This window comes from Thermobia domestica, chromosome 7 (genome assembly GCF_964235325.1).
Source record: "Thermobia domestica chromosome 7, izTheDome1.hap1.1, whole genome shotgun sequence".
Lineage (NCBI taxonomy): Eukaryota > Metazoa > Arthropoda > Insecta > Zygentoma > Lepismatidae > Thermobia > Thermobia domestica.
In genome coordinates this window covers 284130805-284274983 of record NC_137460.1, presented here as the reverse complement: position 1 = coordinate 284274983, position 144179 = coordinate 284130805, and the positions used below count along the sequence as shown (strand labels likewise).

General features: G+C 35.2%; 1 protein-coding gene across 1 annotated transcript; it reads right to left on the bottom strand.

Moving 5' to 3' along the window:
- Positions 1–76917: 76917 nt before the first annotated feature.
- LOC145690985 (uncharacterized) lies at positions 76918–135733 on the bottom strand. Its single transcript, XM_081766460.1, has 2 exons — positions 134732–135733; positions 76918–79550 (listed from the first exon to the last, which is right to left on the bottom strand). Exons 1-2 carry the CDS (start codon positions 135094–135096, stop codon positions 77681–77683), a joined length of 2235 nt encoding a protein of 744 aa, XP_081622586.1. The 5' UTR covers positions 135097–135733; the 3' UTR covers positions 76918–77680.
- Between the last annotated feature and the right edge of the window lie 8446 nt (positions 135734–144179).

Below are 144179 nucleotides of genomic sequence, written 5' to 3'. Positions count from 1 at the left end.
ACAAATGTACCTATGTCTTATGATAGGGAATAAACCCCTATACATAACCATATAACCATATAAGGTATTAGGACCTCATCCAAGGGGATAACTTAGGTCAAAACCAAACACGTGGTACAACGTATTGCTTACGTTTATATGTTGGCAATTTTGTACCCTAAAAGGGAACGAGGTGGACCACCCAAATTTATCATAATACGTGTTAGGGTCCAGTACTATAATACCAAATATATAAAATGAGCAATTTCTAAAATTTAAGGGGTGGGCCAAAGTACCCCCTCCCAAATTTTTAAAGGAGTGCACAAATGTACCTATGTCTTATGATAAGGAATAGACCCCTATACATAACCATATAAAGATATAAGGTAATAGAACCTCATCCAAGAGGATAAATTGGGCCAAAAGACCAAACACGTGGTATAACGTATTGCTTACGTTTATATTTTGACAATTTTGTACCCCTAAAAGGGAACGAGGTGGACCACCCAAATTTATCATAATACATGTTAGGGTCCGGTACTATAATACCAAATGTTTTAAATTGGGCAATTTCCAAAATTTAAGGGGTGGGCCAAAGTACCCCTCCCAAATTTTTAAAGGAGTGCACAAATATACCCATATCTTATGAAAGGTAATGGACCCCTATACATGACCATATAACTATATAGAATAATAACACATCATCAAAGGGGATAAAATCGACCAAAAACCAAACACGTGGTATAACGTATTGCTTACGTTTATATTTTGGCAATTTTGTACCCCTAGAAGAAAACGAGGTGGAGCACCCAAATTTATCATGATACATATTAGAGTCCTGTACTAAAATAGCCAATGTTGAAAATGGGCAATTTCCAAAATTTAAGGGGTGGGCCAAGGTACCCCTTCCAAATTTTTCAAGGGGTGCATTAATATACCCATATGTTATGAAAGGGAATGGACCCCTGTATACGCCCATATAACCATATAAGGTAATAACACCTCATCAAAGGGGATAAATTAGGTCAAAACCCCCCGAAATTTGAGTTTTTTGCAATTTTTTTACACATGAAAGGGAACGACATAGACCCCCAATACTGATAGAGGTACATACTATGGTCCTAGGCTACCACACCCAATTTTTAGATTTGGCAATTTCCAAAATTTAAGGGGTGGGCCAAGGTACCCCTCCCAAATTTTTCAAGGGGTGCATTAATATACCTATGTCTTATGAAAGGGAATGGACCCTTGTATACGCCCATATAACTATATAAGGTAATAGGACCTCATCCAAGGAGATAAATTAGGCCGAAAACCAAACACGTGGTATAACGTATTGCTTACGTTTATATTTTTGGCAATTTTGTACCCCTAAAAGGGGACGAGGTGGACCACCCAAATTTATCATGATACATATTAGGGTCCTGTACTATAATACCCAATGTTTAAATTGGGCAATTTCCAAAATTTAAGGGGCGGGCCAACGTACCCCCTCCCAAATTTTTCAAGGGCTGCATTAATATACCCATATGTTATGAAAGCTAATGGACCCCTGTATACGCCCATATAACCATATAGGGTAAAAAACACCTCATCAAAGGGGATAAATTAGGTCAAAAACCCCCGAAATTTAAATTTTTGGCAATTTTTTACCCATAAAAGGGAACGACATAGACCCCCAATACAGATAGAGGTACATACTATGGTCCTAGGCTACCACACCCAATTTTTAGATTTGGCAATTTCCAAAATTTAATGGGGGGTGGTCCTTTGTACCCCTGCCAAAATTTAGGGGGTGGGCCAAGGTACCCCTGCCAAAATTTAGAGGGGGTGGTCCTAGGTACCAATAGGTCATTGACCCCGGGCCAAGGTCATTGACCTTTGACCTATGACGTCATAAAAATTTTTGCTGACTCGGCTGGCCATACGCCGACCCCTACTACTCTGCTCTGCGGGCGCCACGATACCACTGCCAACCCATACATCTGACGTGTTGCCAACTAGAGGTGTTTCCATTTTTCTGATCACTATCTGAATGTCATAATTATCTTAAATACAGCTATATATGGCTAGAAGTATTTTTCGACTAGCGCTTGTGTTAGCTCAGTGGTAAGCCGTTGGATTTCAAATTGCAGCGTTGTGAGTTCGATTCCCATCTGGGTCAATGCTTTTTTATGAAATTCTATTTTCCGCAATACATGAAAAATTATATAAAATAATTACATTAAAATACATCAGTTGTATATATATATATATATATATATATATATATATATGACATATAATAATTGCAGAACATAGTGGTTATTATGTTTAAAGTATAACAGGTGTTCACAGTACGTTGGTATTCTATATCACTATATGTAAATGTTAAATACAAATTAAGAAAATAATATCATCTCAAGAAATAAAGTAGTGTATTTATTTGCAGTTATTTGTCATACAGAAGTTACTTCTCAATTTTCTCATTACAGCAAGTGATTTACGCTTTCTGAAAGGTAAACAGACTTGCGGGTATAAACAGAAATTATTATACAAACTCCAATCTTGAGTACAGACACAAAATTCACGATCCCCAAAACCATGCAAAGAGGATATCTAGGAACACGAAGTCATGTCTAAGAGACTTGTTATAGTTTCGAAAGAAGGCAGAATAGGATTTCTTTCCAAAGGATGACCCTAGATATCCTCTTTGCATGGTTTCAGTTCAATAATCTACAATGCTTTTGTATATGGATGTGGTCCCTTTCTCTCCGCCTCTTATATATATATATATATATATATATATATATATATATATATATATATTGTTACACAGTTAAACCTCGAAGTCCTAAGCCGGACTCAAATTATGGGGCGAGACGCCCGCGCTTTTCTAATTGTGTGTGTTGCAAAGAAAAGAGAAAAAGGGAGAACGGAGTCAGGTGAGGCTTTGATTGTATTAGCAACCTGAGACCTCATTGACACCAACCCACACGCATGTAATAGTGGTATGACCCTGGCTTTGATTTACTCAAATCACAGTGGCGGGTCGCGGATGTAAATTTAGTTAACACCACGCAAGCGATAAGTACATGAAAAAACATTATGTATTTGGAGCTATGCCTGAAATAAAAATGAAGTAGTAAATGTAAAATAGGTAACTCAGCCGCGGCGTCATGGGGAAAAGTCATAGAAACACTAGAAGTCTTGGCCACTATTGAGCATGCGCGTGAAGAAGCTTCTCCAAGCTCGTCAGGGCTCGTGACGGGCTCGTCAGGGCAGCTATCCCTCCCAATCTAGATTCAGTTCAGAGTCTTCATATGTTACCTGGGTTTCGATTTCCAGTACAAGCTCTACCACTGAAATACGAGTCTCCCCCCCACTATTGAGACTTTTAGTGCACTTTCTCATCATCTTCGAACCAGTAAGCCAAAGACGTTTCGATACTGAGGCTTAAAAGGAGTTGGACTCAGAACCAACCTTGACATACTGGGTGGAGAGTAGAGGAGTGATATCAAATACGATTACACAAAAGAAAGTGTATACAAATATAATGTCAATCTCAGAAAACACATAACAGTTTTATGGTGTTCGGTGTTCGCCTCGTAACGAACTGTGTGTTCTTGAATCTCTAAACAAGTCTCATGTGCTCGTTCACTTTATAGGGGAACCAAAAGTCTCAGTTGCGTTTCAGGGCAAATCGCGAGTGATTTTTTTTTTTTATCGAAGAGTTTTCAATATATAAAAGTGTAAAGTGTATGCGAAGTGTTTCTTTTGACTAGTCAAGTGGTGTATCTGTACTATGTAAAGTCAGTAAAGTTCAGTGGCGTACTTGGCCTAGGCGGTGTTCAGCTTATGACTCTGATATACAAGTATATTCCTTCTGCTCTAAGTAGTGCGGTTTACAAGGAGTGAAGTAGCGACGAAAATTTTCTATTCTCAACTTCTCTCGCTTTAAGTTGTTATAAGTCAGCGGAATAGTTGCTAGGTTCCGCAGAGCAAGACTCAGTTTACCTCACGACGTTTTCTTGTGTAGTGATGCAAATGTAAAATCGGGACGCGAGTGTTAAGACAGAATTCAGCTTTTATCTCATGTACTTGCAAAACCCTAAATCTGCTTATGCTTCTGCTAGCTTTGGTGGGATCACTGTCAGTTTTATCTCTGGGCAACAGAACCGCCCGTTTTACGGGATGAAAGTTCGACTCGTTTGTCCGGCGATAAGTGGCTAAAATCCCTACCACTTAATTGGGGAGGATCACAGACAGTTTATATCTAGACAGCAGAACCGCCCGTTTTACGGGATGAAAGTTCGACGGTCTTTCCGGCGATAAGTGTCTAAAATCCTTTCCCATGCAAAGCTTGGGGGTCACAGGTATCTTATTCTCTTGGTTCAACAAGGCCCCCCCTGCACTAGGGGTGCATGTCCGACGGTTGCCTGGGAATAACTGCCTAAAACTCTCATTTATGCAAATGCAACAAACCAAAAATCAAAATGCAGGTACATGATCCAATGGTTGGATGTTCGTAATCCCCCCCTGTGTGAATTAAAAAAAATAGTTTAAAAAATGAAGTTTAAAAAAGAAAACAAGTTAAAGAATAGAAGTAAAAAGTAAAATCATCATAAGTGAACAAATAAACATGTTCTTTTATAAACAGCTGTCTAGGCACTTTCCGTTTCCCGTTCTAAAAAGTAAAGCAATATTTATAAAGAAAGGGAAATTGAGTATTCAAGTTCAAAGGAAGCTAAATAAAGATATTGAAATAATAATAAGTCTCATAATACGTAAAAATTTGACGTAGCATTTCCGAGGGAAGTAGTTACCAGTGATTAAATTCCTATTATATCAGAGGAAATAGGTTGATTACACACTGCCCTGGTTTAGGAGGCCACTGATTTAAAAAACAGATTTATTCATCAAAAATGAGTTTCGCGCAGAAAATAAAAGAAAGGCTATTAGATTTAGGGCAATCCCATTGTCCTAAGACCCCCACTGCAAGCACCGTTATATTTTGGATCGGTGGAATAATTATTATTGTATTGAATGCAATAAAGTAAAAGTACATGGACATTCTCCTCCTGAATTTGGCCCTAGAAAAAAGAACCCGTTACCGAGTTACTTGGATACGTGGAGTCAGCCCAGACATCTCGAACCAACGACCGCTAGTCCGCAAACCCCTGATGCGCCGGCGAGTGGCTACGACCTAACGCCGCTTGCCGCGTCTAGTCCTATCTCGACTAGAAATGATACAGAAATATAAAGTGCTGGTTCGAGTGATAAACCAACACCAGCTCCTAGGACGATATATGTAAATTCAGATACTGACGAGACCCCACCTGGGGTAGATCCAAAAACTCTAGTGAATGAAGTAAATTCAAAAGATGAACTAGAAATTGCAGAACTAATAACTGCAGGTCAGGAATGCCCTCAAGCAACAATTGAGATAGAATCAACAGCAGGTGTAATACCTGATGTCCCCTCGAACCAAAGATCCTTAGATAATAATAAGTTAGCTGATAAGGAAAATAGATTAAGTAACTTAGTGTTAAGTTCAGGAAATAAAGATATTGATGTATCAAAAGAACCAGATAGCCCAGTAGCGCTATATTTTCCTATTAAATACGAACTGTCAGATCCTACAACGCCGTTAGAAATGCAAAGACCGACCTTTCAATCTTTTTATGCTGGTAGTAGTGATGAAACAGTTTATGCTGAGATCGGTCCTAGAATGCTAACTTAAATACTGAATCACGAATTTCAACGAGTAAAGAGCACATTTATGAAAATATTGGTCTCGAACCCCAGACTTTAACGAATAAAGAGCCAATTTATGCAAATATAGGAACCGAACCAAGGGAAAGGAAAATTGAGAGCCCTGACGAGAACAATGAAAGTCAATTGCGCTCCCTGACACAGCCTAACGATGAAGCATTAATAGACCAGATTAAGCATTCATTACAAACAGAACTGTCCCCTGCAGTAGGAAACTTAATTCGAACTTTAACTAAACAACTACGGAACATGAAAGTACAGGTCACAGTTGTTCGTCGCCAAGGTGACGACGAAGAGAAAATAGGTATTCTATTTCAAGCTGACCCCTCAGCCTCCTTTGAAGACTTATTACCTGAGGAAAATGTAGTTGGAAATTTTGATATGGAAATACAGACCGACGTTTTTCAAAAGAAAGATGTTAGCGTTCAGACCGAATATAAGTTTCCTAAAATGATCCGGATTGACACAGATCGTGAACTTAAAGTTATTCGGACGACAGCTACGCAGACCAACCCTGTTATGTTTGAAAATAGCCTTACCCTCCAAGGGAAACTGCAATATTTGGACAGTATAGATAACATACTCAATGTAGTTACTAAAGTCAGGTGGTCAAACGGAGATATTAGTAGTGCAGATTCAAACGGGGGTTAATCTTTGAAAGACGATTGGTTGGGATACGAACTACAGAAATTACAAAACGAAGAAATAGTCCAATTTCAAGAAGACAACCCGGAGTCTTCTCCTGAGTCATCCCTGGAGGATGAGTCAAAACCTTCTTGGAACTTCGAAGAAGAACTCCGATATGACCGTTGGGATCCTCCTAAGGTGTCTACTCCCCGAGCAGCGAACCAACACCTTCCCACAGAGGACGCTGACCAGAGAAATGACCTCGTCGCCCCTGCTCTAGTTGAGAGGATGTTAGACGATGAGAAGAAAAGTGATGATGTTTTCCCCTCAGTTTATTCCGACCACCAGAAGCAAATTGAAGGAGAACGAGAAGACAACGATTCCTGGTCTGAGAGTAGAATAAACGAAAACATTGGTAAAATATTTGATTACGCGGAATTTGGTGCATCAGTAATTTGTTTAGATGAAGTACAAAATAGAGAGGATCCCTCAACCTCTCCAACCCAAAGTGAATCTAGCAAACAAACTGATAGTGTTAAGGATATTGGTTTACAACCTTCAGCTAGTGCTAGTTCTAAATTTAGTTCCTATAATGAAACTGGTGAATCACCTGCGACCAAGGAAATGAAAAAGTACCAACAAGAGGAAAAGTTAGATCCCTTACAGATAGTGTTTGTTTCGCCACCTAGTAGCGTAGTTACACCCACGACCCCAGTGGAGAAATTCGAGTTTAGCGAAGGGGAAAAGTCAGAAAAATCAGTACTTAGCAAACAAAATAGATCTTATACATCAGAATTTAGTCCAGAACAAACCTCCGAGTTAGAAAATAGAAGCGTAACTGATACCGACTATAGGTCCGTTTCTGAAAATTTCAACACCTCGGCTTCTTTAGACAGGTCCTTAGGTCTGAAAGATGAGCCTGTTTCACATTCATCAAGTGAAGATAAGACCTCTGACAAGCAAAAATTAAATTTGTCGCCCTTTTTAAACGTAGATCCTGAGGATAAGCCTTGTATAAATTTAAAATCTGAGCAAGAAATTAAAACTAGTCCGGCTACCGAGCCATCTATACCATATAGTTTTGAGAAACCTAAATTTACAGATACTGTTGTAACAGGCAAAGTTAGCAACCCTCCTCCCGAGGGTGACAATCAAAATTCTACTATTAGTGCTAAACCACAATCCTTCAAGATTTATCCAAATGTTGAAATTCCCTCCTTCTCTGGTAATAGACATGAGTGCGTGGAAATTTTCCTGCAAGAATATGAATTAGTGGCTAGCATATAGGAACGGTCAACCCCAGAGATAGTAAATTACCTCCCTTATTGTTTGAAAGGGGAAGCTCTCTCCTTCTATTTAGTAGACATAGCAAACCTTCATCCTTAAACTATAACGAGATGAAGGAAAAACTTAAAAAGGCATTTCCTAGAATTGAGTATACTGCAAGATTAGAATACGACGTTGATACAAGAAAACAACAACCCAATGGGAGTACTTTAGCGTTCATTTATAAGTTAATAAAGGATTTGAAATTCTTACGAGGTTGGGTTAATGAAAGTGAATTGATGAGTAAGCTTAAAATGAGTTTGTTACCAGACATCCTAAATAAGCTGATACTTCAAGTGGATGATTGTGATAATCTCGTACAGTGCCTGCAATATCTTAGAAAACTTCACACAGCACAAAGATTAGTTAGTCAGAGGATGAGTTATGACGTAACATGGGAAAATGACCGCTTGGACTTGTCAAGCATTAAAGAAACTACCCAACCTGGATTTGTACAGGTTAGTTCTTGTTACTCAGACGAAGTAGTAGCAGAACCGGGTTACAAAATGTATAGGAACACTCACCAAAATACCTATGGCTTTGGCCATGGGCGGGCGCAGCTTTGTACAGTCAAGATAAAAATAGGAGACCGCTGGGCGCAAGTTCTTATTGACACAGGCTCAGAAATTTTGCTGGCTTCGAAAACCCTCTTATCCCCAAGATTTCCACTAACTGAGAGATTGAAGGGTTATGTAAAGCTTCGTGGCGTAGGTGCCCACCCCACAGATTACATTCCTGTGGTGAGAATAGCGTGTTGCTTCAAGGATCAATTGGAAACAACCAAACGAAGGTTTCTAGACGTAGCTATAGTTGAGCCACAGTTTTGCACCTATGAGGTTATTTTAGGGATAGATTTTTTGCATAAGTATGTCACAACCATTCATTCCAAATACTTATATAAGCAGCTAAAGACGGGAATCATGTTGAAGACTTTTGGTTCTCAATCCCAAAAGGTACAAATGGGCATCGTCAAGGTGTAATTCATACCTTAGACTTAACACATGTTGAACGATACCCACCCTCAGTAGTAAAAGGATCGCTTAACGATTCTCAATCGGCACAAGATGATAATGCTAGACAAACGGTCTTCTCTAACCCTCCTCATGGAAACAACCAAACTTATAGGAAACGGAACCTCCCACTCAGGAGTAAGGATCCGTCTCCAAAGTTGGTCACCGGAAATCCCATAAATCCCGTTGCTAGTGTAGCTGATAAAAGAAAAAACTCCCTGCTAAAGAAATTACATCTCGAGTATTCGTGTGTTCCAGGGAAACTACAAAATTTCCCTCGGAGCCTACGAATAGAACGAATGGAAAAGTCAGTAGGCGTGAAAAGGCAAGACGTAAACGAGCTAAGAAAGGCAAGGTATCTTCCAGTGCTCCCGAGCTGGAACCTACCAATTCGCCTGACTTAGAAAAAGAGGAAAAGAATCTATGGAGCCTTGACCCTCAACCAGGCCCTAGTGGAACTTTGGTAGCTAGTTCTACAGAAAGTTCGAGTACAGACATTATTCCCAGAAAGAAAAAGAAAGCGTTTTATGCGGTAAAATATAGCAAGAAGAACCAACACTCTGTAAAGCCACCCCTGCCCTCACAGGCGCCTTATGAGCCTGTAAAGGACAAATGAAATAGAGGACAGTTAGAAACGTTAGAAAAACCTTTGACAACGCAAGGAAGTGTAAATGATCCAGTAACCCTCTCTGATCTAGAGAGTTTTGCTCAGGATCATATTAAGGAAGAGGTCGTGCCAAACCCCTTGGGGTTGAGCGACGAAATTTTTGATATCTATCCGGATACTACCTATAAAGTGCACCTTCCAGCAAATGTCCGCGTGCCGTCCAAGGCTTCGTATGACATAGAAATTACCGCACCAACCGGGACCGTGCATATTTGGGACATCATACCTTCCAAAGGAATTCGGTATTGGCACTCCTGTTTGATCCCCAGAGGTCCAGTTTTTACTGACAATGGAAATATTACTCTGACTATTTTTAATAGTTCGGATCGAACTAGATCTTTGTCTAAAAACCTTTATTTAGGGAAACTTGTTCCCCAGGTTGAGTCTTTAAATGACGAGACAGACAATGACGTGCAGACCGTTAATCAGATCGTACACCTTACTAACAAAGATGAAACAGAAGACGTGGAAGTCTCTGGACAACCCCAAAAAGCCCCCCAAACAAAGGAAGAATTAGCTCAAGTACTAAATATTGGCCCAAACTTAAACCCAGAAGAAAGAAACCAGTTACTGGACTTATTGATGGAATTTAGGGATGTTGTAGCCTGGGACAAGTCTCGTCTTACTGCGGCTACCGATAAGTTTATGTGCCCCTTAGAGGTCATCACAGATATTCCTCTTTCTCACCCCCCATATAGAGAAGCACCAAAACAGAGAGAGATAGTCGCAGAAGAGATCCAGAAAATGTTAGACAGCAATATTATCCGGGAAAGTAAGAGCCCATATTCGGCACCAATTGTGATAGTACCTAAAAAAGATGGCTCCCCACGTATATGTATCGACTTCAGAGGAATTAATAAAATTTTAAGGCCAAATTTTGTGCCAGTGCCACGCATAGATGAGGTACTAGCTTTCTTAAATGGTACCAAATTCATAAATACTTTGGACATGCAAAATGGATACGATGAATTACTCATCCGTCCGTGCGATATAGAGAAGACTGCATTCATCTGCAGCCGGGGAAAATTCAAATTTTTGATACTACCATTCGGCCTAACCACAGCCCCGGCCCTTTTTCAAAATATGATGAATGTTATCTTTGGTGACATCATGTGGAAGTATGTAATCTGTTATTTAGACGATTTGGTTTGCCCCAGTCCTTCCTTCCCAGCTCTAATAGAAAGAACGAGAATTATTTTATCTCGACTCCGGGAGCCCAACCTTAAACTCAACCCTAAGAAATGTTACTTTGGTTACGAAGAAGCCTCGGTGCTTGGTCACATCGTCGGTAGACGAGGAATTTGTGTAGATCCCGTCAAAACTGAAGCTATATCAAAGGTACCATACCCCACCACAGTCAAAGAAACACGTAGTTTTATCGGACTTTGTTCATCTTACAGAGCTTTTGTCCAAGGATTTTCTACTATTGCAAAACCACTCATTTCATTGACTAAAAAGAACGCCAAATTCGAATTTGGGGAAACCGAGAAACAAGCATGGGATACCTTGAAATCTTGTCTCATATCTGCTCCAGTCCTTGCACACTTTGACCCAAATCAGGACGCCACAGTCTATTCGGATGCCTGTCGAGACGGAATAGGTGGATACGTCGCACAAATTAAAGAAGATAACAAAGAACACCCAATAGCCTATTTTTCGAAATCGTTGTCTCCAGCGGAGGTCAACTATTCCACGGTTGAGCTTGAAGTGCTGGGTGTTACTAAGACAATTTTGCATTTCCACTTCTTATTGGCAGATCGTCCCTTTATTGTTCGGACTGATGCTCACGGCATCTGTTACCTAAGAAATAATAAGATGCTAAATTCTCGACTTATGCGTTGGGCCATCCGTTTACAAGCTTACCAATTTACAATTGAACACGTAAAATGCCGCAATAATGTGACCGCAGATTTTTTTGTCAAGGTGTCCGTTGAAGGATGAGTTATCCTCCAAATTTGGGCAAGAAGATTGTGCAGACGTGTGCAACCTAGTGTTATGTCCCAAAATAGATATAAGAGCAATGCAAAAAGAGGACGATAAAATTAGGGAACTAATACAAAAGAAGAAAGATAACCCTACCGATCGTGCTCTAAAACCCTATGTTATAGTTGACGATGTTTTATATCGAGTCATGAACAAAGATAGGAAACTAGTGATACCGGAAAAGGCTATCCCCGACATCTTACAAGAGGCCCATTCGGCCCCGCTGTGTGGAGGCCATACGGGATTTTCTCGCACGTACTCTAAAGTGAACGAACGTTAGTACTTTCCTAACATGGGGAAAATAGTTAAGCAATACGTGCGCTCGTGTGACGAATGTCAAAGGGTGAACATCCCTCGAGAAAAGAAACAAGGTTTTCTTCACCCCTTACCTGTAAAAGAGGAACTATTCTGCCGTTGGAGTTTGGATATTTTTTGCCCGCTACATTGTAGTGCAGGCTATAGTTATATCCTGGTTATGAAAGAATATCTTAGCCATTTCGCAATATTAGTACCGCTGCGAAACATACAAGCTCCGACAGTGGCTAGAGCCATGTTGGACGAGTTAATCACGCGGTTTGGCCCCCCAAAAGAGGTATTGACGGATAGGGGAACGAACTTCTTATCAGCGATAATGGCCGAACTAAATGACTTATTTGACATTAAACATGTTCGAACTGCAGCATTCAAACCATCAACAAACGGACTATGTGAACAATTTAACTCTGTAATTACAAATTTTCTAACTAAGTACACGGCCAAGCAGCCTATCAATTAGGCGGAATATGTCCGATTGTGTGCATATGCTTACAATATATCAACCTCCCCAATTAGAAAATACTCCCCATACGAGATTGTCTTTGGTCAAAAGGCAAGATTCCCCACTCAGTTGGACACCCAGTATCAATTTACGAAAATACAGGAACTTCAGAAACAACTAAAGTTAATCCGTAAGTTAGCTCAGCAGGCTATGACGCATGCACAGCAGCAGACTAAATTACGAGTTGATCGCACTAGACAACCTATTAAGCTAAAAGTTGGTGACTTAGTATTGTGTAGAGATTATCTGCCAAAGAAGGATATTTCTCCTAAATTGACACCCAAGTTTATGGGACCGTATTACTTAAGGAGTATTTCTCCTACAAATGCCTGTAAAATCGAATTAGTGGCAAACCCTAACCACACTCAGATTGTAACCATTGAAAGGTTAAAGAAGTATTTCCCCCGAAACAACTCACGCGAGTTGGAAGTTTCTAGCGATAGTGAGGACGATGAATGTTAAGTGTAACGTATAGGTTGACCATGAAGCCCAGTCGCCTCAATTTAGACGGACTTAAAAAAAAGGGAAGACTTGGAGTACATTATTTAGTGAGTGTGTTGAATATCTCATATATCGCATAGACCTCTAAAAAGTGGAGTACACGTAGTTAAGCATGACCTCTGGTATACCGGAACACGTGCATACAGGGCTATAGATAGAGCCTAAAGGTATACATTGTGAAATTGCGAAAAAAAATAATAAAAATAAAAAGAAACAAACTGTTTAGTATACTCTTCAGCAATCAGAAACAAAAAGTTGATTCTCTTTTTACTTCCTGGGATCCATTCCCTTCTCCCCTCGATGCTGTAAAAGGCATTAGTAGGCCATGGGTAATAGGCACTCATCTTAGTCGGCGGCGCTAAAAACTGATCTGAGGATCAAATAAGTCATTTTTAGAATTAGGGCCCTACCATATCTACCATACCAAGACGCGTCACAGGAAAAGTTATGTCGAGTTGATACCAAAATGAATGTTTTGCCTACATATTGGGATGAATATTTTTTTGTTCTTTGTGTGAATGTGGCCGGCCACGACTGAGTTACCCTTCTTCTCCTATAAGACTCCCAATATGCGGACAAACACAGAGAACATATAAGGAAACAAGTGTTGACATAGCTGAGAGTGAAATTACTATTAGTAATCCCGAACATTTATACATACATGCGTAAATCCCTGTACTACCGCGTATACTCAACTCCGGTTTTAAGTATACTTCGTTGCAGCTGCAAACTCCTCATTCACATTACAGGGATCCATCCGTTGCCGACGCCTGATTACTTTATTTCTTTCTCTCCAGGAAACGCGCCGCTCTCCCTCTTCGTGTCTAGGAATGCATTACCCTGAAAAATAAAACAGAGTCAATATTGCTTGTTTTGGTTGCTCAGTTACAAACTTATTCCTACTCATGATAAACGCGTTAATGTTTAGGTGTCGCTTTCTTTTGACCTGGGTTATCTACCCGTGTTAAAAAAGGGAGCTTGATTCTCCCCACCAGATATTTACATAGGCTACTCCACACAATGCCTTCCCCGTTTGTTTTTCTTTGAGCGATTATTATTTTTTATTTTATTTTTTTCCGCGTAGTTCGGGCGGGAAGCATATTGGTAATTTAAAAAAAAGTAAAATAAAATAAAATAAAATAAAATAAAATAAAAAATAAAATAAAATAAAAACAAAAATAAGGAGAAATACGCCTTCGTCTCTTTTATGCTTTTCTGCTGCTGATGTGGACACCATATATATATATATACGTGCAGTTTTCCTGCGACCCTTCTGGGTGAACACAAGTGAACTTCTGCTGCTGTAAAATGGCCAATCTCTTAGCAATGGCCAAACGATTGGCAAACTACGGCAATGTACTAGTATACTGCGCATATTGTACATAATGCATTTACAATTATATATGTATCGGCCATTCATTTGCTTTTAAAGAATGTAAATAACTACCTGTGTACTATACTTCGCTACCTTTAATTATTAAGATTACATTACCTTTAGCTATATTCATGTTGAATTATGATCAAGTATTTACAGTTATACTTATTAAAGCTGATGCTCATTCTAGAATAATGTTTTCAGTTATAAAGACATTAATGATATTTATCAAAATACTAGGTAGTATCATATTGTGTCACTATTTCTTGTTTTTAAGGTTACTATATGTATTTTGTAAGGACATTAGGTGTAGATCGAGCCCCCATTTGTTTTTTTATGTCCTCCCATCATTGGGAAACGGGCTAGAACCCGCTTATTGTAACTAACTTGATTATAATACTACCGACATGTTATGTAAAGTACCGGTTACATAAATAACATCATTGTGAGCTATAGTAACTTCCTAGATGTGGTCTTACCACTACACCACTATACTCGTGTTTTTTAATCATCCCTGTGTAACTGCCTTGGTACAGGCTAAAATCTTCGCTTGGTTTGATTAAAAGGCACAAAACGCTGATAATACAACGCCGAGTGGTATTAAATCACGCTATCACTTGTACATTAAAATAATAATAATAATAATAATAATAATAATAATAATAATAATAATAATAATAATAATAATAATAATAATAATAATAATAGAACAGAATCATTACGTGTATAACATGTCGTAATGAGGTTCAATACTCGAATAATAGACTCCTTCATAATTTACATGACACAAATTAAGGCACTCGAGCTCTGTCAACTTGGTTTTAATAAATGCGGTATAAACTAACTTAATTCTAGTTAGAATAAAACTTCTGATTAAACCAAACAAAGAACTCAAAAACTATACGTCATGAGACTTTCAAATTTGGTGGCCCCCACCATAAGCGGCCCTGCTGGATAGATGGGAAGCATCACATCACATTAGCGCACAGCTGAACGTTAGGATATAAATATAAGAACTGGACGTTAATTATCAATTCAAGCGAAATACGTTCAATGTCAAAATAAACAAACAAAAGTAGTACTCTTTCAAACTTAAAAGTTAATTGAATATTCCTTTGTTTAATGCAATTTCTTAAAATGTTCGTGGATACTACCTCAAAACCCACCTTTCATTCAGCGTTAAAACTAAAGCAAATCACCTCTTATCAGGTGACGGAAGTGAATCCAGCTGCTAACAAGGACTCAGGATGATGTTGCGCGTAGCGTCAACATCGAGGAACACACCAACATTTATAACGGGATAATAGATAAATAATTAAAAACCGGGGAATGAAACTACAACAAAACGAATAATATTAATAATGTCGCCCAATAAATCATCACGATTGGGATACACCGTCGTCTCTGTTAAGCAATTGGTTCTTAACGACCTCTGGTTCGATCCCCCGATGAATCACTTCTGTTTTCTGATATCTAAATTATCGCTCCGCACGAGTTCAAGTTATAATCGAATTGGTTATGTGTAGGTAGGTTAGAATCAAATACTTTCAATAGAAACTTAGTTTACCACATATCATCACTTGCTACATTAGGGGTCCCGAGTTCAAGACCCAGAATGTTGCTGTCAAAATTAATATCGTTGTCAAAATGATCCCAGTTTCCGGTGATTATTGGCACTTACACAGATAAGTCTGAGATCGAAACCCGACTCACGCACTTTCTGTATGCGTGACACGCTCCCAAACTATATTAAACATCGTTTTTTCTTTCGTTTTTGTTTTTCCTTAGGGAAACACTTACTAAATTCACAGGTAATGAAAAACGCACTTCCTATAATCACTGTTAAACTGCAACTTCGGACGCTATCTTTCGTTGTGGCTTTCACTTAATTCAGTAATAATAAAAATCGGTATGGGATACTCCCAGGATACGAACTTCGACTTCGTTGCACACTAGAGTTCAGCACTAAACTATGTTAACATTCAACGGCTAAACGAATTGGTAACTTGAAGTGAAGTCATTGAAAATGCATGCTTCTAGGATAATACACTAACAATTCAAGGAGATAGTACTTACCCCTTTTCTTTATTTATTCTCGTTCAAGAAATTCTTCTTGTAACGGGAGACCTCCCCACATTGTCTTAGGAAACGTAAGTCTCCCCTTCTCTTTCCTTTGCGTCTCTCGAGCAAAGATTGATACGTATACCCCAACAAGCTGAAAAATATGAACCACAAAGTTAAGAACTTATTTAACCTCGTTTGTTATCATACCTAATAATTAGCATAGTGTAGAAAAAGATAAAAGTTAACTATTAATTAAATCCAGTAAATTTTTAACTAGCAAGTTCTTTAAATTTCGACTAATAAGTAGTCGGGATACTACGAACACATTCGAGTCCCCGGGTTCAATCTATAATACTATTTTTGAGTGTGAGAATTTTTCGTTTCAGAACTTTCATTTCAGAAGCCTTTCCGCAGATGCCTGCCCAGGTGAGAGAAGTGAATGAACCTGCGCATTGGAGATAACTGAGTATTCATTTTCCTTTTTATGTTTTGTTAAAAGTTATTAATTTTTAACCACTTGATTATCAATTTATTTCGAAAAAGAAATTTGACATTTTCCTTTGTTATTCTTACTAAGTTACCTACAAAAGTATGCAAATATAATGAACAAATCATAATGTGCACAAGATAAGACTGCCTCCTCTGAGGGCCTCATTTGTCAATAATTAACTTTATAGGGCTGCACCAAAGCTCAAAACCCTCCAATTTTAATTCAAGAAATCTATAAAAATTGAGACAACATATCATCAAGGATTTAGTGAGACACTATTGTGAACTTCTCAAATGCTTGTTATACCCTCTTGTGGAATATGTCTTATCTTAAACACTATAGGTACACAAATTGTAATAAAGCGTAAAACTAGAAATGAATTTCAATTATGAAATATTACATGTTTAAAATTTATATCAGTTTGCTCGAGATGTTTTAAATTATTAGTTTAATTAATTGACATAAATTTTGAAGATACTTTGGAACTAATTCTCCTAACTGGCATACTTGCAAAGGTATAAAGAAATTTAATTAAATCTTGTTGAATCTAAGATCTGCTTATTAGTCCTATGGTTCACGAAGTTACTTAAAAGCTTTGCATCAACTCGTTAAGTTTTATTTTTGTGAGAATTAAAATTGAAAGAAAAATGTGGATAATGTTAACATTTCAAGGTATAAAATACCGTATACAACACACTTTTTGTACGCATGCATAGCAATCCAAACGACTGACCACTCCTATTCTCTAATTTAGAAATAAATGCAAATATACTTATCTAACAATGTTAAGATGTCCCTGGTCTGAAGCCGGCGTCTGTAACAGTATACTAGATATTTTCTCCCAGTTGCGATGCAAAAAAGCCCCTTTTTTCCTCTCTCCGAACATTCGTCAGCTGAGCTGATAATTTACAAGCCACATATCATTATACCAAGCTGTATAATTAGCTAACTTCCGCCACGCTGACTCAATTCAAACTTCCTCTTAACTCTCTATTCCTCAACCTGACTACATCTGAAAACAAAATATACGGCAAATGTACGTCAATAAGGCAATTATGTTCCGACGTTTTAATAACAGACAAGGTATTGCCCATCTTGTAAAGTACCTTGGATTTACTCACCATATGATTCATCACCCATTAATCACTGCAGTAAATGAACAGTATATTTGATAATCCACTTTCCTCCATCATTATTATTCCACTCACGAAGAAACAGACCAAGTTAGTTAAATCAATCATCTTATGAAGGATTTGTTCTACCATGGTGTTATCTTTATCTTCGCACCATCACAGCTCAAACACAAGAGACATTCTAACAATAATGTGTGGTCAGCGTACATACACTTACTTCCAGGCTTCCGGTTTAATTTGTTCATGGTACAAAATTGATTCTTAATCTCATAGTGATATTAATACAGTCACATACATTATTTAAGACAGGTATCTATACTTAGACTCTGATGATGTGTGGACAGCACACTCAGGACATCTGAATGAAAAACATTTACCTATTCGCTTCACATCCTTAGATAGCTTCAATATTGGCAACCTTTGCAGGTTCCATTGATCACTATATCTTTCCTAAACTGATGTGTGGTCAGCCCCATTTAAAAAAAACATAATGAACAATTACGAGAAGGATACAGTGGACCATCCTATATAAACAAGCACTCCGCATAAGCCAAGGTTATTATGTAAACCATTAATGATAATGTAGTCTAATAGTCTCTTTGATTGCAGATCTCTATCCATTGCCTTCCCAGTGTGATGCCTAGGGTAAGGCCCTTTCAGTCCTAGTATCTGGAGATACCCAAGGATCCAGATCACAGCTTGTCGGCCCCATCCAGGGCTGATCCAGAGGGACGATATGGAAATCGATTATTTTTATTGTTCGATCCATCACTTTTTGTTAGTGGACAACAGTTATCTAAAATCTGAACTTCCATCCGGATACAGAACTTTCTCTGTGCCACAAAATTTATAAACTTCTGCAGTGACAAGGAAATCTCTTTTATCTACAGACAAACTCCCATTTACCTACATCAGTTCATTGCTTACAGGTGAAAAACTCTTCTTGTACCAGTACAAACACAGAATCTGGACAAGTGATAATACTCAAAGCAAAATAAATAAAAACTCTTTCCAATCGACGTTGTGATAAATCATAAGAAGATTGTAATAACCAAACACGCAAACGTCAAGAGACTTTAAAACTTTCTCAATATATGAAATAACTCAATTTCATTGTAATAACCACGGTCCCTGGCCATTGTACCAAAACCATTGAAAGTTGTTGTCTGAATATATAATTTAAATTCCTATTATTTGATCGAATGTAAGCACAAGATTCGTTTCAGACAATTAAAGAAGCCTATATGTGAGTATAGTAATCGACTCTTCACATTCTCATTCCTCTACGTTAAAACCCGTAATTTTTGGAACCCCTGTATATTTATCTTTTGTAAAAACCAAAGTGAAAAAGAACAAGGAAGTATTTTATTAAATTATCCATTGCACATTGAAATTAATCATATCTGCATTCAACTGTTGCTCAACAACAGGATGTATATATATATATCCATGTATATAGTATCTATGTAGAATTATTCTCTGAATAACTAAATCACTTACGATTATGCGTTTGCAGTTTAAAACAGAAAAGTTCACCACAGACGGAAACATATGGTTGTTATCAGTCAAGGTTAGTTGAATTATAAGAAAGCACGGAGCATACTTCCGGTGTTTAAAAAAAACCTCTAGCTCAACCATAGCTTTCGTTGTGGTTAACTTTTGTGTTTAAAATCTATCCTATAAAACAACAAGAACCACCAACATGATGGAACATGATGTAACTTTACTTCGTAAATTTCCTTTTTTTTACAAAGAAATCCCTTTCTATTTTTGTTTGTATATAAAACAATATAGATACAAATGCTAGTACCAATACTACTTTTAATAATAATAAGAGTAGGAATACTAACAATACTAATCTATAGTCCCTCCAAACATCGCCCCTGATTACGAAGAAACTTTAAAGCGTTTCCTTGTACAGTCCCCTTCAAAACATGTACTCTAGTATGGTAAATGTAACTGTATCCCTGATTATTATAATTTGTATCCGTTATTGCCGTAGGCCATTAGGGCATAAACTAACACACTAACCATAGGGTAAATTCTTCAACTATTCAGTCTCCCTCTTGCTGACAGAACCTCTCATAGAAAGGAAATCCATAATTGTTTGTATTTCAACCCTAGGTGCGCTAAAGTGCGCTCATTAGTTTGTAATTTCTGTAATTTGCCAGTATACGTAAATGTCAATGTGTCTGGCGTGATGCATACCACACAGGATGAGAAAGAACCAAATCAAAAAAAAAACCGAAATGAGTAGAAATTAATAAAAAATATATATGCTTTGATCACTAGTATAGGACAGAGTTATGCAGTAAGATTGTAATATATTACACTTATTGCAACCAATATTGATAGTAATAGCTAATAATGTTAGTTATATTCTTCGCCAAAAATTGGGATCAGTTTTAAATATCAAATCTTTATAGACACACTTGAAAATATTTATTAAGCATTGTGTATTAATCGTTAGTTGCTCATTATTCAAGTTATATTACATACACGATTTAAGCATTTAGTATGCAATCGCTTCTGTATTACAAGAAATATATTACAGGATACGTAACATTGTACTCAAATACTTTCCAAGTTATATTTTTCCTTATATGCCATAAATATTCAACATTCACTTGATTCTTGTTTTATAGGAAAATACAGTATCGCCTATGCTTTATTAATTATAAATGGTATATTGAAACAACATAATGAATTTTGTTCACAAATTGTAAGGCACAACCCCGCAAGGTTTAGAGAAATAAGGCAAAAACGAACGAGTGTACTATTCTATATCATTATGTGTTTCCCATTTGGTTTATACTATAAACAAGGAATATTGCTCTTGTAATTTTATTGTTCATTTCAGTCAAACTTTAAAGCGCTTCACGCTATTTGTTTTTGAGTGTACTTAATTCTACTACTAGATTAAAATCTACTAGATTGATTTCACACGAAACCTCTTAGTAATTATAGGCTAGAAGGATACCATGATTGTAAGGTTTCGTCCAACAAATTTCAACTCATAAAGCTTCTTACTAAACATGGTAATACTAAACATGGTTCTTTAATCTACTATTTTGTTAATGGAACTGTTGTAGCATTTAAATGTAGTATAGTCAAGACACATGAAATCTTACAATCCCGCTCTCTTGCAAATCATTCGTTCATAATCTCCAAATTCTCAGGAAAGTTTGTTTTTAGTTTCTTAGCGCCTTACGTAAGGCCCGTTCTATATTAACCCTTTAAACTCCAGCAACTTGCCTTGGACAACCGTTTCCGTATTTGGTTATTTTATTAGGAAGATAACTTTCGACATTTTTTTATTTATTTCTTTTACTGAGGTCAGCGGATAACTGTTACGCAGTTAAGCTTCGAAGTCCTAAGCCGGACTCAAATTATAGGGCGAGACGCCCGCGCTTTTCTAATTGTGTGTGTTGCAAAGAAAAGAGAAAAGGGAGAACGGAGTCAGGTGAGGCTTTGATTGTATTAGCAACCTGAGACCTCATTGACACCAACCCACACGCATGTAATAGTGGTATGACCCTGGCTTTGATTTACTCAAATCACAGTGCCGGGTCGCGGATGTAAATTTAGTTAACACCACGGAAGCGATAAGTACATGAAAAAAACATTATGTATTTGGAGCTATGTGTGAAATAAAAATGTAGTAGTAAATGTAAAATAGATACTTCAGCCCCGTCGTGATGGGGAAAAGTCATAGAAACACTAGAAGTCTTGGCCACTATTGAGCATGCGCGTGAAGAAGCTTTTCCAAGCTCGTCGAGGCTCGTGACGTAGCACTCGAGCGACGTCATCACTGGCAGAAATGCGTGGGACGAAGTCGCTTTATAAGCGAGGCCCGTCGCCCAGCTCGGTTGATTTTTCTTTCCAGCATTCGTCCAGTGTGTTTCGCTCTTCGACCCGGACGCTCGTCGTAAAATCAGGTATGTGATTATTTTTCTAAGTCCCCCCTCGATACGGGATGAGCACCTTGAGATTTGTCAGTGATTAATATAAAGTTTAATTCCAACATGAAACCAAGTTCCCCCTTCAAGAATTATCACTTCCCCTTTGGGCCAATGCAAGTTGCAAGTAAAAATCATCAAACTTACTATTTTCAATAAATCGCGGCTTAGCATAAAAACCTCCTAGCACCCATTTGGTAATGAAGGGGCTGTGCCCATAAATGTGATGTATGTAATAATAAGTTCAAGTTGTAGTTCCAAGTAACCGATTTGTGAGATTCTTTGTATTTTCATTTTTATTTTTTTTATTCTTATAAATAAACCGTACAATGGAAATAGTCTCTTTAATTTAGTCAAGCTATCCCTCCCTATCTAGATTCAGTTCACAGTCTTCATATGTTACCTGGGTTTCGATTTCCAGTACAAGCTCTACCACTGAAATACGAGTCTCCCCCCCACTATTGAGACTTTTAGTGCACTTTCTCATCATCTTCGAACCAGTAAGCCAAAGACGTTTCGATACTGAGGTTTAAAGGGAGTTGGACTCAGAACCAACCTTGACATACTGGGTGGAGAGTAGAGGAGTGATATCAAATACGATTACGCAAAAAAAAGTGTATAACAATATAACACATAACAAAAAACACATAACAATATATATATATATTGGGTGTGTATGTTCCATCATGTAAATAAACTTCCTACATGTAGTACTTACAGTCTACAAAAGAGTACTCTCGGGGTAAGCTATTGGCAGTTGGAAGGGGGATATACATAAATTAAATGCGTTCGATATTAGTGTCGAATCCATAGTTCGCGTTGTTGCAAATATTAATAATTACAACTCCGATAGCGTTAAAGTCCAAATATAACTCTCATCGTAAAGCTCCGGTGTGGGATAACCAGATTCGCCCTCAAGCGAGAGCTCATGTAGTTCGGATTCTACGTTAATTAGTAGGTCTACGTCTCATATAGCCTCACTGCTGAACGGGACGTTAAACTCAAAATCAACTCAATCGATTCAAAACCCATAATCATGGCGGGCGATAAAGGATGAAAAATAAAATGCCTCAAGTAACTGAGATTAGTGTCAAATCCATAGTTTGAGTTCGTGAGTTATTACAAACACAATGTTTTTTTAATGTCACGTTTTGGAATGAGCGATTATGCCACCTGGATTTTGAATTTACAGGAGCAACATCGAAAGCGTTACTCACACAGCTCTCAATGTTTTGATGTAAGTATACGTGTATATTCCATCGAAACTCCAGAATGTCTGGCGCAACTTTTACCTAACATGGGAGACATATTACTTTCAATCTAAGAAAAAAAAATATTGTGGAAGTCAGATACCTCAAGGGATGGAAGTTGGGAGGAGTGACATGTAAAAATAGTGTAAAACAACTGATTGTAGAGTGTTATCCATTGTTTTCTGGGTCGTTGAGATGAGTAGTGAGGCACTCAATGACGTTATATCCAAATGCATCCTCATCTTCACAGGATAAGGGGCTTGGAGATATGATTAATAAAATGTAAAAACTTAAAATTGTGCAGATGTATGTTTCATCTTTTAAATGATATACTACATGTTAAATCAGAGATTGAGTGGGGCGGTGGGTCAAATGGGTCAAGATTTGTGAGTGGGTCAGTGGATTGTAGGTCAACAAGGCGTGACCCACTGCAAAACACCACTTACCGTGACTCATACTGACCCATTGACTCACCGACCCATTCTGCTAAGTGCCTTCTAGATATCATATTCTGAACACCTGTAAGTTTGTCTACGTTTTACTTTCAAGACCTCCATTTTTCTTCTTTTCATTTGGTTGTAATAAAGAAAGAAGTTCAGGCTCTTTTGGATTTTGATATTTCCAATTGTAACAATGGCAATAGGACTTACTAGTTGGTTTTTGAGATGCAGGCTGTGAGTTTTTAGAGGAGCTAACTACAGGAAAAAATCGGTTTATTACAAATGCAACCTCTTGTAAAGAGGATGGCGTGGATCATGGATCAAGTTAATGACGATGTATTTTAGTAGGTCGGAATTGGTAAGAATGATTGAGAGTTGTTTATAGTTGGTGGTGGGTCAGAGTGGGTCATGGTTAGTGATGTGCATTGGGAATATTCCCGGTGGGAAGGAATTTAAAAATGGGAATATTCCCGGTTTTTTTCACTGACCTATAAATTCCCGGGAAGGAATTTATTTCCATTTCTCTACTTTATCTTCAAAATTATAAGAACCATATAACTAATTACTTTATTTTAATATATTATGATTTACTTCTAGGTTTTAAAGAATTTGGAGGATAAAACATTTAAAATTATTTGACGGTACTTTATATAACTAATAATATGAGTTTTTAAGTTCCATTTCCATTTGTACTAAAAAGTAAGATAATTGTTTAGTATTGGGAGGCCAAAACTAGCAAAAAGTAAAATGATTTACGGAAGAAATGAGTTGATAGTGATGTTCAAGTAGTCAAGAAAGTATCGAACACAATTTGTTTAGAGCAGTAGGGGATTTATACAAAACGGAAAGGTAAGTAGAAGTGATTTATGTGAGAAAAGAAAGTGAATTAAAGGTAAAGAAGATAGAAAACAACGTGCCATGCGGGGCTCTAACCCGCCTTCATTCGCTAACGCTCGCTCTGCAATGCTGTCTGAATTTAATGTTGGTAACGTAATTTAACGTATGAAACCATAAAACAACCGCATCGGAATAGAATATCGCAAAAAAAAAAAAAAAAAAAAAGAGTAGGTGCAAAAGCTGATTCCCAATGCTAAAGAACAGCCAAAATTAGCAAAGTACTAATTTACAAATGATGAAAAGGAACCATTTTGTAAAGTAATTTAGAATTATGTAGAAATAGAGATGAAGTACTATTAATAAACCCTGAACCACCATTAGTAATAGACCTCTTTCTGTCTCGTCTCTCTGACTCGAATTTCTGAAGAGGTACCCGGACTTCTTTTACATGTGAATTAACGTATGGAATTTCGAGAAATAAGTAGAATGAAAAGTCGTGTTTGGCAACGTTACGTGCTAAAATATAAAGACAAGTTAGTATCTTGAAACTTTTGTGAACATAAATCTGTATGCACAAATGTTGATAAATTCATAAGACATGTAACTTCTAGCATTTACCCAATCTAATTTGTTTATAGCATTTATAAATTTAATGTGTTTATAATATCAGTAATAAACTCAAGTTGAGCAAATCCACTTACATATAAATTTAAACTGTTTAGTGGTTTAAAAGTATTAATTTTTCACACATAATTAATTGATAGAACACATTGTAAATAAATATACATTTATGCGTACCCTCTAAATATAATAAAGTGTTAATAAAGTAACATAGTACCGTTCAGATTATATATTTTAAAGAATACTCTGTGGACAAAAGTAATAATATGCTGTGATATAAAAATTAATTCACCTTTGAAATCATAATATAGTAATAGAATGCAATTTTCTTTCTGATTGAACATAAATTCCCGGATAAATTCCAATTTTGGAAATCTTACCGGGAATATTCCCAGGGAATATTCCCGAAAAATATCTTCCCGGGAATTTATCCATCACTAGTCATGGTGGGTGAATGGGTCTCGTTGGGTCCTTAGTCATTTTGGGTCACGGTGGCCGTCGGTCACGATGTGTGGTGAGTCAGTATAATGTGGATCAAGATTTCATTGACCCGCACCATCTCTGGGCAACATTGCATTAAAGAGGAGACGCTCCGAAGGTGAGCGTCGGCGATTTTCTCAAATTTTGCACATAGATAGTACCCCACCAGAAAGCAATAAATCTCGAAACGGTTCACAATACCATCTTACAGAACTCGAGATAGAGGGTTTTGTTTGATTGCCTAAATTAAGACCTCAATAATTTATCCTTCTACAAGCGAGATTTTCTTCATCGTTTCCGTGGCGAAGTCAGAAGAATATGCGGCAAGTAAACTTAAGGTTGAAAGTTCGCCCACCTCGGGATACTTGTTTTTTCCCTAGTGTTTTTTACACTGACCTGAATATAAACGAATCAGGCATATAGACGATTTAACATATTTTGTGGGAGGTACTTGGCTTTTCGTCGAGTCTCTGAAGCTGGTAGTATAATTTTCAAAACGGAAGTGGGACCACCACGGATCGTAGCTACGGGATCACCAACTTTTGGCAAAAGGTTGCCAGTTGCTCATCGGTGGTCCACTGACGCTTACGGCATGGGGGCTTGTATCTGAAAACTAAGAGAATAAAGAAGCATGGTATCCACGAAGCCCGTTGGCACTAATAAAAATTTGAAACGATAAAACAGATGTCAAAACCGGAAAACACGTATTTTATAATTTCAAAGGTACCCCGTGTCAAGGAAAAAGATTTCCTCCAAGGTTCCCCAGAGGGTCTCAGGAGGGGTGCAACTCAAAATTTGAAAGTGGCAAGGGGAATCAAGTAGTGTGTCATTTAAAACTATTGCTAAACTTTAAAAAAATGGTAAGAGTCTCGAGTCTTTATGCTAACTTGTGCAAAATAGCGAGCGTTCAAGATGGTAATAAGTCCTTCATTGAAAACTTCGTGACCACCTCTAGAAATGTAAAACTGTGAAACTACCCAGAAGAGGTAAACATTTGTCTTACCATTGCAAAAGTATAATGCACCAAGGTAAAACAAGAAGTACCCCATTATGGGTTTATTACATCACTAATGTTAAATTCTTCGTTCCACGATTGTGTCTTTAAGCTAAAGGACAGGGTGATTATGAATTATGAAATTAATGGTAGAATACAGAATGGACCCACCACCAATTATGAACCACTCCGAACCATTGTGACCAACTCCGACCGGTCCAACTCCGACTCCGACATATATATTGGGTGTGTATGTTCCATCATGTAAATAAACTTTCTACATGTAGTACTTACAGTCTAAAAAAGAGTGCTCTCGGGGTAAGCTACTGGCAGTTGGAAGGGGGATATATATAAAGTATAAGTGATCGATATTAGTGTCGAATCCATAGTTCTTGTTGTTGCAAATATTAATAATTACAACTCCGATACCGTTAAAGTCCAAATTTAACTCTCATCGTAAAGTTCCGGTGTGGGATAACCAGATTCGGCCCTCAAGCGAGAGCTCATGTAGTTCGGATTCTACGTTAATTAGTAGGTCTACGTCTCATATAGCCTCACTGCTGAACGGGACGTTAAACTCAAAATCAACTCAATCGATTCAAAACCCACAATCATGGCAGGTGATAAAGGATGAAAAATAAAATGCCTCAAGTAACTGAGATTAGTGTCAAATCCATAGTTTGAGTTCGTGAGTTATTACAAACACAATGTATTTAATGTCACGTTTTGGAATGAGCGATTATGCCACCTGGATTTTGAATTTACAGGAGCAACATCGAAAGCGTTACTCACACAGCTCTCAATGTTTTCATGTATGTATACGTGTATATTCCATCGAAACTCCAGAATGTCTGGCGCAACTTTTACCTAACATGGGAGACATATTACTTTCAATCTAAGAAAAAAAAATATTGTGGAAGTCAGATACCTCAAGGGATGGAAGTTGGGAGGAGTGACATGTAAAAATAGTGTAAAACGACTGATTGTAGAGTGTTATCCATTGTTTTCTGGGTCGTTGAGATGAGTAGTGAGGCACTCAATGGCGTTATATCCAAATTCATCCCCATCTTCACAGGATAAGGGGCTTGGAGATATGATTAATAAAATGTAAAAACTTACTTAAATATTTGTCGAAGTAATAGTTTTCTGGGGTCGCGAAAGCGTTTCTAATAACTTCAAAGTGTAGTTTGTACCCACTTCAAGATGGTCTCTTTAATCGTATCAATTTCTCACCTCAACCAAGAAGAAATTACCATCTCAACTAGTATATGTATCAAGCTAGCCTTCGCAATTCTAGAAAAAATTGTGTACTACATGTTTTAATTATATACTACATGTTAAATCAGAGATTGAGTGGGTCGGTGGGTCAAATGGGTCAAGATTTGTGAGTGGGTCAGTGGATTGTAGGTCAACAAGGCGTGACCCACTGCAAAACACCACTTACCGTGACTCATACTGACCCATTGACTCACCGACCCATTCTGCTAAGTGCCTTCTAGATATCATATTCTGAACACCTGTAAGTTTGTCTACGTATTACTTTCAAGACCTCCATTTTTCTTCTTTTTTTCATTTGGTTGTAATAAAGAAAGTAGTTCAGGCTCTTTTGGATTTTGATATTTCCAATTGTAACAATGGCAATAGGACTTACTAGTTGGTTTTTGAGATGCAGGCTGTGAGATTTTAGAGGAGCTAACTACTGGTAAAAAGCGGTTTATTACAAATGTAACCTCTTGTAGAGAGAATGGCGTGGATCATGGATCAAGTTAATGACGATGTATTTTAGTAGGTCGGAATTGGTAAGAATGATTGTGAGTTGTTTATAGTTGGTGGTGGGTTAGAGTGGGTCATGGTGGGTGAATGGGTCTCGTTGGGTCCTTAGTCATTTTGGGTCACGGTGGCCGTCGGTCACGATGTGTGGTGGGACAGTATAATGTGGATCAAGATTTCATTGACCCGCACCATCTCTGGGCAACATTGCATTAAAGAGGAGACGCTCCGAAGGTGCGCGTCGGCGATTTTCTCAAATTTTGCACATAGATAGTACCCCACCAGAAAACAATAAATCTCGAAACGGTTCACAGTACCATCTCACAGAACTCGAGATAGAGGGATTTGTTTGATTGGCTAAATTAAGACCTCAATAATTTATCCTTCTACAAGCGAGATTTTCTTCATCGTTTCCGTGGCGAGGTCACAAGAATATGCGGCAAGTAAACTTAAGGTTGAAAGTTCGCCCACCTCGGGATACTTGTTTTTTTCCTAGTGTTTTTTGCACTGACCTGAATATAAACAAATAAGGCATATAGGTGATTTAACATATTTTGGGGGAGGTATTTTGTGCTTTGTTGGTTTTTCGTCGAGTCTCTGAAGCTGGTAGTATAATTTTCAAAACGGAAGTGGGACCACCACGGATCGTAGCTACGGGATCACCAACTTTTGGCGAAAGGTTGCCAGTTGCTCATCGGTGATCCACTGACGTTTACGACTTGGGGGCTTGTATCTGAAAACTAAGAGAATAAAGAATCATGGTATCCACGAAGCCCGTTGGCACTAATAAAAGTTTGAAACGATAAAACAGATGTCAAAACCGGAAAACACGTATTTTATAATTTCAAAAGTACCCCGTGTCAAGGAAAAAGATTTCTCCAAGGTTCCCCGGAGGGTCTCCGGAGGGGTGCAACTCAAAATTTGAAAGTGGCAAGAGGAATCAAGTAGTGTGTCATTTAAAACTATTGCTAAACTTTAAAAAAATGGTAAGAGTCTCGAGTCTTTATGCTAACTTGTGCAAAATAGCGAGCGTTCAAGATGGTAATAAGTCCTTCATTGAAAACTTCGTGACCACCTCTAGAAATGTAAAACTGTGAAACTACCCAGAAGAGGTAAACATTTGTCTTACCACTGCAAAAGTATAATGCGCCAGGGTAAAACAAGAAGTTCCCCATTATGGGTTTATTACATCACTAATGTTAAATTCTTCGTTCCACGATTGTGTCTTTAAGCTAAAGGACAGGGTGATTGTGAATTATGAAATTAATGGTAGAATACAGAATGGACCCACTACCAACTATGAACCACTCTGAACCATTGTGACCAACTCCAACCCACCAAAACTCATCGTCATCAACTCTGACCCATGATCCACGTCTTTCTCTCCATTGACTAAAGTGGTTACACTTGAAATAAAACAAGACGGTGATATTATCACTTATCGTAGTTTGAGTTCCTACCGTCAATCGCTCAAGCACCGCTTAGTTACAACACCGGTGGATCTGACCTTTAGGATATACAATGGTAAAGTGTTTCTCATCTTGCAAATTAAGTTGAATTTAAATTTATCATATATAATTATTTCTTTGTTGGCTTACAGATACATTTCAGTAGAAAACGTGATAAAATTTGAAAGCCTCAAATCAAGATAAAGTAGATCAACGTAAAAAAAGCTAAATCGTTTTTGATTATTTTTACAAATCAACCCACTACCAATTTCCAATAATAGACAATTCCCCCGTTCATAAATGACATTTAAAAAAATGCCAGGACACCTTGTGTTTATTTTTAATAAAGAGCTATATCCTGAATTTCAGCTCTCTAAGTTGAACGGTTTGTAAGATACTATATTTTTTGCAAAAATTCGGACCCCCCCCCTAAGGATATGTGTTATAATGAAAGTGATACGTCTATGATAACTTCCCAGTTGGGATTGGGGCCTGATTATATACCATATGTCATTTCATTTGACTTTGTAATTTGACATTTCGATGACCGCGACATTTCGTCCAAAACACAATTGATCCAAAGGACTTTTCATCCAAAAGGCATTTGGTCCAAAGGATATTTCGTCCAAAAGAGAATTGGTCCAAAGGACATTTCGTTCAAAAGAGAATTGGTCCAAAGGACATTTCGTCCAGAAGACATTTGGTCGAAAGGACATTTCGTCCAAAAGACAATTGGTCCAAGGGACATTTCGTCCAGGGATGTTTAGTTCAAAGCAAATTTCGTCCAAAGAACATTTGGTCCGGGAACGCTTGGGGGTCCGGGGTTTGTTCCTATTAGAAGAGTAAAAGTGATGCATATAACATTATGACTCACGAGTAATACTTCCCAAGTGTAACACTCCAATTTTGATAAAATTTGGCAGGTAGATACTACACATAAAATAAACGAATATATGTTTCTTTCTGCAGAAAAATGGTTTCAGGATTGCAAAATTCCCACTCAAAATTTTGAAAGTTGGCATCAGAAAGGCAAGAAGAAGTGGAGCAAGTGAACGAAATTGTGCACAGATATTGCAGACGTAAAATGAGGGAATACATGTTTCGTATTTTCCTGGAAAAAATGGTTACGTGGGGCACGGGCCCCTCCAAACCTTTGATCACGAAATATCAAAAGTGCTAATAACTATGTCAGATGTGTGTAAAGGACATGAAGAATTGCAACGAAATTTTGAGAAGGGACAATACGCAAAAAATAAACAAATACGGGTTTTTTATTTTCTGCGGAAGAACGGTTTTAAGGGGCAAAATCCCCCATTCAAAATTTTGAAATCTGAGGCCTAAAAGGCAAGAAGAAGTGCACAGAATTTAATGAAACTGTGCACATATATTGTAGACGTAAATTGAGGTAATTGGGTTTGGTAGTTTCCTGAAAAAAGCGGTTGTGTATATCACGGACCTTTTAAACCGTTGATTACGAAATGTCAAAAGTGCAAATAATTATACATCAGAAGTTATTAAAGAGTATGGAGAACTGCAACGAAACTTCGTATAGGGACAATTCGCAAAACAATAAACGAAACGTGTTTTAATTTGGGAGGAAAAACAGTGTTGGGGCCTAAGCCTCCTCCGAAAAAAAGTAAATATTACCGTAATAGCGCAGGAAGTAATGGATCAAAGCAAATGAAATTATGGGTAGATATTTTAGAGATCCTATGTAAAATAACGCCTTTCTTGTTTCTCAAGTGTCCCTATCCGTTTTGCTTCAAATTTTGCACATCAACAGCAAACAGGAAGTTAATCGACACTTGTTTTTGTTTTTGCGGAAAAACATTGTAAGGGTTAAAGGTGCCTCCTGAAACGCTATAAAATACACTATATTGTTTATGCTTTTTGTTGATATGCCAAATTTGAAGAAATCGGATGGAGACACTTGTGAAACACGAAAGGCCTTATTTTACGTATCAATATCTAAATACAATTTCATTCGCTTCGGTCCACACCTTCCGCCACTCAACACCTCGGTCCGCTCAACAGTTTTTTTCTTTTCTAGAAAGAAAAGAAGTGTTACTTGTCAGTAGCTTCTTATTTCTAAAGGAAATTTTGAAATAGAGATTTATTCCGCAATTTTCATTTCAATAGAACAAATATATGCTGAGATATTCAGAAGAACGTAAACGCTGAAAACTAAATGGCTACCTTTCTTTGTTTTCATTAATAATTTTACAAAAATACAGTTGTAGCTTCGTTGGTAAAGGAATTCATCTCCACCCGAAATAATAAACAACCCTTTGAAGAGCAAACTCCCTTTTCATTTGAGGACAACATTGCCTCCGCATGATCATGAGAATCTTGTATTTGGTTTGAGACTTTGCAATGGATATCTTAAATGTACTGTACTGTACCGGGAAAGTCAATATGAAAGCCAAAGTATATACTGTATTTTCATAAGGAGTAACACTGAAATAAAAATACAAGAAAAGTTAACAATTCTAGTTTGTCATACAACTCACTAATTATATAGAAACGTCTGCCGAAGTTACACACTATCAATAGTGTACGAATAGAAACAGGACTTGTAGTTATCCTGAAAAGATACGTATAATCTACACGAAATGTTCCAACTTTCATCTTATATTTGTCCATCACGTTTCTCAATGTTGCAGCCAAGAATGTGACTGTTTAAGAGTATTGTATTTGGTCACTAAGAATATGTTTCACACATATGTATTTTTCTATTCTCAGTATTTCTTCATATACTTGATACATTATTTTTCACTTTTTCTAACACAGAGGTTTAAATGCCTAATATTTTACTTACTCAAATTTAAACTCCATTAATTTTAGTTACCGGTACTTATTTTAGAACTATTTCATTCACAACATGAAAATTTTAGATGTCATGTTAGCACTTATTACAGCAACATACTTCACACTGCAACCTTTCCCTCATTCCTGTTGTTCGGCCGTTTTGTTTTCAGGCATTAGTGTTTTTCTGAATATCTTAGCAGAAAATTATTATTGTAGAACTTTAGACTTAGTGTTTAGTAATATTTCGAATGGTATTGTTGTACAAAGAAGTGAATTGCCGATTATAAATGAAGATAACCATCATCCTGCACTAGAAATCACTATTCCGTTTAAAGGGCAAAATTATCCACTAAAAAATGAAACAAAATTGTTTTCAACTTCCAGAAAGCTAATTTTTTAAAACTATATCAATTAATTCGAGAAGTTGACTGGTCGGTTTTAAAACAATTTAGTAATATTGATGATGCAACTAACGCATTTTATGATATAATAAATAAAATAATCATTGATACAGTACCTAAAACACGAAAATGTAGTCTGAGAAAATATCCGTGATGGTTTACAAAAGATATAATAAACAAGTTAAAATTAAAAGAACATTATAGGAAGCACATGAAATATTCAGAATATAATAAACATATGTATAAGGAGATAAGAAAGGATACAAAGAAAATTATTCGTAAGGCGTATGAACACTATATTAGGGAAAGCGAAATTGAGGTTAAAAAGAATGTAAAATCTTTCTGGTCATATATAAAATGTAAACAGAAGAACAATAATAGTGAAAGTGGTAGTATGACGTTAAACGGTAATACATTGAACATAAACAAACTAATTGTTGATGGTTTTGCAAATTATTTTAAATCAGTATATGATAAAAATATATCATCATACAACCCTCCTGAGGAAGAACATATGGAGGTAAGCAACTGTTTAGAAATTGATATAGTGTCGAATGAAGAGTATAGGAAAGCTATTAAGAAGTTAAAACCTAAAAAAGCATGTGGACCGGATGGTATTCCTCCATATGTGATAAAAGCATGCTCGGAAATACTACTAGAACCACTGTCTATACTTTTCAATTTAATACTTAAAACCCAAACGTTTCCTGAAATCTTGAAAATTACTAAAGTATCACCAATCTTTAAAAATAGGGATAAGAGTAAAATAGAACATTATAGACCGATAGCCATAATTTGTGCACCAGTAAAAGTTTTTGAACAAATATTATATGATCGTGTTTTTAACCATGTAAAGAACTATATTTGTGAAAACCAGCATGGATTTTACCCTGGACGATCGACGGTAACAAATTTGCTTAATTTCACTCAATTCGTTCATGAAGCTATTCATGATCGCAAACGAGTAGACACAATATATATTGATTTTGCAAAGGCATTTGACACAATTAATCATGACATACTACTTAGAAAACTCTCAAGGTTTGGATTCTCATCAAATTTACTAAAATTGTTTAAATGTTACCTGTATCATACAAAACAGTATGTATACTTCAATCACACAAGATCATTCAGTTATAATATTAATTCCGGTGTCCCGCAGGGCTCAAACTTAGGACTCTTATTGTTTCTACTTTTTATAAATGACCTCCCAACATACGTTAAATATTCCAAATGTTTATTATATGCTGACGATTTAAAATTATACAAAGATATACAGGAAAATCAGGATGTATTAAAACTGAATGAGGATCTAAATAACATATATCAGTGGAGTATAGAAAATAAATTATATTTTAATACTAACAAGTGTAAATTCATGATGTTTTCAAAGCAAAGAAGGTTAACTAAAATTAATCCCTATAAGATAGATAACAAAGTATTAGAACGTGTATATACATATAAAGATTTGGGTATTACTTTCAGTTGTGATATGTCTTTTAATAAACATACATTGTTGCTAACACATAACGCTTCTAAGCAATTAGGATTTATAATAAGAAACACGAAAATGTTTACTAACATTGATGTTATAGGAACTATTTTTAAAAGTATTGTAAGATCAAAGATGGAGTACGCCTTGGTGATCTGGACTACGAAATACGTAACTCAAAACAATCAATTAGAAGCAATTCAGAAAAGGTTTCTAAGGTATCTATACTACAAGAAGACTGGACAATCTGCAATTACTAATAAAATTTCGTATTCCAGACTACTAGGTGAATTTAATTACTCAACTTTTTCGGATAGATCAGTTATTCTACAAGAAATGTGTTTATTTAAAATAGTAAATGGTAAATTCGATAACAGTGAGTTTTTGCAGTATATCAAATTCAATATAAAATCAAGAACTTTAAGAACGAGGAAATTATTATGGTGTGCAACTGCGAAAACCAACACATACAACAACTCACCTTTAATAAGATTATGTTCATTATATAATAATATGGCTGAGAGTATCGATTACATTGACTTAAGTTTGAAAGAAAAAATATTTAAAAAATTATTGAACAGATATTTGTGTGAAATTAAGTTAAATGGAAAACGTAATTAATATGATATTACTATATTAACTACGGTAATGAAATTTGATTATTTTCTATTTTCATGTTGTTGTAATGTACAATATCAATGGTGAGCACATGAATGTGTGCATGTGAAATGTGCGAGATATGTGTGTGTGTGTTCGTCCATATATATATGCATGTATAAATATTGGTGTATGTATATGTATATGCTAGTGTGTATTATGTAAGTATGCCTATTTCTAGAATGAGAGCATGAGTTCGTGCTTCATAAAATGTATGCATTGATCTGTGGAATGTTCGTATACAAAGTTATATATTGTATTTGCTTATTGCTATCTTAATATTCTTAATATTTTCATTTTTACTATTTTCATTTATAAATTTGTTTTACTTATTATTATTGTATAATAATGTAATCAATTGTGTACACCTTCTATAATTGGAGAGATCTCTCTGTTGGAGGAAATAAATAAATAAATAAATAAATAAATATATTTGTTCTATCGAAATGAAAATTGCGGAATAAATCTCTATTTCAAATTTCCTTTAGAAATAAGAAGCTACTGAGTCATAATGTTATATACATCAATTTTACTCTTCTAATAGAAACAAAATTCCTTTGGACCAATTATCTTTTGGACGAAATGTCCTTTGGACCAATTGTATTTTGGACGAAATGTCCTTTGGACCAATTTTCCTTTGGACGAAATGCCCTTTGGACCAATTGTCTTTTGGACGAAATGTCATTTGGACGAATTGTCCTTTGAACCAAATGTACCTGGACCAAATGTATTTGGATTAAATGTCTCTGAACGAATCTTCTTTGGACGAAAAGGGTGGTGAGCTGGTGGGTCAATGTGAGTCACGGTGAGTGGTATTTCGCAGTAGGTCACGTCCTTTTGACCCACGATCCACTGACTTACTCACAAATCTTGACCCATTTCACCCACTTACCAACCGACCCATTGACCCATCTCATCTTTTATTTTAACATGTTTTATTTCATTTAAAAGACGAAACATACATCCACACATTTTTTTCATTGAGTGCGAAGGTTGGCTTAATATCATAGTTGAAATGGTAATTTCTTCTTAAGATGAGAAATTGATATGATTAAAAAGCCCATCTTGAAGTGGGTACAAATTACCTTCCAAAGTTATTAGAAACGCTTTCTCACTCCGAAAACTATGAATTCGACAAATATTTCAGTAATTTTTTTAGATTTTATTTTTAGCTCTCCCAGGCCATCATCCTGTGAAGATGGGGATGAATTTGGATGTAAACTCCATTTGGGGCATCACTATCCATCTCAACGACCGAGAAAATTATGGATAAAACACTCAGATCAGTCGTTTTACATTATGTTTATATGTCACATCTCCCAACTTCCATCACTTCATACTACTACAATATTTTCTTCTTAGGTTGAAAGTAATATGTCTTCCAAGTTTGGTAAAGGTGGTCCCAGACATTCCAGAAATACGCTGGAATATCCATTTATACAGAAACATTAAAATACTTAGAGGTGTGCGAGCAATGCCATTGATTCTGCCCCTGTAACTTTAAAATCCAGCTGACATGTTCGTTCAGAATTGTTGCTATTTATCTCGGGGATAACAAAACTATGGACTCTACACTAATATCGGTCGTTTTGAATCATTGTTTATGTTACTCCCTTCGACTCTCCTTATTAGATGTGCTGGGGGATCTTACTTCTACTGGAAGTTGAACTTAAACTTAAAGGTCATCAGAACTGCTCCCAATGAACTTGGGGACCACGAAAGATATGGATTGAATACTAACATTGGTCATTTTCAATTACTTCTACATGTCACAAATTTCACACACTCCTTCAGGGTGCTAACGGGGGCTTAAATTACATGGCATCCGGAGTGCCACTCTTTATCTAAGCAACCTCCAAAGTTATAGATTCGACACTAATGTCGGTCATTTTTTTATAATTTTGATGTCAGCCCCTTTCATTCCTCATAGGACAGCAAACGGATAGTGCCACTACTAGGACTAAATTTGGTCTTAAACGGCATTAAAATTTCTACCAATTAATTTAGCGACCAGTGCTGCATTTAGAAGCTCGGCGTCCTCACGCACTTTTACTCTCGGCGCACCCAATAACTACATATTTCTCTGGCCCTTTATCCCTAACTTACAAATAAAACTTAATTCGAATATGCTTAATTAGTGAATTTATTGGAGTTAAATACCACTGACTAGATGCTACACCTAAAACTGCCTAACAAAAAATAAATGGGAAACATGTTCTGAATTATTTTTAGATTTCTTACACCATCATTAAATATATTAGGATGGTAAAAGAGAATTGCTCATGAAATAGTATATTTGTTCTTGATTTTTCACTTTTTCATACGAAAAAAAAAAATTAAAATTTTAAACTTTGCGCTCTTCAAACGGGCCTAGTTGGACTAATGGGAAATGCGGCACTGTTAGCGGCACTGAAAACTAACGATTCGACTCTAATATTGGTTGATTTTGATATTTTTATGTCGCTACGTAACCACCCTGGGTGCTAATGGGAGCTTAATTGGACTTGAATTAAAAGTAGAATTGTTTACCTAAGCGACCACGAAACTATGGATTCGATACTAATATCGATCCTTTTCTAGCATTTTTGATATGTATCCCAAAAGTACTCTTTTCCAGATTGTAAGAAATATGGTTAAAATTGCTCTAGACATATCAGAATTTTGTTGAAACGCACACATACATCCACTTTTATATATATAAATACAGAGTGAGCGAGCGAGAAAGTGAAAGAGACCGACCAAAAGCATCACCACTTTAACATTGCATCACCACTTCAGCATACATCACGTATTGAGTTGAAAATCTATGTAAAGACTTTCTTATGTGGCATGCTTCATAAGAACAATTCCAGTCTGCTCACGTGACCTTCATGGGGTTCATGAATTTCATGCGAGCGTTCCGACTTTGGATTCTCTGTTTATACCCTCTTTGAATGCCTCGGATAATTTTTCAAGAACATCAATGACAAATTGTAATACGAATGTTGAGAAGTAACCTCTATATGTCAAAAAGCTCCAAATAAATACACTACTTTATTTCTTGCGATGATATTATTTTCTTAATTTGTATTTAATATTCACATATAGTGATATAGAATACCGACGTACTGTGAACACCTGTTATATTTTAAACATAATAATCATTATGTTCTGGATTGATTATATGTTATATATATATACAACTGATGTATTTTAATGTAATTATTTTATATAATTTTTCATGCATTGCGGAAAATAGAATTTCATAAAAAATGGCATTCACCCAGATGGGAATCGAACTCACAACGCTGCAATTTGAAATGCAACGGCTTACCACTGAGCTAACACAAGCGCTAGTCGGAATATACTTCTAGCCATATATAGCTGTATTTAAGATAATTATGACATTTGTATCCACTGGAAACGTTGTTTCTGTACTACTTTGACTTTTATTTTAGTACTCTGGCGATAATTATGTTCTATGTCCTAATTTTCACCATTCTTTTACATATGGAAAGATTCGTTTACGTATCTAAATGTTCTTTTAAGTATGGACAGCAAAATGACAAACAAGCATGTAATGACATTAATACAAAATTTCGAAATACTGTATCGTTAAGTATTTCAATCAATGTTGCTTTTATATATATAATTGGTAACAAGTCTTATTACATTTAAAAGAAGAAAAACACATCTGCGAACTTTTTCCCGATTGCAAAGGTTGGCTTCGAGGTTCGAACCTGGTTTACTTTTTTACGAAGATACCCGAAGTTGGACTTAGAAAATTTTTGCCTCGAAACAGCAATAAAGAATTCGCTCAACCTTTTTGAGACAAGGTGTACCTGCGACATTTTCCATTGTCAGTTTGTGTTCTATTTCGACCTGGTTTGCTTTAAATGTGCAGAAAATATGCTGGTGGCTTATGTATAAGATTTTGTGCCATGAGAAGTGTTGAATTTGATTTTTAAAAACGTAAAAGTCTTTGGTTATATTTCAGTGAAGCCAAAACAACGAAGCTATATCCTTAATCCGGTACACTGACAGACGATATTCATGTATACTAAATTTGTCAGATTTTCTAAAAAAAAAAACATCAAACATTATTCTACAATAATGACAAATTGCACATAAATTGTCAAGCATATTTATCTTCTTCCCGTACGTCCTTGAAGGAGAAGGATCTAGTAGGTAAAAACTGGAGAGGGGCAACCAGATCTCAGACTATGATAGGTATATCATGAGTTTCCTATACACTTTAAAATCTATATAAATAATACCTTAAATTGTTTTTATCACTAAAAACTATGCGCCTAGATCTCCCGGCCCAAGGGTGAGATCCACCACCGGACCCTGCTAAACCTTTATGGCCAATAGAAAACTTGTCGGAGAAATGCGGAAACAGGCATAACTCGAGAACTGAATGTCGAATTCATTATAGGTTTTAAGAGGGAATAATATGTTTTCTCAGGTTTATAGTATAGCCTTATCCAACCTGATTTTTATTCCTCAAGTCGTAGATATCCAATTGACTATGGAATGTGGTACAGCATGGGACAATTCTAAATGGTACAGGCATATGGAGGTGTACGGCTAAAGTGCTCCACCAGTTGAGTCCGAAGCATTTGCCGGGAAGTATTGCAACCGAATTAACTTTTAAAAGAAGGTGGGTGGCATTAACACCAGGCACTGAAAATTCCCGTACATTTGGGCGAAGTTCCCAATATCGTCTACAGCATCATTTCTCCAAATAAAACGAATCTACTTCTTATGGCAAACATATTACTTGATATTTGTTCTATTTGTGGAGATAAATTGAAACAAAAAATTGAAGTCCAATCCTGTTGCTGTTGGAATGAACACTCTTTCTGTCGTTTGATCTGAAATGACTTTGCAGAGTCTGAATAAATATTCTGTCACTTCAGGAGGGTAGGAAGAGCGGATACTCCCCTCCATCAGTGTGAAAACACATACATTTAATCAAATGCTTAGTGAGAGTGAGCCCATTGGTATAGCACATTTATGATTTCAATCTATGCTCCCAAGCCATCTTATGTCATAGCTGATGACCTTAAAAAACGAGAGATGCAAATATGATGAAAGAGAGGTACAGTCACATGTGCAAATTTAGAATTTGAGACAAAATTATCAGATAGCTTCCATATTTTGTCGAAAATTTTGATTTGGGAAGTATACTTGTAAAAGCTCACCCAAACCTGAGAGCATCCCACTACCAATTGTTAAATTCAAGTGAAGCACTCAGTTGAGAGCATCAGATGATTACGGAGGGGGAGAAACATCTTCAGATATAGGAAACAAATAATGAAAAAATTGGACTGCTCTGAGCAGGACTCGAACCAGGGACCGTCTGATTACTAAGCAACGACTCTACTCACTCATCCACGAAGCCACACTGAACACTAGGCAGTCATATGTCAGACACAGAACGTTTGTTACTTACAAAACTTTTTTGTAAGGGGGAAAGCTAGGTCGACCGCGAGGGTGAATCAGTGGTCGCGAAGATAAACAACCGAGTTGTTTTTCGAAGTCCGAAAAAGTGAGCCTAGATCCGACACGATTCCCGCCGATCTATACACAGGGAATTTCATGTTCCCGCCTTTCTTTATATAGACACTAGCTACAAATCGTACTGTCATCCGAGCGATGTGAAACTGTAACCACAAAATCAAACTACTTTTTTTTTTAGATTAATATTGATTGCGCACCTCATGCACAGTTCCAATATGCAAAATCAAAAGGCAGAGTATGATAGGTATTTTAAGAACTCTAAACTGAATGTAAAAACTGCTTCTCGCTAACTGTTATCATTCTCCTGTTCTATGAAGATCACTATTTAAACCGGAAGAGGTTAATTTTCGTGACTTCTGGTTTCAATTGAAGATTAACGGAGGAAATGAAAGCCATCGATTGCAGAAAAAGAATTTCATCTACCTTTAACAGTTTTTGTTCTATATAGATGAAAATTTATTGAAGACGGAAGTTATAATTAATTTGAACCACTTACTATTTCAGTAAAGAGTTAAGGATGAAGACAAAATATGTTCTTAGGACGCTTAATCCATTGCAGACAACCGCATTTCGTTATATATTACTATTTTTTATCTATGGTGATCAATGATCAAACCGAAAATAGATTATTTAAACCACTTCCGGTTTGAGTAGATGGCTATAATAAAAAAACAAACTCCTAATTTTTGACCCTTTATATTTTGACCAAATTTGGTGATGATCCATCAAAAAGTTCTTGATAATTTTGTTTCCCGAGCACACAAACACACACACACACACACACACACAGACAGATATGGTAAATATATAAAGGAGTTTTGGTAAACCAAAACAAATATAGAAAATTTAATACTAAATATTTATTAAGATCACGTATGTCTTTTCATTCTGAATACAGTAAGACGGTGGTACATAGGCCAAGTCCCTAGCGCTTATGTTTCTACATCGTTCCAGTTTCGATTCTCGTGAGAGTACTTGACTTAGATAGAATCTTGAGTAATGATTCGGATCCCTCTTTATGTAGATCTTATCTGATGTGATCTCAGTATTGAAAAGGATCACGCTAAACTGTAATGAAACATAATAACAGCAATATGATGTTCTACGGCAGGTTCAAATAAAGCACCCGCGATGCATATATTAATGCAAGAAAAGGGAAATATGTTGATATGTTATATATTAAGTATTCAGTATGTGGAGGAAAGTCGCTTCTTCTGGTGGCTATGTATTTAAGGTCCCTAAATAGCCCTTGTGGAACCACGTAAAACTAGAAAATAGAACTCGAGATGATTTACCGCAGAATTCAAACCAGAAACATCTTAATTGCAAATCTTTAACGTCTATAGTGCATCGAAGTTAGTTTGTTTTATGTGGTATTTAATATTTTAATATATAATAGCTCGATCTCACACAAACTAACGTATCACTAGCCGTAAATGAGTTTTGTGTGTAGACACATGTAGTAAAAGTATGAGTTATTAGACCTAAACATTAGTACGATACACTCCTGGTAAATGGAAGTTGACGTTGAAGTTTCTGAGTTGTGGAATACGGATATACTGGTGCGCAAAATCAATTGAAGTGCTTTGTTTTGTATGTACTGAAACTTCTAATAAATTACATTATTACATAGGAGTAGCCGGAAATTTTTATTTGGGTGTCCGCAGAGTTAATTGAAGCAGAATTTTTATACGGGTCTACCAAAGGTAATTAAACCAAGATCTTTCATACGGGTGTATCAAAGACAAAACATAACTTTTCATATGCGTGTGCGCGTAAGAAATTAAAATAACTTTTTCAATGGATTTGTCCAAAGGTAATTAAGTTCGACCGTATCTTACCATAACATTTCCACGTGCTAATTTTATTGGATTTTAAATGTATTACAAATAATAAAATAACAAATAATAAATTGACGAATTACAAAAAAGCGTTTTACTTTACACGACCTTTGAAGATAATAGGTTCAAACCATTTTATTTGTGTGTGTGTAAAGGCACATTCAGCACACCCCATAGCTACGACTATGATTATTAGTTACACATATTAGCATACATTCTAGACGATAGTTTACAATAATATTTTCCTACATTCCAACTGTTTTTAAAATAATAAGACTAGCGAGTAGGCGAATGTAAATAGCAAGGGATGAAAACAAAACAGGACAAGTCAAAACAACAGCGGTTTTAGTCTCGTTCAGAATATTATTCTTGATCTTCTTTCGGTATCGTTTCGGTAATCTCGAAACAAATTCTGAGGGAAAAAATCGTGGGAATAGTTATACACTTTCGTTTCGGCTTTTTATTTTTCACTTATTATTGTAGATTCTATTGTAGAAAATTAAATTCCTACTTTTATGAACGACGATTACTGTATGCCCTGTAGAAGTTAAAAGAGATCGATAATCCATGATAGTGAATGGTTTTCAATGACATCGTGAAATAAGAATATGAAAGGAAATAGGAAAACCCAGAAAAAATACAAAAACGTAATGTTGATCATCACAAATTCACATGGCGTGGAATCGAACCAGGGGCAGTTACCCTTCCTGCGTACCTGCGTGCCTCACATGATTTCTGTTGAAGAAAAATTTAAATAATTTCAGTTTCCACAGAATCGCCAAATTTACAATTAAACATAGAATGCAGGTTTCTTTAACAAAGTAGTTTCACAATAAAGTTTGTGTTTCTGAAAATGTTGCTCAGCTTCTTTGAAACGCAGGTGTATATTTTGTTTGCTCTCATTTCATGTTCATCATTGACTGATTTCATTCGAATAGCATAAAGAGATCTCCCTCTTAGCACTGCGTCTTCAATGAATTTATCATTAGGAATGTTTCTTCCATGAACACTTTCAGCTCGACGATCTGGTACAAGTTACGGTTCATCATTTCGGCTACTATGATATCCACTTCTTGAATCTGTAACACTAATGATTCGTCTTCCTATCGAATAGGTGATTCTTTAATGACACATTCAACTATTCTAGTAACACATGTCAACAGAGTTTCCCATGAAACATCCTTTCTCTCTTTTCGTCATTACCATTTTAGCTCTAATTCTAACCAAACACGCACTGCTCCTCTTTAAACACGTTGTCTGCTATATATTGCCGTATAGCAGTACTCTATAAATATGGTGAATTATCCACTAAGAGTGTACAACTTTTCGCTACACAGCATTCAGCAGACTGACTTAGCAATCGTGGTAATTTTGTGAAATTTTGGTAGTCCCAGGGATAGACCATGTTTGTTTGTGTCGTGTTCTGTAGGAATTTGGATGCAATTTGATGTTGAGCGATGCAGCTTTGCAGTGTCAGTCTCTTGCCGCAGTACTTTGACCTGAAAGTTCATACGGAAGGTTTTTTAATGAAATTTATCGTCCTCGTGTCAGTTTCGTTTTATGCGTAGTGTATTACATAGGATTTTCAATTTTTCATTACAGTAATCATTTTTCTTGTTGCAATTTTCGTCTGTCTGGCTGGCTTCTTTTTGTTTATCATTCTTTTCAGAATAACTGAGAACACGTGATTTCAGGGCGAATGTTCTACTATTATCAACTTACAGATAGACAAGAACACAAAGAATAAAACAAATTATTTAATATTACGGCAGTTAAAAAACTACATATTGCATACTATATTAAGTGCGATTATATATGTGCACATGCAATAAGGATACATGTCCTACGCAATACGTTCGAGAGCTGTTTAATAACTTCACATACCAGCAGACATGTTTAGAAGTGTATTCATTGTAGAATAGCAGAACAACAAGTATTTTCAAAGGAACATAATGTAATCGAACAACAGTAAAATTATTGCTTTAAATTTTTTTTCTATTATACCACGAACCAACAAACCATTAAACCTTCCTGGGGGATTTCTCGGTACTGGGGTATGTCGTAATACAACTAATGAGAAAATCGAATAGAATAATTTGTATCACTTGTTTTCTATAGAAAAATAAAACGGAACATTGACACAAAGTCATACTCATACGTAAATGGAAATCAATTATTACGAAAATTGTAAAGACTTTAAAATACATATTTCCTCTGCTGCTGTTTGATGAATCAAGACAAAAGTTTCAGTTTCAGTTGAACATAAAATAGAACACATAATTACATTTTATTATTCACGCAGTTTGCAGTGTTGCCACGTAATAACTGTACATTGACAAAAAGTCATACTCATACTTCCATGAAAATCCATTATTATGAACCCTGTGAAGAATATAAAATACATATCTCCTCTGCTGCTATTTGTTGGATCAAGATGAAATTTTCAGTGTAAGTTAAGCATGAAATGGAATCCATAAATGCATTTTATTGTTCACATAGTTTGCAGTGTTGCCACGTAGTAACTAAAAGAATGGCAAGAAGGGACGTTTTCAGGGGAAATTTTGTTAAATATCCCTCCATTAGTTTTCCTTTGTACACAGAAATGTCAATTTTATTACGTAAACTGAAAGCCTACAGTCGTATAAATCGATTGAGGTATAACGGGTTCCAGTGTTGCCCTAACGGTTTGATCTACGGTTATTTAGAGAGATCCCATCGATGTCTGTATACATACATGAATGCTAAAGGGTTAAGGACCTCAGGACCCAGGTGTTACAATTATATGTTGACTAACAACAATTTTTTGTTTCTAGGGACACTAAGGAACATTCCTAATATAGTGGCAAAAGTTCCCTAGGGGGGAGAGTTATCACCCCCTTGGCCGTTGGTCTATATGTTTTGAACGCTGAATCGATCCTTGAAAACGGCTTGTCGACAGCTTTTGCCGTTTTGCTGTTGACAGACAGACGGACGTACTCCCATGCGAAATAAAAATTGCGCGTATACTGCAACTCACGTTTTTCGCATATATTCCATTTTATGGGTAAAATTCACTAATTACTATGTGGAGATAATAGAAAGCAATCCATCTAACGAGATATTTTCAAAAAGTATAATAAAATAATAAAAATATAAGCAAAAAAACAAAATTATGCTCGGTTTTGTGTATACTGGCAGCGATGCTTTCTAGGGATTTTTTCAGTAGCAGAGCATATTTGCGGAGGGAATTCAGTAGGGGAGTCAAGGAGTTGGATCAAGAAACTGGATAGTGGAGTAAAATGTTGCATTTATTGGTTAAAACCTAGTGTGTAGATTGCCTGCCAAATATAAATTAGATTCTGTAACTAAGATGTCGTACGAAAATATAGAATTAAACAGAAAAACTCTTATCTTACGGTTCGAAGCGATACGAACCATGGTTATGAAGATTATTTCTTAAGAAAAAAGAGCAAACACAGCGTTGCCTCCGCGGTTAGGTGGATAGAGTGGCGGACTCGTAGTTATCTTACCAACGAATCCCATCCTATGCCATTCTTTTCTTTCTTTTTTTTTTACAAAACATTATAATTTTCATGTTAATAAGAACCGAAGCAATATAATAAGGTCAACTTATTGATATTTTGCTGTAATGACGTATTTATCAAGGATTAGAGTACTATTGGTAATAGCTATTGTTTTAAGTTCATGCTGTTGTATAGCTTCTCTCATCCTGTTTTCTTGGGAAGAGAACAATTTTGTCTCCAACAAAGTGTGAAGGATATATACGGACAGAAGAAGACATCTTAGTACCAATCCTGATTTATCGTGATGAAATTGACTAGTTTGTCTTTATTAAAAAAAATAAAACTAAATTATTCAAGTTGGCTTCTCTTTAGCTTTTAGGTAAAAAAAAAAGTTTTTTTTCTTTATAAAACTATACTTTATGAGGCAAGGTCTGCGATCGTACCCACAAATTTATCTAAAGAGTTAAAGATAATTGTTTATACAAACATTTTACAAGTTTAGGTGCGTTAAACACCAATACACCATGGTCTTGCTTATCCGACCATCCTTTGTTCCACATACTGTATGATCCGATATATCATTGCAGATAGCACCAATCGGCAAGAAGAACTGCTAGTTATGGTTTTAATCTACTTTTCATGCTCTGGAGTCTATCGCCTATCGCGTCTGTCTACACCTTGACTCATACGTCTATCATGCTGTGCAGACACGTATCCAGGTTTTCTATTCGGAGGGGGCCTAACACGAATCCTCGTAAGCACGTAATTCTAATGTTTTAAAAATAGCAATAATAATAATAATAATAATAATAATAATAATAATAATAATAATAATAATAATAATAATAATAATAATAATAATAATAATATTGCAACAGTTCTGTACTTCTCTTAAACTTTTTCCTACTTTTCATTTATAAACCGGTTTACTTTGGAAACTGCATTAAGCAAAAACAAAATGAAATATATTTTCGAGAGAAATGTAACTAAAGAAAACTGTCTATTACGTATATCACATAACAAAAATAGCAAGAAGACATTGAGTGTATCCTTCTAATATACTAAAGTTAAAAATAGAACGGAAACGAAATGTTAATCCTATTTGAAACTATTCTTTAACCCTTAAGTACTATTGACGGAAATAATCACATAATCTGTCAGACCGCATTGTTGTTTTACATTTTCTGAATAGTAGTTTTATTGCATATTTTCTTATAATGCTATCCTACATATCTTAGTTGCTTATAGAAAAATAAAACAGTAATTTCACGATGTAGAAAAAGTTTTATATTTTTAAAGTAATGAGAAAAAGAATATAGATAAAATTTGCAATAATGTTTTCATTGTTATTCTAAAATTGTAATTGTTGAAATATTGAATTTTTTCTTCGTTTCTATGTAGTAAAAATAACACTAATTTAAAATACGCTCTTCTTATAGATGCACTGAGAATAAAAAAATACAGTAAAAACGGAGGAAAAACATGGAATATTAGCTTTTCAAAACTTACAAGAAAGCACAGTTACAGTTGTATTGTTATATTTTTTGTAGTAAAAAGGTAATGAATAACACCTATCTTTAGCTTTTATATGATCGCGAGAGTAAAGAAAATTCGTTTTGCCGGTAAAGAAAGTACCGCACTAACTGTTCTGATTGCATGCACTTTCTTCAAGTAGGCACTTACATCTTTTTATTCTTCACTGCATGGAAATCGGTACCGTACACCGCTGACACGAATATCATTGCTTTGCGCTTACAACTTAGTGGAGAGCGGACTATGTTCTCCTCTTCAACTCCTTGTGCGCGATGGTGGGAAACTCACTTTCAAGTTATATTATGCTCTTGATTGAAAAACTCAGCTCTCATGGCAGATGTCCAATGAATATTCTACGTTCTATGTGAGGCCTAACAAGTCCTTTTGCCAACCTTTTCATGAAATCAAGTCTTGTTATCACTTCGGACTTAGCATAGACTTGAGGCAAGGCATACTCATTGACACCACACTCAACATCCACCAGAAAAAAGAAAATTGTCAATGGCTATCGTCTTGTTTGACGACTTGATGTGTAATCTGTACATTTTTTGTCTAGAGTATCCACTCCGCCTTTACTCATGTTATAAAATATGATAATTTCAGGTTTTCTAGTCTCTGGGTCATTATTTGATGTGTGGTGTAAGACGTGCCACACGGTAAGACTCAATACTGATAATAATCAGTAGATAACAAAAGACAACTGAACAGCAAAATACTCACGTAACTACTATAGTACGTCTGTGAGACCGTTCAACCCCTCCAGCGCCGCGCACAGGGGATCAATTATAACACGAACTTCACACTACGTAACCATATGCTAGACAGGAATGTAGACGAAAAGATCCACTTGTAGTAGTGAGACTGTAGAAAATATAATGATACGAAAAGCAGCAGCAGACGGTCCATAGTACTTACGGGTTAATTCTACCTGGTATAATGTCATTATGATATGTTCTTAGAATTATAACAAGACAACAGCACATTGCCCAAAGTTTGAACACTGACTACTAGTAAACTCATATAAAAGAACCTCAAAATGGTAAAAACAAGTTTATTAAAAAGTGCTTGAATTTCGGAGGAGCCAGCCCTCAGGCCCTCACGCTGGATACATCCCTGATTCAGTGAACTGCAGTTTTTTGTTATGAAACATTATTATTAGAGGCGTAATATGTAAAATTATATCATAAGTTTTATTTTTAATAGGTCTTCTCTTAACACATCCATATTATCCAGCGTTCTGCCTGCCTGTTTATGTCGGATAAGCGAAAGCCTACTGTATTTCTAAAGCTAGCATATAAATGAACTAGAATTGTATCGTCCTAGAACAGACAATAGTGGGAAATGCTTATATTAAAAGGCTGGAATAAAAAAGCATAAGTACTGCTTTGGTGGCGTGAGAACAAATTCAAAACAATTCAATATATTTCCTAGTATCAGATTATCATCTTATTGTGTCGGTGTGTATTATTTTTTAAACATAGTTTTAAAAGTCATACCATTCGTAATATTCCTAAGGAAATCGAAAGAAAAAACTCCTATGTGCATCTTGTGGCAAAGCGGCATAAGTGCATGGTCCGAAACCGATTCCCACGTTAAGATATAGATAGAGTTCTTGTACTTCAGAAATGCAAATCCGGGACGATACTAAATTACGAGAATCTTTGAATTGCTTAAAATTGAAAGAAGTGTTGAATACTAATTTACTTTCCACCATTAGATAGAGTTATTCAAGAGTAGAGTACATATGTAGGTTCTAGGACACTTTTCCCCCTCCATCCCTAACTGCCAAAAAATTATGAACCCACCCCTGACTTTAACACAGAGGGATAACCCAAAGTGAAATTGAATATGCTTTTATGACATTTAAATCATAAAAACTTACATCTAAAACTTATAACTAACTTACATCTACTTCTTTTCTATCTTATAATGACCCCAAGCTAATGTATTTACCCCATCTCGTAATATATATATCTTATCATCTGAAGAATCTAGTGCTAGCTTATGAACGGTTATGCTATATATATCGTGCTTATAACTCCTAATGAGGTTTATGTCTTTATACGTTTTAACATTTTAAATAAGCTTTCTTTATAATCACCAAACTGCAACTCCTTGGCAACTACACATTTAGTTACTCCTTTAGCTTTTTTCTCTTCTTTATTTTCTACTCTATAAGCATACATCTTTGATCTCAATCCAATAAACTCCGTCATTATTTTACCCTTATTCTCATCTTTCATCTTACCTATTACTTTTTTGTTTATTAGTGGCAGTCCATATATGTTATTTTCCCCGTATTCACTCGTATCAAACTGGTCAACTATTTCTGCTATATCCTTATAAAAGTCATCAGTCTCAATCTCATATATGAAGCTATCGGTATCCATATAACATAAATCTGTATTGTTTCCATATTTCGGCTTCATCGTGTTATAGTGAAAATCATACATTAATAGCTTCGATAGTTCTAACACACTCATACCAACATATATTGACTTATTAAATGTTAATCGTTCTTTTTTCATATGTATAACACACAAATTCTCTGTAAATATTGTTCTGTAATCAAAATTAGGTTTTGCAATTAATTTTTCTACTCTTTCAGGATCACATTTTAATTGTATAGGTTGCCTCTTTCGAATATTTTCCATTGTTTTTTCGAATACCGAGTTATTCATGAGCTTATAAAAATCTTCTTCAAACTTGTTTTTAGCTTGCGTTCTCATATTTGTATTTAAATCAATGTATTTCTTTAACCAGTCTGATTGTTTGAATTCTAATACTGTATGCACTTTCTTTAATTTCATTCCAAGCGACATATATAGTTTTAAGTTCCTATAGTGAAGTACATATCTGTCCTTATTATAAAATGTTGTTAGTAGTTTCGATTGTTTTGATTCTGGTGGACACATGTTTTCTGGAGCTAATGGTAAATCAGAGTGTTTGTTGTGTAAATACTTCGGATATTCTAAATCTACTTCTAATATGTAGCCAGTTTCTGAATCATCTGGATTGTTCATTATATCTATGTAAGGTTTAACCCACTTAAAGTCTTTATAAGGCATGTATTGACTCATAGCCCATCCATATAAGTAGTATGCGTCTAGATATGCTAGGTATGTTGAACACTCATCCTTATTATAATCTTGCATATATTTGTTGTTAGCTTTTACATATCGTTTACTGCATTCTAAGATTCCTCCTCGTATACCCTTTTCTAGCATTAGTATTTTATCATAATCAGTCAACATTTCTAAGTTAATTTTAGTCATCTTTAACATTGCATCCCACGATAGACCTGGTGCTGTATAATACCAAGCAGGATCTAATCCATATGCCTTTAAACACACATCTCTAAAGTTTTCAAATATATCTGTTAATTGAAGGACATCTGTTTTGTTATAATGTTCAGTTAAGTCCTCCAATAACTCTAGATTGAATTCTTTACAAACTCGCACATGAAGCTTATGAACTTATGACTCATTTTTTCTCCTGTTAATCTGTTTGTAAATTTGTCTGGAGATAATAGAACAGGTTCTTTCAATTTTTCAAAAGAATCAACATAATCAAATGGGTAATCACCTTTAGAATTAACTAAATCAAGTTTATCAATCGGGAAAAACTTTAATGTTTCTCGAAATTGTTCTGGCTTTAAATTCTTTGTTAGCTCTGCTATACTCTTTGGCATAAATCTAAAAGAATCAACAAATCTTAAATTTATTCCATCTTTTTCTGATCCTGCTTTTACATATTTTTCATATGTTATGTACCTTTCCTCATTATTAGCGATCAATTTAATTTTCTGTGTATCATAAGCTAACTCCTTAATAAAGAAATGCGTATCATAACCAGTTAAGTTGTGAAGAAATACAGGAACAAAGTTGGGATTTTTATAGTTTAAATTGCAATAACTGTGAGCTGCACCTCTAAACTTTCCAGTTAAATGATCATGATCTCTTACTTTTGCTTTATTTTTATTTATCTTATACAAACATTTTTTTAAGTCATGCTTCCATTCTTCTATTTTTTCACTCATATCATCTTTATCCTTGTAGAACTGTATTTTCTTCTTCAGTATATTTATTTTTTTCTCAACAGCTGGTGGTAAGTCATTCAAGTTTTTCTCACATATATGACAAGTATCCGAACTGTTATAAGCTTCTATTTCCTTCTCACTAAGCGGGATCATATCAACTACCCTATTATATATTTCCATAATTTCTATTGCTTCTTTTTGTAACATTTCAATAAATACTTTCGCAGCATCTGGGCCTATATAACTAACAGGAGCTTTATAGTCCCCATTTGAATATTTGACATAGTAACAAAAACTCATTGGTTCATGCTTTTGATATTTTACTGTTTTACTACAATTATGCTCTATTTTTAACTTACATAAGATACATTCGAAGTCAGCCATTATCGTAAATGGAACTCTTAATGATCGGTTATAGTTTTGAAACTTTATTTGATTGTCGTATGGTTTAGGAAGTTCTATTCTAACAGCCTCATGCTCTTTACAATATATCTCATGGTTTTGCAACTGTTTATCATTTCGAAAGTGTCTTGTTAAACATCTGTCGCAGAAGTATAGTGTTTCCTCATGTTTTGTCACTTGACTTCTTATTAATCGTGATAGGTTTTTTATCCAACAAAAATGATTGTTTTTTTCATCTTTTACATATAATAAATTGACATGAGTTTCCTGCTTATTTTTCGTGATTTGAAGTGGATATACATTATAGTTCTTGTCATAGCTGTAAAGATTGATGGAGATATTTCTTCTTCTTTCAAATTTTGGAATATCTTTTAATTGTACAGGAAATTCAATGTTATCACAATACTTCTTTTGCAATTCATTAACAAGCTGTTTATAATGTGAAGGTCTTTCAGGATGTATTTCAACAGGTTTTAAGCAACTTGCAATAGAATACAAAAAAACATTTATTGTCTTTATTTTTAACATTAATCACTGCTTTCTTATCTTTAATTGGTTTAGGAAGTTCAATATATGAAGAAGCTCTTAATGGTACATATTTGTTTAATCTGATTTGTAAGTATTTAATTTGGTGTAATGTCCTCCCTGATCCTCTACCTACAAACTCTTCCATTTCTCTACGAAGTTTTTGTTTTGCATGATATATATACTCACTTAAGTCAGTTGATTCTAATATTCTCTCGTTTGATGTTTTGAAATTGCGCTCTTGTATTTCTTTATCTTTAATATAGTCACAAATGAAAACAAGGTTAACTTTAACAGGGTGAAATTTTAATTCCTCTTTGATTTTGTTAATAGCAACTCTTCCACTTGTATCTAAAAATTTTATTTGGTCTTTATATCCTCCTGTGTTTTCAACTTTAATGGTTTGTAAACGCTTCTTGAATGCTGTTTCTTCTAATTCTATCTTAATTGGTATACGTGCTGGTTTCGGTTCTTCAATTATTTCTTGCTTAAATGGGAATATATTTCTAATCTGTCTTCTGCTTTGTTCATCATCATATTGTTTAAAAAGGTCTATCAGTTCTGCTTTTCTTAATCGGGAATATCTTCTGATTCCCCTCTCTTTACATTGTCGTCTTAACTCTACTACGGTAAATCTATTATAATTATTCATCCTATTTATTATATAGAAAATCTTGCTATAACTCAATTTTTATCTTCACCGGATTATTTCAGTTCATTTTCATGCTATTTTTAATTCCATATATCCTAATACAACGCTTAACATTGTACACTCCTGCCATTGTCTACATATTACGCGCTGTATTAGAACACGGCTTTGATGAGAATACCTCATCAAAGTCACATATACACATATGAAAATTAAATCATTTTTGTAACTTACTCATCATCATCATAATCATCACTACCATATTTATATTCATCATCACTACTCAAATCAGATGTTTTTGTTGCATTATTAATAATTCTTTTTCCTTCAACAGTATTTGCTTCTCTAGTAGTGTTGCTAAGAGTTTAAGATCATGATGAATTAGTTTAAGTCTATCATGTAATAAATCAAAATGTGCTTCCATATTTGTTATATAGAAAACCAACAAAAAATGAAATAAATTTAAAAAATCTAAGAATAAAAACAAACATGACCAGTGCTAAGGAAATATTATCTTACAAACCTATATTTGATTGTGTATTTAAATATTTAGATATTGGTGGTTATAATGATGAAGACAAAATAAATTTTAGCGTGTCCATAGGTATGTTAGATCATTTGTTCAAGAAGGCCACTAAAGAAAACAACTCATTTCTCATACAAACCATTCTCTATGCAAACGTTATGAATTTGTCTGATGAAATATTAGATTCACTGACTGATGAACAATGGCTATCTATAGGCTATGATCATGAGGGGGAATATAACTATGATCACATTACAGAAGATTTCATACGCAAATATCTGCTGAAAGTTAATTTGAGTGAAATATGTTTATGGAAAAAGTTATCGGAAGAGTTTATAAGAGAATTAGCTGATAAAGTTGATTGGGAGATTATTTCAGGAAGCCAAGACTTATCAGAAGACTTTATAAGAGAATTTGCAGATAGAGTTGATTGGAAAGAAGTATCGTATAATCAAAAGCTATCTGAAGAATTTATTAATGAGTTTATAGATAAAGTTGATTTTGATGCTATATCTTATAAAAACGAACTCTCTGAAGCCTTTATACGAGAACATGCAGATAAAGTTTCTTGGTGGTGCTTATCTGCAACTCATCAATGATCAGAAAATCTTATAAGAGATTACGCTGACAAAGTAGAGTGGGAAATGATTTCAATGTCTCAAAATTTAACAGAAGGATTTATTGCAGAGTTCGAAAACAGAGTTCATTGGCATAACATTTCAATTTATCAAGACCTCTCTGTAGAGTTTATATATGCATATAAATATTTTGTGGATATGAGAGCTATAATAAGAAAATATCATAATAATCCCGATTTAGGTGATATGTTGAATGTAGCATTCGCTGTTGCAGCAGATGGTTTTGTTTAACACTTAAATTGTACTTTGATGGGATAACCCATAAAAGCAATAGCATATTTAGTTTCTCGTTTTTATACTTAAATGTCTCTTAACTGAATAAACCTGTCAACAAGATCTATATCACTTAAATCTGTGTTCATATGCGAGCCGTGCCAAGTTATTCTATCATCATATCTTTATTTAGCTCTGTTGTATAAGTTTATAGAGTTAGGATCATCAATGTTAAGCACAGTACTCATACTTGGGTATTTAAGTTTGAGTTGTTTAATTCTATTTTCGTAATTGCGTGTTTGTACTCTTCCAACCCAATACTTATATTGTTCTATTTTTTTCTTTTTGGTCTTGTTCTTCTTCGTCATAGTAAAGGAGTATATTTTGAAGTTGTTCTTTACTAAGGTTCTTCTTGATAATAAATAGCCTGTGTATCTTTCCTTGATCTTCTGTATATGGTGCTGCAACTGTTATAAGATAATCAACTTTGCTTTCTAGTTCTTGATTGTACAATCGTAATTGCTCCATTGTTTGTTCTATCTCCTCTACTCTTCTTTGCAACTCTTTTTGGTCTTCATGAATCTGTTTGAAGTCTTGTGTGAAGTAATATTCGATTATATTGTAACACTTATCATAAAACTCATTTGAAATCCAAAACGAGATACTCAATATTAATTCTTTTCTTACATATGTTCCTGATACTAATAGATCTTGTTTATTTGTTCCTTTTGACTCAACTATGTAAATTGGGTTTTGGTGGTGCAGATCTGGCCCACCTAATTTCTTGTAATATCGCAGGAGATCTTTTGATTTATCTAACCTTGTCCAATGTTTAAATTGTTTTCCCCCATTTTGACACAACTTAGTAGCATTGAAATATCCTGTACTCTTATCTATAATCAACTTGAAATCACCAAAAATACCATACCAATAATTGCCTTTAATCTGTTCGTAGCAAATATCGTTTAAACTAAGAGAATTATCCTTAGTGCTCATATTTATTATATAGAAAATCTTTGATCACTGTTTGTACCTTTTGGCTCTATATAATACGTTGAGTTCTGCTGGCTTGGATGTAAGCCGGCTAATTTTTATCATAATGTTCAAGTAGTTTCTTACTTCTTACTAATCTTAAAGTCATCTTTTAACTCCAATCCTTTTAATTTTTCGATTACTTCATCATCTTGAATTTCTTCTATAACTTCTTTGATCGTGTTGAGTTCGCACTTGAAAAATTCACCTTTATATTTAAAATCATCTAATTGTTTATGCACAAGTGACTCTAACTTTTTAGCATCATTTGTCTTATAGGTTTCTTCATAATAAAATAATTCGAAGTCAAGTCTAAACTCATTAAACTGACCTAGGCGTTGTTCAAGGTTTTTTGTAGAACCCACTTTATATATATTCTTCTCTTGGTGCTGTTTGGTAGTTGCTATATAAACAAAACCTGACTTATCATTATCTTTTTTCAATTGAGACTATCTTCTTATTTCTTGGAACAAGTCTGGATGAACATATGTACCCCTGATTATTTTTCGTCTTCCTCCTAAAATCAAGTAATATATTTTTTAGACTGATACTTTTCTTCTAATTTTTTATCAATTCCTTTGATTCTTTGTTCCTTAACCAATGATCAAACCTCTTTCCTCCATCTTGACACAGTTTAGTAGCATTGAAGTAATCAGTCTTCTTATCTATAATCAGTCTAAAGTCACCAAACAAACCATACCAGTAATCATCTTTAATCTGTTCGTAGCAAATATCGTTTAAACTAAGTGAACTATTCATAGTACTCATATTTATTATATAGAAAATCTTTATTTTTAACTTCATTTTCGTTACCAGCTAGTTTTACTGTGTAAGATGAGTTTTTGAAGTGGCCGGAATACCGGCGACTTCGAATTTTCTTGTAGTCATAGCATTTGTCATAGAAGTCTTGTGAAATTCAAAAAGCAATAGCAAGAAATATTTTCCTGTAGACATATGTTCCTGAGATGATTGATGTTGTTTCTTGGTCTCTAAATTTCAGAAAATTTTTAGCCCCTCTGTATTCGGAGTTCCAAAATAGCTGATGATGGTCACCGGTATACCGGGAGCCATGCTTTTTCTCATAATATTCAACTCGTCTCTTAGATCGTTTATTTTCTAACCAATGATCAAGCCTTTCTCCATCTTTTGATTGTGTATATAGAGCGGTTGGTAGAATCGTCCCCATCGCCTTTTTTTATAATTTCTATAGTCGGAATACCGTCCCCGGAAATATATGCTATGAGGGTTATCGTTTCCTTACCCGTATCTCATTTAAACTATCCTTTTATGGCTATTATTCCATAAAAGACAACATTTATATTTACACTACAACATTACTCTTATCTACCAAACTATTATGTGAATCATCAAACCCTAACCATTTAACATATACTTTGTCACCTTTCATTCTTAACACCTTTTCCACCAAGTATTCATCTTTATGTTTCGTCTTTAATAGTTCCGGTTCGTAAAATCTACCTTGCACATCCTCTTCTTCTAAATCTTTAATTCTATATGTAGGTGGATTGGATGGAATAACTTCACTAATAACAAATACTTCTGTTGACCAACTAGGCGTATATCCCTTCTCAAATAACCCTTTCGATTTACTTATACGAACATGATCACCTAACTTGTATTTGGGTTTAACACACTTATATTCTTTTTGATACACTTTCTCCAATATTGTTCGCTCATTCTTCTTATTAACTTCTATAGGCTTTAAACCAATCGTTCTATGAATTTGATAATTATACTCTTTAACTAGTGTTGGTAATATCTCTATCCATTTGTAATTCCCTTGTGTTGTGAACCTTTTCCACATGTTCTGTTTAAGTGTTCTATTGAATCTTTCAACAACAGAAGCTTTCTTGCAACTATAGGTTGAGTAGTGATTAATCTTATTTTCATCCATTAACTTCTGAAATTCTTTATTGTAAAACTCTTTACCTTGATCAGTTTGTAAGTTACTAGGTTTTCTTGTTCTTAATATGGATTCGAATGCTTCTGTAACATTCTTACCACTCTTATCTTTAACAGGAACAGCAAACGCATATTTAGAGAACACATCTATAACCGTTAGCAAATACTTATAAACTTTATTTAATTTGGAAACACCTTTTAATACTCCACTATCCATTTCTACAAGATCAGCTTGCCAAAGATCATCGATACCTTTTATAACTACACTTAATCTGTCAAAATTTTTTCTAGATGGTCTGTGAATTTCTTCTATAATGTCTTCTCTAACACCTTTACCTTCTTCTAGTCAATCAGGCTTTTTAATGAATTGAGTTTTAGTAACACCACATACAGAACAAATACCTTTCTTTAGATATCTTCCATTCTTTGTTTGTTCAATTCTAATGGTATCTTTCTTCGTATCTGTCGATTTCTTACACTTAACACAATACATCCTGTTTATTATATAGAAAATCAATAACTATCGCTGTTTAATATTATGCTATCAACATTCTCACCATCATCATCACTATCTTCGTCTTCTCTTTCTACATGCATAAGAAGCAATAGTAATTTACCATGTTTCAGATCAGAATCTTTAGATGGTCTAACTGCTAATAGATCATTTATATTTAAGTGTAATGGAAAAGTTTCAACTAGAGAACCATTTAAATATATATCAAGAAAATACGTATTATAAGATGATTCTATATACATTACCCTACCTTTATAAAGAAATTTGTATGCGGTAGATAGATTATGTATTAAAAAGAACGGATTTTCAACATTTTTTGATATCAATCGACTTGGAAGTTCTATAACATGACTCCGTTTGATGAAGTTAAGCTCTTCTTTTAACATGGCAATATCTTTTCTCACAACTGTATTATCTAACTCTGATGTCATTTTAACATTACCAAAGATATCCATATTTATTATATAGCAAACGTCCTTAGGAAAGCTCTCTTTCTATGTACATTACAACAAACAATAATTGCCCTTCTTCCATAGCTGAATTTTTAGTTGGTTTAATCGCAATTATATCGTTCTTGTTAAAGCTAAAAGGTATCTCTTTAATCAAAGTATCACCCAAATATATATCTAGAAAGTATTTATCCAAACTTAATTCCATGTGCATTATTTTCCCATTATAGAGAAATTTTTAACCATTAGAGAGATTAAATATTCTAAAGATTGGCTCCTTAACGTTTTTAGCTCTTAATCGATATAGTAGAGGCATGGTTTCTTTCTGCATAACCAATTTAGTAGTATCCATCCTAATCTTTTCAATATCTTCTTTCTTGACGTATGTGTCTTGTAACGTTTCTAATGCATCTTCAAATCGTTTTCTATCGTTCTCTAATTGGGCTTCTATCGATCTAAGTTGACTTACGCTAACAACATCACTTAAGTTCTCCAATAATTTTAATTTTTCTTCACTAATATCAACATCACCTTTCCTATCTTTAACATTACCGAATATATCCATACTCATTTATTATACAGAAAATGTCCATCCTAGTTTTTCAAAACATTTCTTTAACATCTCTATTTGTCTAGGTGAGTGTTTAAAATCAATATCAACATGAGCATCGTGCTTTTTCAACAGATGGTACAATACACATTTAAAGTTAATAAACAATGCTCTTTCCGGGTACAGCTCCCTAAAGACCTCGTGTAAGTTTTGGAACTCATTTATAAGTGTTTCCTCCATATGTTGTAATTTTAATGGTTTTTGATCGGTAAGGTGATAGTGTATTAAATAGACATCGTCATAATATTTTGTGTATTTGTTTTTCTTTATTACTTTTAGAACATCTTTTGTTGATATTAAGTTTTTTGGTATATCTCTAAGTTCATCATGTAACACCTTGAGCACCTCTTCGGGAATAATTCTATCCTGTAAAGCTTGCAAACGAGATAACTGTAACTTAAATCTTTTTATAGTATCATACAATGGTTTTCGTACGCAAGCAGCTTTCGTTACTTCACAAGTACTGTAAACCCAACCACTCTCTACAGAACAATCATCACAAATGTATCTACTCATACCTTTTGTTAATGACTTACTACCACAATTACTGCATTCTAATGGTCTAGAGCTATAATTTGACAACAAGTCCTTTAAGCTAATTATTGGACGTAACTTTTCCAGCTCTTCTTCCATGTACAAAAATTATGGTATTAGCATTTTCCATAAATCAATAACATAATATACGTTGTTTTTTTCTTTTAAGTCTATCTCGCTAACATACTCAAAATACTGATAAAAATTATATCTATCTAGCGCATCTAGCTCATCCTCATGCTTCTCAAAATAATCTAAAAATCTATTGTGTATAGCTTCCATATTTATCTTAAAGCAAAACTTTTATGGATACAAACCATAAAAGCGCTTAATCATTTTTAATCATATACATAACATCGCTAAAAGAATACCCTTGATTTAGAAGATGGTATATAGTATGTGTCTGAGATAAGAAGATCAAGCTTGTTTGTGCCTTTTGATTTGTTAAAGAACTCTAATCCTTGGCCCTTCACATGTGAAGGGCCTAAAAGTCTTGTAAACGTTTCAACTGTTTCCTTCGCATCTTGTAATTTTTTCCAGTTAAATATATCCTTTTCCCCATCTTTACTTAGTTTAGTTGCGTTCATGAACCCGTTGCGGTAGTCGTCGCTCTTAATCATGATAACGACAAAACTTTTATGGATGTAAACCATAAAAGCACTTAATCATTTTTAATCATATACATAACATCACTAAAAGAATGCCCTTGATTTAGAAGATTTAAAACCTTAACACAAAGATGACCACATATAACTGAATTAAAGTCTTGTATTCGTTCGTCATTGTAAAATAAGTTTTCGGTACCAAGATATTGTACCAGCTGTTTAGGTGGAACACCACCATAAGAATCGAACACGTACTTTATGTTGTTATCTTTCCAATAGCATATCCAATGATTACCAATGTTTTCTTATTTATCAAGGTTAACTACACCACACTCATTTACATATGGTTTTTGTGGAAGTTCATCACTCATAAATACACCTCTAAATCGTTTTATGTTTAGTTCTTTAGCCAACCTCTCTATATCGAAGTTGGTCAATGGTTTTAGTTTTTTGACTTCTTCGGTTTACCTGCCCCCTGCTTTTCTTCCATAGCCATATTGTGTCTTTTTTGTTCTTCAAGTTCTTGTTTATTCTTCTTAGCATCCTATACAGTTTTAGTAATCGCTGCTGCACCACCTGCTAATGAGCCAACTTCTCCTAAAGCTGCTAAAATGGCTGGAATTGTAAAGATAAAACCACCCATATGCTCTTTCTTAATCTTTTTCATTTGTGCAGTAGTTAAAGTTAAATCCATTCCTTTACCTTCTTTAATTTTCTTAGATTTGTCGTTAAGTTGTTTCTTTGTTAATACATGATCAATATTTAAATCCTTTAGTTCACTGTAAGGAACACTAAACATACAACCTTTAATAGAACACATCTTCCTATTTATTTAAGAGAAAATCTTAGTTTGTAAAAATACAATTGTTGTTGCTCCACCAAAATCAATTAAGGAATCATTCTCATCTGTTACCCTTATCTCAAAATTGTCAACCTTGTCTTTGGATATAGGGTAAAATAATGGATAAGTAGGCTCGTAAATAATACTATGTTTGAACTCAGCATCTGTTTTGAATGATGCTATAATTCCTGTTTCTCTATGTGTGTACTCTGTATCTTTAACAAACATGCCATCTGCTATATTACAGTGAACATTTATAGTATCAAACGGATGAAACTTTGGCAACTTACTTCCAATGTGTGTTTTGTTCTTTTCTAAAACTTCAAAAAACATTAAAAACCCGAGGACAGTGCCTATACTCCCAATTGTAACATCATAACTATCAGTTTCAATTTTAACTCTATTTCTTAAATGATCTTCTGATAATGTTATGTTGATGGATTGAGATTTTAAATATTCATTAAGACTGTTTAAGCTGTATTGCCCTTCTGGTATAAAAACTTGTCTATCACCATATGAGAAACTGTTTTTTTTTGTTGTTATGTTTGGAGTTAGATATGTACTGTAAAACCCAACTAGTCCTATACTTAAATAGTTGCTCTTGTTGTCTAATTCGTAATGGAGTTTCTTCTTTAAAACAGAAGTATCACTCGTTAGCTTAAATACCTTAGCCATTTATTATATAATAAATGAATGAGTTTGATTTACCTAGAGATATTCCAAGAGAGAAAGTAATCAAGCTAATAGAAGATGTCATTCGAAAGTTAGAATACAATTTAAAGAAGAAAAAGAGAAAACTGCGAATTGTTAAATATGCATACTACACTTTGATCACGTTGTCGGTTATACTTTCTGCAACAACTGGGTTTATTAATATTTTTATACCTGTAACAATTTACTCGATATTAACAAGGTCTCTTGCAACTGGAAGTGCTATAATAACAGGTTTGTCTTCTAAGTTAAACATAAGCAAAAGAAAAGACGAATATAAAACCATTGTCACTTGTATTAACTCATTTAAAGAACAGTTAGAAATGATAATAACATTAAATAGCGAAATGGATAGCGAATATATAAAAGATACGTTGCTTAAGATCAGAGAACAACTTAAAGATATAAGATAGGCTATGTAAATACAAGTCAAGTCCTTAAAGACAACGTAAGGCCAAAGTTTCAGAGTAGATTTGAAGACCTGGAGGCTACAAATGGCGTCCTAGATTACTACAACAAACTTCGAAGTGGCCTGAATCCCGACCACTTCAGAAAGCGTCCGTAATCCGGACACTCTTCCAAATGAACAACCTCACACAACCTTCATCAACGAACCGGGTCTGTACTCTCTAATCATAAAAGAGACGATTTTCTCTATAATAAATGAGTAAGAACACTATTAATTGGGATGTAAAAGAGATTCTAAAAGAAACAACAGCTAAGAAAAGAAATGGAGAACTTATACCTGATGATATTCGTTGTGTTATAGTGGGTCCGTCAGCGTGTGGTAAAACTTTTTTGTTATTTAACTTCTTATTACAGCCAGGTTGGTTAAACAATAATTACTTCTACATATATTCTAAAAGCATGAATCAGCCAAAGTATGAGCAGTTAAAAGATCGATTTGAAAAGGCACAATTAAAGTTTAAGAAGCAAATAGCAACGTTCTTAAGCGGTAATGATTCTATTGTACCTATTGATGAATGTGAAAAATACTCTGTTGTGTTTGACGATTACATTCTGGAGGATCAAGATACTGTTAGAAATTACTTTACAAGAGGTAGGCATAGACATGTAGACTGTTTCTATTTTGCACAAACATATTCAAAAGTACCTAAACAGCTTATAAGAGATAACGTTAACTTCCTATGTATGTTCAGGCAAGATGATACTAATCTTAAACATGTGTATAATGAGTTTGTTGGGGGAGATATGTCTTATGATAAATTTAAAGAGATATGTTCAAAATGTTGGCAAGAAGATTATAGTTTTATAGTAATTGATATGACAAGGAAGATAAACAATGGTAAGTATAGGAACAAGATAAAACACTTCTTAAACGTTTGATGTTTTTTCACGTTTTACTTTTTAACGTTTGACGTTCTTTGACGTTTATTGACGTTTTTTCACGTTTATTGACGTTTGTTCGTTTTCTATACAATAAATGGATGAGAAAGAAATTAATAAGAATATCAAGTTAAAGGAGTTCTTGATAAAGGGCTTCAAATCTTGGAAGAAAGAAAGAGCAGGTATATACGATAAATTTAAGACACAAGAACAACCTGTAATTGATGCTATTCAAAACTTGGGAAGTGAGATAAAAGAAGTAGCAGAACAAAATAAAAATCTAATAACTGAACTTGTTCCAGTTGCACATAAGACGGCTTCAATATATCGTAGTCTACTAGAAACACCTAAAAAGATATGATAGTTTTCCAAGTAGTAGTGGTACGCCTATAACGGAAGAAATAAAACAAATGAGAAAACAAATTAAAGACAAAGTGGAAGGAGTAGAACCTTTAACAACAGCACAGTCATTTGGTAAGATTGCAACGAAATATTATAGTAAAAGAAATGATACTGTGTTTGGAATAAGAACTGTAGAAGAAGATGGAAAAATAATAAATAAGATAGGAAATTTGGAAGTTAAAGTGAATGGTGATGATTTGATAATTAATGGTAAAACTTATAAAGGAACAGAAGGTCTATGGGAATTGTTAACGACGAATACTAATAAAACCATTGAAGATTATGATGATGATGATTTTGAACAGTACAAAGAAATAATAATAGAATCAGATGCTGCCTTCCAAAAATATAATCGAGATAAAAAGGTAGCATCTAGTGGAGGTTCTAAATACATTAATATTATCAAGCCTATTTGGGGTAATTATATTAAACCAACTTTACCTCCAACTCCTAAAAAGAGCACGACACCTAAAAGGACTGGCGAAGGAATCAAACAATATACAGAGATACCTAAAGAATATATATGGATGGATGATGTGGGAAAGTTAATTGATCGGCTAACAGTTATAGATGGAGAAGAAAAGGCTGGCAATAATAACTTTTACAATGAGAAAGTAGGTATAGTGAGTATGATTAATAATAAGCTTTTACAGTTTATTCCTAATGATCCAAAAGGAATAGGGTATTTGATTAAGATCTTAAATACATTACCACCACGATTCTGGAATGATGAGAAGCTTGGGAAAGGATTAGTAAATGATTTGATTAATAAACTCCCATTTGAATTACATATTCCAGGATTTCGTACTGTGGTCCGGGAACTAAGCTACAAGAAAGATTAGAAAGAGGTGATAAAGGTATTAACCCATTAGATGAGGCTTGTAAAGAACACGTTATATACTACAGAGACAATAAAGATACAGAGTCAAGACATATTGCAGATAAGGAACTAGAAACTAAAGCTTGGAAAAGAGCGTTTAGCAGCGATGCATCAATTGGTGAACAATTAGCTGCTTTTGGAGTTGGTACTGCTATGAATGCTAAGGTTAAGTTGGGATGGAGGTTATAAGTTTTTAAATGTTATTATGTATGATTCTTTTATGGGTATATCCCATCAAAGCGTTGTTTCAAGATTTTCTTTATAATAAATGGATAGTGTTGAGAGTTACGAGTTACAGAATTTTAAAGCTAACACAAGAACATTTAATAATTTGAATGAAGCTAACAAAGATATTGAGTTTGATTTCGATGTGGGCGATGGCTTTATACATCCACACAAAGCAGATTGCCATATGACTTTTGAAGTTGTTGGTGCATTAGTTGGAGGAACACTTGGTGCAAATGATACTATAAAACTTGCAGATAACTTCTTCCCATTCTTCTTTTCTCAAATTGAGGTTAGAAAGCATGGAGTTATTATAGATAAGATTGAACTACCTGGAATAACATCTACAGCTATCGGAACATTAAAGATTTCCAAACCAGAAGTTAAATATCTAAAACAAGCAGGATTTGAAACAGATGATAAACTTGGTCTAAGAAAGGACTTTAGCGTTTTGTATCGATTAAGATTAATTCCAGGCTTTTTAAGTAATTATAAAGAGGTTATGTGGAAAGGTGGATTGAGAATAACATTTACAAAAGCTAACAACAATAACGATGTCTTGTACAAATGGGCTGGATCAGGAGCAGCTCCTCATGATGGAAAAATAACAATAAAAAGTATGTAGATAAGAATGCCTATTGTTGAATACGAATCTAATTATGAAAACAAGTTAAAGTTGAATATTCTTAAAGAACCTAAAATCATGTTTTCATTCCATACTTATCAATTTAATTAGTAAAAAAAACTGTTGCAGGTTCTTTCTTGGAGTTTGAAGTTACTACTCAATTTAATTCTAGACAATTTGATATGCCTGATTTCGTAGTTGTAATGTTCCAAACTGATAGAAGTATAACAAACAGCAGATGCAAGTAAGTTTGATCATTGTAAGGTAAAGAATATCTATCTTAAGAATGGGAGGAATGAGGTATTTCCAAAAGAATCAAGAAACTTAGATATTGCTAACAAGGATTATTTTAAGATGTACGAAGATTATACTGCATTTAAGAGAATAACATGTGGCAATACCGAAATGTACTATGATCCTAAAGAGTTTATAGACAACAGACCAATGTATGTGATTAATTGTAGTAAGAGGAAGAATGTATCGGTAAATGAGAGAACAAACATAAAGATTGTAGTAGACTTTGCAGAAGCTGTGGCTGCTGATACTATATGCTATGCGATTTTAATTGAACGAAAGAACTTTACATATGACCCTAAGAATGAGAAAGTTGTAGAGGAGTTTTAGATAGTTACATGTATGTTGGCATTGTTTTATGGAAGTTTTTCCATTAAACGAAATCGATAAAAATGAGTAAAATATTTTGGTGAAGATAAAAATTGAAGAGTTTATTTTCTATATAATAAATACGATGGCGAGTCATATTGAACTTTTAAATAAACTTGGAAGTGTTGAGCAGAAACAAGTTGTTGGATTAAGAGAATTAGAATTAAATACAGAATACAAGATTGTGAAAATGGAAAAGATTAAAACTAAGTTTGGAAAGAGCATTTTAGTTGAGTGTGAGGAGTTCAAGGTCTTTCTTCCACCTAGATTTACAAAACACATAACAGATAAAATGATTGACGAGATCGTTAAAGATGGAATAAAAATCAAATACACTGGTCTAAAAGATAACTATCCAACTGTTGAGTTCTGTATGTGAATCCAAAAAATAATAAAAATGAACAAAAATATGTTGCCAGAAGTAAAAAATGGAGTGGTTAGAAATGGATCCCCAAAAGAAGTTCATTCTTACTAATAATTTCAATGTAATTGTGAAAAATGTGCAAACCGAAGTTCAAGTAGTTTTTGATATTAACGGCTGTCTAGTCAGCTTGAATTATGATCAGTGGACAGAGTTTAAGAAGTCATTGTTTCCTATAGGTTAACAGAATATTTCATTATCAGTATCCGAACTTGTAATTTTAAGTATGTTTTAAGTGTATGTGTTTTTATAGTATCAGACTATAAAAAACTATGACTTTTGGGTATACAGAACACAGGATAGATAGGAAATTAAATTGTCTATTGATTACCGTTTGAATTTTGAAAATCGGTTAATATTTGATGAAGTTATAGCCAATTCGAAATTTCGGGAAATTTTTACGGGTTTATTTTTGAGTTTTCGGGGAAATGTTATTCTTAAAAAAGTCTTAGAATTCATTGTGATTATAGTAGTATTTTTATTTTTTCGATTTGTTGAAATTTTGTAGAGATATTGAAAAACGGAAAAATATCCTGTGGGTTGTGCAACCATTTATGCATTTTAAAAAATTGGTTATGTTATTGGTATTCATTTGCCGCTTGAATTTTGAAAATCGGTTAACAAATAAGGATGGTATAAGCATTTTTTCGTTTTTGCCCCTGAAATTTAAGAAGTTATGCAATCCGCAACACTTGCCCCTATAAGTATGCAACCCGCAATACATATATGGGCTATCCAAAAATGCAATCAGATTGCCAAAATATTCAATAGTAACCAAGATATAGATAATCTTATTGTTATATATTTTGAATTTACCGCTTCTATACTCATGCTCTCTCTAAAGGATTGTATTACGTTTTCTCCCCGAAGGAGACTACGTCACGGATTCAATGACGTCATGTATTACGTTTTCTCCCCAAAGGAGACTACGTCATTGTACAGCTCCCTCTGTCTACTGCTAGCTAGAAGCTCTGTTGAAGGAAGAGGCTAATGCATATATATGTATGTTGATATGAGAACAAGGAAAGAGAATCGGATTAGACAGTCCTGCGCTGGTACTGGAATCGTTCAAATGAATCAGTGACATATCACCTGTTCCGAAGTTGTATGTATTCCTTCTTATTGAGTTTTTAAAGCTAATTACTAACGGATTTTCATGATTCAAGTGTCAAATGAAAGCTTATAAACTGGAGATTAAGATGCATTAAATATATTTTGTGTGGGATTCCATTGTAATATTTTAGATGCAAGTTTTTATGATTTTAAATGTCATAAAAGCATATTCAATCTCACTTTGGGTTATCCCTCTGTGTTAAAGTCAGTGGCGGCTTCATAATTTTTGGTACTCAGGGGGTGGAGGGGAAAAAGTGTCCTAGAACCTACATATGTACTCTACTTTCAAGTATTACGTTATAACATTATTTATTTATTTCACTAGACCTTTTTCCTAGGACGCCGATTTCTCTGTAAATTTGGTGGGGGATATTCAAATGAAGAAGATATATATGAGGATTTTAAGATAAATTGCACTCAAATTATGCCAAATATTGTATATTCATAAATACAAAGGGGGCCTACATGAGCTTTGGTGCGCCCGGCCCCCAGGATCGGTGCCCTTGCCTTCTTCCTAGTTAAGCAAACGTAAGCAAATGATTTACTCCCTCCCCCTGATAAGCAAAATTGTTTTTTCCTCAAGATCTATTGTGTTTCGTGAAATAACAGCATGAATTTCCTGATTACTTAACCATTTAAATGAATGTTTTCACTTAGAGCCATCCCATTGATTCGCGTTGCGTAGGACTAAAATAGATTAAGGGTCAATAATGAAGATGAGACTTCCATATCAAACATGAAGAGATATGTGGATAGGAGATCTTTCTTTCTTCGAACTTTGGTTTTTCAAATCCATGATGGGAAATTATATTATGATTACAATTTTCGAAATTAATAGTATACAATCGTATAGCTACATATCTTACAAAACGATGTTTTATGCAAAATACTTTGACTCCAAGAATACATTACAATTTGTGAACCTCCCTGGTTCGTTTCTAATCTTGGGGATGTTTTGAGTGAACACAGAGAAGTTACCTCCCACTCACTATCTGAAATGAGTGGGAATATGATGTACAACAAAGCGAGAGATAATATTTCGGTTCATGGTATTATGGGGATTTCTGTAATTAAATAACAACTCCAGATTTCGATAATTGAATTACTGTTGTATTTTCATTACTTTGTGTAAGTACGTGTAAGGTGTCGTGTATGAATTCGGGTAATTAGAAATTGTCAGTTCTAACACTGCATACCAAACATTGAGCCTTCGACTAATGTTTAGAGAGTAGCACATACCTCTTGGTGTTCTGTTCTGCTGCTCCTGCAAATGCTGGTCCACCAAAATCTCCTTCCGATCGTCAAACCACAGGCTGGATGGTATCTCGCTGGCGGTCACTCCAAAGGATGGAACGGAGGTTCGAACTAAGAACGGGCTGCGATATGATTTGATTACGCCGAAGTTTTGCGAACGGTCAGCATAGTAATATCTCCTCCGTAACGTATGATAAGCTTTCAGAGTTCGTCTTAGCGAAACGTTAACTCGCTTAAGTTAAATAAAGCTGTTTCTAGATATTCTACTAGTTAGAAGTTTTAACGTCAATCTCCGACTTGTAGTCGTTGTTCCGTTTCTCCAAATCTCCGTCTCCGACTGATCTCGACTGATCACTCCTGACTGATCTGATCTCGACTGTCCAACTGCTCCAGTGACCTCTGGTCCTCTCGTTTTTGTTGAACTTCCTGTGACCTGGAATCTGCCGCTTCTGCATGACGTCAGAGGCGTGTGCTGTTGTCTAGGAAACGCAATGGTTTCCTCATTGTGGTCGACGACTGGCAATGCTTGGAATGCTTCGACTCACAATTCCTGGCAATTCTAACATACCCGAGAAGAGTGTCTTGTGTTCACAAACATCTTACAAATTTACTTACAACGAATTCTGCCAATTCTTTTCAATCGGACATTAATTGAATTCTGATTTTAATTTCCTGTAATGAAACAAATTGCTAGAGAAAGCGTACATCATACCATCGTTGCATAAGTATTTCTACATTAAAATGCAATGACTACAATGTTTATGTAATTTGTTTTTCGTGGATTATTATTTCCTGACAATTTGCTGTTTTTATGAATCTAATACTCAAAATCTTGAGTATTAGTAATAAATTAATAAACTTGTTACTTTCCCTGAAGAGTCTAAGTCTTCAATGAGACGGAGGCTCAAGAGCGTAGTGCTTGGAGCGATTGCCTCACTTGTTCTACCTTCCCGTGGCGCGGCCTTGATTCGAGTTGATCCTAAACGAATTATTCGGAAGTCGAAGTCGGAAGATGTTTCCCATTTTTCCAAAACAATTTTGGTCGATTGCAATCTGTCTCACTTGTGAGGGGACAACCCCATGCCGTAAGCGTCGGTGGACCACCGATAAGCATCTAGCGACACGTCCACAATAATTGGCGGTCCCGCAGCCAAAATTTGGTCCCACTTCCGTTTTGAAAATTATACCACTACCGGCAGAGAAGCGACGGAACGCCAACGAACCACAAAATTATTCCCCTAAAATACGTTAAATCGCCTATATGCGTAATTTCTTTGCATCAAGGTGAGTCTAAACACACTTTCAAAAAAGTAAAAGAAGTGCCCTGAGCTCGGCATGAAACACCAGCCTTAGGGTTACTAGTTGCGTGTTTTTCCGAATTCGCCACGGAGGCGATTACGAAGACAGCTTGTAGAGTGATAAATCGTTGAAGTCGTTTCAATATTTCTAATCAGAATGCTCCTTTAACCGTGTGTATTTGACAATAACTGTTTGGAATCAGATGAAATGCACTCGTCATGTAATTTTATAACAAAATGACAAGCGTCTATTTACTTTTTTCATAGTTCTCCCATATTCACTTGCTAGTGATCGGTGACAGTTGCCAACCAAATTCATACGATTATACGCACCCATCTCAAGATTTTTCACTTTATGATGCAAAAGCACGAGTTACTCTTGACCCCCGGAGCTCAAGTGTTGTCCTTATAATAACAATTCGTCAGGGAAAATATTATATAATAATAACCGCATGCACGTGACTGGCGATAGTTCGTGTTTGTCCCTTTGCCATTCTCCGTGACAAATCAAAGGAGCGCGGATCAAAATGAAGTTCTCGCTGTTATGTGGTGGTAACTTCAATACCTCCGATATTTCCTTCGACTCGACGAATCCCTGCCACTCTTCGCACACTAGCGGCAATCCTTCGACGCGTCGCTATATCGACAATCGCCGTTTACCGTCAAGTGAGCCACTAGGTATTGGCGACGTTTACGGCATGAGGAAGCTAATAAACAAACAAACCAATAAACAAAATCTAAAGCCTTATAAAAAGTTTTCCCAAAATTTACATGTAGCAAAATCATTTGTTGGTATTCCAAACCTAAATTCACCTTTATTCATAATTTACTTCTATCGAACTTTTGATATGAGAATGATATGTCTGAAACTGTAACAAAGGTCATTAAGACTTTTTCTTTGGCTTTAGTCAGATTTAGCAGTTTTACTTAGCAGTCAGTGAATGTGGATCTGTGATTTCAGAGTTTTAGAGATTTCCTTAAATTTTTCATTTCTACAATAGTTTGAAACTAACACCATTAACGTATCTCTTTCGATATTTCCATAAGTATTGGCTTGGTCACTTCCAGTATATATCAAACAATAAACTACTTACGATGTCTTACTCCATCAATCCGAACTACATTTAATATCCAACAACTCTGTGCATTTTCCCTTAAATCTGCAAACTTTCTACTAGGTTAAAACTGACTACTTCCTATTTTCATCTTTTCTTGCTAAAACGAAAGTGTTCTTTAGACAACCTGAAATGATGGCTCTATACTACATTATGTTGCATAGGGCATTTTATGTAGCATCTCATTTGACAGTTGTACAATTTCTTCGTATATTGAAAGCAACAGGGATCAAGTCCTTGTGCACTTACACGAGAAGGAAACAAATTCTTTTTAATTCTTGGAATTGTGCCAATGCACTAGGTCCAGAGAGTTTTCAAATTATTATTATTATTATTATTATTATTATTATTATTATTATTATTATTATTATTGACTTAGGTTTTCTTGAATATTAAGCAATATTTCACAAAAAGCTGGTATTTTTAAACAAATGTGTTCGATATCAAGTTTTCATAAAGTAGTCATCTTGCCTATAAATAATTTCAGAGGGGCCGCGGTGGCTCAGTGATAAAGCGTTCATCTTTGGTGCATGAGATTCTTGTTTCGACCCCAGCTCGCACCAAGTGAATTTTGTGGTGGAGAAGCACCATGAAGAAGGGTTTTCTCGGGGTTCTCCCGTTTTCTTCCACTTTCTTCATTCCACCATTTCATTCATTTCTCATCGACACCGTGTCCTTTAGCCTAGCCGGTATAACCGTAGGTCGTAAAATTTAAAGATTTGATTTCAAATAATTCCAACTCAAACAGTTGCAGGGAGTATGTCATTTCGAATAAAACAAACTACTGTATAGAATTCTGAGTATTATTATTTTTATATATACAATTCTAGTGGACCTTACTTTCAAATCGAAGGATAAAAAGACTAAATTCACTCTCTTATTATTATAGATTCATTTCAATTGAAGCAGTTAAAATAGCTGGGAAAAATAGAAAGCCATACCCTATATTCCAGTGTGCCACAACCGGATAACACGGCACATTGGCGTGCCCAGCAAAATGAAGTGTAACGCAAACTTTTACTTATTATTTACAAGAATATTTGTCGAGTTTATTTTATTTATTATTATCAACGATTCTTCCACGGATCAGTTATCTGTATACAGTTAAACAAACAAGTATCACATTGAGGGAATGAGTGTATTTATTTACTTTAAAAGTAAAAGAAAAGTATATTTTCTTGTATATTCTACCGTGAATAACTCATCCGGTTTAAAAAATGGGACTAACAACAAGATTAGCCGATGTGCCAAACACACACCACCCTATAGTCGTGAGTGCCAAAAGTCCTTTTCTACGTCTTGGTACCCTAAAGGTTGTTGCCTTCAAAGAGAGAGAGAGAAAACTTAAGTACACTGCACTTACATACTTAAATAAATAAATTATGTAAATAACTGTTTCGTTTTCGGTTTATTATTATTATTATTATTATTATTATTATTATTATTATTATTATTATTATTATTATTATTATTATTATTATTAATATTATAAATTTCTTAGGAAGTCGACTGCCAAAAATATGCACACTGCTCTCCCGTGCAGCGCCTCGTGTATGATTTTCTGTACACAAACTATATATTCCAAGTTTACTGTGTTCATTCTATACGTGTGTTTGTAATTAGATGCATATGAAGTAGAAGTCAAAATCTAATGCCCACGTTACGTATATGCAAAATCATAGACAAAGAAATTTATGAACAAAAACATTTATGGCGCTAAAACAAAGGACAAAACTGAAGAAGTACTAGCGGATTGTTGCCCGTAGTGCACAGGTGACAACGGTTAACAGTGTTAAATTTAAACAAATAGTTTTTAATTAAGCACGAATTTAACTTACGGTGTACAGTGTGGAAGGCTCAGGAGTTCGCTGGGATCCTTACAATATCGAACTCCGTGAAATGCACTGCAAACCTGTCCGCAAGCCTCCGAAATATTCAACAGATATTGTGTATTAATACTCATTTCAATGCAAACCTATATAGACCTACGCACTTCAAGACTCAACGAAGGTGCAGACTATTCATGAGTTAAACACTCTCACCCAATGTATTCTCCTAACATGTAAATAAAACAAGATAGAGCAAATCTCAACTCTCTAAGATAACCCTGTGCAAACGGGCAAGTGGTCAAAATGTCAATGCAACCTACATCAGAAAATCTATGGCCAAGCTTCTAAATCCGTTACGTTGCGACAATAACAAAACAGAAAAACAAGTTTAAAAGTACAAGGTATTGAAGTAAAGGAAATTTCTGCAGAGTCATTCTCTCAAAAGCATCCTCCGATATATTTTATTTCTGCACCATTATTCCAGGTTTCTCCAAACTTCCAATAGAAATTCCACGGTGGAATCTGTGAATTTGGGGTCCCGATGTGCGACGCATATACCGTTGGCTTTTGACCTTCTCACCCTCCACGACGGTTGCGGCTAACAATGTTACCATTCTCTTCTAGGACACGAAATCCAATGGCCATTGCCATTCTGTGGTCCATTGGTCATTCGAAGTCACACTTATACCAGGATAAGGTCCGTTTTGCAACTCTGTGAGAGACTGCAGCAATTTGTTTGACTTCAATACCTTGCACTTTTAAACGTATTTTTCTGTTTTGTTATAGTCGCAACTTAACGGGTTTAGAAGCTTGGCCATAGATTTTCTGATGTAGGTTGTATTGACATTTTGACCACTTGCCCGTTTGCACAGCGTTATCGTAGAGAGTTGAGATTTGCTCTATCTTATTTTATTTAACAATAGCTCTTATACAGTATGCTACTTGACCCCAGGTTCGATTAGCAAATTTTGAGTTGGACTTCGCATGGGACCCTGCGAGTGCCCCGGTGACACAAATTTTTCATTCAAAAGGTGCTGGGCTCCCAACACTAATTTGAAAGTTATTGGCTACATTTCCTTACGGGACCGTTCCCGAAAAATTTGACCCGGAATCCGAATTTGTAATATCGTCGGCGGCAATTCAAAACCTGCTATGTGCATTTTGCAGGAGAAAGGAAAAACAGTATCCTGGTTAGCTTTTTGGCTTTATAAAAGTGATGTTATAAGTAATATTTGATGCTGCACGTAACTTGATACCTTTTCAAGTAACTTGAGAAGGTACCAGTTACGTGCAGCATCAAATATTACTTATAACATCACTTTTATAAAGCCAAAAAGCTAACCAGGATACTGTTTTTCGCTTCTCCTGCAAAATGCACATAGCAGGTTTTGAATTGCCGCCGACGATATATAGTATGGAGCTCAATATTTAACTTTTCACGTTTTATCTCCGCAATGGTTGCGATCGAGGATATCCCTTTTCGTGTTATTTTCTTTTGGGACAAGGTATCTAACAGCCATAGTCTCGACTCGAAGTCAAGAGTTTTACTTGGATAGGTTTTCTCGTAAGAGGTAACACCGCAAACAATTTTAACTAGTCTGATCTCGCGAATATAAACGAGAATTCGGACACTAAAGAGCGCGTTATCCCTCACCAGGTAAGATTTTCAGTCAGTTCGAAAAGCAAGTCTCTAATTATTATGAATCTACCATAGAGCTACGCGCTTTAGCCACCTGAAAAGATTAAATTGGAGTTTTTCTATTAATAGAGCGAGATTAAATATGGCTATGAATCGCGAAATACAGAGAGTAGATAGTTAACTAAGCGTATACAATATTGACGATACTGTTTCTGTATATAACATAATCGAGTCGTTCATATTGAAGTATTATAATTACTAAGGGATGAAACTGAAGAAAAACGGAAGTCCAACTATGTATATACAATCATGAATATCTAATAATCAGTCACGTGTGCAGGAACTTATTTCGGAAGGGATCCAAAACTTTCGAGGGTCCTAACTAAACATACGAATAAGTTATTTTAACATTTGTAAAATCTATTCAAAAATTAGACTAAAGATTAATTAAAACTTGGGATTTATTGAAGGATCAAGGTTCGTGATTTTGATTTTTTGTTACTTCACACACTATACTTAGTGATACGCACGAGATGATACAGAATTTTCGTTACAAGATTCGAGACGAGATAGATCTATTTCAATAGAAAATATATACGGTTTTCGAGACGAGACAGAACTTCGAAACGTTTTTGAGACGAGACATTCTCAAATCTTGTCTCGTGGGCATCACTAACTGTGTTTACGCATTACTGTAATATGTTGTGTGTGACTCAATTTTTGCAGAGTTGCACTTGCGTTTTTCATTAATATTCAACGCTGTAAACATTAATAGATAAACTATCCAAACCTCTTAATCACATTTGCTTCTAGATAGCCCCCCATAGTCATAGTACTTGTTCATACGTTTAGACACCGATACTATAATTGCGAACCTGTTTTCTTTTCAGATGTTTAGATTGCTTTATACATTTTCTCTCAATGGGGCAGAAACATGGACTTAAGCAAAAGGGACGATAAAAGATTGCAGGCTTTTGAAATGTGGACGTGGAGAAGAATATGGATAATTAGAATGTACATTTGATTTCACATAATATGAAGTATGCGTATTTTCTTTAGGGTTTTTGATAATTCTCGGTGCTTTGGATGCAATTCGGGATAAGATATGGAGTAGAAAGGATTACGTTCATTTCCAACATGAATGTTTCCGGTTCTCGAAGTGGCTCAGTAGTAGACCGATCAGTTCTGATATGTAAGATTCCTGTTTGGATCCTAGCTCTTGTTAAGTGGGCATTTAGCTAGATAAACATCCTATCCGTGTGACTTCTCAGGTTTGTCCCGAACCCGATTTATCTCACGTTCTTCAGTCTACTTTGTCGTTCATCATCACCATCACCTACTCCCATAAACTCTATCAAACTAATAATGCTGTGCAGCGCAGAGTTGAGATATTTCTTATTTTTTTTATTAAGTTTACAATTACATTGCCTGACATATTAATAATTTCAACAATATACATAATAACTTCCACTTTATAATTATTTACATTCCAAGAAAACAGACTACTCATTTCATGAAAAAAATTCGGAAGTTACTCTGAAACATATTATTTAATTTGAAAAGAAGAAGTAACCATTACCATTGAGTGATCTCAACCATTAGTAATTGGTCTGGAAAACCTGGCAGAAACTGTACGCATTATTGATGTAAAATTTAAGAAGTATAATATTACTGTTTTAACATTGACATTAGTATTTTCCCATCCTATTTCGTTCATTGATAGACCTACATCACGAACAGAACTACTAAAGGATATATCAACCCACTGTTCTTGAGAGAAAATACTGTCTTCGATTGAGTACTCTGAGTTCGTATCAACCTTCCTATTACTTGTTGTAAATGAATTCTAATACCGACATCTCTTTCGCTTTTGCTGTGCAAAGCCTTCTTCTTTGGTTTCATCTTTCCTGGAGTTGCTGTTAGTATTCTTGTTCGACCACTCCTCTTTTTCTCACGGTTGGTTTTATTAAGAGGGGTAGGCAGCCTGCGGATAAGGACGGATATTCTGAGTGAATACTAACGAAGTGGAAGATATTGCTGCGAAATATAACATATGTAGTTTCTTGGATAGCTAATATAAGCGAGCTTTGAGGCAGAAGCTCTGATGAACCATGGTCCATACCCTCAGATATGACAGCAACATTCTGTGTGGTAAGGTTGCCTATAGATTTTGCTGGTGAAACGGTGCGTTTCTGTTCAACGAGGGATTTGGACGGTCATTTACTAAAGATATCAGAAATTAGTCTTCTGTAAAAGAAGCACTGTTGAAAGGGTATATTACAGTCTTTTTAAACCGAGATATGATATTCTATTGTGTCATAGCATATACCCGTCCTATATACTCATCAATAGAATGAGGAGAAATAGTTTCTCCTTGGTTATTAATCAGCCAGTCATTGCACACACGATTGTAATGGGTCTTCAGAGGTCCATAAAGCGAAACATCCACCCGATGCAGTTTGACTGCAATGCGGGTTAAAATGTTCATTACACGCTATTTTGGTAATCATTCTCTACCACAATGATGTTTACGAAGTTTTCGTGGTGTTCGAGGTGCAATATGATTGGATTTTCTTTCGAATATTTTGAAATTCGGTTAATGTGTTCTAAACAAACACGAAATACCTCAGCAATATTCCATGCAGTGATCCTTGTTAATACCAAGCTATGAGGTGGTATTTTCGTCAGGAAGAAATTCTTGTACTGTCCTGGGTCCAGGAAGCAAAGTGTTACCATTCATGAAATTTTCTTTCACGCTACCACTGTAGGGTTAAGAACAATGAATGTCACGAGTGTGATGTAGAGAAGAATGCTGGTCAAAAGTGCAGTGAACAAAACCACGTTTAAACTATACTATCTAAATATACAATGCATTATAATCAATTTTACGGACTTTGATATGAATATTAGTTAGTTGCTGGAATATGCTGTTTAGTGGTAATTGAAACGTGTCTGAAAGTATTGGTAAGGAAGAGTGGAATGCCTTTTCTCAACCAATTCTCTACATAGATAAACGACCGCAAGACCACAGGGGCGGATTTTTTGTAGTATTAAAATAAATAGGGCAGCACAGCACAGAATGATCTCGTAGGTGAGTGTAAGAGTATTTGAGCCCAAGTAAGTCTATCCAAAACAAATTTCGTCTGGTGTTTCTGCAGAGCATATACGAACAGTCCTCAATTTTAGTTGAAACATGCCATGAATCATTTCCAAATGTTGTCACAAGGTGACAAAATTCTTCATTTTCGTGAATATATCTTGGGCTTACATATGAAACTACAGTAAACATGGGATAACATCGCACAAATGATATTCCTTTGTCGAACATTCTACTCAAGCACTCGACTTGGCATTGTACGATTTTCATAACGCGCGTAAAAATAGCAGCTGAAATTATGTCATGTCTTGGGATGTGTGATGCTTTACTACTGTGTGGATTGACATGTGTGAAGCCAAACTGGAATGCCGATTAAATGACTTACCACAGTCTTTGCATGTGTAAGGTTTTTCTCCTGTGTGGATTAACATGTGTGAAGCCAAATATGAACGTCGACAAAATGCCTTACCACACTCGTGGCATGTGTAGCATCTTTCTCCTTTGTGGATTAACGTGTGTATAGCAAAATCTGAACGTGTACTAAATCCCTTACCACACTCTTGGCACGTGTGTGGTTTTTCTCGTATGTGGATAAACACGTGTCTAACCAAAGATGAACGATGATTAAATCCCTTACCACACTCGTTGCATGTGTAGCATCTTTTTCCTGCGTGGATTAACATGTGTCTAGCCAAACGTGAACGTAAATTAAATCCCCTACCACACTCTTCGCACGTGTGAGGTTTTTCTTCTGTGTGGATTAACATATGTGTAGCCAAATCTGAACGTGCACTAAATCCCTTACCACACTCTTGGCACGTGTGTGGTTTTTCTCCTGTGTGGATTAACACGTGATTAACTAAAGCTGAACGATGATTAAATCCCTTACCACACTCGTGGCATGTGTAGAACATTTCTCCTGCGTGGATTAACATGTGTCTAGCCAAATCTGAACGTGCAGTAAATGCCCTATCACACTCTTGGCACGTGTGTGGCTTTTCTCCTGTGTGGATTAACTTGTGTGTAGCCAAATGAGCATGATGTTTAAATCCCTGACCACACTCTTGGCATGCGTGAGGTTTTTCTCCTGTGTGGAATAACATGTGTCTAGCCAAATATGAACGTCGAGTAAATGACTTACCACACTCTTGGCACGTGTGAGGTTTTTCTCCTGTGTGAATCCACAGGTGTGAAGACAAATGGGAACGTTGATTAAATGCCTTACCACACTCTTGGCACGTGTGAGGTTTTTCTCCTGTGTGGATTAACGTGTGTGTAGCCAAATCAGAACGTCGTTTAAATCCCTTACCACACTCTTGGCACGCATGAGGTTTATCTCCTGTGTGGATTAACATGTGTCTAGCCAAACCTGAACGTGCAGTAAATGCCCTATCACACTCTTGGCACGTGTGTGGCTTTTCTCGTGTGTGGATTAACTTGTGTGTAGCCAAATGAGCACGATTTCTAAATCCCTGACCACACTCTTGGCACGCGTGAGGTTTTTCTCCTGTGTGGAATAAAATGTGTCTAGCCAAATATGAACGTCGAGTAAATGACTTACCACACTCTTGGCACGTGTGAGGTTTTTCTCCTGTGTGAATCGACAGGTGTGAAGCCAAACCTGAACGTGCAGTAAATGCCTTACCACACTCTTGGCACGTGTGAGGTTTTTCTCCTGTGTGGATTAACGTGTGTGTAGCCAAATCAGAACGTCGTTTAAATCCCTTACCACACTCTTGGCACGCATGAGGTTTATCTCCTGTGTGGATTAACATGTGTCTAGCCAAATATGAACATCGAGTAAATGCCTTACCACACTCTTGGCATGTGTGTAACCTTGCTCCTGTACGATTTAACATGTGCGTAGCAAAACATGAACATACACTAAATTCCATTCCACATACTCCGCATTTGTGGGATTTTTGACCTGTGTGCACTAAGTTATTGCTTGACAAAGTTGTACTTTGACTAAAGTGTTTTTCACTCTTTCGGTAGGTATTACGCTTTTGACTCTCCTGAGCTAGAATATGCCTTGACAAAAGTGATGGATGAAACCCCTTGCCAAACTGCATCGAAGTATGAGATTCCTCATGTGAATGAGAAATGGTTTCCTTTAAAGTAATACACGAGTCGTCTTCTCCGTGGAATGGTAATACGTTATCGCGCCTGTAACAAATTCAACAAATAAGGAAATGTGAATGGAGATAATGATTAAGTAGCAACAAAAAAATAATCATTCTCTTTATTTCATGATAAAATTACACTCAATTTTTTTATTACATGAAATATTGTACAAATGTGAAATGGAGTAACACTGAGTAGTTTCCATATCTTTCTATTCTCAAAATAAGAGGCTGTAGTTTGTTTCAATATATCAAATTGAGCCATCGTTTATACCGTGGCTGTCATAAGTCTTTGACCGTGGCTGCTTTGAAACAAATGCACAGTACGAGAATTAAATCGAACAGTACGAATCATTTACAGCGTAGTGATTGTAGTTCAGTGGTCTAGGCGATTGGCGAGTAATCTGGAACTTTTTCGATCGAATACACGTCGAGCATTTTTTTTTTTTACTTTAGGAATGTTGATGGCGGTTGACCAGCGATAACACACGCTTTATTACATTCAAATATTTGAATACTTCTTTAATAATTTTTTAATAATAGATTTCTATGATAGACACGCCCCTGTAGTTAAGAAACGTGTTTCGCAACACCCATCACCATGCTAAACCAATGAATTACTTCGTTAATGGCGCGGAGAGATAAAGCTTATCGAGCATACAGGAGACATGTTAAAAATAGTGATCCTTCCAATGATAGCACAATATCCTAATACGAAATTCAAAATAATAGGATGTTAAGAAACCGTTGCACTCAAGAAGTAAGGAAGGCAATACGGCGCTTTGCCTATTAAATACTTGAATTCCAAAATAATGGAGCAGTTCTTTGGAAAAGGATAAAGTATTAGGTGTTGGGAGAAACATAGCCAAGAATGCTGTTAACTATACGCCAGATGAATTGAACACTTTTTTCTGTCAAACCTGTATGGTACCAGCCTCCATGAAACTGCAAACAATGAATAATATTGTAGCTTCGGAAATTAACTCTCTGTTCTCGTCTTCTCACGTACAGCACATGTATTAAAAGCGATCCAAAAAATTAAATGTAAAGCCATTGGTACAGATGATATTTCAATAACCATGATCAGGAAAATCCTACTGCATGTACTTAATCCCATCACTGACATTTTTAATTACTCTCTTGAAACAGAGACTTTTCCCACAGTATTGAAACTCGCTAAGGTCCCCCCACTTCCAAAAAAGAACAACGCTGATAATATTGCAGACTATCGTCCTATCAGTGTCCTTCCCGAGCTTTCAAAATTTTTTGAATATATTGTAAATGATCAAATTCGGGAATACTTAACAACAAATAATTTATTGGATACATTTCAATCTGGTTTTCGAAGTAATCATAGCACATGCACTGTACTAGTAAACATAACGGAGGATATAAGGTTGGCTATTTATAAAAGAAACCTGACGCTCCTTACTCTACTTGACTATAGTAAGACATTTCAAACCTTTGATTTTGACATATTAGTTCAGAAATTATCATTATTGTTTAATTTTTCTGAATCCGTGGTTAAATCGTTTCATTCTTACCTTCACGAACGTAAACAAAGAGTAGTGATCAATCAGGATCACATATCGACATGGCATTGTATCAACAGTGGAGTGCCGCAGGGTAGCGTACTAGGTCCCCTTCTCTTTGCCCTTTACATTAATGATCTCCCTAAATCTCTCACCTATTGTAAATACCATATTAACGCTGATGATTTTCAGTTATATGCTTCTTTTCCCCAACAAGATATTAATAATGCGATTGACAAAATAAATACTGAGTTAAAGAAAATCCGCGACTGGTCTACGGCTCATGGGTTAAAATTAAATGCAACAAAATCGCAGTGCATCTTAATTGGCTCCCCAAGAATTCTTTCTTCTATTAATATCTATCAGCTCCCAAATACAATATTGTCCAATACTGTTATTCCATTCTCTAGAGCTGCCAAAAATTTCGGAGTCATAATAAATCAAAATTTCTCCTGGTCAGATCAAATAAATGGAGTTTGTAAGAGAGCATTTGGTGCCCTACATACGTAAATTGACTATGAATTTTCTTACCAATATCTTTGAAGATCAAACTTGTCAAGGTGCTGGTGTTCCTACATCTTGACTATTACGACTCAGTCTATTCTGATCTAACAGAAAATCAATCAAAGCGCTTGCAAAGAGTGCAAAATGCCTGCAATGGATTTATTTTCAAAATAACTTACAGGGAACATCTCACATCTTTTTATAAAAAAAACTGTCATGGCTGACGTTAGTCGGAAGAAGAAATTTACATAATCTTACCCTATTGTACAAAATACTTACAACGTCAGAACCATCGTATCTAGCCCGTAGATTTTTATATTTATGAGATTTTCATACTAGAAGCACAAGATCACAAGAAAATTTCTTGCTCTCCATCCGCAGTCACAATTCTGATTCATACTCAAAATCGTTCACAGTAAGTATTACACGCCTCTGGAACAGTTTACTTCAATTAATACACAACGTTTCCACAGTCGCCAAATTAAAAAAAAATCGGTATATTCTCTTCTCTTAAGTAAAGATAAGGACACTGGTAACACATGAGGCATCTTCGTTTTACCAGATTATTAATAACCCACTTATGAACACACAACCAATAGGTAACCTATGTTAATTTGTACAGCTTATTCATACCTCTAGTACTGCTATATGCAATATGCAATTTTTGGTTTCTCCATGTTATTTTTGATTCCCCTATTGAATATTATTTTTCAATTTTTGTTTTTTGAAGTGGTTAACCATTTTTTAAATTAAGTAGTATATTGTTTTCTTATGTGGTTCAATACTTTTCTTTTGTAATTGTTAATATTTTCTATATAATGGTGTGTTTTTTAAATATATATAATGTATGCAGGTGGTTAAGTGCTCGAAGAAGGCTGCAGATCCTTAACTTCGCCACGCAAAAGAAGTCATAAATACATAAATAAATAAATAAATAAATAAATAAATAAATAAATAAATACTCGTTTGTTTCAACACTTCAACTATCAAATTTTCAGGAATAATACTAGTGATAATAAATATTATCCGGAAAAATATTTAAAAATTTATTATCGCTCAGGTCATACCATTACAAGCAGAAATAAAAAAAAAAAATTGGTTTTGTGTAACGTTGCCCATGAAAAGACGAATTTCTCATCTCGATTCTAAAAACAAACAAAACAAAATCGGGATGAGACTTAACATTTTAATTCCAGACGGGACAAGGCTAATTCACTGTATCGTCATGCTTTGGAGATGAGAATCGAGACGAGACGAAAAGTATCGTAAACATTTCTCGTCTTATCTCGATTCTAGAAATAGTATATGCCACTCTTTAAGCAACAATTTCTATGTAGACTGAATCTTATATATTATTTTGTTAGTTTGTACTTCAGAGCTCACTGATTTATGGTCTGGGTATATATTTTTGTAGCAAGGCTTTTATAATTACATCTGCGAACTCCACACGTTAGTTTATTACAAGCTTTAGTGTTCAATTATATTCAGGTCTTTCTATTACAGTTATTTTCCTGGAAACGTAAAGTAGAATATTTTCTACACGAAATATTAGCAGAAAGCTTTCGTTTAAATTAGAGTAGCTGTACCCCTTCCTCGAAACCCCTACGATTAAGTAAGTTTTGCCGAATTTTAGTGCAACTATAAACTTTTAATACCATTGCTATTATTATTATTATTATTATTATTATTATTATTATTATTATTGAAGTGTTGTAAATTTAATGGTACAACCTGTCCCACCTAGCTCCCGCGTAGTATGCATTGTGCTGAACAAACAACGTGTGCATAGGTTTCCTCTGTGTTCTGCTTCCTCATACTTTCTTTATTTCAATATTTCTTTCATTCTCATCATCGACGTGTTCTGTAGCTTAGCCGGCATAACCACTACTTAAAAACAAATTTTCTTACGGCTCTTGTGAGTTCAGAATTCATACTTTCTAAACGAAATTTGCCTCGAAACTTTCCGTTATAACATTTAACTAGTACTAGGGAAAATTTCCGTTATAACGTTTAGCTAGTTGTAGGGACGTTTGTGAGGGTATGTCCTGTTGATCCTGACACTTCTCTCTAATCCCGACTATTTTGTAACTTCTGGATAACGCTACGGTCGATTTTACAGATTTTAATACACTGTGTCCTCATACGGAAATTGTTACCTATATTATTATTATTATTATTATTATTATTATTATTATTATTATTATTGAATATTTGAGACCTCAATATTACGTCCTACAGCAATGTAAAAAAACATACTGAAGATACGGAAATGAAAATAAATTCTTTTAACCCTATATAAGGATAAATTGAGTTATGAGATACTATGCAAAAAAAAGATAGGAAAAAGGTGTCAGCTACTGGATAATGTGAAAATCGAACAGAACCTAAGTAGGATGTGTCTTAATCACAACACCCTTTCGAAGTAACACCTTTTCTTTGGGTAAAGGACAGTAGTGTAATAACCTAACTCCTGGGCCAAACTCTAGGCCAACCCATTTTGGAAATATCTTTGACCAGCACAGATTGAGTAGGGTGAGATTAGGCAGGGTGCTTTGCGTATAGGCTTTAATGACATTTAAAATCATAAAATATTTACATCTGAAACTTACATCTAATATTAAAAATAAAAAATAAGTTTTTATGTCAAATTATACATCCTGGGTTGATTTTCAGAATAAAAGATTGGTTAATGTATCTAATGCTATCGATAAACAAGATCTTGTAACATTAGAGCAGCTTGAATAAGCAAACGAAGAGTTTACACAAAAAGAAACTGTAGAATTACGATGTCGATTGGCAAAAGATGATGTTGAGAAACCAGGCATTTTTGTATATAATTTAGCTGCTGCCTACAAATTTCTTTATAGAAGTAGTTAATGCATACAGAATCAAGTTTAAATTCATAACTTATAGACACATTTTTAAGTGACATTCTATTTGAAAGTTTTCCATTACATTTTAATATAAATGATCAGTTAAACATTAGACCATCCAAAAATTCTGATTTGAAACAAGGCAAATCGTTAATGCTTATTATGTATGTAGAAAGAGAGGATGAAGATGAATACGAAAACGAATCATGTGATAATGATAATGTTAGGAGGGTAGTATTAGGTAATGATGAATTTTAAATTTCTATATAATAAACAGGATGTATTGTGTTAAGTGTAAGAAATCAACAGATAGGAAGAAAAACACTATTAGAATAGAAAAAAACAGAATGGAAGATATAGTAAGAAAGGTATTGGTTCAGTATGTGGTGTTACTAAATCGTAATTCGTTAAAAAGAAAGATTGACTAGAACAAGGTAAAGGTATTAGAGAAGACATTATAGAAAAAATTCACAAACGTTCCGGAAAGAATTATCTTAGGTTAAATGTTATTGTTAAAGGTATAGATGATTTATGGCTAGCAGATCTCTTGGAAATGCATAGTGGCATGTTAAAAGGTATCTCCAAGTTAAACAAAGGCTATAAGTATTTGCTAACGATTATAGATGTGTTTTCGAAATATGCTTTTGCAGTTCCTGTTAAAGATAAGAGCGGTAAAAATGTTACACAAGCATTTGAATCCATATTAAGAACGGGAAAACCTAGTAACTTACAAACTGATCAAGGCAAAGAGTTTTACAATAAAAAATTTAAGAAGGTGATGGAGGAAAATAAGATTAATCATTACTCAACCTATAGGGGAAGAAAGCTTCTGTTGGTGAGAGATTCAATAGAACTCTTAAACAAAACATGTGGAAAAATTTACAACACAAGGAGATTATAAATGGATAGAAATATTACCAACACTAGTTAACAAGTATAATAATTCTATGCATAGAACCATTGGTTTAAAGCCTATAGAAGTGAATAAAAAAATAAGCAAATAGGAAATCGAAAGGGTTATTTGAAAAAGGATATACACCTAATTGGTCAACAGAAGTATTTGTTATTAGCGAAGTTATACCATCTAATGCACCTACGTATAGAATTAAAGCTTTAGAAAAAGAGGATGTGCAAGGTAGATTTTACGAACCAGAACTATTAAAGACGAAACAAAAAAATGAATACTTAGTGCAGGTGTTGAGAAAGAAAGGTGACAAAGCATAAGTAAAATGGTTAGTATTTGATTATTCACATAATAGCTGGATAGATAAAAGTAATGTTGTAGTATAAATTTAAATATTATTTTTATAGAATAATAACCATAATAGGTTAGTATGGATCAAAGTTTGAATGAGATATGTTACGAACAAACTAAAGATATTGGTATGGTATCTTTGGTGATTTTAAACTGATTATAGATAAGAACACAGGTTACTTCAATGCTACTAAATTGTGTGCAATTTTAGAATATTAGAATATTACAATAACAAACTAAGTGGACCGAATTCGGGCCACTTCAAAAACTCACCTTATACAGTAAAACTAGCTGGTTACGAAATAATGTTAATAAATATTTTCTAAACAATAAATACGAGTACTATGGATAGTTTAAACGTTATTTGTTACGAACAGATTAAAGACATTTATTGGTATGCTATTTTTGGAGATTTTAAATTGATTGTGGATAAGAGTACAAGATACTTCATTGCTACTAAGTTGTGTCAAGATGGTGGTAAGAGGTTTGATAATTGGTTAAAAAATAAAGTCACAAGTGTTAATAAGATACTATGAGCTAGAATTAACCAACTCCTCTAATTATAGGAATTGCTCTTCCACATACCTAATAAAAGGAGGAGACAAAGAAGCAACCTTAATCATATGTGGAACTTATGTACACAAGAAATATTTCTAGCTGTTGCCTTTTTGTTATCTAAAGATTTTTACAATAAGTGTTATGATATTATCGAAGACTATTTCATCCAAGACTTTAAGCAATATAGAGTTAACAACGAATTACTCCAAACACGAATGCAAGGAATAGAAATAAAGACGGAAAAGTTGTCTTAAGAACAAGGGCTTAAAAAAATAGCAGCACCATATACAGACGAAGATTCAAAAGATAATTGCCTAATCATATACAAGAAGAACAAACTTGCCCTATCCTTTCCCTTATTATGCTATCAGATGCCAAAAGAGAAGTCTATATAAGCCTCTTAATGAGGCAGAAGAAAAAATATCCAGATCATGAGATAATATACGAAAAGTTTCGAGGTCCTAACAGTATTAAGTTATTCAACCTAGTGCAAAAAAAATTAGATATTCGTAAAGGTAAGGGTAATGAGTTTTGGACGTCCCTATCAGAAGAAGATTTGGTTAAAGAAATTAAAAAAATTGATTGTTTCTATTATCGGTTAACATCTAGTCCTATGTAAAAACTTTCGATATAACTTTTATGACTATCATTTCAAAAAAACTTAACATCAATATTCGATGTTGATATTTCCAATCTTCCACAGAAAAAAAAACGGATTATCAAAATCAGGATTTTCTTCAGGATATTCATTGTTGTTGTTGTTATTGTTGTTAAGTATAATAACTGTTCTACAGAAAGGACAAGTGTTATTAATTCTTAAATAGGTAAGCATATATTCAACACAGAACACAAGCTTACACGTCATTTTGCATAATTCAGTTTTTGTTTCTTTGCATATTGAGCATTCTTCTGAGTTCTCTATTAAATGTAAACCTGTTAAGAGTAGCATTAGTTTGTTTCTGAGGGACTCGTGACATGCTTATTTACTCTTAACAATTTAAACATATCGATCTTACGTGTGATTTTCATTAGAAAGTTTTCTGAGAACTTCCTATCGCAACAAGTGCGTATTATGCTGTTTTTACTCTAAATCTTTGCTTTCGAACTCGAGAACGAATTTTTCGCTTTTATCCTGTAAACAAACATTTGACCAGTAAACTATATTTTGTTATTTCTCACATGTGCTTCATCTAGCAGTGGTGTAATATCGTGCAAATCGATAATAGAATCAAATTCTCTCAAGAAGGCTGTTAGTTCTTTTCCTGAGATGCGACAATTTTTAGAAACTATATCCCAACAGAGTTTGTCTTTAGAGGTTTTTAGGAATGTAAGTTTAAGCAAATCTGTTTTGCAAGAGAGTATGCTTCAAAGTAAGTATTCTTGGAATTGTGTGCAAACCTCAATAGCTTGTTTTTGCGAATATTTCTCCACTTATTTTCTTCACCAAACACGAGCCAATCAATTTTTTCTTTAAATTCATTAACATAATCTTCACTCATTTGTTGACCGTATTTATACGTGTAGTCTTCCCAATGAATATGTCGTCTTGTATGTTCTTTATGGTTTCGTACGAAATCTGGTTTTAAATGATGATAACAACATGAACCATACCTTCGTTCACACAATTTGTCTCAGAAAAGTTTATCACTATACTTATTAATAATGTTTTCGTATCTAACTAAGTCTCTCCTGTTTGGTAATCTGACCCAATTGATGTGTTCTTCATAACGTTCTATAAAAGAAAGTGACAGTTTATGGGTTGATGTAACTCAACACAAATGTATCTTGTTTTTGAAGATATGTAGAAAGTTATCGGGTAAGTTCTTTATTTCTAAACTTTGTTTCCATTCTTTGAGTTTTCGACTACTAAGTTCATTTATAACTATATTTCTACAAATCGGATTCTGAAAGTAGTTTACAATATGCTCAGGGTTTAACCTTTGAATCGTGTCTTTTATAAGCTCATCTTTATTCATCATTGTTTTATCTTGTTTACTTGGTTGTTGTGAATTTGCATCAGTTGTTGCTAGAGACTTATTTCTGTGCTCGTTAATTAAGGCTATTATTTCTGCTTTTCTAAGCTTTGAATAACCATGTACTCCGTTCTCTCTACATTATTGCTTAAGTTGGGGGATAGTTTTCCTTTCCATAACCTCCTTTTTTTATAATAATAAGATAGTAGGTATTCATTTTTGTTCATTTCTGTATTTAATAAATATGGATAAGCAGTATGAATGGATACAGAATAAACTTAACCTTATTCATCAAGATCTTCAACTCATAACAGTACTACTAGAAAAACAAATATTAAAAGAACAAGAAATGCTATTAAAAGAAAAAGAGGATGGAGTATTAGAAAGATATACACCAGAATCAAATTGGGATAGCGACAAAAAACTTTAGCCCACAAATGATAGTGACAAAGAACTTGAGCCTACAAATGATAGTGATGAACATGATGAGGTAGATTTGAAAAAATAATAACAAAAATGAATTAGTTTTCATTAGATCATTAGTAACATTCATGGGTTATTCCCATAAAAGCAATGTTCTAATACAATATGCTAATAGACATCGAGATTTCCTACGTCACATGAATATTAGCTGTTGTATTAAATAACGAAAATGATTAAAAATTATTTTTTGTATAATAAAAAGAAGAGAGTAATTATGAATTTAATTAAGCACACAGTAGTGGAATTAAAAAAAAACTTATGTAAAGGAAAGGGGACCAAAAGTTATTCCCGATTAAGGAAAAACAGAACTCATAGACCGTATTAAAGAATATGAAGGTGAGCAAAACAGATTAAAGTTTAGAAAAACTTTCCCATTAAAAAAAGGCATATTGGAAAAACCAAAACCTAAGAGATTAGGTAGGAAGAGAGCTTTAAAACTGTTTCCATTTAAAAAAGAAGTATTTGAAGAACCAAAAATCAAATCTGAATCAATACCAATCGATGTAAATCGTCAAAATACTACATTTAAATCAAAATTAGAAACATGGAGATTCACAACACAATACAAACCAGAAGATCCAATAGAACATAATATTAAAACAATATCTAAAGCTATATTAAGAAGAATACAACTCAGCTTACAAAAACATGGCTCATTGAAAATTAATAATTCAACTCAGCTTACAAAAACATGGCTCATTGAAAATTAATCTATGTTTGTTCTAAATATAAGAAAGGAAAGAAATGCAAGAGTTTTATTTTAATACTGAAAACCGAGTAATATATCAATCAACCAATGTAAAGGAACCACTAACTAATATGAAACAAGCATTAAGAACAAGAATGGATGAGTTTCAAGCTTGAAGTTCTGGCTGGGCTCTTATAAACATTAACTTTTTTGAACTAGCAATCGTTAAATATATACCATACAGAGGATCATCATACATAGAATTACCTAAACAGATTCAAACAAAAAGGCAGTAATTAATGTAAAAATGAAGACGGAAAATGCTTCTTATACTGATTATACAGTGCCTTATATCCTACAAATTCACATCCTGAACGAGTACCAAAAGATGATGAACTATTGTCAAACTTAGAATCCATACTAAAAAATATTCATTTTCCTGTAAAACTAAGCGATATTCCAAAAGTCGAAAAATTATTTAATATTTCTATAAATGTCTATGGGAATGACAAAGACTCTCTCTCTCTCTCTCTATGGCCTATGAAACCCGGAGGTTCAATGCCGCGTTCACAAAAGCTCTCCACTGACTTCTATCGTTAGCCAATTGGATCCAGTTTCTAATTTGCATTCCTATCTCTGCGAGATAGATCTTAATATTGTCCTCCCATCTGCGCCTAGGTCTTCCTAATGGTCGTTTTCCGATTGGTCTTCCAGTCAAGACTTTGAAAGCGTTTCTACTTTCTTCCATTCTAGCTGCATGACCCGCCCATCTAAGCCTCCTCGACTTGACAACCCTCACAATGTTGGGTAAACCATATAAATTATGTAGTTCCTCGTTATGAAGTTTCCGCCATTCCCCATTCTCGTTCCTCTTGGGTCCGAATATTCGTCTCAGGATCTTGTTCTCAAATACTTTCAGGCTATGTTCTTCCCTCAGAGTAAGCGACCATGTTTCGCAGCCATACAGAACAGCATGCAATATTATCGTTTTGTATATTTTAAGTTTCAAATTCCTCGACAGAATTCGCGACGACAAGAGATTTTGAACCGAATAGTATCACGAATTCCCTGCGTTTAGTCGACATTTAAATTCTCCGTGAATATGATTTTCCTCCGTTAATATTGTTCCTAGATATTTGAAACTATCCACTTTATCAAAAGTATTATTTAATATTTTAACGCATCCATAATTTGCTGTATTCCGGTCCCGACGCACTTCCATGTATTTAGTTTTCTTTGCATTTACTTCTAAAGTATGATAAAGACTATTCAATTTATATAATACATCACATACAGACCAAAAAAGAAAAAACTTGTTGAAGAAAATGTCGAGGAAATTGAAGCTTAAAATATACAAAATGATAATTATGCCTGTTGTTTTGTATGGCTCCGAAACATGGTCACTTACTCTGAGGGAAGAACATAGACTGAAGGTATTTGAGAACAAGATCCTTAGACGAATATTCGGACCCAAGAGGAACGCGTATGGGGAATGGCGGAAACTTCATAATGAGGAACTACATATGTTATATGGTTTACCCAACATTGTTAGGGTCGTCAAGTCTAGAAGGCATAGGTGGGCGGGTCATGTAGCTAGAATGGAAGAAAGTAGAAACGCTTTTAAAGTCTTGACTGGAAGACCAATCGGAAAACGACCATTAGGAAGACCTAGGCGCAGATGGGAGGACAATATCAAGATGGATCTCGCAGAGATAGGAATGCAAAGTAGAAACTGGATCCAATTGGCTAAGGATAGAAGTCAGTGGAGAGCTTTTGTGAACGCGGCATTGAACCTCCGGGTTTCATAGGCCATAGAGTTAGTTAGTTAGTTAGTTGTAGACCAATGTACAGTATTTAGCTTTAACCTCAAAGCACTTTAGCATTCTAATTATTAAATACTTCACGCTATTCTTATGTTCTGATCAAAGCCTTGCGATAACGGGTGTGCTGAAAGTTATAGACACTCAAAAAATGGTCTAGAAGTTATATACAATCAGGAGGACATTATGCGATAGAGTAAAAATGTAATTATGTTTACTGTAATGCAGTTTTAGATGTAAGTTTTTTATGATTTTAAATGGCATAAAAGCCTATGCGCAAAGCAACCTGCTCAATCTCACCCTACTCAATCTGTGCTGGTAAAAGATATTTCCAAAATGGGTTGGCCAGAGCTTTGGCCCAGAAGTTAGGTTATTACAATACTAGACATTGGATTACGTATGCGCAATATTGATATATTATCAAAATATATAAAAAGGAATAATTTTAATTTATCAATTTTTCTTGAAGGAATATACGGAACTTCTTGTAAGTGCCGAAAGAAAATATTATTATTATTTCTAGTAAGAGTGCAAGAACACTTAGTAACAATTACACAATGACGTTCCAGGAAAATTTATGACTCAAACTAGGCCTGAAAAATGACCCGTTTCTATTCATGAATCGCTTGCGAAACAAGCGATTTTTTCAGACAGTAGAAATCGAGATTGTAGACTGTGACGTCATGTAATTACTTTTTCCCTGTGAAGGAAGTCGTTTCAACTTTAGTTTGTAAGAACGAGAGAAATCGACAATTCTACATTTTATTACAAATCAGAAATATGATCATTCTAAATTATAATTTCTTTTCTGAATATCCACGGAGAATCGAATCGCGGATCCCTAATACACAAAGCGAATACTCAAGCCACTACCATAATAATGCTATTTTAAGTAAGTGTGAAGAATCACTCGTCTATGTAGGAAATGCAAACGTTTACAAATGCAATGTTTTATTAACCATGAATCACTGATTTTGGTCATGATAAAATAGTGCAGTCCAGAGAATTCAAGATTAAATTTTAAAAGGACTGAAAGCATCTCTGAAATTTGTCTCTATTCTATTCGGTTATTCTCCTTCTACAGGTAATTTCAATAACCTGGAAGGGCAGGGATACACCAAGGGCATCGTATATTTCAAAGGTTCTCCATCGAGAATCGAAAGTGAGACCCCGCCTACTAATCAATCAGATGGGTGGGGTGCCTGCTTCGTTTCCAAGGCAAGTAAGGTTGAGACGGACAAAATAGTGGTCGTGGGTTTTCTCGGGACACTCGCAATTCCTCATTACACCAATTAATCCATCACCACCTGCTTCAATCATACTTTTCCTTAGGCTAACAGGCATAAGCGTTGGACATTGGGTGATTTCGTTTTCAAGCTGTTAACCCAGACCAATCCGAATCGAAAACCAGGTTATTTTCTATTGCTCATTAAGGTTTTCTCACAAAAACAATATGTAGAAAAAGTCATGGCGAATCGTAATTCCATTCAAAAATAAAACAGCAGACTAGCAATACCTTAACCTAAAATGTAACAATTACATATCCTTTAGAACTTTTTTCAAAATCTGTACGGATATTCTGGAAAGTGCCACAGCTGGAGTTGGTCATTGAGTCGGTGGGACAGTCGATACTGGGTCAACAGCACGCGACCCACTACAACTCACCACTCACCATGACCCACTGCGATAATGACCCAGAAGTATGTATCTTCTGCACACGAAACTACAGACATGGCAGATTTAATTCTTACACTCTGCATTTGTTTCAAAGCAGTCGCCATTATCTGGTCAAAGACTTATGTCCGACACGACACATACGATATCAGAGTTAACTCAGGTACATACAAAATACTTATTTTGTGCTATATGGAGTAAATGTTTATTATAAGTGAAAATAGAGATCCGTTGTCACTAACATTATTGCTCTTTGTGTCAGAAAATTTAAAAATCGGATGAAACTTTTGCAATTGCAGCTACAAGAAACTGTCACTATGATTAGAAAGAAACAGAGGGACGATATAACAACTTTTAAAATTTTGCACAAGATACGTGATTTCATTAAGCATTCCATTTTAAGGTTGCGCTTTATATAATCTGATACCTTGAGATAGTAAAATTTTGTTTATATTGATATGTAGCGACGTAGCTACATCTCATACATTCTAAATAAACAAATACATTTGAGAAGCATAGAGTTTGTAAATTATTGTTATTATTATGTAGTTATTTGAAATACATGATATAATGATTCCAGAATTCAACGTTAAGGTAATATGGATACCCAACAGCACCTTCGTTACTCTTACATTATTACTAGTGCTTTTATGTTTGTGCTCTCAACATAGAATTTATCACAATCTGCTGCAATGCCATTAGCAAAAATCGAAATATATAATAGGTTTGAAATTCTGCTGTTACAGGACTTTTGCAAACAATGTCCTCGAGTGTTATTAGCATCGTGAAACACTCTAGTCATTATTGCTTTTTTATGCTAAAAGTAAAAAGGGAGTGCGAAGATAAATGCTAGACTCTGAATACCGAAAAATTGAAGAAATATGTTATACATCACATTATAAAATACAGGGAGCTGAACTGTTTGAAATAAATATTTAATATGTTGAGCGTGTTCATTTAAGTGGCATTTTAAGTTACGTTCATTCAAATGGGTATCATAAAGACGGGAAGAGAATTAAAACTGTACGTCAAATATTATAATCTGAGTGGTTTCTCTTGTTAGAGAAAGGACAGATGGCACACTAGCTTTTTTACTTTTAAAAAAGTGTCACGTGCAGCAGTTTTCGGAAATAAATATTCAAGAGACCGAAGACGAACAATCTGCATACTACATCTAAGTACAAAAAATTTGACATCAACCTAATCTGCTATTAGCTACAGAAATAGCTGAACCGTGTGAAATTAAATTGTACATGTCTGCAGTTAGCCACAGATGTAACTCATTTAGAAAATTTTTTAATCTTCTCTTACGTTACTGTCACTAGAATGAAGATCCTACGAGTAAAAGAAAAGATTTAAATTTTACGCTAAAAATGGTGAGTGGATTATGCTTGAGAGGTGTCTTTACGCTATACCAGTGAGCAAGTGATCTAAGACTTACAAAAGAAAACGGGCAATTTCCGCAGGTTTCATAATACATAAATTTACCATATGATATAACATTAATATGCAATGTACAGAACTTCATCACACATTGGCTGATGCACTCAAGTGATCACAATTTTGCTAGCATAAAAAGAATTATAGAAGAACTACGTTTTCAAGAGGATATTGTGAAATTAAGCTGTAAACCTCAAATAAACTTATAGACTTCTTTAGATGTTTTAACAAGAGCAACGTCAAAAACAGCAAAAAGGCTTGTGGTATACGACTTAAAAATTGTTTACTAGGAAACAAAGTATTTTCGTCATTCTCTTTCAAACTACGCATTTATTTCTTCCGAATGTGCTTCTTTACTTATATTGACCAATCTACTTATATGGGGAAGTATATCTACATACATCTAGGAAAAAATATCGAACCTGGGACAATAAGCGTAAGCATATCGTGAACCTGGGACAATAAGCATAAGCTTGGTCCTGGTTGTATTTACTGTACTATGTGTGAAATTTAAAAGTTGAGATTAAGCATTGGTTTTCTGCATATTCTTTTGCAGAGGTAGCACCCTCGTGATCAGATGTTTGTTTCGCTGGTTACAAGAAAGTACAACGTAATGAGCATACGTTCGCGAAATTATGAATGAAGGCCGAAATAGTCAATTGATTGGAACAAACGTGACCTTCATTTGAAGTTTTCATAGTAATTTTCCCTGTGTAATTTTAGCAGCAAATATTAAAATCTTAAAAATAAAATATATACTTCACTTTAAAGTTTCGTATACATTCAAGAATATACGAAACTCATTCACTCAGTAATTAACGATAACCGAAGTCCCACATCTCATACATTTAACTTCTCAACTGGATCTCATACTATAATAAACCATACTAAACTAACTAACTCTATGGCCTATGGGACCCGGAGGTTCAGTGCCGCGTTCACAAAAGCTCTCCACTGACTTCTATCCTTAGCTAATTGCATCCAGTTTCTACTCTGTATTCCTATCTCTGCGAGATCCATCTTAATATTGTCCTCCCATCTGCGCCTAGGTCTTCCTAATGGTCGTTTTCCTATGGGTCTACCAGTCAAGACTTTGAAAGCGTTTCTACTTTCTTCCATTCTAGCTACGTGACCTGCCCACCTAAGCCTCCTAGACTTGACGACCCTAACAATGTTGGGTAAACCGTATAAACTATGTAGTTCCTCATTATGAAGTTTCCGCCATTCCCCATTCTCGTTCCTCTTGGGTCCGAATATTCTTCTCAGGATCCTGTTCTCAAATACTTTCAGTCTATGTTCTTCCCTCAGAGTAAGCGACCATGTTTCACAACCATACAGTACAACAGGCATGATTATCGTTTCATATATTTTAAGCTTCAAATTCCTCGACAGAATTCGCGACGACAAGAGATTTTGAACCGAATAGTAACACGAATTCCCTGCTTTTAGTCGACATTTAATTTCTTCGTGAATATGATTTTCGTCTGTTAATATTGATCCTAAATATTTGAAAGTATCCACTTTATCAAAAGCATTATTTAATATTTTAACGCCTCCACAATTTGCCGTATTACGGTCCCGACGCACTTCCATGTATTTAGTTTTCTCTGCATTTACTTCTAAACCCATGTCCCTGCAAGCGCTTAATAAGATCTCTGCATTTATTTCTACTGTTCTCCTATCATCCCCTATTAAATTTACATCATCAGCATATGCCATAACCTGGTGAATGCCGTTCAACTCTAGGCCCTGGTTGCTATCTTTGATTTTCCTTATGGCGTATTCCAGCACAAAGTTAAATAATAATGGCGACAACGCATCTCCTTGTTTCAGGCCATTTTCGACGTGGAAGCTCGTGGACAAAAATTTTTCTACCCGGACTTTACTTTGGGATTCACTTAAACATATCTTAATTAATCTAATTAGCAAGTTCTGTAAGAACGTTGTATAATGTTTCTGTCCTAACCGAGTCGTAAGCTTTTCTAAAATCAATAAATAGTATAATAAACCATGCCAACTTTTATTATTATAGCCCATTCTTAGTTTATCGTATTGTATAATATTATCTTATCGTTTTGGTACACCAACCTTTCACGAAAGTTTTAGAGTTCACATGCATATTACTGACGCAAGCGACGTGACCCGCCTATAGTAGACATATCGGTTTCTACTGTAAGTGTTAACTATATATATATAACATGTAAACATTCTTTCCTTCATCTCACGCTAAGTAAGTTATTGAAGATGTAACGTCTTATTGCTGATTGCTAATAACCATTTCTACCCTTTCAGCCCTGACCTTCTAATCAGCAATATATACAATACCAGCCGAACGTGCATCATTGTGCACGTTAATTTTTTCCGAAAGTTAATAGTTAAAAAAAATCATGTTTAGAAGGATTAGTAGATCAAACTAGATTATCGAAACCACTATTCTTTCTTTCTATTTTTTGAGATAAAAGAAATGATCATCCATTTCTCAATCTGGTCTTTCTGTAGAGTTGTTCACAGTTCAGATGAAATTTTGTAAAGCCGGTCAACCGATACCTTCTCCTTCCTGATCGATTGCAAGTGAAACTGTAGCTGCGTGATACGTCTATTTTAACAGCTAAATTTATTCCATTCATAGAGCACTCTGAGGAACTGACGTAGAAGCGTTTCACTTCAGATCACGTTATCGCTATTCGATGAGTGAAATAATTATTTTCTACAATCTAGGAAATCATAAGAATATCGTAGGTAAGAGCTATAAAAATATGCTCAATCGTTTTATTTGTAACATGTTTTGAATTTGCATCTATTAATGGCGTGCGTCCAGCTTTTCACCATAGGAGTTATAATTTGAAATCACACCATTTAAAACACAAGTGAAATGACATAAAATTTTCGAGGATCTTACAGAACGAATGGGACTAGATAGGAATCACAAACAATTTCTTAGCTTTTTTTTTTTATTTGAAACGTATTTCCAGACTGTAGTGATTATTGATTCCATTTTCGATTTCGAGTGGTGAATCTTTCAAAGATTGTTATAAATATTTTTACACATCATTGGAATCATTATGTATTGTCCTCGATTACTCAACAGGTACTGATTATTAATATATATTTTTCAGTTATATCTTTTGTATGCTTTGTTAAACAAATGATACACAATACGAATTTTTTGCGCAGTATTAGGTAAAAATTCTTATTATAATACTGTACAAACTTGTATTTTACCAGGTGTCAGGCGAAATTGCACTAGCTTTAGGAAAGAAACGCATACAGAAAGAATTTTGAAATAAGAAACTGATGAGAATAAATAAAAAAAACACATTCTTGCGATTTCAATGTCTATTACCGGTACATTTGCAATTCTTTATTGTAATTATAATAATAACTATTATTATAAAAATTAAGCAAAATAAATACCAACAAGCAACATTTACTGCGCCAGAAGACTATGGATACTGATAGCGGCCCAATTGGATCATTTTCTCATCTCTACTCTTCATAATATTTTGGGGTCTTTCACATCTATAGTTCTCTTCTCCATAATGTTAGTTATAAATGTATATTAACTTGCTGTTATAAATTAGTATACGAATCGAGCTTTATATTCCTAACGTGATGACAGAAAGAGAAAAAAAAATAAATTAATAACATCATCATAGGAATTGCTTTTCCCCAGTTAAGCTAAACCAAATAATGATATATAACCTACTCTTTATTGAAAACCATGATGTCTTGCATAAAACTATTTTGAAGTACCATAAGACGGGGTTACTTGGCACATCGGGCGTTACTTTGCACAAAATTCGAAAAGAGTTTCACAGTTTTCTGTCGGGAAAACCATGAGCAGTAAACCGGAAGTTTCAACTTCCACCGTAAGATAGAACATGTAACTGTATTTTGGCTGTAATGTTAGTGGTTAAATTCAGTTCTACTTACCGGGAAAGTTTATTTTTGTAGAGGTATTGAAAGCAATCACTGTAAAGGCTGATAAAATTTGAAAGATATCATCTATAAGAATTTCCGTCAAGGTTAAATTAGTTTCGTAGACTACCATGTATAGTGCGACTTTGATGCAGTAGTTGAAATTTAAATGTCTAACGTATTAGTCATAAGAAACGTAAAACTGGGAGAAGGGGTTTCAGCCTATACTCGCGGTTATTTTGCACCGGTCCAAAATAACGCTTAGATAGGAAATTATTACCACTGGAGCCTCCTGTGTTTTAACGTTAGGTAAATTTCCTATTTAGGTAGTGCCGGAATGAATTTCTTGTTAGAAAAAAATTATGAACAGCGGCGAATCCAGAAAAGTAGTTTGACAGGACCATCATTCAAAAATCCTTTTCTTATTATTTGAGAAATCACTAGATTTTTGTGAGTAGGTTTGTACCTTATACATGTTGGAATCACTAACAATAGATTTTTCGGCAAATCTTTAGTTTCGGTCAAACAGTGACTGCAAGCGATTCATCTGATCCAGTTACCAGAGCAGTTTAGGAATCATTCCTCAATTGCTCCCGGAACCGGAGCAGATGAATCGGTTACAGTGACTTTCCGAGTCAAAGTAAAGTTCAATGTAAAGAATGTTGCTATAAATACAAGGGCCAAAATGATACTAAACACTATACCTAATCAATCCAGGTGAAGCGATGACTATCAATATTGATATCTAAATGGGGACTACCGCTCCCTCAACCCCCCACTCAAATATCGTAAAAACATCCCAAAAAACAATATTTATTCAAACCAGTACTATAAAGCTGACGTAAGAAAGAAAAATTTAGAAAAAAGAATCATCACTAATTATAAATTAGTGCAGCATGACGAAGAAAAATAAAGTACATCTCACCAAGATAATGGAACCACCAGCAGCAAAACAAATACTTTGCTAAAAACTCAAATGCAAAGCAAATCAAGAATAAAATTAATATCAATTAATAACGAAATCACTCACCGTTTCCCCATACCAGAACATTCATGAATAATGAACTCACAAGTGATGATTCACGAAAAAATAAGATAGCAAGAACTCATGCGCAATACTCAATTTCACATTACTGAAAAATGTTCCTTTCCGCACAGACGTCGATTTACTAAAGCGAGGACACTTGTTACAAACAAGTATTATTACAAACAAGACTAACCAATAAACGCCCACTTTTACCATACGTCGAAAATATCTTCAGCCTTCGACCACAACCATATTAGGATTTCTCTAACTCAATGAAACCACACAATGCTGCAAAGCGATGAGTTAATATCCGAATCTAATTCAAACTTATTTAAAAACCACAAGTTCAAATTCTTTGTATTAAATTCATGTTACGGTTTCTCATTCGTACTTGCTAACTCGATTGGCACTATGATACGAAAATTCAATTACCCGCTCACCGCATTTAACACATACAAACAGAAAGAACATGTGACGTCACAGTAACAAACTACCATATGACTGTACAGAGACATATAGTGAGAAAAATATGAACTACCAAAAAGGACGTCACTCAAAAGGCACGAACACTTCCAGCAAGTGACTCACGCAGAAACTGTTCCGAGAAGTGATTGAAACAATAAGAACCGTCTAAAGTCACTGTTTGAGTCTAATTAAATATTTTCCTTTTCTTAAAAAAAAGAAGAAATCATGCAATTTTGGGTGGCCTTCAGCCTGAAAATTACAAACCCCATAAATCTTTCACTGATTACGGTTCGAATGATTCACACAACAGTAATACTATGTAACGGATTTTAAATTGAATTGGAGAATTCTGATATTTAAAAAACGACATAAGAATTTTTTTTGATTCGTTGAGGAATCTAGTGATGGGTAGGTCCCGTTGTTCATGGTATGTTGAGGGAGTAATGCATGACCCAACTAGGCACGTGAAAATTGATAACGTTCGTCAAGCGAACAAAATGATTGCTTATAAAGTGTTTTAGAGCTGTGTACGTTTGAGTTCAACTAAATGGCAATTGAGCATTATAAATGATTTAGGGCTATTTTCAAGATGCCAAAAGGCTGATTTAGAGTGGCATCCTTACATGAATTTACAGTTATAATGAATGCGTATTTTAACGTGATGCCAATGGCCATTAGAGGTCGGATCACTCCGTAGATAGTTACTCCTTCTTGCTTCCCGAATGCCTAGCTTGTGAATGATAGATGAGTAGGAACCGTTTGTTGTGCATGTGCTAGTAGAGTTTTACTTTGCCGTAGCTAATAAGATGTTTGTTGAAAATAAGATTAAGTAATGATTCTTTCAGCTAAAAATCGCGTGCTCGCTAATCTTGTAAAGATCCGTGCATTAGTGTTGATGCCTATGTACCTGTTATATTTGATGATTTGGTAAAAATAGAAGTTTGTTTGCGAGTACTACTGATAATTTAAAAAAATGTAAGTTTTCATATATATGTGTTTAAATAACAGCTAGACAAGAGGGATTGTTTTGTGAGTTGACCTGTTATTCTAAATTTATTTGAAACATTTTAATGAGTCTTTCGTTTTGCCGTATGAGTAATATGATTATTGAAACTTGAGACTTTAAATGTTTTTGTATTCCTTTAGAATTTTTGTTATTTAGTAAGTTGTGATACAGTATTTTAAATAATCAATATACAAGTAATGTTATAACTATTTTGCGAAATGCTTGTTTTGAAAATTGTCTTGCTTTTTTAATGTTTTTTGTGTATGAATATATATATTAATTTATATTATCATTTTAATGCTACATTGTGTGTTTATATTTAGTAGTTGAATATTACAAAATATTTTTGAATAAAAAGGTTTGAGTGTTGAACAAGTTTGTTGTAAAAAAAGGTGCATATACACACATTACACTACACTATATACACATATTAGGAATTTCGGCTTTAGCGTTTACACCGTTGTTAGGCAACGCTTCCGAAATATACACATTTTCTATTATGGTTTAGTAATTAAGTATTTTTGTGTTAATGTCTACCAGTATATTCATTTAGTTTCAGGTGTTTACTATGATTTCAAATATGTTATATGTTCAGTGAAAAAGATTGGAAAATCAATTGAAACATCTACTCATGGTGAGAAACCTACAGTTGAAAAATAAATAGACAAATAAATAAATAAGTGAATGAAAGAAAAGGACTTATAAACTGCAAATTTAAATGAATAATATGTACATTTTTATTAATGGTGGTATAATGGTGGCTTAAATGAGGGATTATAAATATAACAGGTGGCTTTAAAAACAGTGGCTTATCGTCTTATAGGTTGAATAACCTTATAGTTAACAATTGAAAAGTGATCCATTATGTACAGTGAGGTACCAATATACCGATTTCCATGGTGAACTTCCAGTGAATTGAACCTATATATAGGACGTTCCACAATATAGTGATTTCCTCAGTGATACTTAACAAAGACCATTAACCCTCTGGCGGCCGCGGTTCTCTTCACAATTGAATCACTTACAGATTCATCTATTTTTGTCCTAGACGTCCAATATTCAATTCCATTTTCTGAGCAATGGTTTCTAATTGTTTCTATAATTCCTCTGTCAACATTGCTTGAAATTGTTCTAAAACACTAGCCTCCATATCGATATGAGTTAAAAGCAACTATTTCAAAGTACAAAAATATAAATGTCTCAGTTTGTGACGAAAATAAGAAACATGCACTTAAAACTTGAAACACAAAGAATTTTGATATTACGACCATTAGCAACCAATCCTTGTTTTATTCACAGCTCAGATTACACTTTGCGAAGTGCTTCAATATAAAATATCAACAGATATAAACTAGTACCATATAGAAAACATTTTCTGTTATTCATAAATGCATATTAAGGCGGAATCTGCGGAATTTGCCCGTTTTCATCTCGTAAGTCGTAGATCACTTGCTCACTGGTATAGCGTAAAGAAACCTCCTAAGCATAATCCACTCACCATTTTTAGCGTAAAATTTAAATCTGTTCTTTTACTCGTAGGGTCTTCATTCTAGTGAGAGTAACGTAAGAAAAAATAAAAAGTTTTCTAAATGAGTTACATGTCTGGCTAACTGCTGACACGTAAAATTTAATATCAATCGATTCAGCCATTTCTGGAGCTAATACCAGATTAGGTTGATGTTGAATTTTTTGTACTGAAGTATAGTATGCAGATTGTTCGTCTTCTCTCTCTTGAATGTTTATTTCCGAAAACACTGCTGCAGGCGACACTTTTTTAAAAGTAAAAAAGGCTAGTGTGCCAACTGTCCTTTCTCTAACAAGAGAGACCACTCAGATTATAATATTTGAAGTACAGTTTTAATCCTGTTCCCGTCTTTATGATACCCATTTGAATGAACGTAACGCAATAAAATGCCACATAAATGAAAACGCTCCACATATTGTGAGCGTGTGGCCCCCCTTACTCCCATTTCATCTTAATTTTTCCAGTTGTTTCTACCTGAATTTGAACGAGGCTCTATGCACTGTACGTTGACGCATACCGTGTTATGGTTTTATCTTTGTCAATGAGTTGGCCGTACTGTGAGTGGTGACTTGAACTTCTTGTTCGTCGGACAAAGGAATGTGATGTGGTCGTGACTTTATAAAAAAAATAGTCCAATTGAATCTAAAGTAATCGGATAATATTTTGACTATTTTTAATATTTTAATCATCGTATTTTAATGAAGAATACATTTAATACTTTTCGATATATATATATTCCTTGTAAGAAAACACTTCTTATAGATATTCTTAAAATATTTTCTCTGTCATGACTAGCGCATTCTTACAGACACTGAAAGAAGAAGACGTGTTGTGCTGAATAGTGCACAGCGAAATTTCACTATCACGGAATTAGAGGCGTATACAATTGTTACAGCTATACGTAAATGGGGACATTTATTATATGGACATCACGTGAAAGTTTATACAGACCATAACTCATTAGTGTTTTTGAATAAAATTCGCCATTGGAAATCTCGTTTGGCTCGGTGGAGTCTCGAACTACAGGGATTTAACTTAGAAATAAAGCACATTTCGGGGAGTGAAAATGTTTCCAGTGATGCATTGTCCAGGATAGTTTTAGCTCCTCTTAGTGAAATTTTGGACATCAACAATTTGGAAGTCCTCCCATCATTTTTCAGAAACCTCACACCAGAAGAGTTAACCGAAAAACAAAAAGAGCATCCTGAGTACAGTAAAATTATATAATTTTTAGAAAAACCAAACGACCCTTATTCAAAGATGCAAAATAGAAATGTAGAGAAATTCTACAAATTGGAAAACACGATTTTGTTGTATAAGAACTTTCATTTCCCTAACAGCTGAAGAATTTGCATTCCACCATATTTAGTAAATCTGGTAATTGAAGAAATGCATTACAACCGTGGACATTTCGGATGTGAAAGAACTGTAAGTTTTATCAGCGAAATTTGTTATTGGAAATCTATGCGACGAGACGTGATGAACTATATTAACGATTGTCTCGAGTGTAAACGAACTAAAGTTGATACTCGACCCCCAGCTAGACCTCTAGAAACCATACAGGTGAAAGGCCCTAGGAGATTGATTTCAATTGATATCATCGGACCTCTTGTGCCATCTCCTTCAAAATGTAAATTTATACTTTCAGTCTTGGATGTTTTTACTCGCTACCTTGTTGTTTATCCGATCCGGAACGCTACTACGAAGTGTGTAGCTAAATGTTTGGAATCATTGTACTTTGTGCACTTAGAAATACCTTCAGCTATATTAGCGGACAATGGTAGTTGTTTTATTTCTAAAAACTTCAAACAAAAAATGGAAGAATATGGTGTTAAAATATTTTATTCCACGCCATATCCTGCCTCGAACGCGGTCGAGAGAATCCATCGGGAGACGAAAAGGTTGTTCAGACTATTTTGTAAAGATGATCATGGTTCCTGGGAGAAATTTATACCGCAAGTTGTTGTGTTATTGAATTATTCGATATCAAGTAGTCTTGGCGCGAGTCCAGCTAGTTTACATTTGAACATTCATGCTGAAAAGCCCATCTTCGAACATTTTGGCATTTTAACAAATGATACAAGTGAAAATGACAATGAAAGTTGGGATAATAAATTGGTAATGGCAGATTTCAAAAGAAAAGAAGTGACCCGAAAGCGAAATGAGAGGTACAATTCTCAACAGGAGAGTAAACACAAAATACAGGTGAATGATCTGGTTTTCTTGAAACAGACAAACTTAAGTTCTGCAACAGACAAGAAAATCTCAAAATTCTTTAATGTGTTCAAAGGACTTTATCTTTGTGTTAATAAACCGTCAAATTCAGAAAAGGTGTTCGAATTGTTAGATCCTTTAACTGGTAAATCAATTGGATCGCATTCAGTAGACCGATTTAAGGTGTGGAAACCTACGAAACAAACTCGTAAAATTTGGTTAGATTTAGCTGTGAAAAATAATTCTGAGAAATACCATGAAGTGATTTCAAGCGAATTTAAAAATTCAGATTTAGAAAGTAGTGTTGAAACTGTTCTTTGCAACGCATTAACCACAATACCAGTGTGTTTATCTCAAAAGGTTCAATCAAGAAGTAATAACCAACGAATACACAAAATTTTGGGAAAATTGTTGGAAGTTGATAAATATTTGAATTTTCTCTACTGTAAAAATCTGTGGTCATCCGATGTGTTGGAATTAGCATTGGTAAATTTACAAAACCCTTATGTGTTATTAAATGAGAGAGTTCAAGGAATGTAAAAAAAAAAGTTGTTTCATACGATATAAGCAGGCATCTGTGATCAGCTATGCGACTTCCAGATGGCCGTTGATGTTTTCTTTTCCAAAGTAATGGAAAAACTAGCAAAAATATATGCCAAGTCATTGAGATGAGGTTCCCCCCTATATATTTTGGGTAATGTATTATTTCTTTAACGCTCGGAGTAAGCAATTTTGGTAAGTCCCATTCTTTATTATTTTAAATTTTTAACCTTGTGTTCTATGTTTCGGCCTCATCTCGGGGTGGAAAACAAATAATTCATTGTGGGTAGGTATCTTTGAAATTTAGCCAGGCAGACCTTGTCGAGTGGTCAGAAAGAATCATAGCTGAATTATTACGATGTAAAAATTTAGCTGTGAATCTTAAAGGCGCCGATAAATTTTATTAAATCTCGACAAAAACGTACGTTAGTCAATATTGTGTGAAAATAAAGTTTTAATGTGTAATATGTTTTGAAAAAAATATTTACTAATGAGAGAATTTATTTCATATATTCGTGTTATCGTATTATTGCATGATGTTTGAAAATTTACTTATAAGTTGATATAGTGTCTTTAAATTTCGTATTTTGAATGTTTGAATAATGAAAATATTACATTATTAAAAGTTATTTTGAAAATTAGCCATAAGTAAGTATATATACGTATAAAAATAGTTATCTTTGCATTTTATATTTTATTCTGTTTAAAATATTGAAAATTTCATATGTTTAGTATAATAAGGATATTTAGTGTAAGATGTAATAACACGAGTCAGATACTTACAAAGAAAGAAAAAAAGGAAAGGTTGAAATTTTACGATTTATGTAATGGTATAAGAAATATATTAGTTATGTGATGTGAATAAATAGAATATGAAAACTACATATATACGATATAAAATGGAAATATAATAGATAATCAACATGTTATTCCATTTGTTTTGAAACATTGTGCTATGAACAAAAATATAATCTTATACTTGCACAAATAAAAACATTAAAGTGAATAGCCCATAAAAGTAAAATAGCCCATCTACGTTTGCGTAAAGTATTAGTGAACCATCGTAAATCAAATATTAATAGTGAAAGAATGAAGAGGAGTAATAACCGGAAAAATAAATTCAAGAAGAGGAAAATTCCAAGATTCCAGGATTCTGATAATCTTCAAAGAAGATCATCGTCCCTTTCGCGCGCCATTTGTGAGCGTGTGGCCCCCCTCACTCCCATTTCATCTTAATTTTTCCAGTTGTTTCTACCTGAATTGGAATGAGGCTCTATGCACTGTACGTTGACGCATACTGTGTTATGGTCTTATCTTTGTCAATGAGTTGGCCGTACTGGGAGTGGTGACTTGAACTTCTTGTTCGTCGGACAAAGGAATGTGATGTGGTCGGGACTTTATAAAAAAATAGTCCAACTGAATCTAAAGTAATCGAAGAATATTTTAACTACTTTTAATATTTTAATCATCGTATTTTAATGAAGAATACATTTAATACTTTTCGATATATATATATATATATATATATATATATTCCTTGTAAGAAAACACTTCTTATAGATATTCTTAAAATATTTTCTCTGTCATGACTAGCGCAATCTTACAGACGCTGAAAGAAGAAGGCGCGGTGTGCTTGGCGTGGATTGCAATATGGACTGTCTTGCAAATGTTGTGTGCATCAAAAATCAAAAATTTCTTTGATCATCTTTAAAGGTGTAGTGGAAAAAGTTGTGTGAAAAAGGAATTATGATCAAAATAATAGTTTAAGCATTAAATTTTCATGGAGTGAATGAACGTATGTAAAAGAAACGCATTATTTTCGAAGTGACGAATGACCACGACTTTTGAACAAAGGATAGATGCAGTTATACATTCGACTATTGGCAAAGTTACACAGAAGCGACCGAGATAGAGCCTAAAATACGACCATTGAAGAGGAAACATGAATTTATAAGGAACTCCTTAACTCGGAATAATTAAATGACACCCCCTTTTTTTCTTCTCTTAAAATCTCCAAAATTAAACTCTTGTGTGAATTAGTGTTCAGTGAGCATCGTGCGTAAAATAATCATCTCTCTTTTCACGCAATAACCCGGCTTCTTCGTCGTCATATCCTATATTTTTGAGTTAATCTGTTAAAATTCTTTTTTTATTTTTTTTATTCTCCTATTAACTAACATATGGGCTTATATTTCCTACGCTAAAATAATGAATGGAAAGAATTGAAATACAAAAGCATCAAAAGGTATAAATAAAGTCAATATTAATAAAATACAGAAGTAAGTATGTATGTGATATGTATACTATTTTGTGCTTGAATAAAACCAATTTCGTGTACATTTTTGTTTTCAGTTGTTATCCATGTTCCTCGCATCAATCACTACAGGTACGGTAAGAATTCAGTACTCCCTAATACAGATCTTGAGTGGACTCGAAGTAGGCGTGTCACTGAAGGTGGGTACTCGCGTATGCCAGCTTGGTTCGGATTCATCTCAAGTTGCGAGCAGGTCTAGTTCCTCGTACGAATTCTAACCACTAAAACCACCATTAGTAAGGCGTACCGGACAAGATACGAACCCAGAAGGTCATAAGTATGTCTTCCCAAATAGGGGTAGGCAGGAATTGAACCCCACCAAGTTATATGAATGACCTTCCCGAACAGAAACACGAACCAATCGTGTTATAATATTAAATATTTATTCAAACAGTTCAGCTCCCTGTATTTTAGAATGTGATGCATAACATATTTCTTCTCTTTTTCGTTACTCAGAGTGTAGTATTTATCCTCGCATGCCCTTTTTACTTTTAGCGTAAAAAACAATAATGAAGAGTGTTTCACGATGCTAATAACACACGAGAGGCATTGTTTGCAAAAATTCTGTAAAAGCAAAATTCCAAACCTAGTAGGCTATATATTTCGATTTTTGCGATTAGCATTAGAGCAGGTTATAATAAATTCTATGTTGAGAGCACAAACATAGGAGCACTAGCAATAATCAGAAAGTAACGAAGGTGCAAGTGGTTGACCATATTACCTTACCATATATTCTTATCCTTTAATGGATTGTAGAAAATAACTAATTATTTCACTCATCGAATAGCGATAACGTGATTTGAAGTGAAACACTTCCACGTCAGTTCCTCAGAGAGAGTAAATGAGGGGCCAAAATTTAGAGTACGTAAAGAATAGAAGAAACGGATAATTTTAGTTTGTTATCTACGGACATAGTTGTATATTTCATATTGTATCACATAGTAACAAATGTGTTTCCCTCACTTTTTACGGATAAGACAAATTCAATTTATATACTTTGTGTTGAGAAGCGGAAAAATAGTTATTACCAACCACAAGTTTGATAATATTTCAACAATAAGGATTGGAAATATTTCCCTAACTTGTATCGGATTTTTACCCTTTACTTGCAACTATTCTACAACAAACATTCCGGAATAAATAACTTATTTCTTTTCATTTTTAGTAGTTAAGTTTAACAAATAAGGAGTTTGTGCTTTATACAATTTAGAAATTTGTAAAAATATCCCTAGCTTGAAACTACAAAGAAAGTTTCAATTCGTTCTATTTTAAGCCCTTTCGAATTCGAATATTTGTTTACGCTGCTCTGAGCCTATCGTAGAAGTATGCATATTTGACATCCTGCTATTCCTGGTAGAAGAGGCAAATAACTCGTGAGTATTTTTTTTTATGAAGAAGGAAGTATTAAAGTCCGTGCTGACAAACAATGAAAGAAATTTTGGTCGTAGTATTAAACTTGTTTCAAACTTCGTGATCAGAAGGGCTCCTACTCTGCGGGTGGTATAAATTGAGACCGTTTCATTTCTTTTAGGCGAGTGAAATGAATTGAGATCTTATTTGAGAATATAAAAGAATGTAAGAATATCCCGGGTACAAACCATGAAACATTTCCCAACCATTCTATTTGAAACATGTTTGGAACTTTAAGAGCAATTGCCAGTTACTTTGCTTCTAGCTGGAGAAAATGTAATTTGAGATAACGTCTTTCTTATTAGTTGAGTGAAATAAATTTTGTTACTCTGCTTTTAGATTTTAGACATAAGTGAGAATGGCCATAGATACAAGTTCCACAGGATTTTGTATTTTTTATTTAAGAACAGCTTTAGGATAGAAGACTAAGAATAGATTTATCAATACAAAATAACTATGCAAAGTATCTTTTTTTGACAAAATAGAATCTTAATATATTTAAAAAAATGTGCCCGACGGTTTCTTCCTTTTGGGTTCCCTTTAAAGGGGGGTGGTTATTATGACCACAAATCGATTTCTAAGTAACGTTAGTTTCAATTTCTGTTATGTGGCAGCAGCATTTTAACAAATAATGTTCTCGTTGTACTTTTAGAAAGGGTATTTTATAAGCGACTTTTCGTTCTTCTATATAGAACTCCTGTAGATCATCATTATTAATTAAGTTCATTTCAGACCGATATTAAGTCAAATTTCTTTGTGGGTTACTGAGATGTACGCATAAAATGCCAGCCAAGTGTTGTTTATTTATTTATAAATTAGCCCTGTAAAGTCAACATTAAGAATATTATCTTAAATACGAATTTATTAAGTACATCCCGATTTGCGAACAAAATTTCTTAGTAGGATAGAAAACTGCACCGTCTAAGCTGCATTTCATTCTTGAATGTAGGTTTACATTAGTAGAGCACGATGATGGCTGAATCCAAGTTTTTATGAGACAAAGATTTAAACTGCTTTAAGAAAAAATATCTTCCACTTTTATTATATTTCTTACACGGGGGAATATATTCTATGATCCGATCGAAAGTAGCAGGAACGTGAGAGTACAACGAACCAAGACAGACGAAAAGGTTATGGAGCTAATGGTTTATAGTTTACTTGTGTATCAGTTTTCTGGTATATTTTGTGTTTCCACGTATTTTTCCTTTCTTTAATTTGCACTTTTCTCAATTTTTAAGACACTATTTTGGATTGAATTCCAACAAAATATGAGTTTTCTATCATTTTGTCAGAATGTATTGATAGCTTTTCCCATAGTTTATACTGCCTTTTTGCACAGGTTCTTTTTTTTTTTTTTTTTTTTGCATTTGAAGCTGTAAACGCGGAGTTATTCCATAAAAAATCAGGAAGTTCACGAGTGAAGCCTTAAAAATTAAAGTTAGATTTTCATTTCAAGTGAAATTGACGTTTGTTCGAGTAGAACTGGCTGATGACTCAAAGCTCATAGAATACAGGCTTGGGTGTCGTTTCTAAGCTTATGAATTACCCTTCACAACAATTTCCATTATCAAACCAGATTTCTTTGATTTGTACTATTGTTTTCTTTTAAGATTATAGCCTGCATTCTCCGTTTTTTGTAGGCTACTTACAGTTTTATCTACGACCATTGTCTCATGCCTTTTTCTTCCTTGTAATTGTCTATTTTCGTTGCCACTCTTTTCTCGTTGGATATAACTCAGTAGGTTACGATTATGCAATTTAAATATTCCATGGTATCTGAAGTTTAAACTCAATCCCTTTCTCCTTCGTTTCGTTCTGTTTTTAAGATATTTTCTGAATTTAAAAATTACTCTAATAGCAAATACCTTACAAAAATGGAAATCCTTAAAGAGCAGGGAGTCAATCAAAAAGCTACTTTCTCTTCTTTGTATTCAGTTAAATGTGATGTTACTATTTGGGTGAATCCTTCGCGATTAATTCTCATCAGTATTGTCATAAGATTGATAGAATAAAGCGCGAGTAAAATGGAATTGAAACAAGAAGAAACTGCTGGCAATCAACAGGGATATCATCTAAAAGTTTGTTCTTGGCTTTCTTTTCATTCTTCCGAGTATCATTTTGTTATGGTTTGTTTCTCTTTTCTATTTGGTCTATTGCCAAACAATATCTGGAATTACAAACATGTATTATAACGAACATTAACAAAACGGAAGTGATGTTCGCCTGTTTCAGGTTATTTCGAGAGAAATTAATTTTGTTTATAACAAGTTTTCGGCTTCGTTTGTAAATATTTATAATTTGTGCTAAAGTAACGTATGATTTTTCTCTTGTTTTCGTTGTTCTTTCTTCTCGCGATATTCTTTACTATATATTAGGCTAAGTTCTCAAATTAATTTTCTATTTTACCACTTGATGTTCATCCAATGCCTCTGGATTAGTCTGGCCTCTGGATTTTTCTAATATCAATAGTGTTCTTATATCTACCAGGGTCATAATGAGAAGCTGTCAGGGGTGTAGACTTAAAATCATTAATAAGGCGAACTGAATGTAAAATACAGACGTTATAACATAAGCGTATTTTTTATTTAACTTGCTGATAAACAGTTGTATGTGGAGTATTATTACAAACTATCCTCGCACACCGTTTAAACGCTCTAAATTGTAAGTTTCAAAACCACATAATGTTATTCCACTCAATAATACATCTACATCAAACATAAGGTGAAGACCTTAGAGGGCACGGAAAGTGCCTTTGAAGTAGATAAATTTGTCTAGGAAATTGACACTCCATAGTGAAATACAGATGGTGATCAGAAAAATGGAAACACCTGAACGAAATTGCAACTTACCAGATTAATATGGTGACGGGCCACCTTTCGCCTTCAGAACAGCCTTGATGCGACGTGGGATGGAGGCATAGAGATCGTGAATGGTAGCAAGTGGAATTTTACACCATTCCTCGTGCAGGACATCGACCAGTTCTGTGAGAGAGGATGGAGGTGGAAATCGTCGCCGGAATCTTGTTTCCAAGACGGACCACAGATGTTCACTTATGTTGAAATCTGGTGATTGGGCGGGCCATGGAAGGTGTTGAACGTCATCCCGATGTTCCTCAAACCACTCTGCAACAACTCCAGCTGTGTGAATGGGTGCCTTATCATCCTGGAAGATGGCGTCATTGTCCGGGAACAACATCTGGACCATAGGATGCAAGTGGTCTCCAGAATTGCGACATAATCGTTGGCAGTGATTCGTCCGCTAAGTTTGACCATAGGCCCACAGCATCACCAAGCCGCCGAAATGTTTCACAGTTGGGCGGAGACACTGCAGATCATAAGCTTCTTTGGGTGTTCTCCACACATAAACACGGCCCGTGGTTGGGAATAGGGTGAAGGATGACAGGTCGGACCATATCACACGTTTCCAGTCCTCAACGGTCCAAGCTGCATGGTCGCGGCACCATTTGCGGCGTGTGAAAGCGTTATGGTCCCTGATGAGCGGTTTGGCACGTGCAACACGACCCCTTAAGTTCATGTCATGTATTTCGCGGCGGACTGTGATTGTCGAAAAAGGGGGGGGGGGTGCTGCTTGAGTTCCTCCACCACTTGCTCCGCAGTGGCACGACGGTTCTGGGTGACAATGCGCTTTAATACCCGGCGTGACCTGTCAATCATGATTTTATTCCGCTTCCCCGATGTGGTTTTCCCGAGTGTTGTCGACACTGTCCTACGGGACACACCTAACATAGTGGCCACTGCCGTCACACTCACTCCAAATAACCGCGCACCAACAATTTGCCCTCTTTGAAAATCTGATAGGTGTCCCATTTTACACTACCTCCGTCTGAGGCAGCCACTGGACACTGCTGTTCCACTGCGCCTGACGTAGTATGGAGACCGACCTAACACACCACCACCAGCGGTCCGGCGCTGCACGTGCCACATTACTGCCAACCCATACATCTGACGTGCTGCCAACAACAGTTTTTTTCATTTTTCTTATCGTCATCTGTATATAAGCTGGGAGGATAACCACGGCACAATTCACTCATTGGTAGACCCTCGAGTGGAGTGTGATGAGGTTTTCGAAGTTTGCATATTGTGATCCGCAGAGTGGTTTTCCGATTATAAATAAAACTTATTGGAAACATCATGTATAACTTGGATACCTTTTATTATGGGGACCTCAATTGAGCTGTCTGAAACAGTGAACACAGTGAAAACAGTGAACTAAATGCATTTTCAAACTATCAGCAACAAGGTTACACTTTGTAGTTTTTCATAATTTGTGATAAATTATCACTTATTGGAAAGAATGGTGGATAAACTCACATGAAAAGCTGATGTAAAAATGTGGCAATGTACAATTTTTGTGGAATTTGACATCCAGGGTTTCCAATTTTACACATACTTGTTGACAGCTCGAAAATGGAGTTATGATAGTTCACTTTGGTTTCAGACAGCTTAATTACTATTGATGCACTGTCAATAATTATATATATATATATATATATATATATATATATATATATATATATATATATATATATATATATATATGTAGTGGCAGTGTATTATATATATATATATATATAGCATTTAACTTTTATTACTTTGATCTGTTTTCATAACAAGAAGGAAGGACATCCTTACCTTATATCAGAAATTTTTCAATTCTGCATTATCATGACATAATTTATTATTTAAGACATCTTTATTCACTCTATTTAGTATATCCTTTCATACTGCATTAACATAAACGATTGAAGGTTGTCTTTCCCGTGGTTTGCTCTCAATCCTTATTTTATAATATTGAGTTTCAAGAAAAGCATATTTACAACTTCCTTTCTGCATGTGTAAGAGAGATAGTAAGGAGGAACTTGTACATTTTAAAGAGGTATGTATAACATAAGGCATACATGTGATATTCATATATAATTTTAAACGCACACGTAAGGATGGACTTGCAAGTTTACTTTGATTTCCTACATCCCAGGTTCAATATCGCTTTAACATGCTTCCTCTTCATACTCACTACTTATATATTCAATATCATATTCACTCACAACATCTCCTTGCGATGTCTTGGACTAAATATCTGCATAAAATTTTAGTTCTTCGATAGTTTTCCCTTCATCTATGCCACAGATTTTGTTCATTGCATTTGAGGGTAGTACGTCTTTTAAATTAGAAATCCGCTTGGGATCGAAACACACAAAGTCGTGGTAAAGGTTTTCGTGTAAGAAGAAGAAAAAACATATAGAATATATGTTGATTTCAGATAGATAGTCTCTGTTTGTGGTTACAGTACAGAATTTTTGTTTCGGTTTGCTATGGCAACTGGTATTTAATTATGGAGACTACATAATAAAAAGTAGTTGTAGTCAATGTGATGTGTCTAGTTTGAAATTTATGCAATCACTAGTTATTACAAATATACGTATAAATTGAGGGTGCCTGATAGTAGTAACTTATCTTAGTATTCGAACTGGGCTAATGTGACGAAAAATACGTTAAATTTAATTATAACGTTACAATCGAACGAATACATTCTATGGTTTGATATTATTTGATCACAGCAAAACGCATGCCTCCTGCTGGTTTCTTCGGAACCTACCCCTCTCCAACTCCCTACTACCCGTACAACCTCCCGTTTACGCGACACCCAATCTGCTACGCTCCTTGTGGATTACAAGGACATTCTTTTAGTTAACCAGTGTTACCTTATTGTCAACACCTGGTGTGAAATGCTACGTAAATTCCGCGTGGTCAACAACTCAGTTCCAGAACTAGAGCGCACTAACAGATACAACATATATATTTTGAATTTTGTATCTAAGTACTATGAGAATCGTCAAAGTAATTTAAATGATATTTTTATTACTTGTTTATGGGAATGAAGAATTTGTTAAACCATTAATTTTTAGGTCTTCTCGGGCTAGCAGCCAGGTGAATACTGTTATATCTTGCGACGTTTCGAGGCCTGACATCGTCCTCATCTTCAGGCGAATATGATTGTGCAATGGAGTGTATGGAATATATATACTCATGTATGTACGATTGAACTTTTCTGATTGGTGGTTGAAATGGCGGCTTCTGATTGGTGCTTGAGATGGCGGGATATGATTGGTGTCCATGTTTTATTCAGTTGGAATCCTGTGTCTCTGTTAAGGTTCGTTTTTTCTTGTATGATTGCAACGGCTACTTTTATCCTCCTGTCCCAAACTCTTGAGCATTTTGCTATTATTTCGGCATCTGTGAACAAAATTTTATGTTGCTGTTTGATGCTATGTTCAGCCAATCCGGATTTTTCTGGTTGTTTAGTCTGATGTAACTGTTGTGTTCTTTGCATGTGGCTTCAATGGTTCGTCCTGTTTGTCCAATATATGACTTACCACATTCACATGGAATGCGGTAAACTCCAGGAGTTCGGAGGCCCAGGTCGTCTTTGGTTGATCGTATTAAGTTTTTTATTTTTGCTGGAGGCTTGTGTATTGTCCTGATGTTGTACCTGGCAAATAGTCTGCTGAGCTTTCCAGAAGTGTTCCCGGTGTATGGGAGGCAAATTGTGTTTTTCCGTTCTTCATTCACAGTTTCTTCTGCACTTTTGTCCTTGTTGTCACTGTCCTTCGTTCTGGTCCTTTTCAGGGCCATATTTATATCTCGCATTGAGTATCCATTCTGTAGCATGGCGCTGCGAAGATGATTAACTTCCTCTATTAAGCAATCTTTGTCGGAGATGGAAAATGCTCTATGTGCTAAAGTGTTGAGAACTCCAAACCGTTGAGCTTTGTGATGGAAACTGTTTGCGTTCAGATATAAATCTGTATGTGTTGGTTTCCTGTATACCCTCTGGCCTAGGCTGCCATCCGGTCTTCTGTATATCATGATGTCAAGAAATGGTAGACGTCCATCTTGTTCAACTTTCATTGTGAATTTAATATTCGGATGCTGGTTATTAAGATGCTGCAGGAATTCCTGTAAGGAGCTGCGTCCATGTGGCCAGATGGTGAAGGTGTCATCAACATACCTATAGAAATATGTGGGAGCCAGTGGTGCTTTCTTCAGTGCTTCATGTTCAAAGTGCTCCATACAAAAATTGGCTACTGCAAGTGATAGTGGAGAACCCATGGCGACGCCGTCTGTTTGCTCATAGTACTGACCACGGTATAGGAAGAAGGTTGAAGTGAAAACATGTTGAACGAGATCCAATATCTCAGAACGGAAGTGTTTCCCAAGAAGCAGTATTGTATCCTTGACCGGAACTCTGGTAAACAATGATACCACGTCGAAACTAACCATAAGATCTTCGGAAGAGATCTTCATCGTCTTCAGGTTTTTTACAAACTCTGTTGAATTTTTCACATGGTGTTCACACTTGCCCACGTATGTTTGGAGTAATGTTGTAAGATACTTGGCCAAAGAGTAGGTTGGGCTTCCTATTGCACTAACAATTTGTCTCAGGGGTACCCCTGCTTTATGTATTTTTGGTAAGCCATATAGTCTCGGAGGTATGCTGCAGTGTGGTGTAAGTTGTTTGCGAGTATCTTCGTCCAGTCCCGACTTCTTTAGCAGTGAGGCTGTTCTTCTTTCTACTGCAGATGTTGGATCTCGTGACAAGGTGGTATATGCTGGATCTCGAAGTAACTGTGAAATCTTCACTTGATAGACATCTGTGGGAAGCACTACAGGGATGTTTCCTTTGTCAGCTGGTAGAATAGTGATACTTGCGTCTTCTCTTAATGCTTTAAGTGCGATCCATTCGGCTTTGCTAATGTTTGTGTGGGCATGACGGCTCTTTTCAGGACCACGCTCGCTTCCTGACGTATTTCTTCTGCTGTATCATCGGGAAGATTGCTAACTGCTTGTTCTATGATGGCAATGATGTCTATGGTCGGAATTTTCTTCGGTGTGATGGCAAAATTTAGTCCTTTCTTTAGTAAACTGGAAGTGTTTCATCCAAAGGTGCATTGGTGAGATTGACGACCACTTTCTCAGCTTCGATTTCGTGTTCGGTTGGTGTGGATGGTTTTAGTCGATTGAATTTCCTAATTTGTTTAGTCGTCCTTTTGGTGTGTAAAATATCGGCCAACGCTGTTGAAGACATGTCGATCCATTCCCAATCTATTGGCGAAAGACAGCCGGCTAGTTCCAGGTGAGTTGTTAGAAGCTGTCTGTCCATACGGTCCAGCTGCTGACGGGTGAAATGTATGCGTTCTCTTACAAGTGCCATACTTGCGTGTCTTAAGATTCTTGAAATTCTGGCAGACTTTAGAGGAAAGTGCAGTCTGGTAAAGATAGGTGACACTCCATTGTCTCTGCATCTCAAGAAGAAGGCTAAGTTGCATAAAAGACGTGCCTTCTTGCTTCGTAGTTCTTGTAGATGGTTAATGCTACGAAGTATTTTTTCCCTGTAAAGGTATCTAAAGTATCTATTGAAGCTTTCCTGGCGACGTATTGTGACCACGTCTTCTCGGGCTAGCAGCCAGGTGAATACTGTTATATCTTGCGACGTTTCGAGGGCTGACATCGTCCTCATCTTCAGGCGAATATGATTGTGCAATGGAGTGTATGGAATATATATACTCATGTATGTACGATTGGACTCTTCTGATTGGTGGTTGAAATGGCGGCTTCTGATTGGTGCTTGAGATGGCGGGATATGATTGGTGTCCATGTTTTACTCAGTTGGAATCCTGTGTCTCTGTTAAGGTTCGTTTTTTTCTTGTATGATTGCAACGGCTACTTTTATCCTCCTGTCCCAAACTCTTGAGCATTTTGCTATTATTTCGGCATCTGTGAACAAAATCTTATGTTGCTGTTTGATGCAATGTTCAGCCAATCCGGATTTTTCTGGTTGGTTTAGTCTGATGTAACTGTTGTGTTCTTTGCATGTGGCTTCAATGGTTCGTCCTGTTTGTCCAATACATGACTTACCACATTCACATGGAATGCGGTAAACTCCAGGAGTTCGGAGGCCCAGGTCGTCTTTGGTTGATCGTATTAAGTTTTTTATTTTTGCTGGAGGCTTGTGTATTGTCCTGATGTTGTACCTGGCAAATAGTCTGCTGAGCTTTCCAGAAGTGTTCCCGGTGTATGGGAGGCAAATTGTGTTTTTCCGTTCTTCATTCACAGTTTCTTCTGCACTTTTGTCATTGTTGTCACTGTCCTTCGTTCTGTTCCTTTTCAGGGCCATATTTATATCTCGCATTGAGTATCCATTCTGTAGCATGGCGCTGCGAAGATGATTAACTTCCTCTATTAAGCAATCTTTGTCGGAGATGGAAAATGCTCTATGTGCTAAAGTGTTGAGAACTCCAAGCCGTTGAGCTTTGTGATGGAAACTGTTTGTGTTCAGATATAAATCTGTATGTGTTGGTTTCCTGTATACCCTCTGGCCTAGGCTGCCATCCGGTCTTCTGTATATCATGATGTCAAGAAATGGTAGACGTCCATCTTGTTCAACTTCCATTGTGAATTTAATATTCGGATGCTGGTTATTAAGATGCTGCAGGAATTCCTGTAAGTAGCTGCGTCCATGTGGCCAGATGGTGAAGGTGTCATCAACATACCGATAGAAATGTGTGGGTGCCAGTGGATGCCAGTCGTTCCTATACCGTGGTCAGTACTATGAGCAAACAGACGGCGTCGCCATGGGTTCTCCACTATCACCTGCAGTAGCCAATTTTTATATGGAGCACTTTGAACATGAAGCACTGAAGAAAGCACCACTGGCACCCACACATTTCTATAGGTATGTTGATGACACCTTCACTATCTGGCCACATGGACGCAGCTCCTTACAGGAATTCCTGCAGCATCTTAATAACCAGCATCCGAATATTAAATTCACAATTGAAGTTGAACAAGATGGACGTCTACCATTTCTTGACATCATGATATACAGAAGACCGGATGGCAGCCTAGGCCAGAGGGTATACAGGAAACCAACACATACAGATTTATATCTGAACGCAAACAGTTTCCATCACAAAGCTCAGCGGCTTGGAATTCTCAACACTTTAGCACATAGAGCATTTCCCGTCTCCGACAAAGATTGTTTAATAGAGGAAGTTAATCATCTTCGCAGCGCCATGCTACAGAATGGATACTCAATGCGAGATATAAATATGGCCCTGAAAAGGACCAGAACGAAGGACAGTGACAACAAGGACAAAAGTGCAGAAGAAACTGTGAATGAAGAACGGAAAAACACAATTTGCCTCCCATACACCGGGAACACTTCTGGAAAGCTCAGCAGACTTTTTGCCAGGTACAACATCAGGACAATACACAAGCCTCCAGCAAAAATAAAAAACTTAATACGATCAACCAAAGACGACCTGGGCCTCCGAACTCCTGGAGTTTACCGCATTCCATGTAAATGTGGTAAGTCATATATTGGACAAACAGGACGAACCATTGAAGCCACATGCAAAGAACACAACAGTTACATCAGACTAAACCAACCAGAAAAATCCGGATTGGCTGAACATAGCATCAAACAGCAACATAAGATTTTGTTCACAGATGCCGAAATAATAGCAAAATGCTCAAGAGTTTGGGACAGGAGGATAAAAGTAGCCGTTGCAATCATACAAGAAAAAACGAACCTTAACAGAGACACAGGATTCCAACTGAGTAAAACATGGACACCAATCATATCCCGCCATCTCAAGCACCAATCAGAAGCCGCCATTTCAACCACCAATCAGAAGAGTCCAATCGTACATACATGAGTATATATATTCCATACACTCCATTGCACAATCATATTCGCCTGAAGATGAGGACGATGTCAGCCCTCGAAACGTCGCAAGATATAACAGTATTCACCTGACTGCTAGCCCGAGAAGTCGTGTTCACAATACGTCGCCAGGAAAGCTTCAATAGATACCTTAGATTCCTTTACTGGGAGGAAATACTTCGTAGCATTAACCATCTACAAGAACTACGAAGCAAGAAGGCACGTCTTTTATGCAACTTAGCCTTCTTCTTGAGATGCAGAGACAATGGAGTGTCACCTATCTTTACCAGACTGCACTTTCCTCTAAAGTCTGCCAGAATTAAAGAATCTTAAGACACGCAAGTATGGCACTTGTAAGAGAACGCATACATTTCACCCGTCAGCAGCTAGACCGTATGGACCGACAGCTTCTAACAACTCACCTGGAACTAGCCGGCTGTCTCTCGCCAATAGATTGGGAATGGATCGACATGTCTTCAACAGCATTGGCCGATATTTCACGCACCAAAAGGACGACTAAACAAATTAAGAAATTCAATCGACTAAAACCATCCACACCAACCGAACACGAAATCGAAGCTGAGATAGTGGTCGTCAATCTCACCAATGTACCTTTGGATGAAAACACTTCCAGTTTACTAAAGAAAGGGCTAAATTTTGCCATGACACCGAAGAAAATTCCGAGCATAGACATCATTGCCAGTATAGAACAAGCAGTTAGCAATCTTCCCAATGATACAGCAGAAGAAATACGTCAGGAAGCGAGCGTGGTCCTGAAAAGAGCCGTCATGCCCAGACCAAACATTAACAAAGCCGAATGGATAGCACTTAAAGCATTAAGAGAAGACGCAAGTGTCACTATTCTACCAGCTGACAAAGAAAACATCACTGTAGTGCTTCCCACAGATGTCTATCAAGTGAAGATTTCACAGTTACTTCGAGTTCCAGCATATACCACCTTGTCACGAGATCCAACATCTGCAGTAGAAAGAAGAACAGCCTCACTGCTAAAGAAGTCGGGACTGGACGAAGATACTCGCAAACAACTTACACCACACTGCAGCATGCCTCCGAGACTATATGGCTTACCAAAAATACATAAAGCAGGGGTACCCCTGAGACCAATTGTTAGTGCAATAGGAAGCCCAACCTACTCTTTGGCCAAGTATCTTACAACATTACTCCAACCATACGTGGGCAAGTGTGAACACCATGTGAAAAATTCAACAGAGTTTGTAAAAATCCTGAGGACGATGAAGATCTCTTCCGAAGATCTTATGGTTAGTTTCGACTTGGTATCATTCTTTACCAGAGTTCCGGTCAAGGATACAATACTGCTTCTTGGGAAACACTTCCGGCCTGAGATATTGGATCTCGTTCAACATGTTTTCACTTCAACCTTCTTCCTATACCGTGGTCAGTACTATGAGCAAACAGACGGCGTCGCCATGGGTTCTCAACTATCACCTGCAGTAGCCAATTTTTATATGGAACACTTTGAACATGAAGCACTGAAGAAAGCACCACTAGCACCCACACATTTCTATAGGTATGTTGATGACACCTTCACCATCTGGCCACATGGACGCAGCTCCTTACAGGAATTCCTGCAGCATCTTAATAACCAGCATCCGAATATTAAATTCACAATGGAAGTTGAACAAGATGGACGTCTACCATTTCTTGACATCATGATATACAGAAGACCGGATGGCAGCCTAGGCCAGAGGGTATACAGGAAACCAACACATACAGATTTATATCTGAACGCAAACAGTTTCTATCACAAAGCTCAACGGCTTGGAGTTCTCAACACTTTAGCACATAGAGCATTTTCCATCTCCGACAATGATTGCTTAATAGAGGAAGTTAATCATCTTCGCAGCGCCATGCTACAGAATGGATACTCAATGCGAGATATAAATATGGCCCTGAAAAGGACCAGAACGAAGGACAGTGACAACAAGGACAAAAGTGCAGAAGAAACTGTGAATGAAGAACGGAAAAACACAATTTGCCTCCCATACACCGGGAACACTTCTGGAAAGCTCAGCAGACTATTTGCCAGGTACAACATCAGGACAATACACAAGCCTCCAGCAAAAATAAAAAACTTAATACGATCAACCAAAGACGACCTGGGCCTCCGAACTCCTGGAGTTTACCGCATTCCATGTGAATGTGGTAAGTCATATATTGGACAAACAGGACGAACCATTGAAGCCGCATGCAAAGAACACAACAGTTACATCAGACTAAACCAACCAGAAAAATCCGGATTGGCTGAACATAGCATCAAACAGCAACATAAGATTTTGTTCACAGATGCCGAAATAATAGCAAAATGCTCAAGAGTTTGGGACAGGAGGATAAAAGTAGCCGTTGCAATCATACAAGAAAAAACGAACCTTAACAGAGACACAGGATTCCAACTGAGTAAAACATGGACACCAATCATATCCCGCCATCTCAAGCACCAATCAGAAGCCGCCATTTCAACCACCAATCAGAAGAGTCCAATCGTACATACATGAGTATATATATTCCATACACTCCATTGCACAATCATATTCGCCTGAAGATGAGGACGATGTCAGCCCTCGAAACGTCGCAAGATATAACAGTATTCACCTGGCTGCTAGCCCGAGAAGACCTGTTCACAATACGTCGCCAGGAAAGCTTCAATAGACACATTAATTTTTATTTTAACTGAGTGTGAGGTGAAAAGTCACGAAATTTCAAAACGAAGTATGCGAGGTGGCAATAATACCATCACATGCCAGCACATGATTTGGGTACTACTTTCCTAGTGTAATCATTAGCAAAACGAATTCACACCTGCGGAACTATTTCCAAACAAGCAAACGGAGTGAAATGAATAGTATATACCCAGTCAGGAAAGTCCAGAGGATTAGTAAAATGTATTCGCATTAATAGTAATTGTATTTTAGCGCAGATCTCAACGTTAACAAACTTAAAACCAGAAACGTAATGAAACGACATAATGATCTTACATTTCTCCAGACACTATTTGTTTTCACCTTGAATTTACCATGAAACCATTGCCTTCAGCAATCTTACAAACACACAAATCTTAAAAGAAAAGGTTGGTAAATACTCTTTACATCTCTTATACGGTACAGCTTCTATACAGTATTCATACAGTATACGGCACAACTTCTACACAGTATTCATCTTAACTTCTTTCTCCATAACTTAACGCAGCGAAATGATAGCTATTCCATAATAAGTTACTATTTTTGGAAACACACCTGCTCGAATCACAGGTAGCGTATTGAGTTATCAATATTGCCGAAGGCCATTTTATAACTTTTACGTTTGTAAAGAAAAGTTTAATCGAATATTTCTGATTCAGGCCTACACATCCGGGATAACTATGCTACCAACTTGAAATGTACAAAATGTAGCTAGAGGACCAAGTATTTAAACATGTACAAATTTTACCCTGAAATCTAAATTGAAAAGTTGAATATAATAAAAATTCAAGGATAGAGTAGTCACATAGATAGATTATTTGATCTCTGTGGGTTCAAACTTCAGAAAAACGATCATATGGCATTTCATATATTTGACCCAAAAGCCGTTGCTTGTAGGAAGCGAAAACCGTTGGCCGCTAAGTCAGTGCGACGCTGATTTCTTCTGGCGTTTGGTCTACCATGCAGTGACATGTTTAATAATATTCCGTATTTAATCTTCTAGTATAAGAATTATAGGAACCATCACCTATAAACATTTCCATCGTTTCTTTGTTTAAATCTCTTTTCCCTTTCCTAATTTTAAGGTCGGTATATATTATTCAAATTTGTCCTTTATAATTATTTTTTACCATGATATGCATTTTCTTTTGATGATTGCGTTTAGCTACATAATAGGAATTGTTCCAGGATTTCTTAAATGTTTACTTATTTCTTTTTAGTCCAATTTTTTATTACTTCTCTTAGTCAGCTAACCACTAACATTTAAGGAGACTGGCGTTCTAAGAAATAGTAGCTCCTTCCTTCAGTTGAATCCTTTCAGTTTATGTCTGATAGCTTGACATCGTACATGGCAACACGCATGCCCCGAAATATGACATGCTAGTATATTTCTCCAATTGGAGCAAGAATGAATGAATATTTCGCCATCACTTAGAGACGCACTAGATAGATTTGATAAACTACATTCACGTTGAATTCTAAGAGAGGAAAATTAATACAAACAAAATTAATATAATAATATGCATCATGCTGAGACAGAGAAAGCATGGCGGGAATGACTTTTATTAGTTTCGTTATGTAATGTTTTGTCAGCGTAAATAAATCTTCGAAAATAATATTTAAAAGCTCTCGCATGAACACGCGTTCAAGTATCGGCTGGTACAAGCTATATTTTACCTTCAAAACACATTATTTTGTTAATAATAATTTGTTTTCTGCTTTTCTTGTAGATATCTTAAATTTTATTGGCCAGTGCTTAGTGGAGGCTATTGTTGGTGAAATATCATTACACTTCTATTTCTTTCTTTTAACTGCGTGGGTTATTCCTGTGGCCATAAAATCGCGGTTTTTGTCGTTGTTAGAACCTTGTAAATATAACCGTAACGTTCATAATGATTTTCGCTGTTTTTCCAAAAGTTTACACATCCTTTCTCTCACTTGTGTGTTGCGTTCATCCCAGCTTGGCTACGGCAAATCACGATTTCTTCCGTACATACGTTGTTATAAACCGAAGCTAGATAGAACGGTAGACAAAACATAGATATCGTAAAAATGGAAAAGTGAGCAAATTATCAAATTAACCTTAGATATTAAAAAACTAAAATTATCTTCTGGTAGAAATCATAAAACCTGGTTAAACTGTGCAGAAAATGTGATAATACTGATTGCAATTTACACAAATTAAAAGAACATCAAAAAGTTACAAATGAAAAAGTAGCTTTTACTGTATATATTTTCGGCCGTGTTAACTTTTTTTATTTCCACTTTTATCTTATTTTATTTTCTTTTAATACTGTACTGTGTGGCACAATTGATAAATTACGATTTCACTTAATCACAATAATCTTCGACCGGTCAACTCCTTCAGAGGCGTTGCAGTTAATAGGATCTCAGGCGTTCCACGTCGTATTATCCCAAGGGTCCGCTGGAGTCCTCTGCAGATAATAATAAGCGATCGTTCAAGCAGGCACAACTACTCCTTCCTTTTCAATGATATGGAGCCAGAATTTGTCACAAAACTGAGATTACAAACGAATGTTAGGGTGCTAACACATATGTACTAGTCACTTCACTGCTGATTTCTGCACAATATTTGAAAAAAATTATTTTACACGGAGGCGTATGAAAATATCCTACAACCACTGATGATAAACAAACAAAAAATTGGATCTCACGTATGCAAACGGCGATTTAGCTTGCGAAGCTCAATCCGTACAATTGGAGCACTCATAAGAGTATAACATGAGTTTACTTTAGAACAATGCACTCCAGTGTTTAATCCTAACAATCGTTTCTAATCTCAGTTTTGTGTGACAAACCCGAAAATAAAATAAAAAGATATTTCGAAAATACCGAAAATAATAAAAGATAAAAGGGGAAATAAAACAAGTTAAAACAGCCGAAAATATATACAATAAAAGCTACTTTATCATTTGTAACCTTTTGATGTTCTTTAATTTGTCTGAATTATATTTGGTATTATCATATTTTCTGTAAAGTTTAAACAGGTTTTGTGATTTGCACATCATAATTTTAGTTTGTTAATACCTGAGCTTAATTTGATCATTTGTTCACTTTTCCATTTTTACGGTATCTATGTTTTGTCTACCGTTCTCCCCAGCTTCGGTTTATGACACAATGTAGGTACGAAAGAAATCCTGATTTGCCGTAGCAAAGTTGGGATAAAAGCAATAAACAAGTGACAGAGAGAGAGAGAAGGATGTGTAAACTTCAGGGAAAAAAGCGAAAGTCTATATGAACTTTCCGAATATATTTACAAAATTCTAACGACAGGAAACAGGATTTCATGGCCACTAGAATAATCCACGCAGTTAAAAGAAAGAAATAGAAGTGTTAAGATATTTCACCAACACTAACCTCCACTAACCACTGGCCAATAAAATTTAAGATATCTACAAGAAATGCAGAAAACATATTATTATTAACAAAATAATGTGTTTTGAGAGCAAAATATAGCTTGTACCAGCCGATACTTGAACGCGGTTTATTTCAAAAAATAACACGACCTAGTTCCGACGTATTCATGTGAGAGGTTGCGAATATTATTTTCGAAGTTTTATTTACGCTGCCCGAACATTACATAACAAAGCTAAGAAATGTCATTCCCGCATGCATTATTGGTGAGTACACCTCCTTCAAGAGGTACAACTGGCTTCGTAGATTTATGAAATCAACGTTCTAATTATCTATAAAGAGCTAGTGTGAATATAGTAAATTAGGGAAACCAATCTTTAAATCGTCGATTCCATCCTGTTCACCCCAACCATAGATAGGTGGGCAACATGGAAATTTTGAAACTCTTCTCTACCGTGGGAGATCAGTTTTAAAACTTGATAACGTCTCTTCTTTGTAACTGTCTATATATTGTATCCTTGGTATTCTTCTTCCTGGTATTTCTATTGCATTTCCCGCTATCAGCATGGTGATCACATCAGAGTGCCGAATAAGATGGCAAAGCATAGGGTTTCTTCTTTTTCCTATTATTTTCATGATCTGTTGTCCTTCATTAGCAACCCTTAGTGCTTGTTCATTTCTTTTTCTTTCGGTCCATGATATACGCAACATTGTGCGCCAAGACCACATTCAAAGTGCTTCTAGCTTAGATATTTTAGCTTTTCTCAATGGAAACCCTCGATTGATCCTACATATATTTAGACTTAACAGTAACTTCTTAAGATAGTGGATTAAATTTGCCTGACCTTGATCTAGAAATGCAATTTTTTTTTCTGAGGCCAGATGTTAACCCATAAACATTTATAAACCGTAAATAAACTAAAAATTGAAATGGAACCGGGGGCAATATGTGGCAGTGTGGAGTTTTATGGCTGATTTGAGCATACGCCTTAGATCGTGCCCCAATTCGACAGCGTGTAAGACTCGTTCTAATTAATCTTCGTTCGAATGGCAGCCTGGATCTACAGTTTGTTTTTCAGGGAGTTAAGCATGGTAAGCTATGTTCGCTATTGAAACTAAAAGCGGTATATTCTTTAAAGGAAAGAGAAAAACCAAAAACAAAAGGATGGGAAATGCAGACTTTCTATTGTTAAAAGTTGAAATTTCGTTGTCGTGTCCATGCTTTCTGTCTTAGCATGATGCATATTGTTATATTCATTTTGCTTGCATTAATTTTCATACCTTAGAATTCAAAGTGAATGTAGTTTATCAAATCTATCTAGTGCGTCTCTAAGTCATGGCGAAATATTCACTCTTTCTTGCTCCAATTGGAGAAATATACTGGCATGTCATATTTCGGGGCATACGTGTTGCCATGTTCGGTGTCCAGGTATCAGACATAAACTGAAAGAATTAAACTGGAGGAAGGAGCTAATATTTCTTAGAACGTCAGTCCCCTTAAATGTTAGTGGTTAGCTGACATGGAAAAGTGATAAAAAATTGGATTAAAGAGAAATAAGTGAACATTTAAGAAATATTTGGAACAATTCCTGTTATGCAGCAAAAAGCAATCATCAACAGAAAATGCATATCATGGTAAAAATTAACCAAGAGATGACAAATTGAAATAAATATACCGACTATTAAAATTAAAAAAGGGAAAAGGGAATTAAACAGACTTTGAAAAAGTTCACAGGTCAGGGTTCCAGTAATTCTTATACTAGAAGATTAAATACCTAATGTGATTTAACATGTTACTGCATGGTAGACCAAAAGTCGGAAGAAATCACCGTCGGACTAACTTAGCGGTCAACGGTTTGCGCTTCCTACAAGCAACGGCTTTTGGGTCAAATATAGTGAAATACCATATGATCGTTTTTCTGAAGTTTGAATCCACAGAGATCAAATAATCAATCTATTTGACTACCATATCTTTGAGTTGTATTATATTCAACTTTTCAATTTGGAATACAGGGCAAAATTTGTACATGTTTAAATATTTGGTCCTCTAGCTATATTTTGTACATTTCAAGTTGGTAGCATTGTTATCCTGGATGTGTAGGCCTGAACCAGAAATATTCGATTTAACATTTTTATACAAACGAAAAAGTTATAAAATGTTATAAAATGGCATTCTGGCAATTTTGATGACTCACTACGGTACCTGTGTGTCGAGCAGGTGTTTCCAAACCTAGTAACTTATTATGAAATAGTTATCATTTCGCTGCATTTTATTTATTTACAATTTTGAGCGTTTAAACGGTCTGCGAGGATAGTTTGTAATAATACTGCATATACAACTGTTGATAAGCCTGTTTAATAAAAAAAAATACGCATATGAAATAACGTCACTATGTTGCAGTCAGTGCGCCTTATTTATGATTTTATGTCTACGCCCTTCACAGCTTCTCATTATGACCCTGGTAGAAACGAGAACAATATTGTTATTAGAAAAAGCTAATTGAGATACATGGGATAACATCAAATGGTAAGATAGAAAATTAATTTCAGAACTTAGCTCAATATATAGTAAAGAATATCGGGAGAAGATAAAAACAAGGAAAGCAAGAAAAAATCATACATTCCTTCAGCACAAATTATAAATCTTTATAAACGAAGACGAAAACTTGTTATAAACAAAATTATCTTCTCTCGAAATAACGTGGAACAGGTGAACATCACTTCCGTTATGTTAATGTTCGTTATAATACATGTTTGTAATTCCAGATGTTGTTTGGCAATAGACAAAATAGAAAAGAGATATTCGGAAGAATGAAAAGAAAGCCAAGGACAAACTTTTAGATGATATCCCTGTTGATTGCCAGCTGTTTCTTCTTGTTTTAATTCCATTTTACTTGCGCTTTATCTTATCGATTTTAGGACAATACTGATTGGAATTAATCGCGAAAGATTCATCCAAATAGTAACATTATATTTAACTGAAGACAAAGAAGAGAGAGTAGTTTTTTTATTCACTCCCAGCTCTTTTAGGATCTCCATTTTTTAAAATGTATGCTATTAGAGTAATTTTTAAAGTCAGAAAATATCTTAACCCTTAACAGGGAACGTTATTTTTGTTCGCTTACAAGAAATGCGTGTCTCTGGGACACGGACATGTATAAAGTAAGATCTTTTTTAAAAAACGTATGTGTAATGTAGAACAATGAAGCTTTATATTTTGTACTTCGAGCAAAATATGATAAACCAGAATTATATATATTAATTCGGTTTTATTGGAATATAAATTCGGAAAATATTTCAATATCTAAATTAAAATAGAATATAAATTTAAAAACTGACAAATTTTAAATTAGTATAATTCTACATATTACTACCCCGCAAATATGCTATTTGTCCACATGTAGCTGCCCTGTACAAATGTTCTATTTGTCCAAGACCTTGGAAACGTTTAACGAACATGGTAGCTTTAAATAAAGGTCGTCCGAAAGTGTCTTGAAAATGGTGAATACATGTCTTCGTTGCCTGATTTACAAATAGAACACAATATTAGGAGAGCAATAAGGGCTTTATTTTCAAATAGGTCAGTAGATGTGTAGTTTGACTTTGCTCTAATTTACTTCAAATTTGTTTCGATTTTCTTCCAACTTCATATTGAAATCTCCTGAATTATATCATCATTACATAAGTTAGACAGGATTCTTTTCCCAGATTTCTTACGTGGGTGACTATACCAGGAATCCCTCTGACTATGTTTTGATGAGAACCCTTCGGTTTCTTGGCCTTCGTTATCACATGAAACTTCACTAGGGCTTCTCACATTGACAGTTCTGTTACTACTTGAGCTCACACCTGGCACTGTATCAGAATTGGTATCGTCCTCACTTTCAGTATGTAATTCTTGATTTGAGGAAAAAATTAGGCGTCTCAGTCAGAATCTACTGAAGACAATAATATAAATTACTTCTGTACTTTCAACATTTTTGGAATTTTTCCCGTGAAATAAGGATCTGCTGTACTTACAGTTTCATTCTTAAATTTCTTTCTCGAGGTACTAGGTCTATATTTTGCAAATACATAAAATCTCACACAAACAAAATTGTATGTTTCAAGAGCTAAATAGCTTCTATTTCATGGTAAATAAAAGTAAACCACAAACATTTTTGAAAGCAAAACTCTCTTCAGGAAATGTGTGTCCAATAATCACGCAAAAATATAAACAATAATGGAAATGTGTGATTCTTTCTAAAATCATCGATAAATGTTCACTCAGACATTACGCCAACAATGGACTACTGCGACACACATACAACTAAATAATTGGAAGGTACTGAGAGAACCGATACATTGAGTGAATCAGTGTTGCCAATGTAATACAAAGAAAAACCATAGGTGTCTGACATACACATATTTCGTCTTAAGGGTTAAAAAGCAGAAGGAAACGAAGGAGAAAAAGATTGTGTCTAAAATTCAAGGACGATGCAATATTTAAAATGCATTTTCGTAAACTACTGAGTTATAACTAACCAGAAAAAAAACAAAGGAAATAGACACTTACAAGGATAAAAAAGCATTACGCAAGTGCCCGAGATAAAGCTGTAAGTAGTCAACAAAAAACGGAGAATGCAAGCTAAAATCTCAAAAGAAAACAATAATACAAATTAAAGAAATCCAGGTTTGTTAATGGAAATTCTTGTAAAGTGTGATGCACAAGCTTAGAAACGACACCCAAGCCTGTATCCTATGAGCTTTAAGCCATCAGCAAGTGCAAATCAAACAAACGTCAATTTCATTTGAAACATAAAATCTAACTTTAATTTTTAAGGCTTCACTCGTGAACTTCCTGATTTTATATGGAATAGCTCAGCGTTTACAACTTTAAGAGCAAAAATATAGACCTGTCCAAAAAGGCAGTATGAACTATGGGAAAAGCTATCAATTCACACAAGTACTGACAAAATGATAGAAAACTCATATCTTGGTGGAATTTAGTCTAAAATGGTGTGAAAAAATCTTAAAAATTGAGAAAAATGCAAATTAAAGAAAGGAAAAATACGTGGAAACACAAAATATATCAGAAAACTGATACATAAGTAAACTATAAACCATTAGCTCCATAATCTTTTCGTCTGTCTTGGTTAGTTTTATTCTCACGTTCCTGCACTTTCGATTGGATCATAGAATATATTCCCCCGTGTAAGAAATGTAATAAAAGTGGAAAATAATTTTTCTTAAAGCAATTTAAATTTTTGTCTCACAAAAACTTGGACTCAACCATCATCGTGCTTTCCTAATGTAAACCTACATTCAAGAATGAAATGCAGCTTATACAATGTAGTTTTCTATCATACTAAGAAATTTTGTTCGAAAGGCGGGATGTACTTAATAATATCGTATTAATGATATTCTTAATCTGGACTCTAAAAAGGCTAATTTATAAATAAATAAATAACGCTTCCCTGGTATTTTATGAGTATATCTCAGTAACCCACAATGAAATTTGATTTAACATCGTTCTGAAATGAATTTAAATAATAATGATGATCTATACAGAAGTTCTACATTTCTATGTAGAAGAAGGAAAAGTCGTTAATAAAATACCCTTTTCAACAGTACAACGAGAACATTATCTGATAAAATGCTGCTCCTCCATAACAAAAATTGAAACTAACGTTACTTAGAAATCGATTTGTAGTCATAATAAACTCCCCTCCCCCTTTAAAGGGAACCCAAAAAGAAGAAACCGACGTCGGGCACATTTTTAAAACATATTAAGATTCTATTTTGTCAAAAGAGATACTTTGCATAGTTATTTTATATTGATAAATCTATTCTTAATCGTCTATTCCAAAATTGTTCTTAAATAAAAAAACACAAAATCCTGCGGGACTTGTATCTATGGCCATTCTCACTTCTATCTAAAATCTAAAAGCAGACTAACAAAATATATTTAACTCACCTAATAAGAAAGACGTTATCTCAAATTACATTCACTGCAGTTAGAAGCGAAATAACTGGCAATAGCAGCTAAAGTTTGAAAGATGGTAAAAATAGAATGGTTGGGAAATTTTTCATGGTTTGTACCTGAGATATTCTTACTTTCCTTTATAAATTCAAATAAGATCTCAATTTATTTCACTCGGCTAAAAGAAATGAAACGTTCTCAAATTATACCATCCACAGAGTAGGAGCCGTTCTGATCACGAAGTTTGAAACAACTTTGAAGCTACGATGAAAATGTCTTTCATTGTTTGTCAGTACAAACATTAATACATCCTTCTTCATTTAAAAAAAAAAAAAAAAAAAAAACCCTCGCGAGCTACTTGCCACTTCTACTAGGAATACCTAGATGTCAAATACATATTTGGTGTAGGAATTAATTCGTGCGGTTGGTACGCACACATTGAAGCTGTAGTACAAACACAAAATACATAAATACCTTAAGAAAAATATTGTCCATCGCTAGCCACCACTTTCGCCCATCTGTCAGGCAATGTACGGATTCCGTGGCGAAAGAAGTCCTCATCCTTTGAAGCGATCCAGTCAGAGACCCATGTTTCGATATCTTCTGAAGAAGTAAACCGCTGTCCAATTAAATCGTTGTTCATGCAATCGAACAAGTAGTAGTCCGAAGGAGCAACGTCTGGTGAATACGGCGGGTGGGGTAAAACTTCCCATCCGACATTTTCTAAATAGGTTTTGACCGGTTTTGCGACATGTGGGCGAGCGTTATCATGTTGAACAATAAGTTTATCATGTCTGTTCTCCCATTCTGGTCGTGTTCTGGCCAGAGCTTGCTTCAAACGCATTAATTGTCGTCGATAACGTTCTCCATTCATAGTTTCACCCGGTTGCAGCAGCTCATAGTACACCACACCTTTCATATCCCACCATATGCACAGCATAACCTTTGCACAGTGAATATCTCGTTTTGGTTGTGATGGACCTGGTTCACCTGGTTTCACCCAGGCCTTTTTTCGTTTAGGGTTCTCGTAATGGATCCACTTCTCATCACCCGTAATAATTCGATGCTCTGTCGTTGAAGCAGCAATTCGCAAATGGTTTTTCGTCTTTCAACGTCTCTGTCTTTCAATTCATGTGGAACCCAATGTGACATCTTTTGAATCATTCCCATGGCTTTCAAGCGTTTGGAGACTGTTGTTTGATCAACTCCTAATGCTGCTGCAAGTTGTTCCTGCGTTTGACACGAATCCTGCTCGAGCAATGCTGTCAATTCTTCGTCTTGAAATTTTTTTGGTTGTCCAGCTCGCTCTTGGTCTGCCAAGCCGAAATCACCACTTCTAAACCGTGCAAACCACTTCTGACACGTTCGCTCAGCTAGAGCATGGTCACCATACACTTCCACCAAAATACGATGACTTTCAGTCGCACTTTTCTGCATGTTAAAGTAATGCAGCAAGACACCCCGCAAAAACACTTTATCAGGCACAAATTGCGCCATGTTCACTTAACTACAAACTGGTCTTGTTGACGCTTTAATCCACTGCCCTATACTACGAACGATACGCGATGACAGGGGTTTGCAACACATGTGTGGATACACGGAACTGTGGGACGCTCCGTTCGTTGCGCCATCTCTTGTCCACCCGCACGAATTAATTCCTAGACCAAATACTTCTACGATAGGCTCAGAGCAGCGCCAAAAAAAAAAAATCGAATTGGAAAGCGCTTGAAATAGAACGAATTCAAACTTTCTTTGTATTCCCCACCTAGGGATGTTCTTATAAATTTCTAAATTGTAAAAAGCACAAATCTAAATTTGTTAAACTTAACTACTAAAAATGAAAAGAACTAAGTTATTTATTCAGTAAAGTTGGTTGTAGAATAGTTACCACGATCGTCGCCATGAAACCAAAATTCAATTACCCGCTCACCGCATTCCACACATACAAGCAGACAGAATATGTGGCGCCACAGTAACATAGTACCATATGACTGTACAGACACCCAGTGAGAAAATTATGAACTACCACCAATCTGTTTACAGTTCAGGGTTTTACTAACAGATGACTGAAACTCTTTTCATATTTTGTGGGAAGTAATGCCCAATGTGCAAAGTAACCCCGTGTTACGGTAGCTAGTTACCACTGTAAGCGAAATGAAATATCAACATTCAATGTGGCAAATCATGACACAAAACTAGAAAAACCTTTGGGAAGGAAGGAATTCATATAACTAAGGAATTACGTCCCTAATATATTGCGTTAGTTTGGAACACAAATATACAAGCAAAGAAAGCATTTCAAGATGTTACCTATAAAATACTTAGGAACGTACAAGAACACATTCAACACGTAAGACATGTAAGTTTATCCTAAATACAGAATTTTGCGCTATCCTCGTTTAAAAAATTTCTGCGTAATGCTCTAATCTGCATAGCAATCTTATTTTTACCGGCCATCTAGCACATGCTGGTTAGCGTTGTCTGTACAATAATTCACACATCATGTACATTCACTAAGCCCCTACAGTGATTATACATTGAGAAATTTAGGTTCATACTCTAGAAATGATTCCTGGGAATGTAAAAAGTCGACTTCCTTGAAAGAAATGAGTGCAGCTATGAAATGGTTTGATGTATGGACCTCTACAATTAACGAACATTCATTGATGGTTAAAATATTCTTTCTCTTGTATTTTACTAATGTCTTTCGAAGCCCTCCGGAAAAATGAGGCTAGACACATTTGAGCTAAATTCTAAGTAAAAACACAAACGTCCATAGTTCTTGTTCCAATATAATATTTTCCACGTTTAAATTTGCAAAATATTAGGATATATACCATTCTCACGATTTGTTATTTTACATAAGTCTCTATATAAATAAAACAATATTGTCGAGCACCCATATTTAAAATATGTGCAACAATTAGTGAGAAGTGTGTGATCAATAATAAAGAAATAATTAGTTTATCAAGATCTAAACTACATAAGATTTGTATTAGTCGTATCGATCCTATTTTTATTTGGTATACAGCTTATCTACCTGTGTCTTCCAATTTCCTAATTGTAGGTTACTAACTTACGTTCGAGATATCTCCCATATCTAAATATTTCTCGTGAAGTATTGCTTTCAGCCAACACACTTTCCGAACGCATGTAACTGTATTATCAATCTGAGCCAATTAGTATATGAAAAATTGAACATTACCTTTCTGGGTGAAGTGAATTTAAACTTTTTGTTGTTAATTGTTGGAAGTCATTAGAGTACGACGCGCAAGTCTCCTGAACCACTATTTTTCTAGGCGTTTCTATATTCCTTTCAAATTCAGGATCATCTTCTACTGCTAATTCTGATTTCACCCTTTCAACGTTTAGTTTCACATTCAAAGAACACATAGCTGTATCCTTGTCCATTGTTTCCTCTCCTTCCGTTGTGGATAATATTAACTCTTTCTTGCCAGTCATCAGTTCGTATGTCCACCCTTTCCCTTCGAGTGGATCTTCCTGAGGTAAGTCAAAAGCAGTTTCTTCTTTGCACATCAATTCCATCTTAACAGACGCCTCACCAGCCATTGTGAATTGAAATATAATAAGAATATAACACTGTTCTTATACTTCCCTTATATTTTATGTTGCCAGTCTTAATGAAATGATTTACAAGAACGTTCACAAAAGGAACTTTATATTTAAAATCATCTTCTGCAGATCCTTATTTCCTTAGCCACGATCGCTCTCTAGGCAATTGTTTGTTTGTTTGTAGCAGCCGGAGGAAAATGAAAAGGAACCCGGATGTTTACATCTTTAGTTCATATTTCGTTCAAGTGAGATCTTTTGTCGCTAGTGTAGCTCACACTCACATACCTCTATTCTAATGTTTCAGAAGTTATCCATCCATCTTTATCGTTTTAGCGGGAATAGCAAATCCTGTATTTCTGTATGCCATTGCGGTTTGACTGACTGTCGATCTCCCGTTGCGTATACCGGTACTAATTTTATTTAATACACGTGCTATTATTGCTTCAAATGCTACTTTTGATTGTGACTTGTGCCGCGACTTAGTGCGAACAATTTTATATTTTAACACAATTTTTTCACTTGAGAACAATAACTGGTTGTGGCTTTTGTGTGTATGTGTAAGCGTCTCGTGGAATAAGACGTTGATTTTCGGTGCCATTTGATAACAGTCACTACCATCACTCACGCACCTACTGTAACTATTGGAGACAAACTTAGAGATCTCTTGCCCCAAACGCTACACATTTCCCCCCACACAACCGGGCTGATCTTAAGCAGCACGTGCGCTGTCATTCTCTTCAATGTTGCCGTACTTCCGTAACCTTTCATAAACAACAAAATTCAGCATTTAAAAACAAAATGAATGAAAGAGAAAAGAAAGGGACAATAGAGGGAAGTAGCAACGTTGATTTTCAGGTAACGGGGTCATAAATCTCTAACAAATATCTCAAAGAACAGAAGGGAAAGTTTTGAGGACTTTCCAGATTCCATGATAAAAGCATCTTTAACTGTGTCTGCTAGAATTCCAGGTCAGACAAACGCTGCCCTTGTAAGGTGTCCATAATTCCAGTATGATACGCCAGGTGGCAGCACCGAACCGAAAATGGGTGGGTATAAAACGATTAACCTTCTGTAATTTCTAGCAAGTACCTAGGTATATAGCACTAGGCAAGGGCGCTCATTTCTCTGGATATTTGGAGGGGCACACACACGCAGAAGGTATATATATGAGGATGTCACGACTAGTGATGGGTAAATTCCCGGAAAGATATTTTTCGGGATTATTCCCGGGAAGATTCCCAAAATGGGAATTTATGTAAAATCAGAAAGAAAATTGCATTATATTACTATATTATGATTTCGAAGTTCAATTAATTATTATATCACAGTATATTATTATTGTTGTCCTCAGAGGATTCTTTAAAATGTACATTCTGAACGGTACTATGTTACCTTATTACCACTTGATTATTTTTAGACAGTACACATAAATGTATATTTATTTACAATACGTTCTATCAATTAAATATGTGTGAAAAAAGTATATAGTAACCGTTTAAATTTATATGTAAGTGGATTTACTCAACTTGACACCATACACGACCTTTCATTCTATCTATTTCTTAAAATTCCATACGTTAATTCACATGTAAAAGAAGTCCAAGTAGCCTACCTCTTCACAAATTCGAGTCAGAGAGAGCAGACAGACCGACGTCTATTACTAATGGTGGTTCAAGGTTTATTAAGAGCACTTAATCTCTAATTATACATAATTCTAAATTATTTTACAAAATGTTTAATTTTCTTCATTTGTAAATTAGTACTTTGCTAATTTTGGCTGTTCTTTAACATTGGGAGCCAGTTTATGCACCTACTTTTTTGCGATATTCTATTCCGATGCGGTTGTTTTATGGTTTCATACGTTAAATTACGTTACCAACATTAAATTCAGACAGCATTGTAGAGCGAGCGTTAGCGAATGAAGGCGGGTTAGAACCCCCCATGGCACGTTGTTTTTTTTTTTTTTATCTTCGTTACCGACAATTCACTTTCTTTTTTCATATAAATCACTTCCACTTACATTTCCGTTTTGTATAAATCCGTTACTGCCCTAAACAAATGTGTTCGATACTCTCTTGACTACTTGAACATCACTATCAACTCATTTCTTCCCTAAATCATCCTACTTTTTGCTAGTTTTGGCCCCCCCAATACTAAACAATTACCTTACGTTTTACTGCAAATGGAAATGGAACTTAAAAAATCATATTATTGGTTATATAAAGTACCGTCAATTTTAAATTTTTTAACCTCCAAAATTCTTTAAAACCTAGTAGTACATCATAATATATTAAAATAAAGTAATTAGTCATATGGTTCTTATAATTTGGAAGATAATTTAAAGAAATGGAAATAAATTCCTTCCCGGGAATTTATAGGCCAGGGGGAAAAACCCGGGAATATTCTCATTTTTAAATTCCTTCCCACCGGGAATATTCCCACTGCCCATCACTAGTCACGACAAATTCCATTCAAGTTATGCCAAATATTACATATTCATAAATACACTAGGGGACCGTCGGATTTGAATCCTTCACTTTGATAATGTGAGCCGTGGTACTCATGATCCAACTGATTCTCTTTACGTGGTGACGTACGTGTATCAATATGCAATTGTCGCAATTTATCAATATGTTCCTGTCGTACTAATAATTCACGATCTACTCTTTCTAATCTATGCATTTCCTGAGTAATATTTTGATCATGTTCGGATTTTAAGGTAACAGCGGGCAATTTCTCAAAATGCTCCATTATCATTTCAACAGTAGCTTTATGGTGTTCACTAAAACTTTCTAAGGTTTGTGTGGTTCCATCTGACCGTTCACTGTTAAGTTTTAGAATTTGCCGTTGCCCTTGTACTTCTTCACCTATCTCACCTGTCTTTTCCGCGAGTTCCTTTACATATCCTTTTAATTCGCGTACGGCACTTTCCTGTCTATTCATACAAAAGCTAACAATCTCGCATTTTCTGTCTGTGAGCACCTGGTGATCTTGTATTTTCTCTACTTGGCCTTTTAGCCCTTGCACTTCCTCTTTCAAAGTATCAATATCACGCTGTTGGGCCTCGGTGGTTTCTCTACTCTCAATCTCTACCGCTTTTATGGATGCCCGTAATTGCCCAACACCTTTCCTATATTCTTCCCTAAGTGATTCAACGCGTTTGGTTAGGCTAGCTAATTCCAAACGTATTTCAGTAACCGTATTATTGAATTCAGTAATCAGTAATCGTACTACTCAAACCATCAAGTCTACTTTTTAATTCAACTCAATTCTACGTCCACTCTTTCGCTAATTTCGTTATGCACTGTTTACATTCATTTGCTGATTCTGTTATTGACTGTTTGCATCACCTATTAATTCATCTACTCATTCTCTATTGCTTTCAATTTTATGTTCTAAAGGTTCACTGTTATTTTCTACTTTCTGCTCTAATTTAGCAGACTGTTTCTCTAACAATGCTTGAATTTGTTCTAATGTAATTCTACTCTCTATATTTATTTAAGTTACAAACAACTAATTCACAATATAAAAGTGAAAAATACGAACACCTTACTTCAACAACAAAGTGTAAAGAAACAACTTTCTGAAACTAATGTGTCATTATTTCAATTGCACAAAACCTTCTCTTTTTTGACACTTCTCAAAACTTATTAATTTATTTAACATATCTTAACACGTATTCTATAATTATTTCCTCACAATATTCTTAGCATAAGTATAAATAAAGGTGCAAACAGAAGGTTATGTCTATATTGGTGTGTGTTCGGCTGTGATCAGCTGATTGGTGTTTATTCATATGTGCGTAATATTGGAAGTTGACGGTTGGAAAACTTTGCGAACAAAGATAAAAATGTTATATTTTAATGTCTTACGAAAAACTTATACTAGTAAGTAAATTTACTTTATGTTTTTTAAAGTCTGCTTATTATTTTCTCTTTCCTTTTTCACAAGTTTGAACTATTTCCAAGGAAATTAAATTTAACTAGTTTGCTACATATACTACGTGACTCAAACTCTGGATTCTATACGCAAACACTACAATACCTGTTCTAAATACTTTCGTGTTTACCAAGTAAATCAGTAGTATCTTCGGGCACAATTACATCCGAAGATTGATGATTTTTTCCTGTCATGGTCACTATGTGTTTGTAATCGTGTTTTTTTTCCGTTGTTAAAACTCTATAAACCTAAGCATTCACCCCAGCTTTACTAGGGCAAATCACAATTACATCCGAACTTATATCTTATCGAAAACCCGAAGCTGGGCACATACGGTTGACCGTAAAATAGAAATATGTGAAAATTATTAATTTCAACACAAATATTAACGAATAATAAAGAAACCACTTTACGATACAACTCAAAAAAACCTAATTAAACTGTGCAAAGAATGTGTTGCTGAATCTGAATTACACAAATTAAGAGAACATTAAGAGATTACAAGCGGTCAAGTAGATTTGTTCAATTTTATTTGATGGTTTCAACCTTTCATTTCATTTCTATTTGCTTTCCTTCAATAAAAAAGTGGTTAGGTGGCTCGAAAATTGAATGTTTCACTTACTCACGATAAATCTTCGACCGGTCAGTTGTTCCACTGCTGAAACACTCTAAAAACAGTACTCATGATTTTGCACAAGTACCCATGAAATAGAAGGTACTTCGCCGATGTACCTATGAGAATTCAATGTACCGAAGACTTTAGTGGGTACACAACGCATCTCAGCCTCTTACCCATGAATTAGTGGGTACATGGAAGATTTATGGGTACAGTAAATTTGTACCGAAGAATGTATCCATGGCAATAAGGTAACATGAACATACGCCATATTGTGTGTTTTCGGTTGATGTGTTGTCTGCGCATTATTTGAATGAAGATTGGAAAGATTCCAACAACCTATCAAACGAGTCACATATAAAAGTAAATGGAATATTTTGTATTTATAATTGTATCTGGATATTTTAAATGAATTAACTTGTCTAAAATGTATATTATATTTCAGTATTCAAACAGTAATTTATGCCATAGTTCCTTTGAAACAATTTTTCATGGTTAAGCTGATTACAAAATGTACATTTTAAATCTAGTTTTTTTTAAAAAAAAAAAAACATGCACAACATGCTAATTTTCGTGACTTTATCTGAATAATATTCCGACTGTTCCGTGGGTGCCATTAACGTATGTAGGAAAATCAAGAGTATGGAATTGAAAGTGCAAGGGTAAGTATTCCATACACATGGTTGCGTGCACCTTGCACTACACTGGTTTGTATAGGTTGTGTTTATGGCTTCTGGTGCTTACGTTCAAGGTAACGTTTACTAAATCCGTGTACCTTGTGCTTGAGCAAGGACTTTACCGTGTAAGTGTTGTATCGCCGGACCAATTTTTGGAAATTTACAGGGTGAATTGGAGAATTTATTTTGGTTTGAGAGGAAGAGTAAGGGAAAGTCAGGTGAAGGGAATAGCGATTTCTGTAGGCTGTGTTTGATATTGTAAGGGATATTGTATGCGGAGGCGGAAGTGACTGTTTGGCGGATAAGTACACTTGATATGATTTAGTGGTGGAAAAGACAGTGTGGTAATAGCGCGTATATGTCAAGATTCTAACATACCTTGTTTGCGTTTTATAGAATTACACAAAAATAACGAATGTCAGTTGTTGAAATTCTGTAAAAGACACAGTATACTGTTTACAAGTGGAGCTTTACTAATATGAAGTCCTATTGAAGCTAGTATCATTGCCAAAAACCATTTGTTTCACTACCAACTCGCATACTCACCATCGCTGACACGCCTGCTTCCTCCGGACGCACCCAACACTGTAGCATAAATCCGTACGCCGTGTTTGTACGCAATAGTAAGTTTTTATGCCATGTAAATCCTAAAAGTTTACATGGCTCTGTTTTGAAGGTAACTGAACCTGACCTAGCCTCAAGTAACGTAATGTAATCTAACCAAGTGCAGTACACTTTGGTACTTTTTTGTGTTTTCATGTAGGGCTCGATATAATGCTAGAGAAGCAAGGGCTCGGAAAAAACCGGCGTTTTTGGAAAAAACTCGGTTTTTTCTGCTTCGCTTTTTTGCTTGAGAAATTTTGGGCTTTTTCTCAAAATTCTGCTTTAAATTGATAAAGGAGACTTTGTTTCGCTTCTCTATAACACAAAAAGTCATTTAATTAGTGGTTGGTGCTGATAATAATATAAAATCTCGAAAACAAACTATGAATTTCTAAAAGATATTTCAAACAATTTTTCTTCAACATATTTACATTATGAATTCCACAGGATTAACCAATGTATATAAGAATTTTTTTAACCTTCTATATACAAAAGTAAGCAGAGTTGACAAGAACCATGGTTGTTTTTGAAAATGCCAAAAACTCGTTTTTGGGGGGATGTTTAAACCAGGCTTTTTTGGTTTAAACCAGTTTTTTATTTAGATTTTTTGCTTTATGTATTTATATTACATATTCACAGAAATAAGTTTGCTTCGCCTTTCTGTTATTATGCAACAGCGAGATTTTAAGCGTAACTCCCATACGCTTAAAAAAGCCCGGTCAGTAAATTTCTTAAATTGAGAATCTCCCGCCCTAGCCATCGGGAAAATCCCGTCATTACTTGAAATGTAAGACAATAACGGGAAATCTCTGTTATTCTTTTGCATGTAAAATTTAAAGGTCAACGTATCATAATCAGTACGCTAAAACTGAGGTATTAAATTATAAATTTAATACATAGATATCATTGAAAGTGCAATCCAATCTAATGCTGGAAGCTACGTAGGCAATCGATAAATTTTGCCAATTTCTATCAATATATTTAGGCAACCTTGGATTCTTCATAAAACAACAGGCATTCAGGCAAGGAAAAATATACAATTTGGTATCGTTTTGTACGTTTAGGCTGAACATCCTTACGTAATACCGAGGTTATCAAGGAGAAGACTTTCGCTTAAAGTGACATCCAAGCCGCTACTTGGTTTGTTCGACCGAGAATTGATCATGAGACACCTTGATTAAAAGGTGAAAAGGAAATAAAACTATTGCAGGAGGTTTGATATCTGGAACGGTCACCATGACGTTCACACGATTTGCATTTTTCATTCTTTTTATTTTTATGGTTTAAACCAGTTATTAAAAAAAAAAGTTGGTTAAACCAGCCCACCCTAAAAGTAAACACTTCTTTTTTTTAAAAAAATACACAAATAACTAGCAAATACCTAGTAAAAATAAGTAGTATTTTTACTTCAAAATATTCCAAACCCTCTTTCTGAAACAAGATAAAATTAGAACAAAACATAAGAGAAATACTTAGTTTTATATGATACACTTAAAGGCTGCACATCTAGAGCTTTTGGTTTTGTATATTCTTGAAATTCTACAGTTACGTTTTATATAACCACCATCACGGTTTACCCAATAATCAAGTTTTCTGAATTTTTAACAAGAGGGATTCAACATATCATTACGGAATCCCCCCCCCCAAAAAAAAGGACTACGGAATATATTTAAGTTAAGCTAAATACAACTGCACGACAAACATGACTGAGTGATTAACTTTTACGCTTCTATCGGGAAGTCCGGGATTCAACCAGCATTCGACCATTCTGACAATGCTTTTCTTCATTCCATCTGTGAATGTAGAAATAGTGCGTGTACCGTGAGTTGGCCGACTTCCTTTCTTATTGTTTATATATCGTTATTATTACTAATTATCAGCAATGACGGTTTTGCGAAGGTTAGGGGGCGGTCTTTCGGACCGAAGCCCGTTCCCCAAAGTTATGGATTGTGTGCAACAAACAAAATATATATTAGTTATGATTTTACTCATAAACTTTAAGCTCTCGTCAAATAAAAATTACGATTGTTTAGAAAACTAAACATTAGTAAGAAAAACCCTTCCCAAAATACTTTTCTAAGTCCGCCTCTGATTCTCAGTATAAAATTATTTTTAAGGTTGTATCCGGAAGATTATTGCTAAACATATAAACGAAACGAAATATTAGTTATGCCTGTACTCATAAACTTCAAGCACCTCCCAAATAAAATTAGGACTTTTTAGAAAACGAAACAATCAGAAAAACCCCTCCTAAAGTACTTTTCTAAATTCGCTTCTGATTATTTGTATAAATTGGTATTCAAGATAGTGTTCGGAAAATTATTGCTAAATCACTTCACAGCTATAGTTTAACAGAAATGTGGAAGTACGGTTTGACGGGTATATTGAAAAACGTATGCTTTGACGGATAAATAGAAAAACGGGCAAGTTTAACTTTTGTGCTAGAAGCTAGAGTACTAAGCTCTTAGAAATGAAACATGGATGACAAACTAAAATGATCTAGAGAAGAAAAAAGATGTCGATAAATCAAAAGTTAAAATAAAGTTAAATAGCCTCTAAAATTGCCCTCAAATACTACATTCTTCATGTTAGCTTTAATTCGTAAAACATGTGCTCCATCCATCTGATGGTGAATTTCAGAGCGAAATATTGCATTCAGGACATGGAATTCTTAACTAACTATAGAATATACTATAAGAAATAACGTGGGTTCCTGTCACCACGGCATGGCGCGTCCTCAGGTTGCGGATCGAGGAGAAGGCCTCTAGATATAGAGGTTAGCTGCGAATATACTGAATAAGCAGTCGCGGACAGACGACTAGGAGTGGTCCTCCAGCTTGGGGGTTTGGGTAAGGCTAACACCCTCATCCTGTAAAAAATGGTACTTGTTCAGAAACATTCACAAAAGCCTCGGACAAGGACTCATAACTTGGCACGACATCAGCAAAAGAAAATGGACATGAGGTTTGGAACATGAAATATTAGAAGTCTTTATAGGGCAGGCGCGTTAAAATCTGTAACGAGTGAGTTAGAGAAATACAGGATGGACTTAGTAGGAGTTCAGGAAGTTAGGTGGGAAGGAAATGGATCTGATAATTCCGGAAATTTTACGTTATTTTACGGGGAAGGAAATAAAAATCACCAGTTAGGAACAGGGTTTTTCGTTCACAAACGAATATTACCAGCAATTAAACGGGTTGAATTCGTTACTGACAGACTTTCTTTTATTACTCTTAAGGGACGGT

What these genes read in the sequence shown, in the direction of transcription:
- LOC145690985 (XM_081766460.1), bottom strand. Translation starts at nt 135,096, where the DNA reads ATGGCTGGTGAGGCGTCTGTTAAGATGGAATTGATGTGCAAAGAAGAA. An exon ending in AATTCACTTCACCCAGAAAG is followed by an intron (nt 79,551 to 134,731) that starts GTAATGTTCAAT and finishes AATTTGTTACAG; the next exon opens with GCGCGATAACGTATTACCAT.